The sequence below is a fragment of the Phalangium opilio genome, unplaced genomic scaffold, assembly GCF_054372755.1.
Source record: "Phalangium opilio isolate 3A_F unplaced genomic scaffold, DU_Popi_V2 ptg000073l_1, whole genome shotgun sequence".
In the NCBI taxonomy this organism is placed as follows: domain Eukaryota; kingdom Metazoa; phylum Arthropoda; class Arachnida; order Opiliones; family Phalangiidae; genus Phalangium; species Phalangium opilio.
The window spans coordinates 347,500-465,813 of record NW_028324183.1 but is presented as its reverse complement, the minus strand read 5'-3'; the positions used below and the strand labels follow the sequence as shown (position 1 = coordinate 465,813).

The window sequence follows — 118,314 nt, the reverse complement described above, 5'->3', positions numbered from 1 at the left end:
AATTAATTTCATTTCTAATTAATCTTTTAAGGGTTAATAGCTGCTTTTATTAGTCCCATTACTTTACAACGTCTGTATTAAATTATTTCCATTTTTTCCCTTGTTTAATTTTTACTCTTTTTTTCCCTTCACGTTAAGCCTATTACTTTTTATTACATTTCACTGTATGTTGTTTTTATTTAAGAGTGTATATAATTGTACTTCTTTGTGGTTCCAAAGTGTTCTTTGTGCACCGCTTTATTGGATAGCTTTGTGGTTCCAAAGCGTTTTTTGTGCAACGCTTTATTGGATAGCTTTGTGGTTCCAAAGCGTTCTTTGTGCAACGCTTTATTGGATAGCTTTGTGGTTGCAAAGCGTTCTTTGTGCAACGCTTTATTGTATTTCTTTCCGGATCAAAGGTGTTCTTTGTGCAACGCTATATTGGATTTCTTTCAAAGGTGTTCTTTGTGCAACGCTATATTGGATTTCTTTCAAAGGTGTTCTTTGTGCAAGAGCTAATTCGGGTTCTTTGCAAACACAAGTTGAAAATTGCTGCGTGGAATTAAAATCAGTTTCAAAAATACAGAACTGTGTTATATTTCTTTACGAATATTCGAAATGGTTTCTCGAGCAGAACAAAAGAAAATATATAAGCGCTTAGTAATGCGAAAAAAAAGAGCGGAAGGCAAGTTAAAATCGCAAGTTCAGAGTAAATCATTGAAACATGATAAAACTAACAAACTTAAGTGTAAACGGTACTATCTTAAAAACAAGGCGTTGTTTAAGAGAAATAGTGCAAAACACTATGTGGAGCGTAAATCTCTACTTGAGACAGGGAAAAAACCTAAGAGAACTATGCCGCCAGGTGGAGACGCTAATTTGCGCTCAAAAAATAGAAAACCAAATAAACGGGATAAATTTGTCTTTGCGAAAAGACTCCTTAATGCGGGGATTTTCGAGACGAAAAACAAGAAATTTATAGCCGAAAGTTACAAACGGTTTCTAGTCACACGTTTAACTGAAAGGCTGGCAGTATTGAAGTCTTTTGACGGTGAGACTAGTAAAAGATGCACCAAATTTGTCTCTTACAAGCTAAAATGCCAATTGTTAGCTGGTAAAATATTGCATTTGAAAAGGCAAATGTATTCGGCATACCACGCCCAACTATCAGGGATGGTTAGCGAATTTAAGGATTTTGTCAAAAAAATCAAAGAAATTGGGTCAGTCACTTGTGACAATTTGACGGAAGTTGTGGGTGGGAAAAGGCTTCACAGTAGCCTAAAAGAAGCCTATTTTCATGAAATTACCTATTATGCAATTGGGAATAATGGCAGAATACTGAAAAATGACGAAGAGTCACGCTATACCAAAATTTTTCAATTGAATTCTGATGGTAGTGTACGAAAGGTTCTGAGAGACCGTGCTTCCAATTCGACTAAAGAACTGTTTGTTGATGAAATGGGAAATTTCGTTGAAATAAGAAAACATGACAAAACTCATGTCATTGAACGAGTCTTAAAAATTAATGAGTCGGGGGTTGTTACGAATCTTTTCAACGTTGTTGAGAATGAGGAGAAGAACCCCAAAGCAAATTTAGTGATCAACGAAGATGGGTTCATTGAAACCCAACCCAAAACAGTTTATTGGGAATGCAGTCATATTTGCAAAGTTAGAAATCAAGCCATTTCAAAAGTACTAGCTTTCGTAAACACAGTTGCGACTGCCAATGAAAAATCTTTGACTAAAATTTTTGAGTCAGATTTGGACCTTTGCGAATTAAGAAAACAATTTTGCGCAAAATCAAACGTGTCTATACCACCAGATGGGGACGAAATGGTCGTGAAAATAGTTCCGTTTCTAGGACACGCTGCTTACTGCGCTGATACCGAAGAGTGCCAAAGTCATTTGCGTTCTTTCGCTGAACTCGCTCCTCATTATTCGGGAATTAGAAGTACTCTGAATAATATTTATCGCGTCAAAGCGTTGCTCAACGCTTTAACTAAAATTTCAACTGAAATTGAACATGGTGATTACGAGTCTCTGACAAAAGTCATGGCGGAATTGAGAAAAATCCTTGTCACACGTGTAAAAAATTTGAATAAGGAACAAAACGATGCTCCTACAGGAAACGTTAACGCTCCTCGGCCGAGTCTCGATGAAAGTGAAATCTTGAGTCTTTACGAGAATCAATTCGCTCGGGCAATGCTACATACCAACGAATTTCACGATACACCCTGCGACTGCTGTTTTAGATTACTGAAAAAATCTGATTTAAGAGCGGTAGAAAAACTGGTAAACAGTGCCGTTTTTGATAACGAGGCCTATTTGATTTTAAGAGCTGGTTGGATAATGAATAATTCCGACACGAGAGAAGCAGACATGCTTCTATGTCGTTACTGCGCCACGGATTTGGGAAAGGGTAAAGTTCCCATTAGATGTTTTCTGAACAACTTGGCGGTTGACAATCCTCCGCCAGATGTCACCTCTTTAAACATGTTTGAGAAAGTTTTAATTCAGCTTGTGAAGCCGTTCCACACTGTGGTGCGGTTAGGCACCAAAACCAATTCCAACATGCAGTTTGGTACGGTTAAAGCTTTAAAGGGAAGAGTAATTTATCTTCCAATACCCGTGGAGAAAATTTGAAGATGATTCCTAAGACGTTGCCCACAAATCACGAACTGCATATCTTGGTGAATGGCGTTCCCACTGCGGACTAAAAAGTTTGGCAGCAGGTTGTTTGCCTCGAAAAAGTGTTGAAAGCATTCAAAAAAAAATTAATCCTTTTTACAAAGACATTGATATTTCGGCAATGAATCTGGATTATATTTGTGGGACGCAAAATGTTGATGGCGGAGAAAATTCATTGACTCCCGATGAATTACTGAGCGTGACAGATCCACTAGCGCTGATCAACGATGGCTGTGATGCGGTGCCACGTGCTCCCCCTGCGCTTCCAATGGAAGCGGTGAATAGCGGTCACGACATGCAAGCTGGCCAAAACGCTTCAATTATGGGCGTACAGGGTGAAAATCACTTGAACCTTGCAGCAGACGACGCCTACGCAATTTTAACGCAGCCCGATGCTTTGTTGCGAAAACTTTCCGAATACGAAGCCAATGATCTGTACGATCACTACTCTATTCATCCGGTGAACGTCCAACCACCGAAGGATTTATTGGGTACTTACCAAATGAAGCGCGTCGAAGCCGAGCCGGTTAGCACTTGGGACAAAAAACTGGAATACATGAGCTTCGTTCATTTGTTCCCTCGGGGTCGCTTTGGCAAGCACGATGATAGACCATTTGGAAAAATAACGGAAACCGAGTATCGTTTATCCCGTCTTTTGAACAAAAGTCCAATTTTTAGACGAGATTACGCCTATTTGTTCCATTCTTATCAAGAATGCGAAATGAAAGCGATTTCTAGCAGTTTGAACTACGTTCTTCGTGTTAAAAAACCCATGCCAATTGGAGTTGGAACTTTGCTCAGTCGGGTTGAATCTGGCGATAAAGAACTTGAAAGTAATTTAGCTACTTTCTTGGGCCATATTCGAGGTACTAAGGACTACTGGTATAAAGTCCTTAGATCCGTTCTAGCGATGATTCGGGAATTTGGCCCTCCCACTTGGCTCTTGACTTTTAATCCGGCCGAATATGATGACGTGGAACTGCACGATCACTTGAGAAAAGTGAATTCAGACGTTCCAGGAGTAGAGTCGATGACGGTGGCTGAATTGTTGAATTTCGATCCACTTAGCGTCAATTTGCACTTTCACAACAAAGTGCGATCGCTGTTAAACAACTTTGTCTTGTGTAAGCAAAATCCAGTTCTTGGCATGATAGAACATCATTTTTGGCGGGTTGAATACCAATCTCGAGGTTTACCTCACTACAACATGCTTTTGTGGGCCAAGGACGCTCCAAAGATTGGAACTTCTTCGGCCGAGACTATTTTGGATTACGTTCAAAAACACGTCACGTGTTCGATGCCAAGCGCATCGGTGAGTCCGGAGCTGCACCGGCTGGTAAAAAAATTTCAAACTCACAAATGCACCTCCAGTTGTTATAAGAAGGTGAAAAATTCTAAAAAGTGATCAAAAGTGTGTCGTTACGGTTTCCCTCGAAACGTAACAAACGTTGCCACTATGAATTCCGTCAGATCAGTTACTCGTCATCGTAAGATGAAAAAGGTGCAGAAACGACTGTACAACTTGCCGAGAAAACAGCACGAAGAGTTAATAAATGATTATAATCCCACGCTTCTTTTGGCTTCCAAAGCCAATATGGATTTGCAATTTGTCGCTGACAAATCGGAAATTGTGGCAAACTATGTCACTGCGTACGTGACAAAGGGAGACCGAGCTGACATGGACCAAACTTTTGCCGAGTTAGGGAATGAAAGTTTGTCCAAAAAATTATTTGCCTATAGATTGAAATCTTTGACGTGCAAGCAAATAGGAATTTATGAAGCTCTTGATATGATGCTGGGCCAAGATCTTTACAACAGGTCCGACAGCACTAAATTTATAAACACTAACTTGAAAGAAAACCGATCGAGAATTTTGAAAGGTTACAAGGAACTCGCTCGTTTGAGGGAAACTGACCCCGAAAGCAAGGACACTTGCCAAAAAGGGTTCGTCGACGACAAGTATCCGAATCGTCCTGACAGCTTGGAAAATCTTAGTTTGCGGGAATTTGGTCAGTTTTACGATTACGCGAAGCACTCTGAAGGTGTCGAGAAAAATGCGAATGTAATCGAGTTGAAAAACAATCTGGGTTTCATGAGAAAGAGAATTAAGCCCTACATAGTGGAGCACTACATTCACGACCCGATAGAGGAGAAAGAAAAGTATTGTCACGCTCTACTGATCCTTTTCAAACCTTGGCGTGACGAAATTGAACTATTAGGCGAGTTTGAAACTTACGCGGATGCTTTCGAAAGCTCGCTTTCGGTGTTAAAAGATATGAGAGAATATCACGAGAAACTCTCGGTTTCCAAAGAAGTTGAAAAGAAACGCGAGGCTTCTAAAAAGGCGAAAGAGCCAGAAACCGTAATTTCGGAAGCAGAAAGTGACGACGATGAAAATGCGTTGCAAGGGAAGGAAATTGTTATTGAAGTTGAGAATGCGATGGCTGATGTAGAAGCTGCCATGGAAATGAATTTCGAAACTGATGTTGACAATGTCGCGTTACTAAACTCGGATCAAAAGAGAATTTATGATCACATCATGGATCACTTCTCCCAAGAGGGAGAAAAATCTGGAAACAAGTGCCTTTTTGTGTTGGGACCTGGTGGCACGGGCAAATCGTTTCTTATCGACACTCTCGCCAACGCCGTAAGGCGACGTTTTCAAAATCCTTCTAGCGTGGCAATTGCCGCGCCAACGGGTTTGGCAGCGTTGAATGTTAATGGCGTAACATTACACAGATTACTAATGTTGCCGGTAGATCATGGGCGTATCGCCGAATACCATTCACTGAGTTCTGACAATATGAGCATTATGAAAAAAACTTTGGGAAATTTAAAACTGTTAATTATTGATGAAATTTCCATGGTCTCGTCGGTTTTACTGACTCACGTTCACTTGAGGCTGAACGAATTTTGGGAAATGAACCAACCATTTGGTGGACTTTTTCCAATTGCCTCTGGTTCAAGGAAATCCCGCGTTTATCAAAATCACTCCCGAAGAAGCCAGACTTAGATTCAATTGCATCGGAGGAAGTGATCTTTGGAAGTTTTTTAAATATGATGAACTAACGCAAAATGTTAGACAAGCCAACGACCAAAGTTACGGCGACATTCTAAGCATAGTTAGAATTGGAAATATTTCCGAAGCTGATGTAGCAACCTTAGAAACTAGATTGGTTGAGGGAGGAAAAAACATCGAGGTGGCTATGGAGCTTTTCATTAAGCTGTCCAATGAAGGGTTTCAACCAACTTGTTTGATGCCTAAATTAGCCATGTGCGAAAATTTCAACTTTGAAATGCTGCGAAAAAGCGGCGAGAAAGTTGAAAGCATTCCTTGTCAGGATAGAATGGCAGACTGTGACAAAAAAAAATGAATAAAAACATTCTCGGGAGGCTGCAAAGGCTAGAAAACGAACCATCCAAAACGGGCGGTTTGGAGAGCAAGTTACTTCTTTGCGTTGGCTGCCGAATAATGGTCAGAAGGAATATCAGTTTTGAAAAAGGCGTTGTAAATGGTACGATGGGTTTCGTAACTGGATTCAAGAAGGACGAACAAGGAAACGTTACTGGTATTTTTCTCAGAGTAGATCGCGAACCGAATAACGACGACGATATCTCCGATTTTTTAGTGGAGAAAATTAGCGTTAAATTTTTGCTCATGGCTAAAATTTACATTAAGCGCTCCCAGTTTCCCGTCATCCTGGCGTACGCTATTACGATACACAAAATCCAAGGTATGAGTTTAAAATGCGCCGTTATGGACTTAGGTCCGAATTTATTCGGAACCGGCATGGCGTACGTTGCTTTATCAAGAGTGACGTCTTTAGCCGGACTCCATCTATTACAGTTCGATCCGACTAAAATTAAGGCGGATGGACGAGCCATTATGGAGTATAACAGGCTTCGCAAAAATATAGGCCAGATCTGCCTCTATTGAAAATAACGGAGTCAAAACAAAGCCGAGGTAGAAAAAGAAGTGCACCTACTCTATCTAAAAGCCTTTTAGAAGGCGAGGAAGAGAGATGTGACGATACGGCGCAGGAAATGCCAAAGAAGAAAAGGAAGGACCAACAGAGTTTGGATAGTTTTCCCTTGAAGGGTTTAGCTAACGATGATCAAGTAACGTGCTATTCTAATAGCGTTTTGCAACTGCTCTTATAAGTGCCGGAATTAAGAGAATTGGTTAAATCTTACAATAGATCGTTCGTTGAAAAACCAGTTTTACGTTGCCTCCATGACACGATAAACGACATCGAGAGTTCTCAAGGAACTTTCAGTCGTAAAGGGTTGGAACTGAGAATGGCTGTTGGAAATCATTTTACGCAAAACGATCAACAAGACGCCAGTGAATTTCTGATGGTGCTCTTGACGACACTAAGCCAAGAAATGGAAGCCGATTACTCTAAGGCTCTAAAAGATCTTTTTTGGTCAAAGTCGCGGAACGTTACCAAATGCCCCAAATGTCAAGTTGAACAAAATTCGGAAAATATTGTTGAAAGCAACATTTTCAATCTTCCACTAGAAAACCGAGATAAAATTGATTGGAAATCTCTAGAAAAAAGGATGAGATTAACAGATGTGCCATGCGTATTTTGTAACAACCCAAAAATACAAGAGCGTGATGTATTGATATCCTGCGGGAAGTACGTATTTTTGTGTCTTCTCCGTGGCGATTACAAAGATGGTCGTCCAGTTAAGATTTTGACCAAAATATCAAGTTTTGAAAATCAAAATGTCACTTTGAGCAAGATGCTTTTTAAAACTAAAGGGGTGGTTATTCACAAAGGTCAATCGTTGGCCAAGGGACATTATGTGAACTTTGTGAGAAAAGACAACGGCTGGTACAAGGTCAGTGATGCAATGATCAGAAAAAGGGAGAGATTCGTCAGTAACTTGACTGACGTCACTGTTCTGCTCTTGGAAAGAGTCCAAACACATTAAAGGATCTAACGTGATTGAAGAATCCATATCAAATTTACCCCGGGTAAAGCTTAAAATTTCAATATTCGTACCAGAAAGGAGCATCATATCTGTCAAAGATATACTAATAGTTTCATATTCCCTTTAAAGTAATTTATGCTTGGGTAAGATTGGTGGCCCTAGAGCATGTGTAAGGTTTACAATGGTTTGAGATTAATTTTGATGTTGCCCAGACTATAATAACCGTGAATGGGAGAGGAGGGAGGATTGTAGGGCCATGCTATTGTTACGAAAAAAGGCGATGATTCTTGAATTAATTTTTAAATTTTCTAGTGAAGGGTTTTGCCTTGCCCCAATGGTATTTTATATAAAAACAAGTTAAAAACGTAGCCCCTGTTGGTAATGCTATGTGATTAAATATAATTCTTTAATAAGCTGGTGTTACTATTGAGACAAACTCATATTATTAGTTAACATTGAACAGATTTTTGGAACTGAGATTTAGACACTCGTACACAAATTTTAAATAAATACTGATTAAAATTAATATATTCGAAGAGTTCTCTAAATATCAGTTTCGCAACTACCATTTTTCTCTTTTAAGCGCGCTATATTTTTTTACATTAAGACGCCCATAAATTTTTTGCATCAACAATTTCAAACCGTTCAAAATAATCCACGAGATTTTATAAACTAAATTTATTTAATCTAATATTATACTGTTTTAATTTAAACCCCCCTGTAGCGAAGATTTTGTGTTTAAATATTATTTATTAATATAACCTTTTCTTTGTATAACTTATCAATATTGTGTACCCGACCCAATCTAATACCACTTACAAAAATCCATTTTTAAACTATTTAATGGCCATATGAACTAATTAATTTGTCCCACTAACTAATATCCTACTATTGTTGGAGAAATTGTTTTTATAAAGTTTGAGAATTATTTCCCCAATTGCGTTTACCAATATATATATATATATATATATATATATATATATATATTACATTACCCTTGTAAATAAAATAACTAAACCATTTTTTTTACAATTAATATTCCAGGAAGTTTTGCATATTCTCTTTGTGTTTCTCACCAGCTGGAGTAGTCTGAGCGATGGGTGGCATTGAGTAAAACCAACAGGGGTAGAATTTGCAAAGCCTTCTGGAATAATTTTTTTTCTTCAAAATTTAATAACATTTTCATTGTCCCTTTGGTAACCCACGCGCAAAACAATAATTCTCATGTTCTAGCAGCACTGTTTCCAAACTTAAAGCTAAGAGTTGCCTCACAAAATTTAAAAAAATTGACCCTCAAAATCTCATATTTAAATGAACATATAATAGCCAGTAAATTGTAAAGTTTTCTTTCGCCTCCTCCCCCTCCGCCCCTTTACATAACTAATATAACGAAGAACAAAATTATTTCGACATAAATGCTACAAGCAGTGCATATTTTCAACTTTGAAACATGCAATTTAAAGACTATTTTCGTACAATTATAAGCGTATTGTATCAACACGTGCCAGCTGCTAAGCTTCGACAGAAAGATAATTCATCATAGCCTTTACCAGTATAATAAAAGGTTAAAACTACACAGCTAAAAAATATGAACATCATCATTATAAAAAACAACACCACAAGACTTCGATAGACAGATCAAGAAATATAAATATTCAACTTCTATGCCGAAATAACAGACACTTTAGACTGGCGTGTTCAAAGAATGAGAGCGACTTTGGATTAAAAACAGCAAAGATATCAAAGAAATAACCTTCGTATTGGTTGAGCGAGTGTCTATAGAACGTCAAGCCAAACAATACATGTCAATTATTTGGTTTCCCTGCATAATTATATAAAGGCTTGGCAAGCCTTGCCTTCAAGTTCATCAACACAATAGAAGTTCCTAACAGATATGAATTCGCTAAAAAAACTTTTTTGAACAAAAGTTGCTTCAACGTTATTAAAATTTAGAACAGCAATGGTTTGTTACTAAAATTATGTACTTCACTATGTTGGGAGTTTGGGCGCACTCCTGTAAGCCAAGCTTCTGGGCGACAAAGTTTTGAGGGAATAAGGGACTTGTCAGCATGCCTACCCTACAGGAACTGACTACCCCGTGTCCGCGGGTGGTGAAATACCCCAAATCCCCCCTCCTTCACTACCCGATTAAACCTCAAGTACTTCATTCGTAACTCTAAAAAACCCAACTGTGATTAACCTTGGAGTTCAATTTAAATTTCCATCGAAACGCCTTATGAACGTTATTTTACGGACGTTTGCCAAACAAAACAAGCTCGATGGAATTAGTAAAATAAAGCTGCCAATTAATGACGTTAAGCAGTAATGCTATCTGAGTTCAAACGTAATAAATATAAAAAAAAATAAAATGGACTGGAGATGTCGCTACCAAACACAAGGCACATCATTAACTCTCTGAACTAAATTGCAGATTCTACATTAACAAAACAAAATCACGCGCGATGGAGCTGGTAAAAAACCTACCGATTATTGACATTAACCACTAACGCCATCTTAGTTTAATAGTGAAACACAAGGCTTCTCATTAACTGTGAACTAAACTGCAGACTCTACATCAATAAAACAAAACCAAGCGCGATGGAACCAGTAAAAAAAGCTACCACTTAACGACATTAACCACTAACGCCATCTTAGTTCAATAGTATTAAATATAGAAAAAAAATAAATCAACTGGATTGAAGATGTCACTAACGAAATACAAGGCGCTTCATTAACTCTCTGAGCTAAACTGCAGATTCTACACCAACAAATCACTACCCTTTTTAAAAAGCATCTTTAAGTATATTAGCAGTATTTTAACAAACTCCCCCTTCCCTTTTTTATACCTAAAATAATTTAACATTAAAACCCATGCTTACTATTTTTCTGGCTATTATATATTCTCAATTTTACAGTCCTAGTTTTAAATGTGTATAAATATTTTTTCATCATTGAATTATTCACTTGAGAGATTAACAAAATGATTATTGGTGCTCTAACGTTAATGTTGAACTTTTCACACTTTTTAAGTCCAACCTTCACGTATGACTGTCTTTGAACATTTTTTTAATCCCTCTCATGTATTCATAGTGAAACTTACATTTTAGATTCAGTTAAAATTAATTATACTTATTCATAGCTTTTCCCTGTTAAGGTCTATTTTTTGCCAGCCAGGACGCAATCACTAATTATTCTCAAAAGCCTTTCTGGTGTCCAAAATAATTTTCCTTATAAAGTTATGAATGAAACCCTTTAAAAAATACGCAACTATTAGCTTTGAACGTGAAAACAAAATTTTTATTTACTGGAAAATAATTATAATGAATACCATAAATAAATAACAACCAGGGAAATTCAATTCCAAATTGCGTGCTATAAATAAACATAACAATTATCAATCCAAATGTGTTTTTAAAATAAATCTTTAGCACATTCCAATAAAATAATCATGCGTGTTTAAACCTTGACAAAAAGTTTAACCAAAATATTCTTAAAGCAATTTATTGTTTTAATGACTTTTAAGTAATTACTGAACAGCCATAACTTTAAAAAATTACAATTTATATTTTAACTATTATATAAAATAAATAATATTATTAACCCTAACTTTTGTCATCAATAAACTACTGTAACTCTCATTTGACTTTATTTATCAAAGGTAAAATAGTTACCATTAGTTTCATAAATACTAGTAAATAATTTGTTGGTCCTGGTATTTCCTATATTCAATGATAAATCTACGCACAGTTCCATTGCCAGACTCCCGTAGTACGCTGGCTAATCATTTATCATCTATCCCAATGGCTAAATCCAATTAAAATTGTACTTAAGGACAGAGCGAAAAATAAAATATGCCAAACTACCACACTATACGGAAGAGAAATTCTTTTTAAGACACGCCAAAGGAGGGGCCCTTTGCATTAAAACTGAATGGCTAAATGTATTCCTGTTATTGAATATAAAATTATTATGAAATTGCCATCTTTTCCAAAATACTACAAAATTGTGTTTCTTCTCAAACTCCCAAAACATTGCCAAATTATTGCTAGTTGTCTTATTTAATGTCATTTTTAACAAAAAAAAATACTATTTTAGTTTCTTAAATTAGGTTAAAGTTAACCACAAAAGATGGTAATCTATATGTTGAATCTCGTGTAAAGGTTAAGAGAAATATCCGTTCTGAATAAGATGTTGTTGACACAATGACATTGGAAATGGGGTTCAAAACTGGTATATTCTGGTCTGGGTTCATGAGAAATAGTCAAACTAAATCTTTGTCATGACATCACACCCTCGTATATCTTACTTCATCAGCTCAAATTAAGATTAAAAATATTGATGTGACGTCCCCTTAGCTACTAGCTCTCAGTCTATTGAATGACAAACTATTTCCTTTTCTGCAGCATGCGGGAATGAGCACTGAAATAAATTAATCACCACCGCATGTACGCAAAATTAATAAAAATTAAGACCGAAGTAACAGATATTAATCAAAACGCGTCTTGGATTTAACCAAGACTTAAAAAGTATCGATAAGAACATGGTTAATCACTTGACTGAATGAGCAGATATTGAAACGTTTTTTTAATTAAATCTTACATGCTTAAGAAAGTAATGTTCCATCACCCTATTCCATTGAATAAACTTATTTTACTGGTAGTAAATATTTTCCCTCTCAATAATTTGAAAAATTTACTTATCTCGGGTTTTCGAGCACAATTCCATTCCCCGAAAACATTTTATAACTACATTTATTATCACTTTTAAGAGTTTTCGTGTGGAAAATACCATATAACTACAACATAACAATGACAAAACGATTTAGTCGTAGTCTGCTTTAGCCTCTGCTGCGCCCGATACGAACAAGGAGGATGTATAGTTGTATACCCCCCTTGATAGAAGTACGCCTTGTGCCATTCTCATGCCTTGTCTTTCGCTGGCCTCGTTACCAAGGCAATAGCCCACTCAATTACGCGTTAAGCTGCTCGAGAATTCTGTGTGAATTACTTTTTAAGGTCAGCAAATAGTAATTGTTTTTGAGAGCATTCCTCGCCTTGAAATAGGACAACTACAAAATAATTAGACCAAATTGAAGTTTAAATATTCGAACAAATCTTATTTTATAAATATCTTTTACCATTTCAATTTCTATAAAACTGTTCTACCAAATGCATACAGAGTGCTACCAGAAGTCTCTGGGGCTACCAAGGAATACTACATTTACTATAGGAAGATTCGCAGCGACAAGTTTAAAAATCCCATATTCCTTTAAAAACCGTTTATACATTATCCTTGTTCCTGAAGATATACAGTCTAAGTAGCAGAGTCGAGCCACAGCGTCGTAGATCACGTGACTCGGTGAACGCAGGCTATTTTGCAAAATAACCAAGTCATAATTTTCAGACTACGACCACGCTTAAGTTAACAATTACAACAAAGAAAATCAAAAAATTACGAATATCATGCACGCCCCTAACGCTTGCGAACCATAGAAACGCCATGGCAGAACCGTTTGACCATTGTCTGTCGTACCGCTGCTACGTAGACCCTTTCTACGTAAAAAAAGAGATTTCAATCCTCAGTATCAGGACATACGGGGGGGGTTGACCCCTCGCCGTCTCTGCTCTATTTATGATCTTTCCATCGACTCGACCGAGATGGAAGGCAAAGTTTTACCCCCGTGTCTTTCCATGTCGAAGTGGTCTATTACATAATTCAGTTTAACTAAGAGTAAAAATCATAACGTCCCTATTAAATGTGCTGCCATTGTTGAAATTTGCACTAAAATTAACAAAAGGTTTCACAATGGAGCGTTCAGGGCATGAACGGGGATATGTTAGCAACCTATTATCGACACAATGTCATACACGTACTCTCTTAAAAGTGATAATAAATGTAGTTATAAAATGTTTTCGGGGAATGGAATTGTGCTCGAAAACCCGAGATAAGTAAATTTTTCAAATTATTGAGAGGGAAAAAATTTAGTACCAGTAAAGTAAGTTTATTCAATGGAATAGGGTGATGGAACATACTTTCTTAAGCATGTAAGTTTTAATTAAAAAAAAGTTTCAATATCTGCGCATTCAGTCAAGTGATTAACCTTGTTCTTATCGATACTTTTTAGGTCTTGGTTTAATCCAAGACGCGTTTTGATAAATAATATCTAGGGTTGCTTAAACCAGTCCGATATGGTCTAGTGGCTGAGATATCTGGCTTTCACCCAGAAGGCCCGGGTTCGATTCCCGGTATCGGAGCGAGTGCTTTTGTACCGCTTTTGAAGAATAGACTTAAGGATATAGGTTTATGAATAGAATTAAAACTTCTCTGAGCAAATACGATATGGTCTAGGGGCTAGGATACCTGACTTTCACCCAGAACGCCCGGGTTCGATTCCCGGTATCGGAGACTGTTCTTTGTACAGCTTTTAAAGAATAAATTTAAAGACACATTTATAGGAATAATATCTAGGGTTGCTCAAACCAGTCCGATATGGTCTAGTGGCTAGGATATGTGGCATTCGCCCGGTATGCCCGGGTTCGATTCCCGGTATCGGAGCGAGTGCTTTTGTACAGCTTTTGAAGAATAGACATAAGGATATAGGTTTATGAATAGAATTAAGACTTTGTTGAGCACGTCAGATATGGTCTGGTGTGTAGGATACCTGGCTTTCATCCACAAGGCCCGGGTTCGATTCCCGGTATCGGAGACTGTTCTTTGTACAGCTTTTAAAGAATAAATTTAAAGACATATTTATAGGAATAATATTTAGGGTTGTGCCAACCATTCCGATATGGTTTAGTGGGTAAGATACCTTGCTTTCACCCAGAAGGCCCGGGTTCTATTCCCGGTATCGGAGCGAGTGCTTTTGTACAGCTTTTGAAGAATAGACTTAAGGATATAGGTTTATGAATAGAATTAAGACTTGGTTGAGCAAGTCAGATATGGTCTAGTGGGTAGGATACCTGGCTTTCACCCAGAAGGCCCGGGTTCGATTCCCGGTATCGGAGTCGGTGCTTTGTACCGCTTTTTAAAAATAGACTTAAGGATATAGGTTTATGAATAGAATTAAGACTTGGTTGAACAAGTCAGATATGGTCTAGTGGGTAGGATACCTGGCTTTCACCCATAAGGCCCGGGTTCGATTCCCGGTATCGGAGCGACTGCTTATGTACCGCATTTGAAGAATAAACTTAAAGACACATTTATAGGAATAATATTTAGGGTTGTGCCAACCAGTCCGATATGGTCTAGTGGGTAGGATACCTGGCTTTCAACCAGAAGGCCCGGGTTCGATTCCCGGTATCGGAGACTGTGCTTTGTACCGCTTTTAAAGAATAAATTTAAAGACACATTTATAGGAATAATATCTAGGGTTGCTCAAACCAGTCCGATATGGTCTAGTGGCTAGGATATCTGGCTTTCACCCAGAAGGCCCGGGTTCGATTCCCGGTATCGGAGCGACTGCTTTTGTACCGCATTTGAAGAATAAACTTAAAGACATATTTATAGGAATAATATTTAGGGTTGTGCCAACCAGTCCGATATGGTCTAGTGGGTAGGATACCTGGCTTTCACCGAGAAGGCCCGGGTTCGATTCCCGGTATCGGAGACTGTGCTTTCTACCGCTTTTAAAGAATAAATTTAAAGACACATTTATAGGAACAATATCTAGGGTTGCTCAAACCAGTCCGATATGGTCTAGTGGCTAGGATATGTGGCATTCGCCCAGAAGGCCCGGGTTCGATTCCCGGTATCGAAGACTGTGCTTTGTACCGCTTTTAAAGAATAAATTTAAAGACACATTTATAGGAATAATATTTAGGGTTGCTAAAACCTTTCCGATATGGTCTAGTGGCTAGGATATCTGGCTTTCACCCAGAAGGCCCGGGTTCGATTCCCGGTATCGGAGCGACTGCTTATGTACCGCATTTGAAGAATAAACTTAAAGACACATTTATAGGAACAATATCTAGGGTTGCTCAAACCAGTCCGATATGGTCTAGTAGCTAGGATATCTGGCTTTCACCCAGAAGGTCCGGGTTCGATTCCCGGTATCGGAGCGAGTGCTTTTGTACCGCTTTTGAAGAATAAACTTAAAGACATATTTATAGGAATAATATTTAGGGTTGTGCCAACCATTCCGATATGGTCTAGTGGGTAGGATACCTGGATTTTACCAAGAAGGCCCGGGTTCGATTCCCGGTATCGGAGACTGTGCTTTGTACCGCTTTTAAAGAATAAATTTAAAGACACATTTATAGGAATAATATCTAGGGTTGCTCAAACCAGTCCGATATGGTCTAGTGGCTAGGATATCAGGCTTTCACCCAGAAGGCCCGGGTTCGATTCCCGGTATCGGAGCGACTGCTTATGTACCGCATTTGAAGAATAAACTTAAAGACACATTTATAGGAATAATATTTAGGGTTGTGCCAACCAGTCCGATATGGTCTAGTGGGTAGGATACCTGGCTTTCAACCAGAAGGCCCGGGTTCGATTCCCGGTATTGAAGACTGTGCTTTGTACCGCTTTTAAAGAATAAATTTAAAGACACATTTATAGGAATAATATCTAGGGTAGCTCAAACCAGTCCGATATGGTCTAGTGGCTAGGATATCAGGCTTTCACCCAGAAGGCCCGGGTTCGATTCCCGGTATCGGAGCGACTGCTTATGTACCGCATTTGAAGAATAAACTTAAAGACACATTTATAGGAATAATATTTAGGGTTGTGCCAACCAGTCCGATATGGTCTAGTGGGTAGGATACCTGGCTTTCAACCAGAAGGCCCGGGTTCGATTCCCGGTATTGAAGACTGTGCTTTGTACCGCTTTTAAAGAATAAATTTAAAGACACATTTATAGGAATAATATCTAGGGTTGCTCAAACCAGTCCGATATGGTCTAGTGGCTAGGATATCTGGCTTTCACCCAGAAGGCCCGGGTTCGATTCCCGGTATCCGAGCGAGTGCTTTTGTACCGCTTTTACAGAATAAACTTAAAGACATATTTATAGGAATAATATTTAGGGTTGTGCCAATCATTCCGATATGGTGTAGTTTGTAGGATACCTGGCTTTCACCCAGAAGGCCCGGGTTCGGTTCCCGGTATCGAAGACTGCTTTGTACCGCTTTTAAAGAATAAATTTAAAGACACATTTATAGGAATAATATCTGGGGTTGCTAAAACCGGTCCGATATGGTCTAGTGGCTAGGATATCTGGCTTTCACCCAGAAGGCCTGGGTTCGATTCCCGGTATCGGAGTGACTGCTTATGTACCGCATTTGAAGAATAAACTTAAAGACATATTTATAGGAATAATATTTAGGGTTGTGCCAACCATTACGATATGGTCTAGTGGGTAGGATACCTGGCTTTCACCTAGAACGCCCGGGTTCGATTCCCGGTATCGAAGACTGTGCTTTGTACCGCTTTTAAAGAATAAACTTAAAGACACATTTATAGGAATAATATCTAGGGTTGCTCAAACAAGTCCGATATGGTCTAGTGGCTAGGATATCTGGCTTTCACCCAGAAGGCCCGGGTTCGATTCCCGGTATCCGAGCGAGTGCTTTTGTACCGCTTTTGAAGAATAAACTTAAAGACATATTTATAGGAATAATATTTAGGGTTGTGCCAACCATTCCGATATGGTTTAGTGGGTAAGATACCTTGCTTTCACCCAGAAGGCCCGGGTTCGATTCCCGGTATCGGAGCGAGTGCTTTTGTACAGCTTTTGAAGAATAGACTTAAGGATATAGGTTTATGAATAGAATTAAGACGTGGTTGAGCAAGTCAGATATGGTCTAGTGGCTAGGATACCTGGCTTTCACCCAGAAGGCCCGGGTTCGATTCCCGGTATCGGAGTCGGTGCTTTGTACCGCTTTTTAAAAATAGACTTAAGGATATAGGTTTATGAATAGAATTAAGACTTGGTTGAACAAGTCAGATATGGTCTAAAGGGTAGGATACCTGGCTTTCACCCAGAAGGCCCGGGTTCGATTCCCGGTATCGGAGTCGGTGCTTTGTACCGCTTTTTAAAAATAGACTTAAGGATATAGGTTTATGAATAGAATTAAGACTTGGTTGAACAAGTCAGATATGGTCTAGTGGGTAGGATACCTGGCTTTCACCCAGAAGGCCCGGGTTCGATTCCCGGTATCGGAGCGACTGCTTATGTACCGCATTTGAAGAATAAACTTAAAGACACATTTATAGGAATAATATTTAGGGTTGTGCCAACCAGTCCGATATGGTCTAGTGGGTAGGATACCTGGCTTTCAACCAGAAGGCCCGGGTTCGATTCTCGGTATCGAAGACTGCTTTGTACCGCTTTTAAAGAATAAACTTAAAGACACATTTATAGGAATAATATCTAGGGTTGCTCAAACCAGTCCGATATGGTCTAGTGGCTAGGATATCTGGCTTTCACCCAGAAGGCCCGGGTTCGATTCCCGGTATCGGAGACTGTGCTTTGTACCGCTTTTAAAGAATAAATTTAAAGACACATTTATAGGAATAATATCTAGGGTTGCTCAAACCAGTCCGATATGGTCTAGTGGGTAGGATACCTGGCTTTCACCTAGAAGGCCCGGGTTCGATTCCCGGTATCGGAGACTGTGCTTTGTACCGCTTTTAAAGAATAAATTTAAAGACACATTTATAGGAATAATATCTAGGGTTGCTCAAGCCAGTCCGATATGGTCTAGTGGCTAGGATATGTGGCATTCGCCCAGAAGGCCCGGGTTCGATTCCCGGTATCGGAGCGACTGCTGATGTACCGCATTTGAAGAATAAACTTAAAGACACATTTATAGGAATAATATTTAGGGTTGTGCCAACCAGTCCGATATGGTCTAGTGGCTAGGATATCTGGCTTTCACCCAGAAGGCCCGGGTTCGATTCCCGGTATCGGAGCGACTGCTTATGTACCGCATTTGAAGAATAAACTTAAAGACACATTTATAGGAACAATATCTAGGGTTGCTCAAACCAGTCCGATATGGTCTAGTAGCTAGGATATCTGGCTTTCACCCAGAAGGTCCGGGTTCGATTCCCGGTATCGGAGCGAGTGCTTTTGTACCGCTTTTGAAGAATAAACTTAAAGACATATTTATAGGAATAATGTTTAGGGTTGTGCCAACCATTCCGATATGGTCTAGTGGGTAGGATACCTGGCTTTCACCGAGAAGGCCCGGGTTCGATTCCCGGTATCGAAGACTGTGCTATGTACCGCTTTTAAAGAATAAATTTAAAGACACATTTATAGGAATAATATCTAGGGTTGCTAAAACCTTTCCGATATGGTCTAGTGGGTAGGATATCTGACTTTCACCCAGAAGGCCTGGGTTCGATTCCCGGTATCGAAGACTGTGCTTTGTACCGCTTTTAAAGAATAAATTTAAAGACACATTTATAGGAATAATATTTAGGGTTGTGCCAACCAGTCCGATATGGTCTAGTGGGTAGGATACCTGGCTTTCATCCAGAAGGCCCGGGTTCGATTCCCGGTATCGAAGTCTGTGCTTTGTACCGCTTTTAAAGAATAAATTTAAAGACACATTTATAGGAATAATATCTAGGGTTGCTCGAACCAGTCCGATATGGTCTAGTGGCTAGGATATCTGGCTTTCACCCAGAAGGCCCGGGTTCGATTCCCGGTATCGGAGCGACTGCTTATGTACCGCATTTGAAGAATAAACTTAAAGACACATTTATAGGAATAATATTTAGGGTTGTGCCAACCAGTCCGATATGGTCTAGTGGGTAGGATACCTGGCTTTCATCCAGAAGGCCCGGGTTCGATTCCCGGTATCGGAGACTGTGCTTTGTACCGCTTTTAAAGAATAAATTTAAAGACACATTTATAGGAATAATATCTAGGGTTGCTCAAACCAGTCCGATATGGTCTAGTGGCTAGGATATCAGGCTTTCACCCAGAAGGCCCGGGTTCGATTCCCGGTATCGGAGCGACTGCTTATGTACCGCATTTGAAGAATAAACTTAAAGACACATTTATAGGAATAATATTTAGGGTTGTGCCAACCAGTCCGATATGGTCTAGTGGGTAGGATACCTGGCTTTCAACCAGAAGGCCCGGGTTCGATTCCCGGTATCGAAGACTGTGCTTTGTACCGCTTTTAAAGAATAAATTTAAAGACACATTTATAGGAATAATATCTAGGGTTGCTCAAACCAGTCCGATATGGTCTAGTGGCTAGGATATCTGGCTTTCACCCAGAAGGCCCGGGTTCGATTCCCGGTATCCGAGCGAGTGCTTTTGTACCGCTTTTACAGAATAAACTTAAAGACATATTTATAGGAATAATATTTAGGGTTGTGCCAACCATTACGATATGGTGTAGTGGGTAGGATACCTGGCTTTCACCCAGAAGGCCCGGGTTCGATTCCCGGTATCGAAGACTGTGCTTTGTACCGCTTTTAAAGAATAAATTTAAAGACACATTTATAGGAATAATATCTAGGGTTGCTAAAACCTGTCCGATATGGTCTAGTGGCTAGGATATCAGGCTTTCACCCAGAAGGCCCGGGTTCGATTCCCGGTATCGGAGAGACTGCTTATGTACCGCTTTTGAAGAATAAACTTAAAGACATATTTATAGGAATAATATTTAAGGTTGTGCCAAGCATTCCGATATGGTCTAGTGGGTAGGATACCTGGCTTTCACCCAGAAGGCCCGGGTTCGATTCCCGGTATCGAAGACTGTTCTTTGTACCGCTTTTAAAGAATAAATTTAAAGACACATTTATAGGAATAATATCTAGGGTTCCTAAAACCAGTCCGATATGGTCTAGTGGCTAGGATATCTGGCTTTCACCCAGAAGGCCCGGGCTCGATTCCCGGTATCGGAGAGACTGCTTATGTACCGCATCTGAAGAATAAACTTAAAGACATATTTATAGGAATAATATTTAGGGTTGTGCCAAGCATTCCGATATGGTCTAGGGGGTAGGATACCTGGCTTTCACCCAGAAAGCCCGGGTTCGATTCCCGGTATCGAAGACTGTGCTTTGTACCGCTTTTAAAGAATAAATTTAAAGACACATTTATAGGAATAATATCTAGGGTTGCTCAAACCAGTCCGATATGGTCTAGTGGCTAGGATATCTGGCTTTTACCCAGAAGGCCCGGGTTCGATTCCCGGTATCGGAGCGAGTGCTTTTGTACCGCTTTTGAGGAATAAACTTAAAGACATATTTATAGGAATAATATTTAGGGTTGTGCCAACCATTCCGATATGGTCTAGTGGGTAGGATACCTGGCTTTCACCCAGAAGGCCCGGGTTCGATTCCCGGTATCGAAGACTGTGCTTTGTACCGCTTTCAAAGAATAAATTTAAAGACACATTTATAGGAATAATATCTAGGGTTCCTAAAACCAGTCCGATATGGTCTAGTGGCTAGGATATCTGGCTTTCACCCAGAAGGCCCGGGTTCGATACCCGGTATCGGAGAGACTGCTTATGTACCGCATTTGAAGAATAAACTTAAAGACATATTTATAGGAATAATATTTAGGGTTGTGCCAACCAGTCCGATATGGTCTAGTGGGTAGGATACCTGGCTTTCAACCAGAAGGCCCGGGTTCGATTCCCGGTATCGAAGACTGCTTTGTACCGCTTTTAAAGAATAAAATTAAAGACACATTTATAGGAATAATATCTAGGGTTGCTCAAACCAGTCCGATATGGTCTAGTGGCTAGGATATCTGGCTTTCACCCAGAAGGCCCGGGTTCGATTCCCGGTATCGGAGCGAGTGCTTTTGTACCGCTTTTGAAGAATAAACTTAAAGACATATTTATAGGAATAATATTTAGGGTTGTGCCAACCATTCCGATATGGTCTAGTGGGTAGGATACCTGGCTTTCACCCAGAAGGCCCGGGTTCGATTCCCGGTATCGAAGACTGTGCTTTGTACCGCTTTCAAAGAATAAATTTAAAGACACATTTATAGGAATAATATCTAGGGTTGCTCAAACCAGTCCGATATGGTCTAGTGGCTAGGATATCTGGCTTTCACCCAGAAGGCCCGGGTTCGATTCCCGGTATCGGAGACTGTGCTTTGTACCGCTTTTAAAGAATAAATATAAAGACACATTTATAGGAATAATATCTAGGGTTGCTCAAACCAGTCCGATATGGTCTAGTAGCTAGGATATCTGGCTTTCACCCAGAAGGCCCGGGTTCGATTCCCGGTATCGGAGCGAGTGCTTTTGTACCGCTTTTGAAGAATAAACTTAAAGACATATTTATAGGAATAATGTTTAGGGTTGTGCCAACCATTCCGATATGGTCTAGTGGGTAGGATACCTGGCTTTCACCTAGAAGGCCCGGGTTCGATTCCCGGTATCGGAGACTGTGCTTTGTACCGCTTTTAAAGAATAAATTTAAAGACACATTTATAGGAATAATATCTAGGGTTGCTCAAGCCAGTCCGATGTGGTCTAGTGGGTAGGATATGTGGCATTCGCCCAGAAGGCCCGGGTTCGATTCCCGGTATCGGAGCGACTGCTGATGTACCGCATTTGAAGAATAAACTTAAAGACACATTTATAGGAATAATATTTAGGGTTGTGCCAACCAGTCCGATATGGTCTAGTGGCTAGGATATCTGGTTTTCACCCAGAAGGCCCGGGTTCGATTCCCGGTATCGGAGCGACTGCTTATGTACCGCATTTGAAGAATAAACTTAAAGACACATTTATAGGAACAATATCTAGGGTTGCTCAAACCAGTCCGATATGGTCTAGTAGCTAGGATATCTGGCTTTCACCCAGAAGGTCCGGGTTCGATTCCCGGTATCGGAGCGAGTGCTTTTGTACCGCTTTTGAAGAATAAACTTAAAGACATATTTATAGGAATAATGTTTAGGGTTGTGCCAACCATTCCGATATGGTCTAGTGGGTAGGATACCTGGCTTTCACCTAGAAGGCCCAGGTTCGATTCCCGGTATCGGAGACTGTGCTTTGTACCGCTTTTAAAGAATAAATTTAAAGACACATTTATAGGAATAATATCTAGGGTTGCTCAAGCCAGTCCGATATGGTCTAGTGGGTAGGATATCTGGCTTTCACCCAGAAGGCCCGGGTTCGATTCCCGGTATCGGAGACTGTGCTTTGTACCGCTTTTAAAGAATAAATTTAAAGACACATTTATAGGAATAATATCTAGGGTTGCTCAAACCAGTCCGATATGGTCTAGTGGCTAGGATATCTGGCTTTCACCCAGAAGGCCCGGGTTCGATTCCCGGTATCGGAGTGACTGCTTATGTACCGCATTTGAAGAATAAACTTAAAGACATATTTATAGGAATAATATTTAGGGTTGTGCCAACCAGTCCGATATGGTCTAGTGGGTTGGATACCTGGCTTTCACCGAGAAGGCCCGGGTTCGATTCCCGGTATCGAAGACTGTGCTATGTACCGCATTTAAAGAATAAATTTAAAGACACATTTATAGGAATAATATCTAGGGTTGCTAAAACCTTTCCGATATGGTCTAGTGGGTAGGATATCTGACTTTCACCCAGAAGGCCCGGGTTCGATTCCCGGTATCGAAGACTGTGCTTTGTACCGCTTTTAAAGAATAAATTTAAAGACACATTTATAGGAACAATATCTAGGGTTGCTCAAACCAGTCCGATATGGTCTAGTGGCTAGGATATCTGGCTTTCACCCAGAAGGCCCGGGTTCGATTCCCGGTATCGGAGCGAGTGCTTTTGTACCGCTTTTGAAGAATGAATTTAAAGAAAAATTTATAGGAATAATATTTGGGGTTGTTCCAACCAGTCCGATATGGTCTAGTGGCTAGGATATCTGGCTTTCACCCAGAAGGCCCGGGTTCGATTCCCGGTATCGGAGCGAGTGCTTTTGTACCGCTTTTGAAGAATAAACTTAAAGACATATTTATAGGAATAATATTTAGGGTTGTGCCAACCATTCCGATATGGTCTAGTGGGTAGGATACCTGGCTTTCACCTAGAAGGCCCGGGTTCGATTCCCGGTATCGAAGACTGTGCTATGTACCGCTTTTAAAGAATAAATTTAAAGACACATTTATAGGAATAATATCTAGGGTTGCTAAAACCTTTCCGATATGGTCTAGTGGGTAGGATATCTGACTTTCACCCAGAAGGCCCGGGTTCGATTCCTGGTATCGAAGACTGTGCTTTGTACCGCTTTTAAAGAATAAATTTAAAGACACATTTATAGGAATAATATTTAGGGTTGCTAAAACCTTTCCGATATGGTCTAGTGGCTAGGATATCTGGCTTTCACCCAGAAGGCCCGGGTTCGATTCCCGGTATCGGAGTGACTGCTTATGTACCGCATTTGAAGAATAAACTTAAAGACATATTTATAGGAATAATATTTAGGGTTGTGCCAACCAGTCCGATATGGTCTAGTGGGTTGGATACCTGGCTTTCACCGAGAAGGCCCGGGTTCGATTCCCGGTATCGAAGACTGTGCTATGTACCGCATTTAAAGAATAAATTTAAAGACACATTTATAGGAATAATATCTAGGGTTGCTAAAACCTTTCCGATATGGTCTAGTGGGTAGGATATCTGACTTTCACCCAGAAGGCCCGGGTTCGATTCCCGGTATCGAAGACTGTGCTTTGTACCGCTTTTAAAGAATAAATTTAAAGACACATTTATAGGAACAATATCTAGGGTTGCTCAAACCAGTCCGATATGGTCTAGTGGCTAGGATATCTGGCTTTCACCCAGAAGGCCCGGGTTCGATTCCCGGTATCGGAGCGAGTGCTTTTGTACCGCTTTTGAAGAATGAATTTAAAGAAAAATTTATAGGAATAATATTTGGGGTTGTTCCAACCAGTCCGATATGGTCTAGTGGCTAGGATATCTGGCTTTCACCCAGAAGGCCCGGGTTCGGTTCCCGGTATCGAAGACTGCTTTGTACCGCTTTTAAAGAATAAATTTAAAGACACATTTATAGGAATAATATCTGGGGTTGCTAAAACCGGTCCGATATGGTCTAGTGGCTAGGATATCTGGCTTTCACCCAGAAGGCCTGGGTTCGATTCCCGGTATCGGAGTGACTGCTTATGTACCGCATTTGAAGAATAAACTTAAAGACATATTTATAGGAATAATATTTAGGGTTGTGCCAACCATTACGATATGGTCTAGTGGGTAGGATACCTGGCTTTCACCTAGAACGCCCGGGTTCGATTCCCGGTATCGAAGACTGTGCTTTGTACCGCTTTTAAAGAATAAACTTAAAGACACATTTATAGGAATAATATCTAGGGTTGCTCAAACAAGTCCGATATGGTCTAGTGGCTAGGATATCTGGCTTTCACCCAGAAGGCCCGGGTTCGATTCCCGGTATCCGAGCGAGTGCTTTTGTACCGCTTTTGAAGAATAAACTTAAAGACATATTTATAGGAATAATATTTAGGGTTGTGCCAACCATTCCGATATGGTTTAGTGGGTAAGATACCTTGCTTTCACCCAGAAGGCCCGGGTTCGATTCCCGGTATCGGAGCGAGTGCTTTTGTACAGCTTTTGAAGAATAGACTTAAGGATATAGGTTTATGAATAGAATTAAGACGTGGTTGAGCAAGTCAGATATGGTCTAGTGGCTAGGATACCTGGCTTTCACCCAGAAGGCCCGGGTTCGATTCCCGGTATCGGAGTCGGTGCTTTGTACCGCTTTTTAAAAATAGACTTAAGGATATAGGTTTATGAATAGAATTAAGACTTGGTTGAACAAGTCAGATATGGTCTAAAGGGTAGGATACCTGGCTTTCACCCAGAAGGCCCGGGTTCGATTCCCGGTATCGGAGTCGGTGCTTTGTACCGCTTTTTAAAAATAGACTTAAGGATATAGGTTTATGAATAGAATTAAGACTTGGTTGAACAAGTCAGATATGGTCTAGTGGGTAGGATACCTGGCTTTCACCCAGAAGGCCCGGGTTCGATTCCCGGTATCGGAGCGACTGCTTATGTACCGCATTTGAAGAATAAACTTAAAGACACATTTATAGGAATAATATTTAGGGTTGTGCCAACCAGTCCGATATGGTCTAGTGGGTAGGATACCTGGCTTTCAACCAGAAGGCCCGGGTTCGATTCTCGGTATCGAAGACTGCTTTGTACCGCTTTTAAAGAATAAACTTAAAGACACATTTATAGGAATAATATCTAGGGTTGCTCAAACCAGTCCGATATGGTCTAGTGGCTAGGATATCTGGCTTTCACCCAGAAGGCCCGGGTTCGATTCCCGGTATCGGAGACTGTGCTTTGTACCGCTTTTAAAGAATAAATTTAAAGACACATTTATAGGAATAATATCTAGGGTTGCTCAAACCAGTCCGATATGGTCTAGTGGGTAGGATACCTGGCTTTCACCTAGAAGGCCCGGGTTCGATTCCCGGTATCGGAGACTGTGCTTTGTACCGCTTTTAAAGAATAAATTTAAAGACACATTTATAGGAATAATATCTAGGGTTGCTCAAGCCAGTCCGATATGGTCTAGTGGCTAGGATATGTGGCATTCGCCCAGAAGGCCCGGGTTCGATTCCCGGTATCGGAGCGACTGCTGATGTACCGCATTTGAAGAATAAACTTAAAGACACATTTATAGGAATAATATTTAGGGTTGTGCCAACCAGTCCGATATGGTCTAGTGGCTAGGATATCTGGCTTTCACCCAGAAGGCCCGGGTTCGATTCCCGGTATCGGAGCGACTGCTTATGTACCGCATTTGAAGAATAAACTTAAAGACACATTTATAGGAACAATATCTAGGGTTGCTCAAACCAGTCCGATATGGTCTAGTAGCTAGGATATCTGGCTTTCACCCAGAAGGTCCGGGTTCGATTCCCGGTATCGGAGCGAGTGCTTTTGTACCGCTTTTGAAGAATAAACTTAAAGACATATTTATAGGAATAATGTTTAGGGTTGTGCCAACCATTCCGATATGGTCTAGTGGGTAGGATACCTGGCTTTCACCGAGAAGGCCCGGGTTCGATTCCCGGTATCGAAGACTGTGCTATGTACCGCTTTTAAAGAATAAATTTAAAGACACATTTATAGGAATAATATCTAGGGTTGCTAAAACCTTTCCGATATGGTCTAGTGGGTAGGATATCTGACTTTCACCCAGAAGGCCCGGGTTCGATTCCCGGTATCGAAGACTGTGCTTTGTACCGCTTTTAAAGAATAAATTTAAAGACACATTTATAGGAACAATATCTAGGGTTGCTCAAACCATTCCGATATGGTCTAGTGGCTAGGATATCTGGCTTTCACCCAGAAGGCCCGGGTTCGATTCCCGGTATCGGAGCGAGTGCTTTTGTACCGCTTTTGAAGAATAAACTTAAAGACATATTTATAGGAATAATATTTAGGGTTGTGCCAACCATTCCGATATGGTCTAGTGGGTAGGATACCTGGCTTTCACCTAGAAGGCCCGGGTTCGATTCCCGGTATCGAAGACTGTGCTATGTACCGCTTTTAAAGAATAAATTTAAAGACACATTTATAGGAATAATATCTAGGGTTGCTAAAACCTTTCCGATATGGTCTAGTGGGTAGGATATCTGACTTTCACCCAGAAGGCCTGGGTTCGATTCCCGGTATCGAAGACTGTGCTTTGTACCGCTTTTAAAGAATAAATTTAAAGACACATTTATAGGAATAATATTTAGGGTTGTGCCAACCAGTCCGATATGGTCTAGTGGGTAGGATACCTGGCTTTCATCCAGAAGGCCCGGGTTCGATTCCCGGTATCGAAGTCTGTGCTTTGTACCGCTTTTAAAGAATAAATTTAAAGACACATTTATAGGAATAATATCTAGGGTTGCTCGAACCAGTCCGATATGGTCTAGTGGCTAGGATATCTGGCTTTCACCCAGAAGGCCCGGGTTCGATTCCCGGTATCGGAGCGACTGCTTATGTACCGCATTTGAAGAATAAACTTAAAGACACATTTATAGGAATAATATTTAGGGTTGTGCCAACCAGTCCGATATGGTCTAGTGGGTAGGATACCTGGCTTTCATCCAGAAGGCCCGGGTTCGATTCCCGGTATCGGAGACTGTGCTTTGTACCGCTTTTAAAGAATAAATTTAAAGACACATTTATAGGAATAATATCTAGGGTTGCTCAAACCAGTCCGATATGGTCTAGTGGCTAGGATATCAGGCTTTCACCCAGAAGGCCCGGGTTCGATTCCCGGTATCGGAGCGACTGCTTATGTACCGCATTTGAAGAATAAACTTAAAGACACATTTATAGGAATAATATTTAGGGTTGTGCCAACCAGTCCGATATGGTCTAGTGGGTAGGATACCTGGCTTTCAACCAGAAGGCCCGGGTTCGATTCCCGGTATCGAAGACTGTGCTTTGTACCGCTTTTAAAGAATAAATTTAAAGACACATTTATAGGAATAATATCTAGGGTTGCTCAAACCAGTCCGATATGGTCTAGTGGCTAGGATATCTGGCTTTCACCCAGAAGGCCCGGGTTCGATTCCCGGTATCCGAGCGAGTGCTTTTGTACCGCTTTTACAGAATAAACTTAAAGACATATTTATAGGAATAATATTTAGGGTTGTGCCAACCATTACGATATGGTGTAGTGGGTAGGATACCTGGCTTTCACCCAGAAGGCCCGGGTTCGATTCCCGGTATCGAAGACTGTGCTTTGTACCGCTTTTAAAGAATAAATTTAAAGACACATTTATAGGAATAATATCTAGGGTTGCTAAAACCTGTCCGATATGGTCTAGTGGCTAGGATATCAGGCTTTCACCCAGAAGGCCCGGGTTCGATTCCCGGTATCGGAGAGACTGCTTATGTACCGCTTTTGAAGAATAAACTTAAAGACATATTTATAGGAATAATATTTAAGGTTGTGCCAAGCATTCCGATATGGTCTAGTGGGTAGGATACCTGGCTTTCACCCAGAAGGCCCGGGTTCGATTCCCGGTATCGAAGACTGTTCTTTGTACCGCTTTTAAAGAATAAATTTAAAGACACATTTATAGGAATAATATCTAGGGTTCCTAAAACCAGTCCGATATGGTCTAGTGGCTAGGATATCTGGCTTTCACCCAGAAGGCCCGGGCTCGATTCCCGGTATCGGAGAGACTGCTTATGTACCGCATCTGAAGAATAAACTTAAAGACATATTTATAGGAATAATATTTAGGGTTGTGCCAAGCATTCCGATATGGTCTAGGGGGTAGGATACCTGGCTTTCACCCAGAAAGCCCGGGTTCGATTCCCGGTATCGAAGACTGTGCTTTGTACCGCTTTTAAAGAATAAATTTAAAGACACATTTATAGGAATAATATCTAGGGTTGCTCAAACCAGTCCGATATGGTCTAGTGGCTAGGATATCTGGCTTTTACCCAGAAGGCCCGGGTTCGATTCCCGGTATCGGAGCGAGTGCTTTTGTACCGCTTTTGAGGAATAAACTTAAAGACATATTTATAGGAATAATATTTAGGGTTGTGCCAACCATTCCGATATGGTCTAGTGGGTAGGATACCTGGCTTTCACCCAGAAGGCCCGGGTTCGATTCCCGGTATCGAAGACTGTGCTTTGTACCGCTTTCAAAGAATAAATTTAAAGACACATTTATAGGAATAATATCTAGGGTTCCTAAAACCAGTCCGATATGGTCTAGTGGCTAGGATATCTGGCTTTCACCCAGAAGGCCCGGGTTCGATACCCGGTATCGGAGAGACTGCTTATGTACCGCATTTGAAGAATAAACTTAAAGACATATTTATAGGAATAATATTTAGGGTTGTGCCAACCAGTCCGATATGGTCTAGTGGGTAGGATACCTGGCTTTCAACCAGAAGGCCCGGGTTCGATTCCCGGTATCGAAGACTGCTTTGTACCGCTTTTAAAGAATAAAATTAAAGACACATTTATAGGAATAATATCTAGGGTTGCTCAAACCAGTCCGATATGGTCTAGTGGCTAGGATATCTGGCTTTCACCCAGAAGGCCCGGGTTCGATTCCCGGTATCGGAGCGAGTGCTTTTGTACCGCTTTTGAAGAATAAACTTAAAGACATATTTATAGGAATAATATTTAGGGTTGTGCCAACCATTCCGATATGGTCTAGTGGGTAGGATACCTGGCTTTCACCCAGAAGGCCCGGGTTCGATTCCCGGTATCGAAGACTGTGCTTTGTACCGCTTTCAAAGAATAAATTTAAAGACACATTTATAGGAATAATATCTAGGGTTGCTCAAACCAGTCCGATATGGTCTAGTGGCTAGGATATCTGGCTTTCACCCAGAAGGCCCGGGTTCGATTCCCGGTATCGGAGACTGTGCTTTGTACCGCTTTTAAAGAATAAATTTAAAGACACATTTATAGGAATAATATCTAGGGTTGCTCAAACCAGTCCGATATGGTCTAGTAGCTAGGATATCTGGCTTTCACCCAGAAGGCCCGGGTTCGATTCCCGGTATCGGAGCGAGTGCTTTTGTACCGCTTTTGAAGAATAAACTTAAAGACATATTTATAGGAATAATGTTTAGGGTTGTGCCAACCATTCCGATATGGTCTAGTGGGTAGGATACCTGGCTTTCACCTAGAAGGCCCGGGTTCGATTCCCGGTATCGGAGACTGTGCTTTGTACCGCTTTTAAAGAATAAATTTAAAGACACATTTATAGGAATAATATCTAGGGTTGCTCAAGCCAGTCCGATATGGTCTAGTGGGTAGGATATGTGGCATTCGCCCAGAAGGCCCGGGTTCGATTCCCGGTATCGGAGCGACTGCTGATGTACCGCATTTGAAGAATAAACTTAAAGACACATTTATAGAAATAATATTTAGGGTTGTGCCAACCAGTCCGATATGGTCTAGTGGCTAGGATATCTGGTTTTCACCCAGAAGGCCCGGGTTCGATTCCCGGTATCGGAGCGACTGCTTATGTACCGCATTTGAAGAATAAACTTAAAGACACATTTATAGGAACAATATCTAGGGTTGCTCAAACCAGTCCGATATGGTCTAGTAGCTAGGATATCTGGCTTTCACCCAGAAGGTCCGGGTTCGATTCCCGGTATCGGAGCGAGTGCTTTTGTACCGCTTTTGAAGAATAAACTTAAAGACATATTTATAGGAATAATGTTTAGGGTTGTGCCAACCATTCCGATATGGTCTAGTGGGTAGGATACCTGGCTTTCACCTAGAAGGCCCAGGTTCGATTCCCGGTATCGGAGACTGTGCTTTGTACCGCTTTTAAAGAATAAATTTAAAGACACATTTATAGGAATAATATCTAGGGTTGCTCAAGCCAGTCCGATATGGTCTAGTGGGTAGGATATCTGGCTTTCACCCAGAAGGCCCGGGTTCGATTCCCGGTATCGGAGACTGTGCTTTGTACCGCTTTTAAAGAATAAATTTAAAGACACATTTATAGGAATAATATCTAGGGTTGCTCAAACCAGTCCGATATGGTCTAGTGGCTAGGATATCTGGCTTTCACCCAGAAGGCCCGGGTTCGATTCCCGGTATCGGAGTGACTGCTTATGTACCGCATTTGAAGAATAAACTTAAAGACATATTTATAGGAATAATATTTAGGGTTGTGCCAACCAGTCCGATATGGTCTAGTGGGTTGGATACCTGGCTTTCACCGAGAAGGCCCGGGTTCGATTCCCGGTATCGAAGACTGTGCTATGTACCGCATTTAAAGAATAAATTTAAAGACACATTTATAGGAATAATATCTAGGGTTGCTAAAACCTTTCCGATATGGTCTAGTGGGTAGGATATCTGACTTTCACCCAGAAGGCCCGGGTTCGATTCCCGGTATCGAAGACTGTGCTTTGTACCGCTTTTAAAGAATAAATTTAAAGACACATTTATAGGAACAATATCTAGGGTTGCTCAAACCAGTCCGATATGGTCTAGTGGCTAGGATATCTGGCTTTCACCCAGAAGGCCCGGGTTCGATTCCCGGTATCGGAGCGAGTGCTTTTGTACCGCTTTTGAAGAATGAATTTAAAGAAAAATTTATAGGAATAATATTTGGGGTTGTTCCAACCAGTCCGATATGGTCTAGTGGCTAGGATATCTGGCTTTCACCCAGAAGGCCCGGGTTCGATTCCCGGTATCGGAGCGAGTGCTTTTGTACCGCTTTTGAAGAATAAACTTAAAGACATATTTATAGGAATAATATTTAGGGTTGTGCCAACCATTCCGATATGGTCTAGTGGGTAGGATACCTGGCTTTCACCTAGAAGGCCCGGGTTCGATTCCCGGTATCGAAGACTGTGCTATGTACCGCTTTTAAAGAATAAATTTAAAGACACATTTATAGGAATAATATCTAGGGTTGCTAAAACCTTTCCGATATGGTCTAGTGGGTAGGATATCTGACTTTCACCCAGAAGGCCCGGGTTCGATTCCTGGTATCGAAGACTGTGCTTTGTACCGCTTTTAAAGAATAAATTTAAAGACACATTTATAGGAATAATATTTAGGGTTGCTAAAACCTTTCCGATATGGTCTAGTGGCTAGGATATCTGGCTTTCACCCAGAAGGCCCGGGTTCGATTCCCGGTATCGGAGTGACTGCTTATGTACCGCATTTGAAGAATAAACTTAAAGACATATTTATAGGAATAATATTTAGGGTTGTGCCAACCAGTCCGATATGGTCTAGTGGGTTGGATACCTGGCTTTCACCGAGAAGGCCCGGGTTCGATTCCCGGTATCGAAGACTGTGCTATGTACCGCATTTAAAGAATAAATTTAAAGACACATTTATAGGAATAATATCTAGGGTTGCTAAAACCTTTCCGATATGGTCTAGTGGGTAGGATATCTGACTTTCACCCAGAAGGCCCGGGTTCGATTCCCGGTATCGAAGACTGTGCTTTGTACCGCTTTTAAAGAATAAATTTAAAGACACATTTATAGGAACAATATCTAGGGTTGCTCAAACCAGTCCGATATGGTCTAGTGGCTAGGATATCTGGCTTTCACCCAGAAGGCCCGGGTTCGATTCCCGGTATCGGAGCGAGTGCTTTTGTACCGCTTTTGAAGAATGAATTTAAAGAAAAATTTATAGGAATAATATTTGGGGTTGTTCCAACCAGTCCGATATGGTCTAGTGGCTAGGATATCTGGCTTTCACCCAGAAGGCCCGGGTTCGATTCCCGGTATCGGAGCGAGTGCTTTTGTACCGCTTTTGAAGAATAAACTTAAAGACATATTTATAGGAATAATATTTAGGGTTGTGCCAACCATTCCGATATGGTCTAGTGGGTAGGATACCTGGCTTTCACCTAGAAGGCCCGGGTTCGATTCCCGGTATCGAAGACTGTGCTATGTACCGCTTTTAAAGAATAAATTTAAAGACACATTTATAGGAATAATATCTAGGGTTGCTAAAACCTTTCCGATATGGTCTAGTGGGTAGGATATCTGACTTTCACCCAGAAGGCCCGGGTTCGATTCCTGGTATCGAAGACTGTGCTTTGTACCGCTTTTAAAGAATAAATTTAAAGACACATTTATAGGAATAATATTTAGGGTTGCTAAAACCTTTCCGATATGGTCTAGTGGCTAGGATATCTGGCTTTCACCCAGAAGGCCCGGGTTCGATTCCCGGTATCGGAGTGACTGCTTATGTACCGCATTTGAAGAATAAACTTAAAGACATATTTATAGGAATAATATTTAGGGTTGTGCCAACCAGTCCGATATGGTCTAGTGGGTAGTATACCTGGCTTTCATCCAGAAGGCCCGGGTTCGATTCCCGGTATCGAAGACTGTGCTTTGTACCGCTTTTAAAGAATAAATTTAAAGACACATTTATAGGAATAATATCTAGGGTTGCTCGAACCAGTCCGATATGGTCTAGTGGCTAGGATATCTGGCTTTCACCCAGAAGGCCCGGGTTCGATTCCCGGTATCCGAGCGAGTGCTTTGTACCGCTTTTACAGAATAAACTTAAAGACATATTTATAGGAATAATATTTAGGGTTGTGCCAATCATTCCGATATGGTGTAGTTTGAAGGATACCTGGCTTTCACCCAGAAGGCCCGGGTTCGGTTCCCGGTATCGAAGACTGTACTTTGTACCGTTTTTAAAGAATAAATTTAAAGACACATTTATAGGAATAATTTCTGGGGTTGCTAAAACCAGTCCGATATGGTCTAGTGGCTAGGATATCTGGCTTTCACCCAGAAGGCCCGGGTTCGATTCCCGGTATCGGAGTGACTGCTTATGTACCGCATTTGAAGAATAAACTTAAAGACATATTTATAGGAATAATATTTAGGGTTGTGCCAACCATTACGATATGGTCTAGTGGGTAGGATACCTGGCTTTCACCTAGAAGGCCCGGGTTCGATTCCCGGTATCGAAGACTGTGCTTTGTACCGCTTTTAAAGAATAAACTTAAAGACACATTTATAGGAATAATATCTAGGGTTGCTCAAACAAGTCCGATATGGTCTAGTGGCTAGGATATCTGGCTTTCACCCAGAAGGCCCGGGTTCGATTCCCGGTATCGGAGCTACTGCTTTTGTACCGCTTTTCAAGAATAGACTTAAGGATATAGTTTTATGAAAAGAATTCAGACTTGGTTGAGCAAGTCCGATATGGTCTAGTGGCTAGGATTCCTGGCTTTCACACGGAAGGCCCGGGTTCGATTCCCGGTATCGGAGACTGCGCTTTGTACAGCTTTTAAAGAATAAATTTAAAGACACATTTATAGGAATAATATTTAGGGTTGTTCCAACCAGTCCGATATGGTCTAGTGGGTAGGATACCTGGCTTTTACCCAGAAGGCCCGGGTTCGATTCCCGGTACAGGAGCGAGTGCTTTTGTACCGCTTTTGAAGAATAAACTTAAAGACATATTTATAGGAATAATATTTAGGGTTGTGCCAACCATTCCGATATGGTCTAGTGGGTAGGATACCTGGCTTGCACCCAGAAGGCCCGGAATCGATTCCCGGTATCGGAGACTGTGCTTTGTACCGCTTTTAAAGAATAAATTTAAAGACACATTTATTGGAATAATATCTAGGGTTGCTCAAACCAGTCCGATATGGTCTAGTGACTAGGATATCTGGCTTTCACCCAGAAGGACCGGGTTCGATTCCCGGAATCGGAGCGAGCGCTTTTGTACCGCATTTGAAGAATAAAGTTAAAGACACATTTATAGGAATAATATTTAGGGTTGTGCCAACCAGTCCGATATGGTCTAGTGGGTAGGATACCTGGCTTTCACCCAGAAGGGCCGGGTTCGATTCCCGGTATCGGAGACTGTGCTTAGTACCGCTTTTAAAGAATAAATTTAAAGTCACATTTATAGGAATAATATCTAGGGTTGCTCAAACCAGTCCGATATGGTCTAGTGGCTTGGATACCTCGCTTTCACCCAGAAGGCCCGGGTTCGATTCCCGGTATAGGAGCGAGTGCTTTTGTACAGCTTTTGAAGAATAGACTTAAGGATATAGGTTTATGAATAGAATTCAGACTTGATTCAGCAAGTCCGATATGGTCTAGTAGCTAGGATATCTGGCTTTCACCCAGAAGGCCCGGGTTCGATACCCGGTATCGGAGTGACTGCTTATGTACCGCATTTGAAGAATAGACTTAAAGACACATTTATAGGAATAATATTTAGGGTTCTGCGAACCAGTCCGATATGGTCTAGTGAGTAGGATACCTGGCTTTCACCCAGAAGTCCCGGGTTCGATTCCCGGTATCGGAGACTGCGCTTTGTACAGCTTTTAAAGAATAAATTTAAAGACACATTTATAGGAATAATATTTAGGGTTGTTCCAACCAGTCCGATATGGTCTAGTGGCTAGGATATGTGGAATTCACCCGGAATGCCCGGGTTCGATTCCCAGTATCGGAGCGAGTGCTTTTGTACAGCTTTTGAAGAATAGACTTAAGGATATCGGTTTATGAATAGAATTAAGACTTGGTTGAGCTAGTCAGATATGGTCTAGTGGGTAGGATACCTGGCATTCATCCAGAAGGCCCGGGTTCGATTCCCGGTATCGGAGAATGTGCTTTGTACCGCATTTAAAGGAAAAATTTAAAGACACATTTATAGGAATAATATCTAGGGCTGCTCAAAGCAGTCTGATATGGTCTAGTTGCTAGGATATCTGGCTTTCACCCAGAAGGCCCGGGTTCGATTCCCGGTATCGGAGTGACTGCTTATGTACCGCATTTGAAGAATATATTTAAAGACACATTTATAGGAATAATATTTAGGGTTGCTCAAACCAGTCCGATATGGTCTAGTGGTTTGGATATCTGGCTCTCACCCAGAAGGCCCGGGTTCGATTCCCGGTATCGGAGCTAGTGCTTTTGTACCGCTTTTCAAGAATAGACTTAAGGATATAGGTTTATGAATATGATTAAGACTTGGTTGTGCGAGTCCGATATGGTCTAGAGGCTAGGATATCTGGCTTTCACCCGGAAGACCCGGGTTCGATTCCCGGTCTCGGAGCGAGCGCTTTTGTACAGCTTTTGAAGAATAGACTTAAGGATATAGGTTTATGAAAAGAATTAAGACTTGGTTGAGCAAGTCAGATATGGTCTAGTTGCTAGTATATCTGGCTCTCATCCAGAAGGCTCAAGTTCGATTTGCATTATCGGAGCGAGTGCTTTTGTACCGCTTTTCAAGAATAGACTTAAGGATATAGGTTTATGAATAGAATTAAGACTTGGTTGAGCAAGTCAGATATGGTCTAGTGGGTAGGATACCTGGCTTTCATCCAGAAGCCCCGGGTTCGATTACCGGTATCGGAGACTGTTCTTTGTACAGCTTTTAAAGAATAAATTTAAAGACACATTTATAGGAATAATATCTAGGGTTGCTCAAACCAGTCCGATATGGTCTAGTGGCTTGGATATCTGGCTCTCACCCAGAAGGCCCGGGTTCGATTCCCGGTATCGGAGTGACTGCTTATGTACCGCATTTCAAGAATAGACTTAAGGATATAGGTTTTTGAATATGATTAAGACTTGGTTGTGCGAGTCCGATATGGTCTAGAGGCTAGGATATCTGGCTTTCACCCGGAAGACCCGGGATCGATTCCCGGTCTCGGAGCGAGTGCTTTTGTACAGCTTTTAAAGAATAAATTTAATGACACATTTATAGGAATAATATCTAGGGTTGCTCAAACCTGTCCGATATGGTCTAGTGGCTTGGATATCTGGCTCTCACCCAGAAGGCTCAAGTTCGATTTTCGGTATCGGAGCGAGTGCTTTTGTACCGCTTTTCAAGAATAGACTTAAGGATATAGGTTTATGAATAGAATTAAGACTTGGTTAAGCAAGTCCGATATGGTTTAGTGGCTAGGATAACTGGCTTTCATCCAGAAGGCCCGGGTTCGATTCCCGGAATAGAAGACTGTTCTTTGTACAGCTTTTAAAGAATAAATTTAATGACACATTTATAGGAATAATATTTAGGGTTGCTCAAACCAGTCCGATATGGTCTAGTGGCTTGGATATCTGGCTCTCACCCAGAAGGCTCAAGTTCGATTTCCGGTATCGGAGCGAGTGCTTTTGTACCGCTTTTCAAGAATAGACTTAAGGATATAGGTTTATGAATAGAATTAAGACTTGGTTAAGCAAGTCCGATATGGTTTAGTGGCTAGGATACCTGGCTTTCACCCAGAAGGCCCGGGTTCGATTCCCGGTACCGGAGACTGTGCTTTGTACAGCTTTTAAAGAATAAATTTAAAGACACATTTATAGGAATAATATCTAGGGTTGCTGAAGCCAGTCCGATATGGTCTATTGGCCAGGATATCTGACTTTCACCCAGAAGGCCCGGGTTCGATTCCCGGTATCGGAGCGAGTGCTTTTGTACCGCTTTTGAAGAATGAACTTAAAGACATATTTATACGAATAATATTTAGGGTTGTGCCAACCATTCCGATATGGTCTAGTGGGTAGGATACCTGGCTTTCACCCAGAAGTCCCGGGTTCGATTCCCGGTATCGGAGACTGTGCTTTGTACCGCTTTTAAAGAATAAATTTAAAGACACATTTATAGGAATAATATCTAGGGTTGCTCAAACCAGTCCGATATGGTCTATTGGCTTGGATATCTGGTTCTCACCCAGAAGGCTCAAGTTCGATTTCCGGTATCGGAGCGAGTGCTTTTGTACCGCTTTTCAAGAATAGACTTAAGGATATAGGTTTATGAATAGAATTAAGACTTGGTTAAGCAAGTCCGATATGGTTTAGTGGCTAGGATACCTGGCTTTCACCCAGAAGGCCCGGGTTCGATTCCCGGTATAGGAGCGAGTGCTTTTGTACAGCTTTTGAAGAATAGACTTAAGGATATGGGTTTATGAATAGAATTAAGACTTGGTTGAGCAAGTCAGATATGGTCTAGTTGCTAGTATATCTGGCTCTCATTTAGAAGGCTCAAGTTCGATTTCCATTATCGGAGCGAGTGCTTTTGTACCGCTTTTCAAGAATAGACTTAAGGATATAGGTTTATGATTAGAATTAAGACTCGGTTGAGCAAGTCAGATATGGTCTAGTGGGTAGGATACCTGGCTTTCATCCAGAAGGCCCGGGTTCGATTCCCGGTATCGGAGACTGTGCTTTGTACTGCTTTTAAAGAATAAATTTAAAGACACATTTATAGGAATAATATCTAGGGTTGCTCAAACCAGTCCGATATGGTCTAGTGGTTAGGATATCTGGCTTTCACCCAGAAGGCCCGGGTTCGATTCCCGGTATCGGAGTTGGTGCTTTTGTACCGCTTTTTAAAAATAGACTTAAAGAAATAGGTTTATGAATAGAATTAAGACTTGCTTAACCAAGTCCTATATGGTTTAGTGGCTAGGATACCTGGGTTTCACCCGGAAGGCTCGGGTTCGATTCCCGGTATCGGAGCTAGTGCTTTTGTACCGCTTTTAAAGAATAAATTTAAAGACACATTTATAGGAATAATATCTAGGGTTGCTCAAACCTGTCCGATATGGTCTAGTGGCTTGGATATCTGGCTCTCACCCAGAAGGCTCAAGTTCGATTTTCGGTATCGGAGCGAGTGCTTTTGTACCGCTTTTCAAGAATAGACTTAAGGATATAGGTTTATGAATAGAATTAAGACTTGGTTAAGCAAGTCCGATATGGTTTAGTGGCTAGGATACCTGGTTTTCACCCAGAAGGCCCGGGTTCGATTCCCGGTATAGTAGCGAGTACTTTTGTACAGCTTTTGAAGAAAGACTTAAGGATATGGGTTTATGAATAGAATTAAGACTTGGTTGAGCAAGTCAGATATGGTCTAGTTGCTAGTATATCTGGCTCTCATCCAGAAGGCTCAAGTTCGATTTGCATTATCGGAGCGAGTGCTTTTGTACCGCTTTTCAAGAATAGACTTAAGGATATAGGTTTATGAATAGAATTAAGACTTGGTTGAGCAAGTCAGATATGGTCTAGTGGGTAGGATACCTGGCTTTCATCCAGAAGGCCCGGGTTCGATTCCCGGTATCGGAGACTGTTCTTTGTACAGCTTTTAAGGAATAAATTTAAAGACACATTTATAGGAATAATATCTAGGGTTGCTCAAACAAGTCCGATATGGTCTAGTGGCTAGAAGGCCCGGGTTCGATTCCCGGTATCGGAGCGACTGCTTATGTACCGCATTTGATGAATACATTTAAAGACACGTTTATAGGAATAATATCTAGGGTTGTTCAAACCAGTCCGATATGGTCTAGTGGCTAGGATATCTGGCTTTCACCCAGAAGGCCCGGGTTCGATTCCCGGTATCGGAGTGACTGCTTATGTACCGCATTTGAAGAATAAACTTAAAGACATATTTATAGGAATAATATTTAGGGTTGTGCCAACCAGTCCGATATGGTCTAGTGCCTAGGATATCTGGCTTTCACCCAGAAGGCCCGGGTTCGATTCCCGGTATCGGAGTGAGTGCTTTTGTACCGCTTTTGAAGAATAAACTTAAAGACATATTTATAGGAATAATATGTAGGGTTGTGCCAACTATTCCGATATGGTCTAGTGGGTAGGATACCTGGCTTTCACCTAGAAGGCCCGGGTTCGATTCCCGGTATCGGAGACTGTGCTTTGTACAGCTTTTAAAGAATAAATTTAAAGACACATTTATAGGAATAATATCTAGGGTTGCTCAAGCCAGTCCGATATGGTCTATTGGCTAGAATATCTGACTTTCACCCAGAAGGCCCGGGTTCGATTCCCGGTATCGGAGCGAGTGCTTTTGTACCGCTTTTGAAGAATAAACTTAAAGACATATTTATACGAATAATATTTAGGGTTGTGCCAACCATTCCGATATGGTCTAGTGGGTAGGATACCTGGCTTTCACCCAGAAGTCCCGGGTTCGATTCCCGGTATCGGAGACTGTGCTTTGTACCGCTTCTAAAGAATAAATTTAAAGACACATTTATAGGAATAATATCTAGGGTTGCTCAAACCAGTCCGATATGGTCTAGTGGCTAGGATATCTGGCTTTCACCCAGAAGGCCCGGGTTCGATTCCCGGTATCGGAGTGACTGCTTATGTACCGCATTTGAAGAATAAACTTAAAGACATATTTATAGGAATAATATTTAGGGTTGTGCCAACCAGTCCGATATGGTCTAGTGGGTAGGATACCTGGCTTTCACCGAGAAGGCCCGGGTTCGATTCTCGGTATCGGAGACTGTGCTTTGTACCGCTTTTAAAGAATGAATTTAAAGACACATTTATAGGAATAATATCTAGGGTTGTTCAAACCAGTCCGATATGGTCTAGTGGCTAGGATATCTGGCTTTCACGCAGAAGGCCCGGGTTCGATTCCCGGTATCGGAGCGACTGCTTATGTACCGCATTTGAAGAATGAACTTAAAGACACATTTATAGGAATAATATTTAGGGTTGTGCCAACCAGTCCGATATGGTCTAGTGGGTAGGATACCTGTCTTTCACCCAGAAGGCCCGGGTTCGATTCCCGGTATCGAAGACTGTGCTTTGTACCGCTTTTAAAGAATAAAATTAAAGACACATTTATAGGAATAATATCTAGGGTTGTTCAAACCAGTCCGATATGGTCTAGTGGCTAGGATATCTGGCTTTCACCCAGAAGGCCCGGGTTCGATTCCCGGTATCGGAGTGACTGCTTATGTACCGCATTTGAAGAATAAACTTAAAGACATATTTATAGGAATAATATTTAGGGTTGTGCCAACCATTCCGATATGGTCTAGTGGGTAGGATACCTGGCTTTCACCTAGAAAGCCCGGGTTCGATTCCCGGTATCGGAGACTGTGCTTTGTACCGCTTTTAAAGAATAAATTTAAAGACACATTTATAGGAATAATATCTAGGGTTGCTCAAGCCAGTCCGATATGGTCTATTGGCTAGGATATCTGACTTTCACCCAGAAGGCCCGGTTTCGATTCCCGGTATCGGAGCGAGTGCTTTTGTACCGCTTTTGAAGAATAAACTTAAAGACATATTTATAGGAATAATATTTAGGGTTGTGCCAACCAGTCCGATATGGTCTAGTGGGTAGGATACCTGGCTTTCACCGAGAAGGCCCGGGTTCGATTCCCGTTATCGGAGCGAGTGCTTTTGTACCGCTTTTGAAGAATAAACTTAAAGACATATTTATACGAAAAATATTTAGGGTTGTGCCAACCATTCCGATATGGTCTAGTGGGTAGGATACCTGGCTTTCACCCAGAAGTCCCGGGTTCGATTCCCGGTATCGGAGACTGTGCTTTGTACCGCTTTTAAAGAATAAATTTAAAGACACATTTATAGGAATAATATCTAGGGTTGCTCAAACCAGTCCGATATGGTCTAGTGGCTAGGATATCTGGCTTTCACCCAGAAGGCCCGGGTTCGATTCCCGGTATCGGAGTGACTGCTTATTTACCGCTTTTCAAGAATAGACTTAAGGATATAGGTTTATGAATAGAATGAAGACTTGGTTAAGCAAGTTCAATATGGTTTAGTGGCTAGGATACCTGGCTTTCACCCAGAAGGCCCGGGTTCGATTCCCGGTATCGGAGACTGTGCTTTGTACCGCTTTTAAAGAATAAATTTAAAGACACATTTATAGGAATAATATCTAGGGTTGCTCAAACCAGTCCGATATGGTCTAGTGGCTAGGATATCTGGCTCTCACCCAGAAGGCCCGGGTTCGATTCCCGGTATCGGAGTGACTGCTTATGTACCGCATTTTAAGAATAAACTTAAAGACATATTTATAGGAATAATATTTAGGGTTGTGCCAACCAGTCCGATATGGTCTAGTGGGTAGGATACCTGGCTTTCACCGAGAAGGCCCGGGTTCGATTCCCGTTATCGGAGCGAGTGCTTTTGTACCGCTTTTGAAGAATAAACTTAAAGACATATTTATACGAATAATATTTAGGGTTGTGCCAACCATTCCGATATGGTCTAGTGGGTAGGATACCTGGCTTTCACCCAGAAGTCCCGGGTTCGATTCCCGGTATCGGAGACTGTGCTTTGTACCGCTTTTAAAGAATAAATTTAAAGACACATTTATAGGAATAATATCTAGGTTTGCTCAAACCAGTCCGATATGGTCTAGTGGCTAGGATATCTGGCTCTCACCCAGAAGGCCCGGGTTCGATTCCCGGTATCGGAGTGACTGCTTATGTACCGCATTTTAAGAATAAACTTAAAGACATATTTATAGGAATAATATTTAGGGTTGTGCCAACCAGTCCGATATGGTCTAGTGGGTAGGATACCTGGCTTTCACCGAGAAGGCCCGGGTTCGATTCCCGTTATCGGAGCGAGTGCTTTTGTACCGCTTTTGAAGAATAAACTTAAAGACATATTTATACGAATAATATTTAGGGTTGTGCCAACCATTCCGATATGGTCTAGTGGGTAGGATACCTGGCTTTCACCCAGAAGTCCCGGGTTCGATTCCCGGTATCGGAGACTGTGCTTTGTACCGCTTTTAAAGAATAAATTTAAAGACACATTTATAGGAATAATATCTAGGTTTGCTCAAACCAGTCCGATATGGTCTAGTGGCTAGGATATCTGGCTCTCACCCAGAAGGCCCGGGTTCGATTCCCGGTATCGGAGTGACTGCTTATGTACCGCAGTTGAAGAATAAACTTAAAGACATATTTATAGGAATAATATTTAGGGTTGTGCCAACCAGTCCGATATGGTCTAGTGGGTAGGATACCTGGCTTTCACCGAGAAGGCCCGGGTTCGATTCTCGGTATCGGAGACTGTGCTTTGTACCGCTTTTAAAGAATAAATTTAAAGACACATTTATAGGAATAATATCTAGGGTTGCTCAAACCCGTCCGATATGGTCTAGTGGCTAGGATATCTGGCTTTCACCCAGAAGGCCCGGGTTCGATTCCCGTTATCGGAGCGAGTGCTTTTGTACCGCTTTTACAGAATAAACTTAAAGACATATTTATAGGAATAATATTTAGGGTTGTGCCAACCATTCCGATATGGTGTAGTTTGTAGGATACCTGGCTTTCACCCAGAAGGCCCGGGTTCGATTCCCGTTATCGGAGCGAGTGCTTTTGTACCGCTTTTACAGAATAAACTTAAAGACATATTTATAGGAATAATATTTAGGGTTGTGCCAACCGTTCCGATATGGTCTAGTGGGTAGGATACCTGGCTTTCACCTAGAAGGCGCGGGTTCGATTCCCGGTATCGGAGACTGTGCTTTGTACAGCTTTTAAAGAATAAATTTAAAGTCACATTTATAGGAATAATATCTAGGGTTGCTCAAGCCAGTCCGATATGGTCTATTGGCTAGGATATCTGACTTTCACCCAGAAGGCCCGGGTTCGATTCCCGTTATCGGAGCGAGTGCTTTTGTACCGCTTTTGAAGAATAAACTTAAAGACATATTTATAGGAATAATATTTAGGGTTGTGCCAACCATTCCGATATGGTCTAGTGGGTAGGATACCTGGCTTTCACCTAGAAGGCCCGGGTTCGATTCTCGGTGTCGGAGACTGCGCTTTGTACCGCTTTTAAAGAATAAATTTTAAGACACATTTATAGGAATAATATCTAGGGTTGCTCAAACCAGTCCGATATGGTCTAGTGGCTAGGATATCTGGCTTTCACCCAGAAGGCCCGGGTTCGATTCCCGGTATCGGAGCGAGTGCTTTTGTACCGCTTTTGAAGAATGAACTTAAAGACATATTTATACGAATAATATTTAGGGTTGTGCCAACCATTCCGATATGGTCTAGTGGGTAGGATACCTGGCTTTCACCCAGAAGTCCCGGGTTCGATTCCCGGTATCGGAGACTGTGCTTTGTACCGCTTTTAAAGAATAAATTTAAAGACACATTTATAGGAATAATATCTAGGGTTGCTCAAACCAGTCCGATATGGTCTATTGGCTTGGATATCTGGTTCTCACCCAGAAGGCTCAAGTTCGATTTCCGGTATCGGAGCGAGTGCTTTTGTACCGCTTTTCAAGAATAGACTTAAGGATATAGGTTTATGAATAGAATTAAGACTTGGTTAAGCAAGTCCGATATGGTTTAGTGGCTAGGATACCTGGCTTTCACCCAGAAGGCCCGGGTTCGATTCCCGGTATAGGAGCGAGTGCTTTTGTACAGCTTTTGAAGAATAGACTTAAGGATATGGGTTTATGAATAGAATTAAGACTTGGTTGAGCAAGTCAGATATGGTCTAGTTGCTAGTATATCTGGCTCTCATTTAGAAGGCTCAAGTTCGATTTCCATTATCGGAGCGAGTGCTTTTGTACCGCTTTTCAAGAATAGACTTAAGGATATAGGTTTATGATTAGAATTAAGACTCGGTTGAGCAAGTCAGATATGGTCTAGTGGGTAGGATACCTGGCTTTCATCCAGAAGGCCCGGGTTCGATTCCCGGTATCGGAGACTGTGCTTTGTACTGCTTTTAAAGAATAAATTTAAAGACACATTTATAGGAATAATATCTAGGGTTGCTCAAACCAGTCCGATATGGTCTAGTGGTTAGGATATCTGGGGTCCGATTCTACTACTGTCCTTATGATTTATAAGGATCAAAAATTGTCCTTAAACCTCGAAATTATCCTTACGCTCAAAAGTTCGTATTCTACTACTCTCCTTATTAAAAATTGTCCTTATTAAGGATCAAAAATAATCCTTAAGTTAAGGAGAAGAAAAAGCTGTCCTTAGAGACGTAAGGCTTGGAAACTATCCTTATTTGTTTTTCAAACTCAAATATGGCGGCATTTTTCATTGAGTTAGAAATGTTGCGTTTAGCTCATATTGAGGAAACACCAAGACAGGATTTAAGTGAAAAGGAAGCTTTTTCGCGTTTGCATGTTTGAAAATGGTTCTTCGAATTAGAGAGATTTTTTTCGTGAGGGAGTAAAGTCCCTCGCGAAGGAGATTCTTATGTTGTGAAGGTAATATGTTTTCAGTTACATTAGTGAAAATGACTTTTCATTATTAGGTTCAAAAATAAATATTTATACCTAATTAGAGATTTTTATTGACTCGCTTTGATATTCGTTATTATAAGCTTATTTGATAACTTAAATTGGTTTGAAGTTAAAACCGAAATTGTTTTAATCCAATGCGGTTCTACTGAAGGTTTATGCATTTAGGTGTAACTATGCTTATTACGCTAGCACAGTTTAAGGTATTGATATTAAACGGTCATTAGAGAGTTTAAGCATCCCCTAAACGCGTACGTGTAGCTACCTTCCACAGTGCATTAGACCAATGCATTGTCAAAGGTGGCTACACGTACGCGTATAGGGGATGCTTAAACTCTCTATTGATTTACGATGACTTTTGGTCATTGATTTACGATGACTTTTTGTCACTCATGAAGGTTTCGCATATACATTTACGAAAAGTTACGGTTCTCCATTTATGAAGACTTATTCCACAAAAGAATTACGTTGTTGTACAATAATAAAATACTTCATCACATTTATGAATATTTAATTTCTTTTCCATCAAAACACCAGTGAATGTTTAATATCATAGCAGAATCGCACTGAATTCAAACAACCACCACTGAATTAAATAATTAGAGATATATTCTTTAAAACTAATAATGAAGTGTCATTTTTCCTAGGCAGTTGCATTAGGCCTAGGAATATTTTCTTTTCCCTTACCTTTCAAACGTTAATAATTTCCTTCGCGAGTGACTTTACTCTCTCAGGAAAAAATCACTCGCTCGAATTGAGGGAGAAATTCGTAAATTCAGTCGTTCCTTCAAATTCAATGAGCACGAGGGGTTTAATTTTTTAATCTCCTTCACTCTGTATGAAGGAAAACAAATATGACGGGCATACGCTTTTTCACTCCACGAGGGAGATTTTATAACTCGCGCTTTTCCCACTCTCAGTTTTTAAAAGAGAGTGAACGAGGGCCTAAGAGGCTAAGACTTGTCTACTCAAACTACCAAAAAATCGTCTGCTGAACTGAAAGAAACGCTATTGGCTACGCTGCCGGTAAAGCGTCACGGCGTGTTTACTCTCCTTATCATTCGTAAGGATGGGATTGCTCATAAGGAGAATGGTTGTAGAATACGAATTTTGTGAAATATTTGAAAGATCCTTATCCTATCCTTAAGACCGAAATAAGGATTTGTCCTTACGAAGGGAATCCTTATAAATAAGGACAATAGTAGAATCGGACCCCTGGCTTTCACCCAGAAGGCCCGGGTTCGATTCCCGGTATCGGAGTTGGTGCTTTTGTACCGCTTTTTAAAAATAGACTTAAAGAAATAGGTTTATGAATAGAATTAAGACTTGCTTAACCAAGTCCTATATGGTTTAGTGGCTAGGATACCTGGGTTTCACCCGGAAGGCTCGGGTTCGATTCCCGGTATCGGAGCTAGTGCTTTTGTACCGCTTTTAAAGAATAAATTTAAAGACACATTTATAGGAATAATATCTAGGGTTGCTCAAACCTGTCCGATATGGTCTAGTGGCTTGGATATCTGGCTCTCACCCAGAAGGCTCAAGTTCGATTTTCGGTATCGGAGCGAGTGCTTTTGTACCGCTTTTCAAGAATAGACTTAAGGATATAGGTTTATGAATAGAATTAAGACTTGGTTAAGCAAGTCCGATATGGTTTAGTGGCTAGGATACCTGGTTTTCACCCAGAAGGCCCGGGTTCGATTCCCGGTATAGTAGCGAGTACTTTTGTACAGCTTTTGAAGAAAGACTTAAGGATATGGGTTTATGAATAGAATTAAGACTTGGTTGAGCAAGTCAGATATGGTCTAGTTGCTAGTATATCTGGCTCTCATCCAGAAGGCTCAAGTTCGATTTGCATTATCGGAGCGAGTGCTTTTGTACCGCTTTTCAAGAATAGACTTAAGGATATAGGTTTATGAATAGAATTAAGACTTGGTTGAGCAAGTCAGATATGGTCTAGTGGGTAGGATACCTGGCTTTCATCCAGAAGGCCCGGGTTCGATTCCCGGTATCGGAGACTGTTCTTTGTACAGCTTTTAAGGAATAAATTTAAAGACACATTTATAGGAATAATATCTAGGGTTGCTCAAACCTGTCCGATATGGTCTAGTGGCTTGGATATCTGGCTCTCACCCAGAAGGCTCAAGTTCGATTTTCGGTATCGGAGCGAGTGCTTTTGTACCGCTTTTCAAGAATAGACTTAAGGATATAGGTTTATGAATAGAATTAAGACTTGGTTAAGCAAGTCCGATATGGTCTAGTGGCTAGAAGGCCCGGGTTCGATTCCCGGTATCGGAGCGACTGCTTATGTACCGCATTTGATGAATACATTTAAAGACACATTTATAGGAATAATATCTAGGGTTGTTCAAACCAGTCCGATATGGTCTAGTGGCTAGGATATCTGGCTTTCACCCAGAAGGCCCGGGTTCGATTCCCGGTATCGGAGTGACTGCTTATGTACCGCATTTGAAGAATAAACTTAAAGACATATTTATAGGAATAATATTTAGGGTTGTGCCAACCAGTCCGATATGGTCTAGTGCCTAGGATATCTGGCTTTCACCCAGAAGGCCCGGGTTCGATTCCCGGTATCGGAGTGAGTGCTTTTGTACCGCTTTTGAAGAATAAACTTAAAGACATATTTATAGGAATAATATGTAGGGTTGTGCCAACTATTCCGATATGGTCTAGTGGGTAGGATACCTGGCTTTCACCTAGAAGGCCCGGGTTCGATTCCCGGTATCGGAGACTGTGCTTTGTACAGCTTTTAAAGAATAAATTTAAAGACACATTTATAGGAATAATATCTAGGGTTGCTCAAGCCAGTCCGATATGGTCTATTGGCTAGGATATCTGACTTTCACCCAGAAGGCCCGGGTTCGATTCCCGGTATCGGAGCGAGTGCTTTTGTACCGCTTTTGAAGAATAAACTTAAAGACATATTTATACGAATAATATTTAGGGTTGTGCCAACCATTCCGATATGGTCTAGTGGGTAGGATACCTGGCTTTCACCCAGAAGTCCCGGGTTCGATTCCCGGTATCGGAGACTGTGCTTTGTACCGCTTCTAAAGAATAAATTTAAAGACACATTTATAGGAATAATATCTAGGGTTGCTCAAACCAGTCCGATATGGTCTAGTGGCTAGGATATCTGGCTTTCACCCAGAAGGCCCGGGTTCGATTCCCGGTATCGGAGTGACTGCTTATGTACCGCATTTGAAGAATAAACTTAAAGACATATTTATAGGAATAATATTTAGGGTTGTGCCAACCAGTCCGATATGGTCTAGTGGGTAGGATACCTGTCTTTCACCCAGAAGGCCCGGGTTCGATTCCCGGTATCGAAGACTGTGCTTTGTACCGCTTTTAAAGAATAAAATTAAAGACACATTTATAGGAATAATATCTAGGGTTGTTCAAACCAGTCCGATATGGTCTAGTGGCTAGGATATCTGGCTTTCACCCAGAAGGCCCGGGTTCGATTCCCGGTATCGGAGTGACTGCTTATGTACCGCATTTGAAGAATAAACTTAAAGACATATTTATAGGAATAATATTTAGGGTTGTGCCAACCAGTCCGATATGGTCTAGTGGGTAGGATACCTGGCTTTCACCTAGAAAGCCCGGGTTCGATTCCCGGTATCGGAGACTGTGCTTTGTACCGCTTTTAAAGAATAAATTTAAAGACACATTTATAGGAATAATATCTAGGGTTGCTCAAGCCAGTCCGATATGGTCTATTGGCTAGGATATCTGACTTTCACCCAGAAGGCCCGGTTTCGATTCCCGGTATCGGAGCGAGTGCTTTTGTACCGCTTTTGAAGAATAAACTTAAAGACATATTTATAGGAATAATATTTAGGGTTGTGCCAACCAGTCCGATATGGTCTAGTGGGTAGGATACCTGGCTTTCACCGAGAAGGCCCGGGTTCGATTCCCGGTATCGGAGCGAGTGCTTTTGTACCGCTTTTGAAGAATGAACTTAAAGACATATTTATACGAATAATATTTAGGGTTGTGCCAACCATTCCGATATGGTCTAGTGGGTAGGATACCTGGCTTTCACCCAGAAGTCCCGGGTTCGATTCCCGGTATCGGAGACTGTGCTTTGTACCGCTTTTAAAGAATAAATTTAAAGACACATTTATAGGAATAATATCTAGGGTTGCTCAAACCAGTCCGATATGGTCTATTGGCTTGGATATCTGGTTCTCACCCAGAAGGCTCAAGTTCGATTTCCGGTATCGGAGCGAGTGCTTTTGTACCGCTTTTCAAGAATAGACTTAAGGATATAGGTTTATGAATAGAATTAAGACTTGGTTAAGCAAGTCCGATATGGTTTAGTGGCTAGGATACCTGGCTTTCACCCAGAAGGCCCGGGTTCGATTCCCGGTATAGGAGCGAGTGCTTTTGTACAGCTTTTGAAGAATAGACTTAAGGATATGGGTTTATGAATAGAATTAAGACTTGGTTGAGCAAGTCAGATATGGTCTAGTTGCTAGTATATCTGGCTCTCATTTAGAAGGCTCAAGTTCGATTTCCATTATCGGAGCGAGTGCTTTTGTACCGCTTTTCACGAATAGACTTAAGGATATAGGTTTATGATTAGAATTAAGACTCGGTTGAGCAAGTCAGATATGGTCTAGTGGGTAGGATACCTGGCTTTCATCCAGAAGGCCCGGGTTCGATTCCCGGTATCGGAGACTGTGCTTTGTACTGCTTTTAAAGAATAAATTTAAAGACACATTTATAGGAATAATATCTAGGGTTGCTCAAACCAGTCCGATATGGTCTAGTGGTTAGGATATCTGGCTTTCACCCAGAAGGCCCGGGTTCGATTCCCGGTATCGGAGTTGGTGCTTTTGTACCGCTTTTTAAAAATAGACTTAAAGAAATAGGTTTATGAATAGAATTAAGACTTGCTTAACCAAGTCCTATATGGTTTAGTGGCTAGGATACCTGGGTTTCACCCGGAAGGCTCGGGTTCGATTCCCGGTATCGGAGCTAGTGCTTTTGTACCGCTTTTAAAGAATAAATTTAAAGACACATTTATAGGAATAATATCTAGGGTTGCTCAAACCTGTCCGATATGGTCTAGTGGCTTGGATATCTGGCTCTCACCCAGAAGGCTCAAGTTCGATTTTCGGTATCGGAGCGAGTGCTTTTGTACCGCTTTTCAAGAATAGACTTAAGGATATAGGTTTATGAATAGAATTAAGACTTGGTTAAGCAAGTCCGATATGGTTTAGTGGCTAGGATACCTGGTTTTCACCCAGAAGGCCCGGGTTCGATTCCCGGTATAGTAGCGAGTACTTTTGTACAGCTTTTGAAGAAAGACTTAAGGATATGGGTTTATGAATAGAATTAAGACTTGGTTGAGCAAGTCAGATATGGTCTAGTTGCTAGTATATCTGGCTCTCATCCAGAAGGCTCAAGTTCGATTTGCATTATCGGAGCGAGTGCTTTTGTACCGCTTTTCAAGAATAGACTTAAGGATATAGGTTTATGAATAGAATTAAGACTTGGTTGAGCAAGTCAGATATGGTCTAGTGGGTAGGATACCTGGCTTTCATCCAGAAGGCCCGGGTTCGATTCCCGGTATCGGAGACTGTTCTTTGTACAGCTTTTAAGGAATAAATTTAAAGACACATTTATAGGAATAATATCTAGGGTTGCTCAAACAAGTCCGATATGGTCTAGTGGCTAGAAGGCCCGGGTTCGATTCCCGGTATCGGAGCGACTGCTTATGTACCGCATTTGATGAATACATTTAAAGACACATTTATAGGAATAATATCTAGGGTTGCTCAAACAAGTCCGATATGGTCTAGTGGCTAGAAGGCCCGGGTTCGATTCCCGGTATCGGAGTGACTGCTTATGTACCGCATTTGAAGAATAAACTTAAAGACATATTTATAGGAATAATATTTAGGGTTGTGCCAACCAGTCCGATATGGTCTAGTGCCTAGGATATCTGGCTTTCACCCAGAAGGCCCGGGTTCGATTCCCGGTATCGGAGTGAGTGCTTTTGTACCGCTTTTGAAGAATAAACTTAAAGACATATTTATAGGAATAATATGTAGGGTTGTGCCAACTATTCCGATATGGTCTAGTGGGTAGGATACCTGGCTTTCACCTAGAAGGCCCGGGTTCGATTCCCGGTATCGGAGACTGTGCTTTGTACAGCTTTTAAAGAATAAATTTAAAGACACATTTATAGGAATAATATCTAGGGTTGCTCAAGCCAGTCCGATATGGTCTATTGGCTAGGATATCTGACTTTCACCCAGAAGGCCCGGGTTCGATTCCCGGTATCGGAGCGAGTGCTTTTGTACCGCTTTTGAAGAATAAACTTAAAGACATATTTATACGAATAATATTTAGGGTTGTGCCAACCAGTCCGATATGGTCTAGTGGGTAGGATACCTGTCTTTCACCCAGAAGGCCCGGGTTCGATTCCCGGTATCGAAGACTGTGCTTTGTACCGCTTTTAAAGAATAAAATTAAAGACACATTTATAGGAATAATATCTAGGGTTGTTCAAACCAGTCCGATATGGTCTAGTGGCTAGGATATCTGGCTTTCACCCAGAAGGCCCGGGTTCGATTCCCGGTATCGGAGTGACTGCTTATGTACCGCATTTGAAGAATAAACTTAAAGACATATTTATAGGAATAATATTTAGGGTTGTGCCAACCAGTCCGATATGGTCTAGTGGGTAGGATACCTGGCTTTCACCTAGAAAGCCCGGGTTCGATTCCCGGTATCGGAGACTGTGCTTTGTACCGCTTTTAAAGAATAAATTTAAAGACACATTTATAGGAATAATATCTAGGGTTGCTCAAGCCAGTCCGATATGGTCTATTGGCTAGGATATCTGACTTTCACCCAGAAGGCCCGGTTTCGATTCCCGGTATCGGAGCGAGTGCTTTTGTACCGCTTTTGAAGAATAAACTTAAAGACATATTTATAGGAATAATATTTAGGGTTGTGCCAACCAGTCCGATATGGTCTAGTGGGTAGGATACCTGGCTTTCACCGAGAAGGCCCGGGTTCGATTCCCGTTATCGGAGCGAGTGCTTTTGTACCGCTTTTGAAGAATAAACTTAAAGACATATTTATACGAAAAATATTTAGGGTTGTGCCAACCATTCCGATATGGTCTAGTGGGTAGGATACCTGGCTTTCACCCAGAAGTCCCGGGTTCGATTCCCGGTATCGGAGACTGTGCTTTGTACCGCTTTTAAAGAATAAATTTAAAGACACATTTATAGGAATAATATCTAGGGTTGCTCAAACCAGTCCGATATGGTCTAGTGGCTAGGATATCTGGCTTTCACCCAGAAGGCCCGGGTTCGATTCCCGGTATCGGAGTGACTGCTTATTTACCGCTTTTCAAGAATAGACTTAAGGATATAGGTTTATGAATAGAATGAAGACTTGGTTAAGCAAGTTCAATATGGTTTAGTGGCTAGGATACCTGGCTTTCACCCAGAAGGCCCGGGTTCGATTCCCGGTATCGGAGACTGTGCTTTGTACAACTTTTAAAGAATAAATTTAAAGACACATTTATAGGAATAATATCTAGGGTTGCTCAAGCCAGTCCGATATGGTCTATTGGCTAGGATATCTGACTTTCACCCAGAAGGCCCGGGTTCGATTCCCGGTATCGGAGCGAGTGCTTTTGTACCGCTTTTGAAGAATAAACTTAAAGACATATTTATAGGAATAATATTTAGGGTTGTGCCAACCAGTCCGATATGGTCTAGTGGGTAGGATACCTGGCTTTCACCGAGAAGGCCCGGGTTCGATTCCCGTTATCGGAGCGAGTGCTTTTGTACCGCTTTTGAAGAATAAACTTAAAGACATATTTATACGAATAATATTTAGGGTTGTGCCAACCATTCCGATATGGTCTAGTGGGTAGGATACCTGGCTTTCACCCAGAAGTCCCGGGTTCGATTCCCGGTATCGGAGACTGTGCTTTGTACCGCTTTTAAAGAATAAATTTAAAGACACATTTATAGGAATAATATCTAGGGTTGCTCAAACCAGTCCGATATGGTCTAGTGGCTAGGATATCTGGCTCTCACCCAGAAGGCCCGGGTTCGATTCCCGGTATCGGAGTGACTGCTTATGTACCGCATTTTAAGAATAAACTTAAAGACATATTTATAGGAATAATATTTAGGGTTGTGCCAACCAGTCCGATATGGTCTAGTGGGTAGGATACCTGGCTTTCACCGAGAAGGCCCGGGTTCGATTCCCGTTATCGGAGCGAGTGCTTTTGTACCGCTTTTGAAGAATAAACTTAAAGACATATTTATACGAATAATATTTAGGGTTGTGCCAACCATTCCGATATGGTCTAGTGGGTAGGATACCTGGCTTTCACCCAGAAGTCCCGGGTTCGATTCCCGGTATCGGAGACTGTGCTTTGTACCGCTTTTAAAGAATAAATTTAAAGACACATTTATAGGAATAATATCTAGGTTTGCTCGAACCAGTCCGATATGGTCTAGTGGCTAGGATATCTGGCTCTCACCCAGAAGGCCCGGGTTCGATTCCCGGTATCGGAGTGACTGCTTATGTACCGCAGTTGAAGAATAAACTTAAAGACATATTTATAGGAATAATATTTAGGGTTGTGCCAACCAGTCCGATATGGTCTAGTGGGTAGGATACCTGGCTTTCACCGAGAAGGCCCGGGTTCGATTCTCGGTATCGGAGACTGTGCTTTGTACCGCTTTTAAAGAATAAATTTAAAGACACATTTATAGGAATAATATCTAGGGTTGCTCAAACCCGTCCGATATGGTCTAGTGGCTAGGATATCTGGCTTTCACCCAGAAGGCCCGGGTTCGATTCCCGTTATCGGAGCGAGTGCTTTTGTACCGCTTTTACAGAATAAACTTAAAGACATATTTATAGGAATAATATTTAGGGTTGTGCCAACCATTCCGATATGGTGTAGTTTGTAGGATACCTGGCTTTCACCCAGAAGGCCCGGGTTCGATTCCCGTTATCGGAGCGAGTGCTTTTGTACCGCTTTTACAGAATAAACTTAAAGACATATTTATAGGAATAATATTTAGGGTTGTGCCAACCGTTCCGATATGGTCTAGTGGGTAGGATACCTGGCTTTCACCTAGAAGGCACGGGTTCGATTCCCGGTATCGGAGACTGTGCTTTGTACAGCTTTTAAAGAATAAATTTAAAGTCACATTTATAGGAATAATATCTAGGGTTGCTCAAGCCAGTCCGATATGGTCTATTGGCTAGGATATCTGACTTTCACCCAGAAGGCCCGGGTTCGATTCCCGTTATCGGAGCGAGTGCTTTTGTACCGCTTTTGAAGAATAAACTTAAAGACATATTTATAGGAATAATATTTAGGGTTGTGCCAACCATTCCGATATGGTCTAGTGGGTAGGATACCTGGCTTTCACCTAGAAGGCCCGGGTTCGATTCCCGGTGTCGGAGACTGCGCTTTGTACCGCTTTTAAAGAATAAATTTTAAGACACATTTATAGGAATAATATCTAGGGTTGCTCAAACCAGTCCGATATGGTCTAGTGGCTAGGATATCTGGCTTTCACCCAGAAGGCCCGGGTTCGATTCCCGGTATCGGAGCGAGTGCTTTTGTACCGCTTTTGAAGAATAAACTTAAAGACAAATTTATAGGAATAATATTTAGGGTTGTGCCAACCATTCCGATATGGTCTAGTGGGTAGGATACCTGGCTTTCACCTAGAAGGCCCGGGTTCGATTCCCGGTATCGGAGTGACTGCTTATGTACCGCTTTTAAAGAATAAATTTAAAGACACATTTATAGGAATAATATCTAGGGTTGCTCAATCCAGTCCGATATGGTCTAGTGGCTAGGATATCTGGCTTTCACCCAGAAGGTCCGGGTTCGATTCCCGGTATCGGAGTGACTGCTTATGTACCGCATTTGAAGAATAAACTTAAAGACATATTTATAGGAATAATATTTAGGGTTGTGCCAACCAGTCCGATATGGTCTAGTGGGTAGGATACCTGGCTTTCACCGAGAAGGCCCGGGTTCGATTCCCGGTATCGGAGACTGTGCTTTGTACAGCTTTTAAAGAATAACTTTAAAGACACATTTATAGGAATAATATCTAGGGTTGATCATACCAGTCCGATATGGTCTAGTGGCTAGGATATCTGGCTTTCACCCAAAACGCCCGGGTTCGATTCCCGGTATCGGAGCGAGTGCTTTTGTACCGCTTTTGAAGAATAAACTTAATGACATATTTATAGGAATAATATTTAGGGTTGTGCCAACCGTTCTGATATGGTCTAGTGGGTAGGATACCTGGCTTTCACCTAGAAGGCCTGGGTTCGATTCCCGGTATCGGAGACTGTGCTTTGTACCGTTTTTAAAGAATAAATTTAAAGACACATTTATAGGAATAATATCTAGGGTTGCTCAAACCAGTCCGATATGGTCTAGTGGCTAGGATATCTGGCTTTCACCCAGAAGGCCTGGGTTCGATTCCCGGTATCGGAGACTGTGCTTTGTACCGCTTTTAAAGAATAAATTTAAAGACACATTTATAGGAATAATATCTAGGGTTGCTCAACCCAGTCCGATATGGTCTAGTGGCTTGGATATCTGGCTCTCACCCAGAAGGCTCAAGTTCGATTTCCGGTAACGGAGCCAGTGCTTTTGTACTGCTTTTCAAGAATAGACTTAAGGATATGGGTTTATGAATAGAATTAAGACTTGGTTGAGCAAGTCAGATATGGTCTAGTTGCTAGTATATCTGGCTCTCATCCAGAAGGCTCAAGTTCGATTTCCATTATCGGAGCGAGTGCTTTTGTACCGCTTTTCAAGAATAGACTTAAGGATATAGGTTTATGAATAGAATAAGGACTTGGTTGAGCAAGTCCGATATGGTCTAGTGGGTAGGATACCTGGCTTTCACCCAGAAGTCCCGGGTTCGATTCCCGGTATCGGAGACTGTGCTTTGTACCGCTTTTAAAGAATAAATTTAAAGACACATTTATAGGAATAATATCTAGGGTTGCTCAAACCAGTCCGATATGGTCTAGTAGCTTGGATATCTGGTTCTCACCCAGAAGGCTCAAGTTCGATTTCCGGTATCGGAGCGAGTGCTTTTGTACCGCTTTTCAAGAATAGACTTAAGGATATAGGTTTATGAATAGAATTAAGACTTGGTTAAGCAAGTCCGATAAGGTTTAGTGGCTAGGATACCTGGCTTTCACCCAGAAGGCCCGGGTTCGATTCCCGGTATAGGAGCGAGTGCTTTTGTACCGCTTTTCAAGAATAGACTTAAGGATATAGGTTTATGAATAGAATTAAGACTTGGTTAAGCAAGTCCGATAAGGTTTAGTGGCTAGGATACCTGGCTTTCACCCAGAAGGCCCGGGTTCGATTCCCGGTATAGGAGCGAGTGCTTTTGTACCGCTTTTCAAGAATAGACTTAAGGATATAGGTTTATGAATAGAATTCAGACTTGGTTGAGTAAGTCCGATATGGTCTAGTGGCTAGGATATCTGGCTTTCCCCCGGAAGGCTCGGGTTCGATTCCCGGTATCGGAGCTAGTGCTTTTGTACCGCTTTTCAAGAATAGACTTAAGGATATAGTTTTATGAATAGAATTAAGACTTGGTTGATCAAGTCCGATATGGTCTAGTGGCTAGGATTCCTGGCTTTCACACGGAAGGCCCGGGTTCGATTCCCGGTATAGGAGACTCCACTTTGTTCAGCTTTTAAAGAATAAATTTAAAGACCCATTTATAGGAATAATATTTAGGGTTGTTCCAACCAGTCCGATATGGTCTAGTGGGTAGGATACCTGGCTTTCACCCAGAAGGCCCGGGTTCGATTCCCGGTATAGGAGCGAGTGCTTTTGTACAGCTTTTGAAGAAAAGACTTAAGGATATGGGTTTATGAATAGAATTAAGACTTGGTTGAGCAAGTCAGATATGGTCTAGTTGCTAGTATATCTGGCTCTCATTTAGAAGGCTCAAGTTCGATTTCCATTATCGGAGCGAGTGCTTTTGTACCGCTTTTCAAGAATAGACTTAAGGATATAGGTTTATGAATAGAATTAAGACTTGGTTGAGCAAGTCAGATATGGTCTAGTGGGTAGGATACCTGGCTTTCATCCAGAAGGCCCGGGTTCGATTCCCGGTATCGGAGACTGTGCTTTGTACCGCTTTTAAAGAATAAATTTAAAGACACATTTATAGGAATAATATCTAGGGTTGCTCAAACAAGTCCGATAAGGTCTAGTGGCTAGGATATCTGGCTTTCACCCAGAAGGCCCGGGTTCGATTCCCGGTATCGGAGCGAGTGCTTTTGTACCGCTTTTGAAGAATAAACTTAAAGACATATTTATAGGAATAATATTTAGGGTTGTGCCAACCATTCCGATATGGTCTAGTGGGTAGGATACCTGGCTTTCACCTAGAAGGCCCGGGTTCGATTCCCGGTATCGGAGACTGTGCTTTGTAGCGCTTTTAAAGAATAAATTTAAAGACACATTTATAGGAATAATATCTAGGGTTGCTCAAACCAGTCCGATATGGTCTAGTGGCTAGGATATCTGGCTTTCACCCAGAAGGCCCGGGTTCGATTCCCGGTATCGGAGTGACTGCTTATGTACCGCATTTGAAGAATAAACTTAAAGACATATTTATAGGAATAATATTTAGGGTTGTGCCAACCAGTCCTTTATGGTCTAGTGGGTAGGATACTTGGCTTTCACCGAGAAGGCCCGGGTTCGATTCCCGGTATCGGAGACTGTGCTTTGTACAGCTTTTAAAGAATAAATTTAAAGACACATTTATAGGAATAATATCTAGGGTTGCTCAAGCCAGTCCGATATGGTCTATTGGCTAGGATATCTGACTTTCACCCAGAAGGCCCGGGTTCGATTCCCGGTATCGGAGACTGTGCTTTGTACCGCTTTTAAAGAATAAATTTAAAGACACATTTATAGGAATAATATCTAGGGTTGCTCAAACCAGTCCGATATGGTCTAGTGGCTAGGATATCTGGCTTTCACCCAGAAGGCCCGGGTTCGATTCCCGGTATCGGAGTGACTGCTTATGTACCGCTTTTGAAGAATAAACTTAAAGACATATTTATACGAATAATATTTAGGGTTGTGCCAAACATTCCGATATGGTCTAGTGGGTAGGATACCTGGCTTTCACCCAGAAGGCCCGGGTTCGATTCCCGGTATCGAAGACTGTGCTTTGTACCGCTTTTAAAGAATAAATTTAAAGACACATTTATAGGAATAATATCTTGGGTTGCTCAAACCAGTCCGATATGGTCTAGTGGCTAGGATACTTGGCTTTCACCGAGAAGGCCCGGGTTCGATTCCCGGTATCGGAGACTGTGCTTTGTACAGCTTTTAAAGAATAAATTTAAAGACACATTTATAGGAATAATATCTAGGGTTGCTCAAGCCAGTCCGATATGGTCTATTGGCTAGGATATCTGACTTTCACCCAGAAGGCCCGGGTTCGATTCCCGGTATCGGAGACTGTGCTTTGTACCGCTTTTAAAGAATAAATTTAAAGACACATTTATAGGAATAATATCTAGGGTTACTCAAACCAGTCCGATATGGTCTAGTGGCTTGGATATCTGGCTTTCACCCAGAAGGCCCGGGTTCGATTCCCGGTATCGGAGTGACTGCTTATGTACCGCATTTGAAGAATAAACTTAAAGACATATTTATAGGAATAATATTTAGGGTTGTGCCAACCAGTCCGATATGGTGTAGTGGGTAGGATACCTGGCTTTCACCGAGAAGGCCCGGGTTCGATTCCCGGTATGGGAGACTGTGCTTTGTACAGACTGTTAAAAAAGTCTTTGCGCGTTGCGTTTTTCGCACATATTTTACTATATTTCAAAAACTATTCAAGCTAGCGCTCTGGAATAAAGTGCGTTATAAAAGTTTTGCATTCCTCTTTCATATTTTACCCGTTCCAAAGTTGTCCTTTGCATACTTATACCGGAAACCGGAAATGTCAAAATTATCAACTTTGAAAATATTGGATTCTCGAGGATATAAATGCGATTTTCGGATTCCTTGGGGTCGATTCATATTTGAAAAGTGTTCACCAAATTCAATTCGGATGAATAGGTCACGAGTAATCAGCCTTTATTCAAAATCTGGCAACTTCGATTTAAATGGCGATAATTCATAATCGAGTATCGAATCTTTGTCGTAATAATGCTTGATAGATGTTATGACACTTTATGCATATATATATGATTGGTGTTGTGGCGCAATACTTTGAAACAAATCAGACGTTCATTAAAGGGATGGTGAAGTGGAAAATAAAGTAATTTTTTATTGATTCTTCTATAAGACCAATCTGAATCGTGAAACATCCAGGAAATAACACCGAACGATTTTTAAACGAAAATTAGTTTGATATTTCATGGATAATTTTAAATAGGGATCTCCGACCAATCGCGTAGCGCCCCGCCTTTTTATCAACAATTTTCTCTTGGCACGCTCCGTGTTGAATCAATTTATCGCGAGATTTGAAAAAATTTGCACGATGTGACAATTGTGGCGCAAGACATGGAGTGTGCCACGAGAATTTTTCTTAACGAAAAGGCACGGCGTTACGGGATTGGTCGGAGTTAATTTTTTGAAATTATTCTTAAAATCTTAACCTAATTTGAATATTAAAATCAATGGGAGGTATTTCCTGAATTTTTCATTATGCATACTGGTCTCATGATTAGTAGAAGAATCAATAAAAAAATCACTTTATTTTCCACTTCCCACTCCCTTTAAGAGAAAACTCGCGTATTTTGAAGAGGAGAAGCGGTTTGAAAATATTGTTATTTGGGCCATGAGCCCGTGATATCATAATATTTAGAACTCATATTAATTACGTCTAGGTCTTAAGCCCGATTCTTCGCAGCCTAGAGAAAATCTCATTCATGATGGCATATGCGCTTCACGAGATCCCTTCAAATTGACATATTCGACTATTCCATATAAGAAACAACTTCAGAGGAGAGGGCTTCTATGCTAGGAATGTTCGCTACGCGATTGAGCTTCGCTAAACGGAGCCTGAGGTTGACTATAGCCTCCCGCGTTTAGCGCAAATGTGAGGCCAGGGATAGATTTAATTTTAGAAGTGGGAATAGAGATTAGAGTAATCTAGGAGCGCGTCAAATTCCCTGACCCCCTTCCACGGAAAGGAGGGGAATGAAAGAAGAGGCGTGTCAAAGCGACAAAGGTAAAAAGGAATAACGTATTTTTTGCCGATCCCGTCAGTAACGTCAGCAAAACGTAGTTTAATTGAGCAATACGAAAATTTAAACTTTTCATCAAGCGTTAGAGGGAGGGCTCTATACTGGGCAATGAGTCGGACTGAATTAAACACTAACCGTTCTCGAATCCTGCTTCTAAAATTAAATCTATCTCTATTGAGGCTTAATAATAAAGCCGACCGCAACCAAAGCATGGGCAAAGGCGTATTTACAACTGACGTTCAAAGCTACCGATGAAAAAACCTAAAAATTAAATGAAAAAAAAATGAATGCCGGTAACAATGATCACAACTGAAAATAACAGCTAACAGCTAAAACGAACCCGAACGGTAAACACTTGAAGTTGGTCTCTGCGCTGCTGGTCTGCTACTCCTTTCGTTTATTTTCTATGGCAAAAATACTAACTTTGGGAGGTATTGGGATATTAGGCCATTTTGTGTTTTAAGACTTTTATTGTGTAGAAAAGATAACTAGCCTTTTAAAAGAAATTTTGGATAACTATTAATATCATTATTGATAACTAGTTAAAAGTTGAAAAATATTTAAAAAATTTGGACGAAAATTTTCAAATAACAAGACTTCCTTCGAGTTTCAAATTGAAGAATGCTCGTGTGGTTTATTGAACTATTTTATACAAACAAGACAGTCACTTTCAGCTTGAATTGTTGCTTAATATTTTATTGGACATCCCCTAGCCCTTAAAGGGAGGATGAAGAGGACAATAAAGTGATTTTTTTATCGATTCTTCTTCTAATTATAAGACCATTTTGCATAGTGAAACATCCAGGAAATACCGTCTGCGTTCTTGAACTATCTATTACAAACAAGACTGTTATTTTCAGTTTCAATTTAAGCTTAATTTTTGACTTAACCTCCCTCAGCCCTTAAACACATTTTTAATCTTTTATTAAATGACAGACATAAACGCTAAATCGGGTTCAAGTCGGGTCAATCCAAAGCGTTAATTCCTTCGTTCTCCAGAAATCTTGCAACGAGTCGGGACGTATGGGTTGGGCAATTGTCCTGTTGAGCCTGAAACCATACACTAAAACAATGTTTTAAGTTAGTCAAGAATAACTATCAGGTTATTAATATTAATACCGGTCACGACGTGGGCTGGTTACTCATACGGAGAAAAAAATACCAGCGAACAGGGCGCATCTCTATTTTTTACCTCTCCGAGTGACGATGACGTCACGGAGAGGTATTACACCGGCCGTGTCTGTCTGTCTGTCTGTCTGTCTGTCTGTCTGTGTGTCTGTCTGTCTGTCAGACCCCACGTGACCGCGTTCGCAGTTTACAAATCGGAGCAAACAAATACCCGATTTCCGGAACGCGTTCGCGGTTCACGGAAATTTGGCCATTCATCTACCAACACCAGTCTTTACTAACTGGCTTCTAAGCACCACAATCTGCTAGTCTTTGTCCATCCCCTGTACTTGCTGGCTCGGAAGCACCACCATCTTCTGTTCTTCGTCAATCCCACATTGACACCAGCCTGTACTTGCTGGCTCGTAAGCACCACCATTTTCTGTTCTTCGTCAATCCCACATTGACACCAGCTTCTATGCACCACCATCTTCAGGTCTTTGTCCATTCCGGCTTCTTCTCCATCGTTATCGTTCGGTTTTAAGATATACGCGGCGATCGGCTAGGGTTACGAGAAACGTCTAGCCTCCCAATGGTAGGGCTTCCACCAAAGGTTCACGCGAATGCGTTTTTATCTATTATTATAATGGAAACGAATTGTATATATACCCCAAAATTTGAAGAAAGCGGGCAAGAGGGGTACCCTTCACTTTAAACGTCAATATTAGCAAAGTTTCGAAAGATAATAGGAACAACTTTATTTTAAACGATTTAACTATTTTTAAAGTTATTTACTGGCGATTAAAAATAATTAATATCATTTATATTTAATTAATTATTTAAGATAAACTTATTTCTATGTAATGACACAAGTGAGAGTTTATATAGAACGAGTAATGAAAATTGCATCCGAATCGAAACACTACACGCATATCAAAGTTAATATAAAGCGAGTAGGATGATAAGATCTCTTACAAAACGATAACATTTCCTTTTTGCAGAATATTAAATGGAAATATTTTAAATATTTTTCGGCATTACTATTCTTTAAGTAGTTGTGTAGCTATAAAGCTCTGTTTCATCTTAATATTCCAATAACATCTTTTGATATTAACATTTCAAATTTGGTGTTTACTTTTTAATTCAGCTTTACTACATTTATATATAGTGTAAACGCATTTTTTATATTCATTAGATAATATGGGTGTTAATTCTTCATCTACCCACAAACGATTGGGTCTGTGAAATAAGATATTCTAGATTTAAACTAGAAATGACCTTGTTTCGCCTCCTCTTATAAGAGGTGTTAACGGTTCAGAGTGAGCCGAAAGTTAAATACACCCATCATTAGAATTATTGAGGATACAAAGGAAATTGTTAAACGCTTAAGCCTTTGCTAAAGAGCTTGGCAATATTTCGCCAATTTGAACTATGTATTTTCGGTTTTTCTCATTGGCTGGTGGACCTGTGTTTAGAAAGTAAATTCGTCTCGGCTCGGAGAGGTTCATTTTGGTTTCCCAACTTGTTAATATTACAATGCTTTACCTCCTAATTTCATTAGAGTTTATGTCTGTCTTTTAGAATACGATTAAGAATGTGTTTAATGGGATGGTGAAATTAAAAATCTAATAATTTTTTATCGATTCTTCTACTAATTATAAGACCATTCTGCATAGTGAAGCATCCAGAAAATATCTCCGAATGGTTTTGAAATTCCAATTAGGTTCAGATTTTACGGAAAATTCGAAATAATGACCTTCCGACCCATCGCGTAACGCCCTGCCTTCCTATTGACAAAATTCTCGTGGCACGCTCCATGCCGAATGAAATTTATCGCGAGATTTAATAAAAGTTGCTTGCGATGTGACTATCGTGGCGCGAGATATAGAGCGTGCAACGGAAATTTTGTTAACAGGAAGGCAGGGCGTTAAGCTATTAGTCAGTGGTGCTTATTTCAAATTATCTTTAAAATCTGAACCTAATTTGAATTTTAAAATCATTCGGAGACTGTATTTCCTGGATGTTTCACTGTGCATATAATGGTCTCATAATAAGAAAAATCGATCAAAAAATCACTTTATTTTTCCTCTTCATCCTTCCTTTAACGACTAGGGGATGTCCAATAAAAGCAACAATTAAAACTGAAAGTGACTGTCTTTTTGTAAAAAAATAGTTTAATAAAGCACACGAACATTCTTCAATTTGAAACTCAAAGGAAGTCTTGTTATTTAAAAATTTTCGTCCAAATTTTATAAATAAATTTCAACTTTTAACTAAATATTAAAATTTATCCAAAGTTTCTTTAAACAGGGTCGTTTTTCTTTCCTACACAATAAAAGTCTTAAAAAATTAAAACACAAATGGCCTAATATCCCAATACCTCCCAAAGTTAGTTGTTTAGCCATAGAAAATAAACGAAAGGAGTAACAGACCAGCAGCGCAGAGAGACCAACTTCAAGTGTTTACCGTTCGGGTTCGTTTTAGCTGTTAGCTGTTATTTTCACTAGTGATCATTGTTACCGGCATTAATTTTTTTTTTTCATTTAATTTTTAGGCTTTTCCATTTGAACGTCAGTTGTGAAATACGCCTTTGCCCATGCTTTGGTTGCGGTCGGCTTTATTATTAGGCCTCAACAGAGATAGATTTAGTTTTAGAGGTAGGAATAGAGAACGGTTAGCGTTTAATTCAGTCCGACTCATAGCCCAGTGTCCGAGACTTTGACGCGCGCCCAGATTACTCTGCTCTCTATTTCTGCTTCTAAAATAAAAAATCTTTCAATGGCCTCACATTTGCGCTAAACGCGGGAGGCTATAGTCAACCTCAGGCTCCGTTTAGCGAAGCTCAATCGCGTAGCGAACATTCCTAGCATAGAAACCCTCTCCTCTGAAGTTGTTTCATATATGGAATAGTCGAATATGTCAATTTGAAGGGATCTCGTGAAGCGCATATGCCATCATGAATGAGATTTTCACTAGGCTGCAATGAATCGGGCTGAAGACCTAGACGTAATTAATATGAGTTCTAAATATTATGATATCACGGGCTCATGGCCCAAATAACAATATTTTCAAACCGCTTCTCCTCTTCAAAAGACGCGAGTTTTCTCTTAAAGGGAGTGGGAAGTGGAAAATAAAGTGATTTTTTATCGATTCTTCTACTAATTATAAGACCAGTCTGCACAATGAAAAATTTAGGAAATACCTCCCATTGATTTTAATATTCAAATTAGGCTATGATTTTAAGAATAGTTTTAAATAAGGAACTCCGACCAATCCCGTAACGCCGTGCCTTTGTGTTAACAAAATTCTCGTGGAACACTCCATGTCTCGCGCCACAATTGTCACATCGTGCAAATTTTTTCAAATCTCACGATAAATTGATTCAACACGGAGCGTGCCAAGAGAAGATTGTTGACAAAAAGGCGGGGCGCTACACGATTGGTCGGAGATCCCTATTTAAAATTATCCATGAAATTTCAAACTAATTGTCGTTTAAAAATCGTTCGGTTTTATTTCCTGGATGTTTCACGATGCAGATTGGTCTTATAGAAGAATCAATAAAAAATTACTTTATTTTCCACTTCACCATCCCTTTAATGAACGTCTGATTTGTTTCAAAGTATTGCGCCACAACACCAATCATATATATATGCATAAAGTGTCATAACATCTAACAAGCATTATTACGACAAAGATTCGATACTCGATTATGAATTATCGCCACTCTAACCAAGTTTGCCAGATTTTGAATAAAGGCTGATTACTCGTGACCTATTCATCCGAATTGAATTTGGTGAACACTTTTCAAATATGAATCGACCCCAAGGAATCCGAAAATCGCATTTATATCCTCGAGAATCCAATATTTTCAAAGTTGATAATTTTGACATTTCCGGTTTCCGGTATAAGTATGCAAAGGACAACTTTGGAACGGGTAAAATATGAAAGAGGAATGCAAAACTTTTATAACGCACTTTATTCCAGAGCGCTAGCTTGAATAGTTTTTGAAATATAGTAAAATATGTGCGAAAAACGCAACGCGCAAAGACTTTTTTAACAGTCTGTACGTGGAACAACAAACCCAAGCTCTTGATCTCTGACCTAACCTTCCAACACTCTTTGAATAACTATCTTGTCACAATTACTTTAATAGTTAAAGAAACAAATTTGTCGAGGAATAATCATAATATTCAAAGACTTAAACTAAATGCTTGGTTTTGGTTTGTTGTTTCTAATTCAGAGAAATTTGACCCTTGAATAGTGTTGAAGGTCGAAAAAAATTTCCCTTACCCTTTTCCAAGCAGCCACATTTATAATTGGGGGCTCTTCCCTGTTAAGGTTCTCTACCAATTCTTGCCATAGGAGATCAGAGACCCTATTCTCTAAAAATGGAAAATCATTCGGATCCCTCCCAATCCTTATGATTCGGATCGGCCTCATTTGAAGACTGGAGTGGACCGAAAAATTCGTTTTCTCTAACCCCAATCCTTATCGTCATTCGAATACTTCGAAATTTCTCTCTCAATATAAATTGATGTCACTTCCTCTTAAGCCACGTGTTGTTTTTTCCATCACGTGAGATCACGTGTGGTACTTTTCCACGCCCACTTCTTCTTTATTGGTCAGTTTTATTAGGCGCGCTTTCAAATTGAAGGGATGGAAACTTTGAGGCGCGCTTTCAAATTGAAGGGATGGAAACTTTGGTTTTTCCCAAGGAGCGGTAAAATTTGGGAAACGGGTCTTTGTATTGGGAATACATTCAATACAAAGAAAATTTTCTCTCTTTCGCTTTCTTATCTTAAGATACACACACGTGCTTCTTTTTGGTTTAAAAATATTTATTTCTAAATTTCACTTTAACATTAATTCAAAATGCATGTTAAAGTACACGCAAAGCAACAATTAATTTACGTAGAATTTTTAGAAGCTCATAGAAATTTTGTAGAAATGAAATTTAGCGCTACATTTAGTAGGGCCAAGTAAGAGGCCACCTGAGAGTACTTAGCCTCCCAATTAAATAGTTGCGGAGTTGAAGCGACGAAAAATGTTGAAAAGTGGAAGAAGGTATATTAATTTAAATACATTTTAATATAAATTTTAACATAATAACTTCGTTAGTGCTTTACGGCATGGAAATCCAATGTAAAAGCCTAGAGATGTGAAATTACCGTAATTTCTAAAAACGGTAACTTACCGGGTAAATTACCGATAAATTATCGATTCAAATTTTGGGAAAACAAAAATTACCGTTCAGTCGGTAATTTTTGGTAATTTACATTTTCCTGTGCTTACAATGCATTACTTAAAACAAAGTTTAATTTTGAGCACTATCTGACTGCTTTACACGTATTTGCGGCTTTTGCTATCAAGACGGCAGCCGTGGCCTTTCTAATCTGATTTCTAATTAAAGATTTATTATAAGACTAATTTCTAGCGCAACTTTGTAAGTACTGATCAGCGAATAGCGCCTGGTGAGTCATTTTGGAAGTAAACACAGAAATGATTGATCATTTAAGGGTAAAATAAACATTTAATTCGTAAGAAAAATGTTTGGTAGTTTACCGCCGTAATTTACCGGCAAATTACCATTGTAAAATTACGGTAAGATATAAAACGGTAATTTAAGGGGTATTTGGTAAATTACCGGTAATTTACGGACGGTAAATTACCGACTCACATCTCAATAAAAGCCAAAGCCTCTAAAGCCAATATTGGCAAGACTGGTGGTGGGCCACCTCCGGAGTCCATTACGGATTTAGAAGGGAGGTTCATCCACATTTTTGGTAAGGGGTTGGTCACGGGCCTAGAGTCGGTTATTGACACTGGGTTCCCCGAAGATCCTACCCCATCAACTTCTTCCCTCCGTTCTCCTGCAGACAACGGTTCCTCGAAGGAATCCACCTCGTCATTTGTTCCCTTAGATGACCACTTCGAGGTTTATGTGGCACCGATTGTCACAATGGAGGTTGGAGAATTGACCATTAGTATTCCAACCAGCCGCGAAATTTCCGGTGGAGAATCGAGCGGAAACGAAGAAATGGGTTTTGTGCCAAACTCCGTTGCAGATTCTGCAAAAAGGATTTTTGTATTGCAAATAATTTAGGCTAATCCTGACATTTACTAACAATTATAACAAATTTATAGGATTAAATGAGGCACGAAAAAAGAGAAGGGCCGAAAGCCGCAAAACGCCCTATGAACGGGCCGCGGAGCATTTGGGGGAGACCCAAACTGCCCAAAATGAAGAGTATGGAGGAATGCGGAAGGCTCTAGAGTCGATAGCCGCGTCCCAAGCAAAAACTGGCTGTGTGGGAGATTTTTATGATTAGTTCGGTTCGCCCTACATAAGTTTATATTTTTTCGTTGATAGTTTAAATTTTTATTTGGGACTATAAAAGAACTGTCGCGAATTGAAGTTTTCAGGTTTAAGTTTTCCGTTTATATTTTCCGTGTTAAGGAGTGACAAAATCTCGTGCTACTTCTCACAATTTTATTATTCAACTGAACATCTTACAATACCTTGTTTTCTTTTATACATGTTTAACTAGAATAAACCTTGCTTTTAAGTCGCCAAAGGTGATTTCCCTTTTTTGGGTAGGTCGGAGAGTTTTTGTAGGTAAGCCCCATCCTACTGATATTTTTCTTAAGCGACTCTCGCTTTCATTTGGAGGCCTGTATTTTCATCTTGGGTGGTTTTTTACGAATAGTACCTTTCCATCCATTTTCCACACATTTTTACTTTTCCCCTACGTCATTGGTATTTTTGGAGAATGGAAAGGTACTAAAGGGGTTATTGAAGTGATCCAAATGAAAACTTTAAGCCTGGGGTTTTACATTTTTAAAAGAGAATAATTCCATCCATAACTTATTCTAGGACAGCGGTAGCTCTCTTAGATAAGACCTCTTAATACATTTTGATATTAAAATATTTAACACTCCCCCCCAAAAATGCGGAAAGTAGAACATGCAGTATTTTTTACAGATTATTATTAATACACTTTAACAATATATTTTTACCTCTCCGAGTGACGTATGTCACGGAGAGGTATTACACCGGCCGTGTCTGTGTGTCTGTCTGTCAGACCCCACGTGACCGCGTTCGCAGTTTGCGTATCGGAGCAAACGTGTTCCCAATTTCCGGACTGAAAGGTGGGTTTCCAAATTCTGCAGTGAAGTATTGAGATAGGCGTAAAAGGGGCTAAGAAGACAAATCTAATGCTAAACCCTCTCGCGAGTTGGCGCGCAAGGAATGGTTCTATGGAAATTTTACATTGCTATTGTCCAGCCACCTGGAGGGAAATTTTGGCGAACTATTTTTCTTCTTCGCACCTGCGAGTTCAGCTGCTACGTAGTGAATATGGAAACCCACCTATTGACAGTTCACGGAAATTTGGGTTTGTCTCCTCTGGCTATCCTACTTGAGATCCAACACCACCAGCTTTGGTTTTCGTCCACTCCACATGCACACTAGTCTGTACTTGCTAGCTTCCTAGCACAAACATCTTCTGATCTTCGTCAATTTCACCTTGCACCAGCTTCTATGCACCACCATCTTTTGTTCTTCGCCAATTCCACATTGACACCAGCTTCTATGCACCACCATCTTCAGGTCTTTGTCCATTCCGGCTTCTTTTCCTTCGTCACCGTTTGATTTCAAGATATACGCGGCGATCGGCTAGGTTTAGGAGAAACGTCTAGCCTCCCAATGGCAGGGCTTCCACCATCGGTTCACGCGAATGCGTTTTTATCTATTATTATAATGGAAACGAATCGTATATATACCCCAAAATTTGAAAAAAGCGGGCAAGAGGGGTACCCTTCACTTTAAACGTCAATATTAGCAATGTTTCGAAAGATAATAGTAACAACTTTATTTTAAACGATTTAACTATTTTTAAAGTTATTTAATGGCGATTAAAATAATTAAAAATAATTATATTTATTTAAATATTAAAGATAAACCCAAGTACCGAAGTCGTTAAATCATTGCCTCCTATATCTATCAAGGCCCGTGCATTGCGTTATATTTCCTACATTGTCTCTTATATCTATTTAGGCCCGTGCATTGCGTTATATTTCCCACATTGCCTCCAGTATCTATCAAGGCCCACGCATTGTGATATATTTCCTTCATTGCCTCCTATATCTATCAAGACCCGTGCATTGCGATATATTTTTGAGAACGAAACCAAAATGGGAAGCTCCTCTCAGAACCATAATAATTTGTATTATATTATCCATATTTTCAGCAATTCGATTTGAATGGCTCTTTCTGATGTATGATTCTCTCAGCACTGTTCATAATGGACAGGAACGTAGAGATTTGAGACACTAGGAATTACGATAGTGTTTCAAATCTTCTGTAATGAGGGCTTAAAGGCTTGGAGTGAGTCGAAAGATAAATACACATCCTAGTTTTTAGTTGTACCATGCGTACCACAATGTTGCCAGGCGTTTATTGAAGGATGCTTGGGTACTAGTACAGACTGTTACGTCTACCAAGTTTCCTAGCATCCATCATTAAATATGATTCATAAAAGCCAGTGTTAAGCGCATGTCATGGGTCAAGTCGTTAAATATATCGACGCAGTTAAATAGCTGATGGCATTATTTTATCCACTTTCTCATAACGTTTCGAGAGGAAGTTCAACTTTGGCGCTCTTAACCTTCTACCCCCAAAAATCGCTGTTGTCTGCTCGTTTTCCCCTTCCGCGTTTTTTCGTTATAAACTTATGATTTAACGAACTGTTAAGATAAAATTTCATATTTCCTAAGACAGATAAGCTTCTACTCCTTTCATCTTACTCCCAGTTAGATTTAACCTTGTTAAAACATAATCAGATGAATTTGAGTTACAATGTCATAAAATCCTGTGCATACTGTTACCTAGGAGTGATAGAGACATTTTTAACGATGCCTAGAGATGATAAACTTAAGCGAAATTGTTTTACGTTTGAATAAAAATACCGCTTCCAGTAGTGGGTTTATAGTACTCCTTGTTTGTGTAAGATTAGTGTAGCTGTAGAGCGTAATCATGGTAAACGCTTAAAAATATATATTTTCAATAAAAACACCGCTTCCACTAGTGGATTTATACTCCTTGTTTGTGTAATATTAGTGTAGGTGTAGAGAGTAATCATTATAAACGCTTAAAAATAAATTTTCAAAAATGAAGAATATAGAACATTTATTTTGTATCAAAAAATATTTTGGTGCTAAAATTGCTTTAGAAAAATCCAAACGGCTAGGTATTGGTAAAAAAGACATGTGTAAGCTATTTGTAGATGAGATAATGTTTTACATGTTTTAAATGAGGCTAAAACTTCCACTATTGTGTCTATAAAAGTGTTGGCAATGTATATTTTTTAAATATGACGGAATTGCGGTTGATATGATAGCGCCCTATTTGTGAAAAAAACCTTTTTTTAAACAGTTGAATCACTCTTTGATGATAGAATTTCCAAGGCAGAAGTTAAACGTTAAATTTGCTCGATTAATTTTGTTCGGAAAATAATATATTTAAGCGCTACGTATTACTGAAGGAGATTGATTTTGCCAATCTTTGTGAGTATTTAACTGTTTAATAATTATTTTGGTTAAGTGGGAGCCTAGCTTATGTGTGATTGTGTTGTGGCTTCCATGTTTTGGGGACATTTGCTTTTTTGTGTGGCGAGGTATGATTCAGCTTTGATATGGACAAATGTTACAAATCATACTGGTAGACTAAGAATACGGTTGAGGTATAGCGAGAGAGTAGAGTTTCCACAGCAATTTAGAGATATTGAAAAGGCTTGAACAATTGACTATTTTAAAATTGAATTCCTGCACTTGCAAAGAATTAAAAAAAGCGATAGATGCATATATTTAGGTTGTTTAAGGGTTAGTGATAGTCATCTCCACTCGGAGAGGTAATATTTTGGCTTTCCCAACTTGTTTTTTAACAAATTTCATCATACGATTAATCACTAATTTCTAAGGGGTACAATAATTGAATGGGCCCCCTTGTGATATTTCCGTTAGACATTCTTATTAGACAAGACCGTACCTTCCCGTCTCGACCCTTCTGACTTTCTACCACTACTCCTAATTTCCAATTTTGTCTTTGAATATTGTCCTCATGCACTAAAACTGCATCATTGCTTTTAAATGGAGTTTCTGCTTTTTTAAATTGCTATGGTGCGCAGATCGGAGATCCATAAGATACTCCGTTCTCCACCTCTTCCGAACCCGCTCCAAGAGAGCCTATCTATACTTTAGCCTTTTAGTTAGATCTTGTCTTTTGATGTCATTTGGAGTATTTTGAAACTTTTGATTTGGTAAACTGGTCAATCGCTTTCCAATAAGGAAGTGACCAGCAGTGAGGGGACTGGGTTCGCTAGCCTCGTTATATACATAACTTAGTGGTCTGGAGTTCAACATAGCTTCAGTCTCAACTAATATTTTTTAAATTTCGACATGGTGTAAAAGGGCTTTACCCAATACTCTGTTTTTAAGTTTTTCCATAATTCTTTTAAATCCTCATTTGCTTTTACAAAGGTTTTAGCGTTATCGCTACAAATAACTTTTGGAATTCCGCGTCTAGCTATCATGCGCCTCATTGCTAATAAAAAATCGTCGGTAGACATTGATTGAACTATTTCTAAATGGATAGATCGTGTTACTGAATATACGAAAAGGCAAATATAGGCTTTAATAGTATTTTGACTGTTGGGTTTTTGCCTTAGATATATAGGCCCAGCAAAGTCGAGGCCCATTTTTTCAAAGGGCTGGGTCTCCACGATTCTATTTTTAGGGAGCGGAGCTTCCGCCATTTCACCTGCTCTTTGATTTTGCCTTTTGCAAATTTGTTTGGCTAATAGCCGGCCACTAATTATCCAATACTTTTCTCTAATCTCAGTGATAGTGCTTTGAACTCCGGCATGCATGACATCGTTATGTCTTCTTTCCATAAGGAGAGCGGCTAATCTGGTATTTTTATTTCAAATTGCAGGGTGTTTTTGCCTATAACAAAATTATGCTTCTTCTATTCTACCCCCCACACACAATAAATCTTCGTCATTGATGAACGGTTTCAAAGTTGCAATTTTAGATCGTGAATCAAGGGGCTTATGGTTTTCTAGCTTCCTAATTTCGTCTGGGTAAATTTCTTTTTGGAGTGTTTAACCCACAGATTTTCTGCGTTCTTTAATTCCTCTGAATTTAATTCCCCTATTATTTTTGTTCCCTTTTTTCTCACGTGTCTCAGAAACCTAAGTACCCATGCGGTTATTCTAATAACCCTATTAATTTTGCTAAATTTGTTTAAATCAATAAGATTCTGAATCAATTGTGGTTCACTAGTTTCCACATGCAAAACTACTTTTCTCCTCTCACCCTCGACCACTTGTTTGTTGACTTCTAATGGGCTTTGTGGCCAGTTTTCAGGATCGCCTTTTAACCATCTGGGACCCTCCCACCAAACCTGCAGGCTTGTCCTCTCCAGGACAATGACTCCAGTCTTTTGGGTTGGTTAGCCTCCGTATTTCTTCCACTCTATTGGAAACGAAAGGTTTCCACGTTTTGGCTTCTTGGTTAATCCAACATAAGGCTATGGTGCTATCTGTCCACAAACGGGTACCCGTGACTTGATTTTGGTATAAATCTTTAGTATATCTAATTAATCTAGCAGGCTCTCGAAGTTGGAGACGCAAGCTGCATGGCGCGCTTAATTTCCCCCCCTTGCTTTTGCTGCCCTGCCTTTCCTTTCGCTTGCGCGACCGCCAGCTTGGGTCCTCAACAGTGCGTTGTATCACACCTCCTCGGTGGTGAGAGCTGGTCAACCACTGCGTTTTGTGGGCTGAGTTGATACGCGCCCTTCCCAAGCCAAGGTGTGCAGGTATCGTGCTGAGGGCTGTGTGGTACCGGGGAAGTTTATCTACGGTATCTCGAACGTTCCCCTCGGGGCACCAGGCGAAACCCCGTTGTAATTAGCCTTCCACCCGGGTTGAGGACTACCGGGTGGTGACCTTTTACTTGCCTCATTACTCGTGGGATCTTTATGGATTCTTTAAAAACAAAAAATAAAAACAAACCTGGGCATGGAGCCGGTTCTACCGGTACCCAGCCTTCTCTCAGGGAAGGAGGCAACTCCCAACCTGCTTCTGGGCGTGATGCTGCCTCCGGCAGCACCCACCCGCAATCGGCGGAAGGCCAAAAGTCACCTCCTGCTCCTCAATCGGGTTCCACCAGGTTGAGTGATGCTAATAGGAGGCGCAAGGCCAACCGCCGAAGAAAACAATCCCAAAAAGGTGGCCAGAACTCTGCACTGGGCGCAAGAGATACGGGCCGAGATGGGACTCCTGTACCTTCGGGTGCTGGGAGTAACGTCCCGGGTACGGACTCTACGCCTGGTGCAAGAGAAGCTACCACCCTTTCTGGAAAGAGAGCTAGGGCGGAGGACCCTGATCACTCGCCTAGCTTACAAGCTGCGGCGTCAAAGAAGACCAAGTCTTACTGCGACGTCGCCAGTATTGTCAAGATGGCCATCGTTAAAGATGGCTATCCGACTAATGCGGTCACGGAGGAGGACGTCGTTCCTATCCAGGCCGCTATACTTGACGCACTGGACGCTGAGTTTTCTTCGGGAAGCTCGCGGCCGCGTCCTCTTAATTTCCACATCATGGCTGGGGCCATGATCTATTCATGTGGGGATGTTGCGACCAGCGAATGGCTCGTGAAGGTGTTACACCATAATGAGCGTGCCATAGGGGGAACACGGCTCCCGAAGCAGTTCAAGGTGTCCTTCCGGATCAAGGACCGTCGCACCACTGATCCGGCGGCTCTTCTCCGACGATTGAAGGCCTACAACGGTAGGTTTCTGACCGACTGTTGGCGGTGCCTGAAGTCGTTCAATGAGAAGAGCACCAGACGCTGGATCTTCCTAATTGAAGGCTCCTCCATGGAGGCCATCAAGGAGGCCGGCTTCGAGGGTCTTACTGGTGTAGATGTCGGGACATTTAAAGTCCTGAATGCGCCAAAGGACCCTCTCTAGAATGCCTTTGCGGCTTCTGAAGAAGAAGGCAATACTGCAGCCAGCGTGAGTGGGGAGCTGGCAGCAAATATTGCTGACATTAATTTAGAGCCATCCTTTCCAGATAGCTCAGACATAGACCTCGGGACAGAGTCCGACTTTTTGAAGGACTCTGATACCGAGAGGACTTACGCTCCTGATACTGGGATGGAGTTGGGGGCCGAGGGTGCTGCTGGTGGAGGCGAAGGAGATACCGGTCCTGGATCGGGACTCCGCGCCACCGCCAAGCAGTAGCCGGGGTCGCCTCTCTTTCTAAGATATGAGCATCAAGGTAATCCAGATCAACCTGCATCACTGCAAAGCAGCCTCGGCAGTTCTATGCCGGAGGTTTGCCTTAGAGGGCCTGGATGTGGCCCTCATTCAGGAACCTTGGATTCATAATGGTAAAATCGTTGGTTTAAAGAATGCAGGTAATATCTCTTATGACTTTATACCTCACCCAACCCCGGGGCGTGTGTTCTGACCAGAAAGGGTCTTGACATCCTTCCGCTTCCGAACTACCTCACTAGGGATACTGCTGGGATTAAGGTAATGCCCTCCTCTTTTGGAGAGGCAACTGGCCTTATCATGGCGTCTGCTTAATTTCCCCATGATGCCACGGGTTCCCCTCCACCACAGGAGGTTGTCGTTCTTGTCGACCGCTGTGAGAGGCAGGGGGACAGGCTCATTTTGGGCTGTGATGCCAATGCCCACCATGTCACGTGGGGCAGTAGTGACTGCAACAGACGTGGTGATGAACTGCTTGAATATCTGGTCGGTACGAACCTGCATATTCTCAACAGGCACAATGAGCCAACCTTCGTTACTTCTAACAGAAAGGAGGTCATTGATGTCACTCTGGCCACAGACAATATCAGTCTGTCGGTTTCTAATTGGCATGTGTCTAATGAACTGTCTCTCTCGGACCATAGGCACATCTGCTTCTCGGTCGCGGTCAAGTCAACTTCGGTTAAGACGGAACTGCGTAACCCCCGTCGGACCGACTGGTCCGGCTACAGGGAGGAACTCTGCCTCCTACTTAGAGGTAATGCTCCAAAGCTTTCCTCGGTGCTGGAATTTGATTTGGCAGTTGATCTTATGCAACAAGCCATTATCAATTCCTACCACCACAACTGTCCGACGAAGCCTGCCAGCCGGCCGAGGCTCGTTCCTTGGTGGAATACGGAACTTGGCAAGCTTCGCAAGCTCACTCGTAAACTCTTTAATAGGGCTAAGAGGACTGGGGACTGGACTATTTTTAGACAGACCCTCAATAAGTATAATAAAGACATCCGGGAGGCCAACAGGAACTCCTGGAGGGACTTCTGCGGTAGCATCTCTGATGCCTCCGCTACTGCCAAGATCATGAAGATCCTGGCTTATGATAACACTCACCAGCTCAGCACCATCAAGGTGGCAGAAGGTGAGTTTACCAAGGCTTTTGACCTCACAGGCACTGACGCTCCCCCCGTGCACTTTCGGAGAGCACACAGGGCGGACTGGGGCATTGCCAATAAGATAGTTACATACTCTAGACTTAAGTGGGCTGTAAACTCTTTTCAGCCCTTTAAGTCCCCTGGCCCAGATGGCGTCTTTCCCGCCCTCCTCCAGGAAGGCATAGACGCCATTGGCCCTCATCTGTGCAGGATATTTAGAGCCTGCATTGTTCTGGCACATATTCCAGATGTCTGGAAGCGCTCGAAGGTTATCTTTATTCCCAAACCTGGGAAGACGAGCTATCTTGAGGCTAAGGCATTTAGACCTATCTGTCTTACGTCTTTCTTCCTAAAGACTTTAGAGAAATTGGTGGACAGGTATTTGCGGGATGGTGTTCTTTCCCACACACCCCTGTCCACTTATCAGTTTGCCTATCAGAAAAACAAATCTACAGAGACGGCGCTACATGGCATTTTGAACTGCCTTGACAGGGCCATCGAGTTCAAGCAGATGTCTTTGGCCATCTTCCTTGATATTGAGGGAGCCTTTGATAGGGTCTCTAGTGAAGTCATCCTTCGCTCTGCGGAGCGGTTTGGTATTGACGACACTTTGTGTCGTTGGATAAAATCCATGCTCACGTATCGTAGGGTGACGGCATCTCTTCTCGGGGAATCCTTGGATATCTCCACCGACCGTGGCTGTCCTTAGGGAGGGGTTCTTTCCCCTCTTCTTTGGTGCTTGTTGGTGGATGAGCTGCTGGGTCGACTCGGGGAGGGCGGGGTGTCACTGTTTTGGCAATGCGGATGACATCGCAGTGATTGTTACAGGTAGGTTCCCTGCAACTATCGCTGCACTGATGAAATCTGTCCTGCATGATGTTGAGGAATGGTGTAGGGGAGTTAACCTAACCGTCAATCCCAACAAGACTGTCCTTATACCGTTTACCCGGAAAAGGACCAATGACCTCTTCAACGATATTTCCTTCTTTGGACAGGTTTTAAAGAAGTCCTCCGAGGTCAAGTACCTTGGCGTGACTTTTGATGCCAAGCTTACTTTGAAATCACATCTTGATCTGAGCATCAAGAAGGCCAAAATTCTATTTTGGCGTTTGAGGAGTTCAGTCAGCAAGTCCTGGGGTTTAAGCCCTAGCGCTGTAAACTGGATTTATACTAGGATTATCAGGCCAGTGGTCTCCTATGGAGCTCTTGTCTGGTGGCCCAGGGTTCGCCTTAAGACAGCCCAAGATGAACTACGCAAGCTTCAAAGGCTGGCGTGCATCGGTATCACGGGGTCCATGAGGACAGCCCCCACAGCTTCTCTGGAAATCCTTCTCAATATGCTTCCCCTTCACCTCTTTATTGAGGAAGAAGCTATTATGGGAGCCTGTAGGCTCAACAACCTCGGCTGGTGGAAGCCCAAGCACTGGGACTTAAGTCACACCAAGCTTTTCAGTGAGTACAGCAGTACTGAGCCATCACTTGTGATGGTCTCAGATAAGTCTGTTATATCATACCACTTCGACAAGCCCTTCAGCGTGCACTTTCCCTGTCGCGCTGTTTGGGAGACTACCCCAGTCCTTGGAACTGGGGGGGAGTCCGTCTGGTTCACGGACGGCTCTAAGACGGACTCTGGAGTTGGTGCCGGGGTCTACTGCTTGACCAAGAAGTTTGGTTTTTACGAGAGCCTTGGCAACTTTGCCAGCGTTTTCCAAGCGGAAATCATGGCCATTTGTTTATGCGCGGATTTCTGCAACAAGAAAAACTACCGCGGACGGACGATTCAGATTTATTCGGATAGTCAGGCCGCCCTCAAGGCGCTAAATCAGTGCCTTGTCTTATTGGTGCTCAGCTGTCTGGATTTGCTGGGTTCTTTGGCTGCCAGCAACAAGGTTCAATTGCTGTGGGTACCAGGGCACTGAGGATACCTGGGCAATGAGAGGTCTGATATGTATGCCAAAAGGGGGGCTTAGGCGAAGTTCTTAGGACCTGAGCCTGCGGTTCCCCTCCCCCATGGCATCATTCGCCAAAGGATTCACTGCCGGATGTCTGCACTTCAACTGCAGCTCTGGCTTGACATGGATGAACAGAGACAAGCCAAGGAGTTTGTCCTGGGTCCTCCATTACTAGGGCAAAGGAACTGCTTGCCCTTACCAAAAGTAAAATTAGGCTGCTTACCAGTTTCCTTACTGGACACTGCCGGCTGAATAGACACCTGCACTTATTGGGCATCGTTGATGACCCACTATGCAGGTTCTGCGGGGAGGCAGAGGAAACCTCCCATATCCTCTGCAGCTGCGACTACCTCGCGGCAATGAGGTTTGAGCATTTTGACATGCATACTATTGAACCTCTCCAGTTCCCTACTGTCTCGGCCAATCGGATTCTCCGATTCATCGAGGCTATAGTTATGTCTTTTAATTGTTTTTTTTTATTAAAAACGGAGTTCGTAACAGGTTTGCGACGATATGAAGTAAGCACGTAGCTATTTTTAATCCATGATTCAAGCACCGTTCAACATAGATTAAGCAGAATAAGCTATTACTTGACTTGCTATTGCTTGAAAAGTGGAGCGAATTTGTTTGTGTGAGTTCGTGCAGAGCCGCGGATAAACACTGAAGAAACAATGCCAGGGAACACTTAACTATTCGTAACGCGGAGTTGCCTGGCTGCTATTAGGTTTCATTCGTAAGAATCTTTTGATTTCTTTCAGTGCCAGAAACATAGATGATTTTCGCTCAAATGTTCAGTGTCATCATAAGTAAATAACAAAGCTGTAAGGTAGCTTAATGAATGTCCTTTTTAAGAAGCGATGACCTGCTAGAAAATCTGTTTCACTCCATTCGCGTATTCACGAAAGACGATGCGTATTTTCCTAAGACCCTCTATTTTTCCTGCCCCCTGGGTTTTTGCGGGAACGAAATTCGTCCAAACAAACCATGCTTGAAGAAAGAAGCAAACCAAATGAAGGAAAGAAATCTGGTGTTTCGACGCTTTTTGTCTTGTATTTAGGTGTTGGGCCTTTCCCTTAGTTGGGTGTTCCCTGGAAGCACTCTAAAAACACGTACCCTATACCTTGTTAAATTTCGTCACGGTAAAATATAACTGAGGTTATGGAGTGTATGTTAGGTAGACCAAATAAAACATTCATTGATTCTGGTAAAATATATTTTTCTCGAGGGGCTAGTCATTCGCCAAAATGTTTTTACACCTGATTACTGATTTCTGAATTTTTATGTGAATTCCGTTGATTAATGAATAAATTCCTTGATTTACGTGATTAGAATTATTTTCGGTGATTTCCATAATCTTTACACTGATTTTCCGGTATTGCCGCAGATTACTTGTGATTTATGTTTGAATTTTTATGAATTCCGGTGACTTTTTGGTGAATGCCGTGATTACAACTGGATTGTTCAAAAACTGCAATGAATACAGTAAGTATTTCTATTTCAACTGATTACGATTTTTATCTTTAATTTTCGAATTCCTTGATTGATTTTGCGTGATTATTTCATGAAATGTGTCATTTCTGAGAAAATTATAAGTAAATCATGTGATTATTTTCCATTTTCTCAAGATTTCACGTGATTTCCAGTGATTATCGGAAATTTCTGATTACCGCTGATTACCCACAAAAATGATTATGATTACTGATGATTTCTAAGAATTCTAGAAATCAACTGATCGATTTTTGTGATTTTGTACACCTGATTATTAAAGTGACTAACCCATCGATTTTTCTTCACATATTTACGTCATTATAAATTCTCAGATAGTAAAGAACTGTGTCGCTAAATTAAAGTGAGGGTAATGAAGAAAAACCAGGTGGAAACTCTAATTTAAACTTTTTGTTTATTTAAATAAGGAACTTTATTAATTTAAATTTGCAAGTTACTATTATCAAGTTTTTTCACTGTAATCAAAAGTGACATTGCTTCAATTGTACATTGTTTTTATTTTCCTATTTTCTTTATTATTAAATCCTCCCCACCCGTTTATATTTATTGCCTCTTGATCTAATTTAAAATTTCCTATATCCACGTTGCCTTGCTTAAAAGAGCTATATTAATGGTTGTATATGATGGAACGTCATTGAATTGATCCCATATCAGTGAAAGGTATTTACGACTCCAGGAATAAAAAGATTTCAACTACTTGGAATCGATAACACGTCATTTTTGGGTCTATCTGCTTGAACTTAAGGGGAGGAGATGTAGAAACCGTCATCCCATACGTCACACCTAATGTATTTGAACTTATAAGCCCTGGTACATTGACGTAGCTATGGACCATTTCGATGTAACTAAGAGGGAAAAACACGGGGTAAAACTGTGCCTTCCATCTCGCTTTTGGCGCCTGCGCTGTAGTCTTTTTGTATCGGAAGAGAGTTCTGAGACGGAATTGTGTGAACCCACTTGAACGTCCCGATATTGAGAGTTGCCTATTCCTTTTTTAAGTCGATAAGGTCTATTGACCTATCCGCGCGGAACCCGAATGTAAACAAGTTATCTTGGCATTGTGTGAAAGAGTAAAAATAAGGTGACTAGCCAATGAAACACTAGTAAGGAGGATCGTTCGGGTCTTATGAAAGTTTCAAGCCCTTCCCCTTACCTTCAATCAGATATTAGTATGGGGGTGAGATTTGGGGTCATATTGGCGAAAACCACGTTGGCGAATATTTAAATTCGCCAACTTTTACATAAGAAAAATAACGAAAACCATTTTGGCGAATAACAAAATTTATTAAAAACCATTTTGGCGATGTTTTTTAAATAGTTGAAATTTATTTTCAAAATGATTTCTGATCTGGAACAATGTGCGTTAAACGAGTAATCCATTTTTTAAAACCATTGAAATTGAATTTTCTCCGGTATGCCGTACAAATGACTGTAATTTTAGCGTTCAGTCTTCGATATTGTTTTGTTGAAGTTTTGGATATCTACCTGCTTGATTTATTTTGGAAACAGAGTTTTCGGTTTTCTGTTGCTCACGCCGTACAGCCAGAAAAAACGCCATAAAGGAGGTCTGCGCATTCCCAATTGTGAGTCGAATCGGTTGTGCCACCCTTCGATGTGATTAGAGTACCGCGGAATATTGCCTTTAACACGTTCGTGTACATTCCAAAATGAAATAGGAAATAACGGCCCACGGCACCTATTTCCTACAAGAAGTTATATCTAGTATCTCAGAGAAAAGGTATAAATTCGCCAGATTTCCAGCTTTATCTCCAGTCCAAACGTAGGTCCGGAGTTAATCCCCATCTCTAAATTACAACCAGCATCTCATTGGTTCTTGAAAACTCACGTCAGCGCGACGACGCGATTGACGAAAATTACAGTCATATAACACACGTGCTCTTGTTCTTATGTGCCATCGAATATCCACGTTCTGCATTCATCAAGCTCCTGTAAAAACAAATAATGCATGATGAATATTAGCTAACTTTAATTAAATACGTTAATATTTTCATCGATAAGTAGAATGATTTTTATCTAAATTTAATTAAATACCTTAATATTTTCCTCGGTAGAAAGAATTAGCACTCTCCTGTTATCCTGTGAATCATGAGTAACGAATATATCACCTCGGTTCGTTAATTGACAGCATTCAGGTAAATGCAAGTCCACTAGTAACTTCGGATCAGGGAAATAGTAGGCAGATCTTCGAGAACGATTAATACGGCTTTCATGGCGTCATCTTGGGGTAAATGCTTTTGAACTTCCAATGACATTTCTGCAACGGCAGTCTTCATAATGGATGACACTGAGGCTACCGGATCACGAGTAGCCATTTCCCTTGCCTCAGCGACAGCGACTTCTGCCAAGTTTTTAGTTGTTTGGTTCGTGTGATGCATGTTGACCTTCAACCCAAGCGTTCCCTGGTCCATTTGACCAGATTCCTTGGCGTGAAATAATAGACGAATTGCAGATTTTGCGCATATCACAGTAGTAGTGTTCCGTATCTCCGATTGTTTTCCGTTTAGAATATGTATATCCATGATGAGCTAGTTTATACGTTCTTTTCCCTTTGGACCAACTTAAATATTTAGTGTAGTTCTGACAAATATCCATATCTAAAGTGACGGAGTAATTTTCATTGTGCCTTATATATAATCAATGTTAAAAAAATGTCTTAATAAAATTCGCCAACGTAGATTACCGTAAAAAACTAATTCGCCAATATGGATTTTTCGTTCAAAAAAATTCGCCAAAGAGGAAATAAAAAAATTCGCCAACGTGGTTTTTGCCAATATGACCGGGTACCGGGGATATGACTTCTTAAAGATTCAAGAAGAAATCTATGTATTCTTGACAAATCTTATTTAGTTACTCTCTAAAGTCCTTACACATTTTAGCTCTAACTGCGTAACACCTAGGCGTTATGAGAAGTTCTAAGACTATGAATTTAACTATAATCTGATAAATTTTCACCTTTCTTATCAGATTAAAAACGCGAAGCAATCAAAGGGTCGAGAAGGTAGGCCTACATTTTCAAAGGCTTTGATCTTAAATAGCTATTCTAAAGAACGATGATTTGAAACAAAACATCATTAGGAAATCAAAAAAGAATAACTTTAGGAGTAGCGACGTTATGCTTTAGGTAGAATCAATAAAAATTGCGCAATTTTATTAGTACCAATGAATGACCATAGGAAAACATGTTGGGAGTTACCATGCTTGTAAAAGTTTGGCTGATTATCGAGGGTTGTTCCTTAGACTAAAAAAAAATTTTCAGACGGGGGGCCACTTTCAGAGTCCGAAATCTTGGCCGCCATCTTGGAAAATGGCCGCCGGTATAATTATTGAAATATCTCAGCAACTGCTTGTTTAAATTAAACGTTCTTGGGTTCCAAATACTCAGAAATATATTGTGAATGCTAATAAAATTTCTTAACCGAACGTTTCTAAGCTGGTATAAATTTATTAGGCCTAAAACTGAAAAAGTAGGTAAAAAACCTACATTTTTCTTATTATCTTCTAAGCTTTTCAGATTTTCTGTTAGATTTTGGCTTAACTATAAGTAGACGAGCAAGAGTAAACTGTTCATTGTATTTGATGCGTAGTAAAAACTAAACTAAAACTAAAACATACACGAAAGAGAAAACCGAGGGGCAATCACTTCGTTGCAGGGTGCGTCGTTAAACAAGATTTAAGGAATCTAAACATCTAAACATGTTTAAATCAATGCACTGTGGAAGGCGGGGATAAACATTCTAATTCGATTTAATCAGGTCGGGGTGCGTTCTTTAACAAGTAAGTGAACTGCCCCTCGGAGAAAACAAAACTAAAAGTTTAGAAACATATCGTTGAACTGCGCTCTGCGTTGTATTTTGCCAATGGGAGTGAGATTAACACTATTCTTGAAAGTTAAACGTACGTACTAAAACTTTTATTCCGAGTTCTTTAGGGTATTTTACAACAACTGAGATCGTATAAATTATTAATCAAAAATGTCTTGATTAGAATCAAGACGTATAAAAGTATCGATAAGACTGAGGTTATCACTTGACTTAAGGTTCAGACATTATTTTTTCTTTTTAATTGAAACTTAAGGCACGCTTAAGAAAAAACAACGTTCCATTACCGTTTTCCGTTGAAATAAAATATTTTACAGGTAATCAATTTCAAAAATTTACTTATCTCGGGTTTTCGGGCACAATTCCATTCCCCCCAAAACATTTTATCATTACATTAATTACTTTTGAGAGAGTACGTGTATGACTTTGAGTTTTAAAAGGTTTCTCCATTTGTGCCCGGCATTCTTCGCAGTGGAACAGTTGAAAACAATGGCGGAAAATTAAGTAGGGACAGTTAGATTTTTACTCGTGGTTTTGCAAAATGATGTAATGTCTAGTGTACTTCAGTCAACAGTCATACTGCTCATTCTCATAGCTCAGGACATGATTAATGCTACTGACCTATTTCTCTCTCTAGTTTTAACAATGGTTAGAGACTATTCAGTGCCGCTGGTCGCACATGATGATATTTCAAGTACAGTTTACATCAATTCTCCGTGGTCGCACTATTAGCGGGTTAAGCACTAATTAATCTAATTTGTTCTGGACATGTCTCGAAAGGTTGCTTGCTGTAACTTTTTAAAGCAGTGTTGCCAATGTGTGGGTAATTTCCCACATCGTGGGAAATTTAGGTTTGGTTTTAGGCTCTGTGGGGAAAAGGTAATATTTTTCCGAAATCGATCAAATGTCGGTATTTTCCTGTTAAAGGGTTAAAAGTGCAGACTGTGCAGTTAAAATTAGTGTATTTTCGAAAATTTTGTCCGGTTTAATAATTTCAAGCGACATTTTGAAATAAATTCGGTGATTTTAAGTTTGGCACTGGAAAAGAAAGAAAGCATATTTTGAGAATTTTTAAGCTTTATAGCATTTTGGAGCATTTGTACATATTGTCAAAGCCATGCGGAGTGATATTCCAGATTAAGATTAGTAGGATAATATAGTCCAGATAAATATGACTGTAAAAAAGGGGGTGCGGGAAATGAGTGTTATTTTAAAATGGAAGTGGGGAAAACCCACTTTATAACATTGGCAACACTGATTTGAAAGTTTTGGTCATGGCTAAACAGACCGCTCATTCAGTTTTCTATTGTTTTAAAGCTTATTTTGACACGCTATCTCTCAAAAGTAATAAATGTAATGATAAAATGTTTTGGGGGAATGGAATTGTGCCCGAAAACCCGAGATAAAAAAATAAGTTATTTCAACGGAAAACGGTAATGGAACGTTGTTTTTTCTTAAGCATGCCTTAAGTTTCAATTAAAAAGAAAAATTAATATCTGAACCTTAAGTCAAGTGAAAACCTCAGTCGAATCGATATTTTTTAAGTCTTGATTCTAATCAAGACATTTTTGATTAATATCTGCAACTTCAGTCTTAATTGTTTATTAATTTATTTTAATGTTAAAACTGGGGTTGATTTTAGCCATTATTTCATCGCGTATTCCCTCACACCATAGAATCGGCATTATTATTTTATTTCCGATTCCCTCATACCATAGAATCGGCATTATTAATTAATTCCCGATGGGGGTTGACCGGAAATATACCAGATGTTCCCACGCAGATCATTCTTAAAGACTGTTTTAATGCCATTGTTCCAACAACATTAAAATACGGGTATTGCTCTTAACTTTAAAGTATGTCCTATTCTGGCAGTTGGTGAATAGACAAATTGCGGTAAACGTGACTATAAATAAACTAACTATTAATAATTTGGAAAAGGTAGCATTATTTTGGAGGAAAAACATCCAATTTAGTAATATCGTTCTAAATGGGGCAATTTGACAATAATTTGAAACCAATAACAGGCGCAAATTTAGTGCAACATCGCTCCTTTGGTACTGTTAGAGATTTTCCCCTCTGTGTATTTTTGAAAAAACTGGCATAAGCTACATTAAGGTCCGTGTACACTTCTAAATGGTTTTTGACTTTGGTATTGAAAAATTGTAGGGTTAGGGCAGCCAATAGAACTGTTTAGCTATAGCATTAAGCATTAGAAATAACTATTTATTTATACTTAATGAAATGAATGGTGAAGTTACGTGTTGTCAGCTATTAAGTCTTGAATACAGTAGTTTAATAACTATAAAAATTATGGTCAATAATTTTATTCAAGAAAATAGTTTTTTAATTAATAAGAAAATAGTTTTTTAATTAATAATTATAACATTATCCTGAATTTTGAAGTTAACTTTTGTTTAATAATTCCTCGTGAATCATTAAAGAATTAAATATCATTATGAATATTTAGTTTTTTGAGTATTTTAAAAGCTTTAAACAGGTATGATGATGTTCTGTTAATGCACAAAAGATTTATTTTATATACACTTTTGGTTTGGTATGGCTGCAGTTATTTACAGCATTTAATTTGGGCTTAAATTCCCATGGTTGATTGGTTATTATAAATTGTATTATTAAATTTTTTTCTAGTAATATTTTATGTTTTCCATGTTTAAGCTAATAGTTGCGTATTTTGTAAGGTTTTATTCGTAGCTTCCGAAGGAAAATTTAATTTTTGTCTCCAGAATGGTTTTTAAAATAATTAGTGATTTGTTCTCGTAAAATTTTCAATTCAGTGGTAAATGTAAGTTTCGCTATGTAATCATTGAAGAGATTAATGAAATTTTCAAAGACAATCATACGTGAAGGATGGACTTAAAAGTCCAACATTAATGTTGAATGCTTATAATAATTTTGATAATCTCTCAAGTGAAAGATTCCATTTTTAAAAAGTGTTCATAAACATTTAATCCTAGGACTTTCAAATTGGGAATTTATAATTGCCTAGTTGCCAAAAACCCAGCCGTCCGTAGTAGTAGTAGTAGTGGCCGGGGTTGTCGCTTCGTTATCGTCAGATTTTAGCTTAAAAGGAACTTTATATTGCCACAACCCACCCAGAGGGGTAACTGGGCTAGGTTAGAGATTTAATTTTATTTAAAATTTTTTCAGGTCAGACCCGGGAATCGAATCCGGGTCGCTGGCGTAGTAGACAAACATTCTACCGCTGAACTATAGAGACTTGATAGAAACCCCGAGTTTTTTATCATTTATTTTTATCTCCAAAAAGGTCGGGGTGATGTAGGGTGGGGTACCTCTTAATCTGTGGGATCGGATACTTTTGAATTTTTATCTGTGGGGTCGGATACTTATGAATTTGTATGTTTGGGGTTTTTATGATTGTCTACCATTGGGTCGAATCCCATTGGATCGAATGTCTCGTTCGACCGAATCCCATTAGACCGAATACCGCAATTTGGGCGGTTTTCCAATCATGAATTTTCCTTTCAATCCTATTTTTCTATTGATTTTCCTATTAAACTTCTTGTTATTGCAGAAAATACTAAACCAAACGTAACCTAATATAACAGTAATGTTTTGGAAAAGGCATATTTTTGGAGAAGTCAATGAAGCTAAATTTCAATATTTTGGAAAAGGCGTAACATTGTTAAATGATTTATAAATTATTACTAACCTAATTTAACCAAACCTAACCTAACATAGAAGTAATGTTTTGGAAAAGGCATATTATTTGAGAAGTCAATGAAGCTAAACATAAATATTTTGGAAAAGGCGTAACATTGTTAAATGAATTATAAAATATTACTAACCTAACCTAACCTAACCAAACCAAACCTAACCTAACATAACAGTAGTGTTTTGGAAAAGGCATATTATTTGAGAAGTCAATGAAGCTAAATTTCAATATTTTGGAAAAGGCGTAACATTGTTAAATGATTTATAAAATATTACTAACCTAACCTAACCTAACCTAACCTAACCTAACCTAACCAAACCTAACCTAACCTAACCTAACCAAACCTAACCTAACCTAACCTAACCTAACCTAACCTAACCTAACCTAACCAAACCTAACCAAACCTAACCTAACCTAACCAAACCTAACCTAACCAAACCTAACCTAACCAAACCTAACCAAACCTAACCTAACCAAACCTAACCTAACCTAACCTAACCAAACCTAACCTAACCTCAACTAACCTGACCTAACCAAACCTAACCAAACCTAACCAAACCTAACCTAACCAAACCCAACCAAACCCAACCAAACCTAACCTATACTAACCTTACCTAACCTAACCTAACCTAACCTGACCAAACCTAACCTAACCTAACCTAACCTAACCTAACCTAAAAATAAAATTGATTTTCTTATTAAACTTCTTGATACTGCAGCAAATAATATGTGTTCACCAATAACATTCTTCAATAAATTTCAGAAAATAACTTCCATTTTTGGAAATTGTCTAACCCTAACCTAACCATACCTAACGTAATCTAACCTTACCATTAAGAGATCTCCCTCCCAAGTACTGACGGCGCTCGATGCTGCTTAACTTCTTCGATCATCCAAATCACTTTATCCATTGCGCTACTGGAGCCCGGCAACTCAAGGAAAACGCTATGATTTTATATGTGTAAACCCATCCCATTCAGTCGAAAGCTCTTCCATTTAAATATTCCCATTCAGTAGAAAACCGCTCTTTGGGCTATAAATTGTTTTAAATTTGGCTATAATTTTAGAAATTTGAATTCGATCCAACGGGATTCTATCCAATAGGATATTACCGTTTTTATATTTATTTTCTTTTTATTTATGTGTTAATTAAATAGATAACGATTTTCCCCGTTTTGGCGGTTAATTCAAATGTGGGTTTAGATAGAGCTAACATAGTGTTAAATGAGCGTTATGCGTTTGATCATTTTAGCATTGCTAAAGGTAATTCGAGGGGATAATCACTAAAATGCGTAATCACTATAACTAAACTTTCTCTTTCAAAAGTTTCTGGGCATAAGTCCTTGTTAGAAATTTATAAGATGCGATAAGTGTGCATCGGCATAAGTCTATGTTGTAAACACATCGAGGGGATTATCACTAAAAACTATCTGTTCTTCGATTCGCCGGAATATTAGAATTACAGCATAAGTAAATTTATACGGTCATAATTTAATCACTGTTTAGAGTAGGGAATCGAGGGGCTATTCACTCTGATTTTATGCACGGTAAATCATTTAAGCATTGAAAAAGATAGCGCTATTCACTCATTAGGGTAAGGTATACAGGGGTTATCCACTCATTAGGGAATAGAGGGGCTATTGACTCGTACGATATGGCTACTATTACGAGCCCTTGGGCCGTCTTGTTAAAGATGCTTTTTAAAAGCGTACTGATATGTTGATGTAAAATATGAGTTGTTCAGATGCCCTTTAATTGTTAGGGATAATTATAATTCATTTCACAAACATTTTTCGTATTCATTATTATTGCATGATAGCGTTAGTGGTTAATGAGTGAGTGTCATTAATTGACATCTTTAATTACCGATTTCATCGAGCTTCTTTTGTTTGTCAAACGTTCATTGCGAGGGTAGAGAGTATAGACCACCGTATAGCGACAAGATTGTCGCTGTGAGGAGGAGGGGGGTCATTTCTTCCCCGTGTTTCTTTCTTCTCTCTAGATGGTACAGTGCCCGAGGGGAAAATATGATGGGGGGGAAATGATGACGTCACGTATCACGTGCTGGTGTTGGCGGGCATTTTGAATTTATATTTAGTGTATTGGTAGGACGTCACGGGATTTATTGGTTTTGAAGGCATTCAGTGTCCATAGTGGTATTATGTGGGTGTATCTTTAGGATATTGTGTACATTTAAGATATAATTTACGGGTAGTTCTATAGGTTCTGTAGGTCTTTTCTACACCCAACCTTCCCGTAATGATGTTCTTTGTACGATTTTAAGGTCTCTCCATGTATGCTTATATTATACCAAAGAACAAGTTTTAATTGAGATATGGTTTACATTGCAAAAGGTACAAATTAAGCTACGACGCGGTTCTAGGTGTACTCCTTTTGTGTTTTGGTTATCAAGTTACTGGGGTAGAACAATAGTACATTTTAATACCATAAACGTGGAAGTTAAAATGAAGCAGTGCTGCTAAAACATCATAAATAAAATTAGATTCACATTAGTTTTAATACGAATTTGGAGAATAAGTACAATTACTTGAGTTAAAATGCGCAATATTACTAAAAAACATCAGAAAATACGGGTTACATAGAATACATGGTAAATAGGCACAATACTAGTTATAAAATTAAAAATCCTCATATACTGAAAAATATATATTTTCCTACGCGCTAAAATATTTATATACAGTTAAAATGCGCAATCATTACTAAAGAACATCATTAGAAAATACGAATTACAATGTTTTTGATAACAAACAAATCCACTAAAAGGCAAAATTAATACTACTTCAAAAAATCGTAGTACAAGATGATTAAGCACATAAACATTTACCATCATAGAAAATAGAACTATATTACTGCATGCGAGATTATTACCATCATAGAAAATAGAACAATATTACTGCATGCGAGATTATTAAGTACATATATACCCATGTACCTTCATAGAAAATATAGCAATACTACTTTTAATAGGATTTAAAAGCTACAATGGTTATTATTAGATTTTAGTACAAATATTAGGTTAGTTATTAAACTAAAATGGTCACAGGATTGACGAAAAAATATATTTATTATGACGCACTATACACGCTAAAATACTAATATACGATTACTGATAAAAATATGGAAATATTACTAAAACATATTATCATCAAAAAATAAAAATTACACTTATACAAAACAATTCAATACTTATTGTCTAAAGTGCTAATATATACTAATTAAAAAAAGCTTACTAAATGCAAAAATATTACCAAAAAACGCTGCGCATTCGTTAAAATATTGTTACATGTTAATAGTTAAAATACGTTAATATTACTATAAATAATACTTGAGATACTAATTAAAATACTGATACGGGGTACCTAAAGTATATACAAGTAACTTCTGTGGAAATGTCAAAGATTCTAATTAATATAACCGTATGGGGTAGTTTTATAGTCAGATATTATTCAAACTTTATCCACTACGACCTGATATGTTTTGGCCTGGTTGATCGTGATCAGAGTATGATCTTGTAGACGTCTGATTTGAGGGCCAATAGGGACTTGAACCGAGTTCATTAGAGGTTCACCTTCATTGTTTACTCCCAGTAGTTTCTTCATTGTTTCGAAATTTATATAATTTTCAGTAGAGGCGTTTAATTAAAATCCTTTAACTTTGATAATGTTAGTTTTTTGGCCCGTTTTAGGGTCGAGAATATCCATAGAATAGTTCTTGAGTCCAGCACTCCCCCATTCACAAATATAAGCGTCATGCCCATAAGGTTCTAATTCATTTTTTAGTTGCCCTAAATAATCGCCAGTGGGTAGCAAATGAGCGCCGTCTGGCGAGAGGTACACTAAACTATCCGTGTCATAATAAAAACAAAGCTCTCCGACCTTTTCAAGATGTTTTAGTAAATGTAATCGGGTCATAGCTGTTGTGTAACAAGCGATAACTACGTTTGTGTGCTTGTGCACAATCTCGTTTTCCATTATATTTTCATGTTTTACGAGTACTGTGTTTTCGTTGATTGTTAGTAAACTTTTAACCTCCAAGTCGGGATTTAATATTAATCCGTACAATTTGTTGGCATCTTTGATTAATTCGGTAGAGGTGTGTCTTGTTTTTTGGCCAAATTTACCCCAAAAAGAGTTGAGCATAAGTTTTCTTAGACATCTGAGACCTTCATTTTTCTCTACTTTGGTGATATCCAGTTCCACACCCTCTTCGTCTTTGAAACTTTCGATATAGTTCTCTTTATCTTCTTGAGTCTGACAATCTGCCGGGAAGCCGCTAGCTAGGGTTTTATCCTCTAAAAAGGTATTAACGTAATCTTTAAACAGTCCTCCCTGTTTTGTTTTGGGGTCGTACTGTGTCACTTTGTATGTCCAAACCTCGTACATTCGTGTGATTGTGTAACCATTCTCTACTGCATGGCGTAACTCGTCGACTACCCATGTACCTCTCAACTCTCTTTGTTCAGGAGTATGTTCACAATCACCTAGAAACTGGGTTTTACAACATGTGTAGCATAACGGAAATGTTAATTTCCCGTTAATACGAGCAGGCAAAACGGGATGAATTAGGTTTTGGGCCGGTAAGACGTCGCATTTAAGAAGACCATCAAACGAAAATATGTCTGGAAAGTTGTCTAATATGATTTCAGGATGTCCTATAGGTATCTTGGTGGTTTTGTTAATGAAAGGGTATAAACTTGTGAAATCAACTTAATGAATGCGCTCTGATCCTGTTGTTTTATGATATAGTTTTGTTGCGCAACATCTTCCTCCGAAGAATGCATCACGGGGGTCTAATCTTTTTACTATTTTAGGCTTAATGTCATTACATTTTAAAAACTCTATTATTTCTGGTTTATTTCCTTTTTCCTTCTGCCATTCACACTCCCATTTGACATTTACTTTATAGTTGAGTGATTCTAACTTGGCTAACATGATCATGCTTCTAATATATCTAGAATTCAAAGTTTGCGCAGGGTCTCCGTGCAACGGCTTGTTTCTGTTTAAAGGAAAGTGTATTTTACACCCATGATAGAAACACCCCCAATACTCGAATATTTCCTGGTTGATTTCACAAAAACCATCTACTTTGAGTTTTTGTATTCTGGTTTCTTTACCTCTAAAGGATGATTGGATAGATATATTTCGTTTGTGTGCGGTCCACTCAAGCCATTCTATAGCACCCATTGACTGATTTTCACTAAGTATATAATAATTTGCCGGTATGATGCCTATAGTATCGGGTTTAAGATCATTTCGGCGAAACACGTGAGAGCACACGCCAGGAAGAGTAATTGCGCCGCAATTAAATGGATCAACGCCTGTTACTTTAAGCAGTAGGGTACGAAAAGTTAAACAACCTAGGAATAGTAAAACCGTGTCGTTCTCACAATAATAATTGAGTTCCTTCAAGAAGTCGAAACCTTTACCTTTACTATCTTCTGCGTTATGCCATTTTAAGAAGGCATCTAAATTCTTCCTTGTAAAATATTGACAACCATAAGCTTCGATAGGGGGCAGATTAGTCTCTATAGCATAGTTGGTTTCATTCTGTCTATTTACATCAAAATTGTGTTCTATTACATTGAATAAAAAATGTGGGAAATACCCTTTGACTGCATCAGGTATACAAAAAGTAGCGGGAAACTTTGCTAAGGCTACAGGGGATGTAATTATAAGAATCCAGAAATAGCAAGTTAAACAATTTTATTTCTAAAATTCGAGTTCCGTTAATTTTCAAAGATGGAACGAATTTTTCATCCCTATTAATGATTTCTCGAATTAGTAACTGATTATCATAATTACTGCCATAGTGAGACAGTATGATGACGTTCGTAACGGCATGCAATTGCATTAAATAATCTAAAAATAAAGCTATAGGATTTCCGCCTGAAAATTGCTGTTTACGCCTACCAAACTGACTACACATAATACAGTTAAAATTTAGGGACGTTTCATATATACAAAACTCACACACGGTTATACTGACTAACAGGATAGCCTGGTGTTCATAGGCTCCTAACTTTTCCTGACAAACCTTAGTTTGTATACATTCTATATCAAAGAAAATATACATAAGGTTGGACTGATTAGGTCTAGGTTTCTTAACGGATGGCACTTTCAGGGGTTTATCTTTGATAACCTGGATATAACATAAGTGATTGCTAGGTTGATATTTCTTACAGATCTGACAATATATATCCCCACACGTATGCATCGCAGTTCTTCGGGAAAAATCAATAATTTTTAAGCAGTCTTTACAGTGAAAAAGACGTTCACATAGCGACTTTTTATTGCTGGAAGATGCTAAGTGACTTTGATAACAATCATCGCCTAAGAATTTTCGCAAACAAAACCCACAAGCTATCTTGGGGCCTTGGCATATAGTGGGTCTCATGCAACTAAAACAAAGTCATTACATTTTTGGGACTGTATTCGCCAATAGGGTACGAGACATTTTTCGCAGAATCGGTCATGATTAAAAAGTGGTCTTAATCTTGTAATAACGTTATAATGGTTATTTTCATTCAATAAAAAGAGGCGGGGCCTAGTATCATCGGGATCGTTTTCACCTAAAATCAAAACAAGGACGCTGTTTTCGAATTTGTAGACGAAAATCGAATATTTATTTAAATTATTTTTTAAAAGATTCAGCCGTCCCACAATCACTAGCCCTTACTCCTGCCTTAAGACATAGTTCTAAAGCAGCTTCTTGCTGCATTTTGTTCTCATCTCTATATGTAGATAATGATTGGTAATGGGTCTTTATAATCTTGTCTCCGGTTGTATCATTAGCATAATTTCTATGAGATATAGCCACACAAAGAGCTCAGGCAAGACAGATGTTATCTGAATTAACTATACGTACAATACCACGTCTATCTTTGCAAAATAGATTAAAAGGTTTAATACCTCGGGGTAACGTGAGGGTCTTGCCCTCAGGTATTCGTACAATGCTAAAAATGAGTTTAATAGGACCCAGGAAAAATGATTCCATTTCGTCATCATATAACATAACACTAAGCTGGTCGAAAAGAATATTAGGGTCGACTTGATCTGCTCTTCTAAAAGATAATTCTAGTTCGGATCTGCAAATAGTTGCCGCACTCTTTAAAGTGATTTGGACGTAATCTGTAGGGCTGTACTTACTAAGGATGCATTTTGTTACGGTACATACACTAGCGACGGGATCTTCAGTAATTCTGAGAACCACCTCCCGACCATACATGTTAAAATGTTTGTAAAATTTCTCACTTTGCCCTAGTATCTCGCAAGAGGGTACGGTGTCAATAGGTATGGGCGGGTCCGTTTCTCCTCCTCCGCATTGTACATCGATTTCATCGTCAGAAAGCGCCTCTTCAGAACCGTTCTCCCTCTCTAAGGTATCGTTCAATAGTGTCTCTTGTAAGGGTGGTCTTTGATCCGTTCGGTCTAAAAACTCGGATATCTTTTTGTCATATTGTGAGCTGTTGAAGTCGGCGATTAGTGTTTCTTCTTCTTGTATAACCCGTTCAATTTCTTCTTGTCGTTTCGCCATACGATCTGAGTATTCAGTTATTAAGGGACTCGGAATTAGATTCCTTAGGCTTTCCAATTGTTCTAGATTATTACAGTCCTTGGGTGTTCGACCAACTGTTTTCATATATTCGAGTAAGTCGAGGCAAGCTTGACTAACATTTAAGTCACCTTGTACTACGAATTGTGGCAGAATCTGAGGTCCGTGCACTGGATCTATTCGCAGATAGGCGCATAGGTAGAAATAAAACTCTTATATTAAACGTAACGGCCAGGGTCTATTTATAGTCAGTTCGTTCAAAGTTGTACGGAGAGTTTCAGGATCCATGTTTATCTTTCGGTGCTTGAAGATCGACTGTGTATTTTGATCATTTCTTTAGCCCCTTTTATACTAAATTTCATAATAAAAACGCGCACATTCCTCAATCATTTAACAATAGCCCTTATTGCTTATCAGTCATCAGATGTTTTGCTCTCAAGGAATTTTCTTACAAACACCGTAAATACCTAATTTTATTGGGATAATAAATAAAAAACATGGTATGTAAAGTATTTATAGAGATTCTCAAATGAGAAAATACCCTTTGTTATCCTCACGTCTGTTAAATAATAAAGTTCCGAATTTTTCTTACAGGTCATAAAAACCATTGTAAATTTTTCAAAAAAAATGCTACCTTAAGCTAACGAAATTTCTTAATAGACACGCCCACATTATTCAATCGTTCAACAATAGCCTGATTTATTGCTTATCAGTTACCAGATGTTTTCTCACTATGTATTTTCGGACCCATGCCTGTTAATAGTTTAGATCAAAAGAACGATGGATTTGCTTTATGTCAAAAACAATGTCGCCAAAAGAGTGGCCTATAAATAGAATTTTGTTACAAACACCGTAAATACTTAATTTTATTGGGGTAATAAATAAAAAACATGGTGTGTAAAGCGTTTCTAGAGATTCTCAACTATGGTAGTATCCTTTGATATCTTCACATTGTACACTTTTCAAAAAGTTACTTTCAACTCTACCTTAAGCTAACCTATGACCCTATAGTTTCTCACGGTCCTGAATATGATTGTGTAGGCGAGAAGTCGGCCTGCTCCATGACATAAACTTGGATATAACACATTTGTGTGAGCAATAAATCACAAAATAAATTCCAATGATAACAAATGGTTCGACCAACCCCCAAAGCCATTGCATGAACGTGTTAACGGAATAGGCAATAATCAGCCCGGTAGTAACTAGGCATTTAAATATAACATATTTAATTCCTTAAGAGGCTAAATTTCTAAACTTTTGAAAAAGAGACAATGCCAATCGAAATAGTATTCGTTACATACCGACGATATAGTACAGTGTTTTGGATGCAAACTGCATTTTATTAGCCTGGAAACCCATTCCTTACGAAGATAGAAGAAATTACTATAGGTTAAATCAAATGCAATTTAAAATGAAAATTGAAAAAATGTCTTTTTTTATTAGAACTTATACTTTTAAAGAAAGTAATATTTTACTTTATATTACGGTCTCTATAAATTTTATTCCTACAAAAGCATCCTTTGTTATAATCTTACAAAACTATAAGCCTACACAATCAATCAAATATTGACAGGTAAAAAGAGGAAAGCCCGGTCCAGGCCTTAACAGTACCTGCCTTCTTGTTTTCTTGCATATTTATGGAATTACAGAAGATGTAAAATATTATTTTCGCTTTGGTCGGTGGCAAAGTAATTGATTCAAAAAAATTGTTGCTTATGGTGTACAGATGGTGTACAGAACTAGGTGTTATCTTTTATAAGTTTCCAATTGAAAAAAAGGGGAGGGGTTGCAAGAGCTGAAGAAACTTACTTTCGACCAAACATCAAAGGTAAACCGAATTGAACCATGCGTTGACAAAACATCCACCCCCAGGCCTGTTGCTTCTAGATTTGTATGGTCCTGTAGCGCGTGTAGTAAGATACAACTGATTCCGTATATATCTTACATTTTTTAAATGTTTATATAGCCTTCCCTAATGGCGTTAGCTTGTTATCGAATTTATTCTCCAACACGGTTGCATACTGCGGAAAAATAACGCCATAAAGGAAAACTTTTTAGAACTCCAAAAGAAGAATTTTATGGTATCCGCCTGTAAGGTAATCTCGGGATTGGATGCGACGATGTTTTTACATGCATTGTACTAAAAGATCCTAAAATAGAATACCAAACAGTGATTATAGCCCCCCCCCTCCCCGACTAAGCCTCTTCAAGAAAAAAATATATCACAATAGAATTTTTACTAGTTGAAAAGGGTCGTAGGACGCCATGAACGCGTTGAACTCATTCTAATTTAGGAGTGGAACCTTGCGTTGACAAAACATCCACCCCCAGGCCTGTTGCTTCGATATTTGTATGGCCCTGTAGCGTTTGTTGTAGGATACAACTGAGTCCGTATATATCTTACATTTTTTAAATTGTTTATATGGCCTTCCCTAATGGCGTTAGCTTGTTATCGAATTTATTCCCCAACACTGTTGCATACTGAGGAATAATAACACCGTAGGAACAATTTTTAGACTTCTACAATAGGAATTTTATGGTATCCGCCTGTTAGGTAAGCACGGGATCGGAAGCGAAGATGTTTTTACATGAATTGTACTAAAAGATCCTAAAATAGAATACCAAACAATGAACATAGCCCCCCCTCTCCCCGACCAAGCCCCTTCATGAAGAAATATATCACAATAGAACTAACACTAGTTAAAAAGGGCCGTAAGACCCCATGAACGCGTTGAAATCATTTTCAAAACTAAGGACATCATCCTGCCTTCCACTATAGTAACCTCTATAAGCTTTTAACGTGGATTGTTACTATTCGAGACTGTAAATACGGTTAAAGAAGCTTGTACTGTTAAACGGTATACTCCTATTGGATAGAATCCCGTTGGACCGAATTCAGATTTCTACAAATGTAGCCAAATTTAAAACCATTTATAGCCCAAGGAGCGATTTTCTGCTGAATGGGAATATTTATATGGAAGAGCTTTCGACTGAATGGGATGTGTTTACACATATAATCATAGCGTTTTCCTTGAGTTGCCAAGCTCCAGTAGCGCAATGGATTAAGTGATTTGGATGATCGAAGAAGTTAAGCAGCATCGAGTGCCGTCAGTACTTGGGAGGGAGATCTTGTTACGTTAGGTAAGGTTAGGTTAGGGTTAGACAATTTCAAAAATGAAAGTAATTTACTGAAATTTATTGAAGAATGTCATTGGTGAACATACATATTATTTGCTGCAATATAGAAGTTTAATAAGAATATCAATTTTATTGTCTGGTTAGGTTAGGTTAGGTTAGGTTAGTAATATTTTATAATTCATTTAACAATGTTACGCCTTTTCCAAAATATTGATGTTTAGTTTCATTGACTTCTCAAATAATTTGCCTTTTCCAAAACCTTACGGTTATGTAATGTTAGGTTAGGTTAGGTTATTTTAGGTGAGGTTAGGGTTACTAATATTTTATAATTCATTTAATAATGTTACGCCTTTTCCAAAATATTAATGTTTAGCTTCATTGACTTCTTAAATAATTTGCCTTTTCCGAAACATTACTGTTATGTTAGGTTTGGTTAGGTTAGGTTAGGTTAGTAATATTTTATAATTCATTTAACAATGCTACGCCTTTTCCAAAATATTGATGTTTAGTTGCATTGACTTCTCAAATCATTTGGCTTTTCCAAAACATTACTGTTATGTTATGTAATGTTAGGTTTGATTTGGTTTGGTTAGGTTAGGTTAGGTTAGTTATATTTTATAATTCATTTAATAATGTTACGCCTTTTCCAAAATATTAATGTTTAGCTTCATTGACTTCTTAAATAATTTGCCTTTTCCGAAACATTACTGTTATGTTAGGTTTGGTTTGGTTTGGTTAGGTTAGTAATATTTTATAATTCATTTAACAATGTTACGCCTTTTCCAAAATATTGATGTTTAGCTTCATTGACTTCTCAAATAATTTTCCTTTTCCAAAACATTACTGTTATGTTAGGTTAGGTTTGGTTTGGTTTGGTTAAGTTTGGTTAGGTTAGGTTAGACAATTTCCAACAATGAAAATTAATTACTAAAATTTATTGAAGAATGTTATTGGTGAACACAAATATTATTTGCTGCAATATCAAGAAGTTTAATTAAAAAATCAATTGAAAAATAGGAATGAAAGGAAAATTCATGATTGGAAAACCGCCCAAATTGCGGTATTCGGTCTAATGGGATTCGGTCGAACAAGACATTCGATCCAATGGGATTCGACCCAATGGTAGACAATCCTGTTAAACCAAAGACGGATGATCAAAGCAATGTTGAAGGGAGTTTTTCCAAATATATCCAAAAAGAAAGACACCTGAAAAATAGTCCAATAGCAAGGCTTCGGACCAATTTTCCCGCGAAAATTTTTACCCTTGTACATGCTAACCATCTTGGAGTGACGTGTTTGATCTCGAACACGCCTTGACCCTAGTAAAAAGTATAAAATGAAGAGGTCGAGCCCCCAAAGGCACCACTTTCTCTCAAGCCAAAGTCAAAAATGAACCAGCAGCAACAACCCATGGACCTTTCTTCAACAGGGTAAGAAAAAAACTTTTTTAGAAAGTTATCTTTTTAAAAGAAGACTTAGAAAATCTTTCTCTACAGCTACGTCCACGGAGTGGACACTCCGTACTCCCCCGACGAGTTTTCGGACTCGCCGGGGACATCCTGTTCGAGGTCACCCGAGGCTTACCCTCAACGCCCTCATTGCGTCGTCGGGCCTCAGCGACGACGCAACCCGTCACCGCCGCCCAGCTTGCCGCCGACCCCACCGCCCAGCCTGCCACCGACGCCACCACAGAGTCCAGAACCCCTGCCCCCATATCAACCTCTCCCGGCCATTTATTACCCATGGTTAGCCATGCCTCGGCCGGGAGAGGCTGATTTAAACGTCAATAGTGACTTGTAAGTGAACCTTTTATCTTTGGGGTAATATAACGCGAAATTATAATTTCTATTTACTCGTAGCCTCATCTATCAACTCCAATTGTATCTGGCGGTACTTGCGGAGGTCATTAGGGATAATGATTACTTAAATGACCTGTTGAATCAAGTTCGGCAGGTCATTTATAATCACGCAATTTTCATCCCCGATGAGTAAGTATTTTTAAAAAAGTTTTATTCCGTAGATATTTTGAACTAAATTTTATAATTTCTATTACAGCCTCCTGGCCTTTAACTGCCGAGGGTTCCGGTAAGCTAAATACATTTCTTACCCCTGTATACACAATATTAACAAGTAATAACTAATTTTACTCTCTCTCTTCCTCAGTGTAACCCTCGAGCTAGGGCAGTTAGTCCTGTACCGCCGGGTGCGATTTTTGGAGGTGCCGCCGCCTGCTGCACTAGTGTTCGAGAACTGGGATGAAATATTTTTCCGATGGTTCTCGGCACTAGTGCAGATCCTCACCCAACCGTGAGGAGGGGGTGGGCGGATGTAAAAAAAATGTTAAAAAAAATATTTTTGTAAATTTTTTTTAAAAAATTGTAAATTTTTTGAAAAACTAAATTCTGATTTGACCTTATATACTTTTCTTTATTTAAATTAAGCTTATATTTTTACCTTTCAAAGTTTAGTTTATTTTTCTAAACTCTAATTTCATAGGCTTAAATAGTAAAAGGGAAAAAGATAGCTTAAAAATGTATGATATGTATATAGAAAATATATAACAGTTTTTCGGTTCAATTCAATTTATTTTAAACATAAAATTAAATACAAATAAAATTAAAAATGAGTTAGTAAATGCATACGGGAATAATTTGCCACCTTTTTCAAAATATTGTCCTTCACATTTATCAAATTCAGGAAAAATTTGCCACCTTTTCTAAAATATCGTCCTTCACATTTGTCAAATTACCAAATAATTTGACAAATATGAATTTAGACGTATTCCGAAAACTAACTTCGCTATAGTTTATCCGTATGGCCGGTTTCAATTGCCTTAAAAAACCGAAAATTTTTAATGCTTTTTCTATGGGACCGCTAACCCTAAAAACTGTGAATTTTCCTTTAACCTTACGGAAGGTTTTCAAGTCATATCTACAAGGGCCTACCGGCCCTGTAGAATAAAAAAACTGATGTACCCACTACACTATGGAAAGAAAAATTTAAATAAACGTTTTTTTATTGATTGCTATATTTATTTTGATGTTTCAACAAATGATTACATAAAAACAATAGAACCAAAGCTTCATTATACATTAAATCATATGGATTACATAAATCTTGAATAATAACGTTTAGATTGTAACCGTAACAGGCATTAAATAGATAAAAAATACAATGTAAACCGCATGTTAAAGATAATGGATATTGAACAGGTACAGGGTTTATAAACCATTCTTTAGCGTAGACGTAAAGATCGTTAAGATTATAATAAGAGGGATCATTTCCATAAGAATTAAAAAAGCTTCCTACATTATTATTTACATATATAGCTAACGAATGAAGTCCTGGACTCGATGAAGGTTCCGTATTTAGACAAAAGCAATATTTATCTTGCTTTGGTGGTAATGGTTTTTGATCGAAAGCAAATACACCGAGGAAAAAAGGTCTTGTTACAGGTTCACACGTTAAAATTTCGATTATTTCCACGGTATTCATTATCCCGATGGGTTATAAATCACGGTACGATCTTTAGAAATAATAATTTCAGATTCGAACTCGGCGTACACTGTTACAGACTTTACGTTATGGAATAGCGGAGATTTGAACTTCATAGATATTCTTAGGCTTCCCTGTTTGTTTCTTGACAAATGTTCAGCGCCCGCTTGCTCTTCCGGTGTAAGATCGAACGCATACAGAGCGTTACCCTCTTTAAATTCTTCGAAGGTAATACAGTTTCCTTTATTACTTTTGAACAAATCCAAGGCCGTATAGTTTGAGAGGTACTCTCTGGAATACTCGTTAACGGCATAGTGGGGTGTAAACGGAGGATTGGGATATGTTTGATTTCCAATTGTTAGTGCCAAGTAGCTTAAATTAAAATGATTGAATTCAAAGCTATTCAATTCTAGGACTCCATTGAAGGCTGTTGTTCTAACTAAGCCGATAACTACGCGTGATGGTTGTTTTTCCATAAAGACATTTTCACGTATAATGTCAGTGGAACCGCTACTGATGGAAAAGTATTTTAACATTGTTCTGTTAATCGGATAAATTACATTGTGCTTTTCGTGTACCATCGCCAGAGCTAACATAATCTCATTATTTATTTTAATCTTTTTTATAAATAATGTAACATCGTCAAATTTTAATTTTAAATTTAGGATTAAGTGCTATTGTAGATATAATTGCAAATTCATTAACTGACTTTATGAAGCGAAACCGTACATCAATATTATTAATGAGAAATCGACTTATTCGACATACATCTAAATGTAAATCACCCAACAGATCAATGCGTTTCGATAGGGCAGCCCGATCTCTTCGTTTCAGCATTCCATTCTTGTCGTTGTTTGACGCGGGTAAAAACATTTTACTAGCGTCCACAGGGTCATCTTTGTAATAAATTTTTGAAGAAAGATAGGCCTTTTTGGCACTTGTACCATAGTTTAAATGTGTTTCAAAAAATGCCAAATATGGGTAGGCATTCGTTGGTGTATTAACTTGCGTATCTCCAAAAAATACGTCAACTTGACTAAATAAAGATGCGTGTAATAAATTTGTAGGACCAACGTCCTTGTCTTGGGTAGTTAAAGAAGATCCATCCTCCTTAACTAGTTTGACTCGAACTTGCAATAAGGTTTTAGACAAATCCATATAGACGTCATTAGATCCGGGGATAAAAAATTCAATTGGTCCATCATCAGAAAGCGAAGCCAAAGCTTTATACATAGCATAATCACTATTTTCTATGTTGTAATTTGTTGGTGGCTCCGCGAACAAATCCAGTTCAGACATCATTCCTTCAACCATTGTTATTTTTAATCGAGAAAATCGGTTTTCGTTCTTTTTCTCTTTTTTGATCGCTTTTTAGGCTTCAGCTTTCTGCGAAGTCCTTGGCCCGTTTGTTGTTGAGCCAAGTGTTGGCTAGCCTTTTGTAGTAAATTTGATCCTGCTTCGCTCAAATTTGATTTCAATGATTCTCTTAGGTTTCTTCCTGCTACGAGATCCCCTGCTATTCTCGACCCCGTTCTGAGAGCTTCCCTACCTAACACTTTACCCGCTGGTCGAAATGTCGGTGTAATATATCTGATTAAACTTTTGAAGACACTTCCAAGGCCGTTTCCTCTTTGAAATACAGGCCCCCGGAAGTGATTAAGACCACTTCCGGTTTGGCTTAAGTAGTAGTTTAGATATATGTTACCTCGTGACATGCTTGAGAATGAAATGAAGTTTTATGACGGACTTGTTTAATTTAAACATAATATTTTCTCCGAAATCTGTCCTCATATCAATTTCGATCATTTCAAATGATGGACATCTTAAAGGGTAATAATCAATGTTTTGAAACCTATGTACAGCTAAGCTAGAAGATTTATCATTTATTATTGGTATAACCCTCAGAAGAGGGGCATAAACGTCACCAACCACTTGTGGTAGAATTAAATTTGTATAAATGTACAAACTAGCCGTACCCTTGTCTATATCGGCTACGCTTTTTCCAGTTTCATCCATAAGGGGTCTATCCATTTGGTCCATATGAAACCCTAATAGTCTACCTAGACCAGACTGATTTTTGTTAAAACACAAATAATAGTTATTTTCACATTTTACGTTTACTTTTCCGTCGGGATTAAGCTTAATTACAAAATTACTACTGTGTTCTCGAGGAATTGCGTGGCGCATTGCTTCAATAACATTTTCAATATGGTTATACTGGCCGGGTTGAATTTGCAGAGTAATTTCCCTTGGATTCGTTGGGCCTTTTCTTTTTCTTATATGGAAAAAATTATTGGAACTATTTAGTTCTAAAGGATCGTCTTTCTTTCTTTTAATCAGTTCTTCGGGAAAAGTGTATCTCTCTTTGATCCAGTCCAAGAAGGGTAAGCCCAAGATTTTCCCCATTTCTTCCGGTATTTGAACTTCATATCCATTTTTAGCTCTCAGAGCGCAAAAAGCCTTCTCATTGTCATCAATGTAGGTGATAAACATAAACCGACCGTCGTATTTCGGGGGGTATGGCATTATTAATAGATTTAATGAAACTCTTATAAACATCGTAGTCGTCTCCACGCAAGTTTCCCGCGACAAGTTGTATCTTAAACTGGTCCCAACTGTTTTCAGTATAGTCATGTACTCCAGCATTGAAATATAAATAATCGCCGGATACGTTATCCCAAGCCTGGGGTAAAAATGCTTCGGCAAGCCCCACATGCCAATAACCAACTAAGTTTAAAGGAGTTGGTAACTGAACTTTAAAATGAGATTGCGTGTTATCCGGAAAGACATTCATAGAAGCCGAACTTACGAGTGTAACATAAAATGAATCGTTCGACATGGTTAACTAGCTTAAAATGAACATTTATTTATTTGCCAATAGACATATATCAGTAGATCACTTTTTGAAGTTCGCATTCGTAAAAGGCACCTCTTATTTCTTCGTCGTTGTAATCTTTAACTACGTAACAAACTGGATTTCTGTAAAGAACTTTTGATACGGTAAATATTTCCCTCGTCCAATAGCCTTTATAACCCTTTTCGAAAAGAGGTTTACTCTTTGACAGTCTGACAAAATCACCAATCTTTAACTTTGGGGATTTAGCAGGTTTTTGATTGCCATACAAACGTTGCCATACTAAATGTTCATTTTCGATATTAACATCTTTTGGAGCGAAACCAATACTTGAATGCGTACTAGAGTTATAGGCCTTCATGATTTTTGGCAAACTACCAATATAATTATATTTTTTGGTTCTTGTAAATAGTTTGAATATTTTATCCTTTAACGTTCTGTTAAATCTTTCAATAACACCGCACTTTATCCTTCCAACACTTGTATAGAGTTGAATACCTTCTTTCTTCAAATATTCTTTAAACAATTTTGATAGAAATTCACTACCTTGGTCAACATTAATACGCAAAGGCTTTCTCTCTTTGATCGCTTTCTGAAATGCGCTTAAAACTTCTCTACTAGTTTTATTCTTTAATGGAAAACTCCAGGCATATTTTGAGAATACGTCTATTATAGTCAAGATGTATTTAAACCCTTTGTTATGCTTTTTGATACGTCGTAGATCAATTAGATCGCATTGAAATACTTCATCAGCTGTTGTAGCATAAGTTTGATTTCGAGGGAAGTTTATTCTCCTTGGTTTATGAATAGTATATGTAGGTTGAGACTGAAGCGAAGTCTCAATTTTTTTCTTTGAAATACTTTTTACTCCTTGTTTCAATTTATTTATGCTTCCGTAACTAAGAGGGTTTTCAGAATCGTAATATACTCGGCTTAATTTTGATTCCATTGTTATTGCTAAGCTTAAACTTTATCACCCTATTCCTTTTATTTAGAATTGATTTCACTATAACAATACAACTGTATTCATACGCTATAAGTTATCACCATAAGTCTATAAGTATGGGTCTATAGGCTATATGCCAAAAGCATTAATCACCTACGTAAATAGTAAGAATTTAACAATAGAATTTTTCCTGGAATTGAATAGTACGAAACTAGAGCCGCGCGCGGAGTTAAAATGGGGGAAGGAACTCGCGGCGCGCGCGGGGAACCCCGCGGGGGTGAGTCTCGGGGGGGAAGGAACTCGCGCGCGGGGAACTCGCGGCGGCGGCGAACAATTCAAACCATTGAAATATGCTAATTTTAGTTCCCACGCTCCTAATTTATACCTCTACCGTGGTACGAAGTGGGGCTCTATACTACTATGGAAAAGGCACACCTCCGTCGACTCAGGATTCTTCGCCTTGGTCGTCGACGAGGTGTGCAAAATACACCGCCGAGGAGAAGAGAGGTGTGCACGGCATGGAAAAGGCACACCTCCGTCGACTCAGGATTCTTCGCCTTGGTCGTCGACGAGGTGTGCAAAATACACCGCCGAGGAGAAGAGAGGTGTGCACGGCATGGAAAGGCACACCTCCGTCGACTCAGGATTCTTCGCCTTGGTCATCGACGAGGTGTGCAAAATACACCGCCGAGGAGAAGAGAGGTGTGCACGGCTTGGAAAAGGCACACCTCCGTCGACTCAGGATTCTTCGCCTTGGTCGTCGACGAGGTGTGCAAAACACACCGCCGAGGAGAAGAGAGGTGTGCACGGCATGGAAAAGGCACACCTCCGCCGACTCAGGATTCTTCGCAGCAAAAATCTTTAATTACATTAGTTTTATGGTTTCTGCGGAATAAATAAATAAATGATTACAAGTTTCATAGATTGTTAGTACTTATAAAATTCGCATACATTTTTTTCTTTTCTTATACCTTCGAACATAACTTTAGTCATCGGACTCCTCGACGTGGTGTGTAAAATATACCGCCGATGAGAAGAGAGGTGTGCAACGGCATGGAAAAGGCACACCTCCTTAAAACTCGACGGCCCAGGATTCTTCGCCTTGGTCGTCGACGAGGTGTGCAAAATACACCGCCGAGGAGAAGAGAGGTGTGCACGGCATGGAAAAGGCATACCTCCGTCGACTCAGGATTCTTCGCCTTGGTCGTCGAAGAGGTGTGCAAAATACACCGCCGAGGAGAAGAGAGGTGTGCACGGCATGGAAAAGGCACACCTCCGTCGACTCAGGATTCTTCGCCTTGGTCGTCGACGAGGTGTGCAAAATACACCGCCGAGGAAAAGAGAGGTGTGCATGGCATGGAAAAAGCACACCTCCGTCGACTCAGGATTCTTCGCACTAAGGTTGATAGAAGTCCTCGTAGTTCGAACAGATACCAAAATTCTTTAATATTCTCTAATTATCTGAACAACGTTATTATTTCAATTGATATTAATTTAAATGCTGTATACTAAGCATTTGTGCATCGTTCTGACAGCTAGGATGAATAGTACGAGTTTGCAATGTGAAAAATGATATTCAATGTACGAATTAGCGTGTGTAAGGTGTGCCTTTTAGGGCAGTTCCGAACTGATGGAGGGAGTGTATAACGCCATCTATTCACGTACACGCGAAACAAAATGTGTTTACCGCCGTAGATGAAACCTTTGATCTGTGACGTCGAATTTCACCAATCGGCGCTACTCGATCTATAAATACTCTGGCTGGGACCAGTCCGGAGACCAGTAAATGATTTCAGACACTAGGGGGTCACTGGTCCAAAGGACTAGTTTAAAAAATATCCTTATTTCCCAGCCTGGCAGACAGACCCCAGCACGGTCCACTCGATCACGTTAGAAAATTATTTTCCGGACCGGAAATAAGCACAATACACGGGACATTGGCTACTGATCATTTGCCCTGCACCACGGCCTTGTTTCCGTCGCTGGTTATTTCCATCCCTGCATTTATGAAGTTTGAAAATTGGCCTTATTCCTGATCAGCGCCACCGAGGCGTAGCGGCGACTTTTGGAACTATAATAATACGGTAGCCAGTCAGAGGTGGCGCTAGTGTCGATGGACTCTGATGGAGATCTGTTATTTTCTCTGTTTTGATTATTACCGCTTCAACTTCAAAAAACATGTTTTAACAAATTATTATTAACCTAATAATCTCCAAATAGACCAAAATCGAATGAAAACTTACTCCGAAAGTCTTATTTCATAATATTAGACAGAATAAGAAAGGTAAAATCAACTTTTAATACTTTTGAAACCATATCACTCGTTAAGCCTTGGCTATTCACATGATTCAGAAAGATCAACAAAACATAGAAAATAACAGATCTCCATCAGAGTCCATCGACTCCAGCGCCACCTCTGATTGCCTACCGTATTGTTATAGTTCCAAAAGTCGCCGCTACGCCTCGGTGGCGCTGATCAGGAATAAGGCCAATTTGTTGACCAACAGCGAGGGAAATAAGGCGGTGGCACAGGGCAAATGACCAGTTTAAAAATTGCCTGGACCAGTTTAAAAATTAAATCGAAGGGGGGTCAGTGGTCCATAGGACCACTAAGAAAATTCAAGGGTTTCCATAGTCCAGACATTAGCTAATATATTTTAATTATCCACTTCTTCAATTTAGCAGACAACGCGCCGTGGTCAGTGGTCATGGACCAGTTTATTTATTCCAGGCCAGAGGGGTCGCTGGCCCAATGTCCAGTTTAAAAAAATCCTTATTTCCCACCCTGTTGACCAATCAGGGATAAGAGAGTTGAGATGGATTGGAAATGATGATGGGCGACGTGCGGCACCATATCTCTCCCAATGTACCTTGCGCACGCCCCTACCTTTCGGTAGGCGATTGCTAAGTGCTGCCGCGTAGCGCCGTTTTATTTGTATGAGAACTAGCTTCTATTTTTAAGATAGAGGGAGCGTCCTTTACAATTTCCTCCGGTACGACCCTACCTAACCGCTGAGGATGCTGGGAGGGCTATGGTGCCGTAGGTGGGGGTACACAGGCAACGCTATAGGTATGAGCGTTTCCACTCCATTCCTCTCTCCTTCAAGGACCAACAAGAAGATTCGCGAAAGCCACTTGCATTCGGAGGCGGTTGAATATAAAAACGCCTAACCGTTCATGATTCAGTTTAGTTAGATTTGAATTGTGGATTTTACTATAAATATATTTTTGCCGAATATTTAACTAATAAAGTTAAGTTTAATTATGGTGTCAACAGAGCGAACAATTATTTTGGGTGATCTGCATGAATTTAATAGCGAGGAGGACGGCCCCCAGACCTGTAATTGAAAGGTAAATGAGCCCGTTTTTGATATTATCAACCGAATAAAATAACCCCTTCATTAAAAATTACTAAATTTGATAGGTTTTAAACCAAAATACTGCTGCCTTTTCCAAATTATTGCTTGTTTATTGCCACCTGTTATACAATATTGCTATTTTAGTTTCTTTCTACTACTCTTGTCTTAGCCTGTAGCGAAAATTGTACTTATAAATCATATTAAACTTAACCCCTTTTACCATTATCGGATCTGCTAGGTTGGAATTTATTATAACAGCGTACCAACCTCTATAGTTTTAAGTTGTAAAGCTAGGTGTTTCTTTAATTTGGGGATGGGTTTTTGATTACTTGAATGTGCAGTGAAATCATTTCTAAGAGATTCAGCAACGTAATGCAATTAATTCTGACTGATAATACCAGAAGTAAATATTTACTTCTGATAATACTTAATAATGAACGTTTTAGTTATTGAGTTAATTATGTTTAAGACATAAAAATTGTTTAGTCTCTGACGTAGCTACAAATTATCACCCAAACGTTTCTGAAGTATCCCTTTTTCTTTTTCGAAGGTTCAATCTTGTCAAGAGGGTAACCAAAATGCTAGTTAAATCCCAGGAAACCTTGAGCGACACATGGGCCAAGATTGGCTTATCTGAAAAGGAACAATGGGATAGACTGCTAGTAGTATTCAATTGTCACAGAGAGGTGCAACATCAAATGGTAAAAGAGGAGGAAAATCTGCTTCTTCGAATGGAAAGGTTGGTTGAAGAGTTAAAAACCGAGTACATCAATCTCTGCCAACAATTAAAAGTGGACCAGGAGTACGATGTTAACAGCGTGGGAAACATGGATCTGCTACATCAGGAGTTCCATTTGAAAGGGAGAGTCGAAAGGCTTTTGAAGAGAAAGTACGAACGTTTGGAGCGACTAACCAGTTTGCTGAAGGAGGAACAAGAACTATGCCAGATTCTCAGCATGTCTTCAATTGATAATGGAACAGCCAGAACTGGAGACGAGGATGTTGATGACGCTAATGTTCCATCTGAAAAACAGTTGGATGAAATAAACCAACATATCCTGATGTTACAAGATGAAAAGGTGAAAACAGTTTTTTGAACTCGAGGTATTCGTTGACTAGTACCATACTTTCTATCATTGTATTCGTTGATTATACTCTACCAGAATATCTTCTATGATTAAATGACAAAATCCCAAAGATAATGTCGCCATCTAGTATTTAACAAATATTTATCTTTTTTCCATATATTTAATTTTATCGGGTATTTTATTGAGTTTTATAAAAACTGTGGTCATCTCGATTAGTAAATCTAGTTCAATCAATTATAATACTCGTATTGATACTCGATGCATACCCATGGTATTTAAAAAAAAAATTGTCTTAAGGTTTCAAATATCTGCCATTTGTTCTCATGCACCCAAATAAATAGTTTAAGCATGTCTAGTCTGTGGTTTTAATTCAAACAAATGCAACTAGATGGCTCCCATAGTCGAGGGGAGGAAATGACTGGTGTGCCAAGCTTAGCAGTGGCTAGTTTCAGCTCCGCCCTCGTTGACGAGTTCTGGCAGTTTTGAAGGGCTTTAGTGAAAAATAGTTCAGCGGACCATTTATCTCTTATAATGCCAGCCTTCGATATTCGTCTTGATTCCTTTCCAATGTACCGAATTCCCAATCAACCGGAACCAAAATGGGAAGATTCCATTAGATCGTACTCCCACACTTTGGACGGTTAACGAAAAGTAGTAATTAGCCTCCAGGGACTGCACTTGACGAATGTGGTTAATGTCTTTTTCGTCCTATATTAATAAACTAGCAAATAATCACATCTTCAATGTTAAGTCTTATATAAATATGAAGGAAAGGTTAAATACGCCATAATCCTTGACATTTCCTTTCATATTATTTTATAATGATGTTTGTAAGGACCAATTTATATTTAATTTTGGATAAATAAGCATTCTACAGTAAATTGTTGAGAAATTATCGGATACTATTGGATTTTCAATATGGTTTTGTTAGTAAACCTCATAACGTTTTAGGCAAACTGTCAGGATTGAACACCTTCATTGTAATCTTGGATGATTCTGTACACCTTTCGCGATTGAACGCCTAATATTTCCTAACTGTTCAAGAATGAACAATTGCTTTCAAGTTTGCATCCCCATTGAATGCTTTTTTCTTAGAGTTTATCACGATCTGTGCAATTTTATAGCAAACTTGGCAGGTCATTTTCTTCCCTGGCCAAAATTTGTCAGTAGTGTGCAAATTTGTCGTGTTAATTTATGGTTTGTGCAACTTGGGTCAAAAGCGTGTAAAATTGGTATGGCATTTTGGGATTTGTGCAACTTAGGTCGAAGACGTGCAAACTTGGTATGCCATTTTGGGACCAGTGCAAATTTGGTAAGACTCGTACAAACTTGGCAGATTATTTTGGGATCTGCCCACCTTTGGTCGAAAACGCCCAAACTTGGATTAGTTCTGGTCGGTTTTTTTCTAACAGTGTAGGACAGAAAACCTTGACGCTGTCACAAGAATCCATAGCCACAGTGTTCACCCCCATTTGAAGTGTTTCGTCTCCGCATAATTCATCCTCCTTTTTCAGTATTTTCATCACCATAGGCTGCGTGACCATCGTCATCTACTCTACAAAGAAAAGAGTTAAGCTCATCTTCAGTTAAAAAAATCAGCCTACAGGTAGAAGATGTGACTGGAGCAACTCTCTGGACTTTCGGACCTTAACACCTTATTATGTTGCGCGATTGCCGCGGCGTAATAATCAAAAACGAAATCGCAAGGTCACAAGAGGATCACTTCATATACATGCTTGTTGGTCACTTCATTTATTTTCTTATTGTTTTGGTCGACTTTTAGGTTTCTTTGGAGTGCGCGCATGAATAGCTATTCCCCAGTTCATTCTAAGCATTGCCGCCCGCCCTTGGGAAGTGGAATGTTTACAGCTCCATTGCGCCATTTCAATTCGTGTGAGCGACGCTAGGGCCCACCAAAGAAACCTCTTACGAGAAAATGAACAAAACGTGGCAAATATGGCTGGACCGATTGATCAGACCAAAAATATTCGGCAATTGCAAGTGAAAATCGCTGACCTCACAACCCAATTAGAAAATCAAAATCAAAGAGCTGTAGCGAGGACGATAATTATGCGTTTCGAAATGATGGGCCTGGCCTGCGAAATCGGGAAGGCGCTACCCTAAGCTTGGGCACCCCTTGTTTCTCTCCCTCCTTTTTTGGTAGGTACGTCGAGCGGAACGCCAAAAACTTCCTCCAAAAAGCTAGGCAAATTTTGTTATCTCGCGGAGGTCCCGACGATATTTTTCTACATCACTTAGTATCTTTGAGTGGTTTCGAGGGTTTTGAGATTACTAAATTCAATTAAAAGGTGCGGTTGGATGACATTTTCAGAAAAAATTGCAGTTAAATATCTAATTCCAACCAGAAGTTCTGCTTTTTGATTAAAATGTGTTTGAAACTGTTGTAAAATTATTAAAATGAGTTGTTTAATTAGTAAAAGCGTTGTTAAATGAGCAAAAATTACATAACTTTTGATAAATTACTATAACATATGGCCAACAGTAAATAGAAGAGAGTCTGTTATCAAAAATTAGATCTTTTCTCTCTAACGAAGATAAAAATAAATGCCTATTAATTGCAGAAAAGAGTGATCTAACTAAAAATGAGGTAATTGTTAGCTCAATATATTTGAACGAATGTAAATCACATAAATCTTTTCTTTAAAATTTAAAAATTTTAGTTGCTTTTGGAAGTGACTCGGAAGGATCGCTTCCTGGCAGAGTGTGGAATGGATCCGGTGGAAATTATTGTTAAGCAAATTGTCAAGCATCAGTATTCCATGTCTTTAAGGGTTGCGTAGCCCAAATCCAACTGCTTAATGCTGATAGTTTCCTCCAACACACAATGCAAGAAATTTCTCAACAACTTTAAGATAATAGTTTTATTTACTGCCCTGGACTTACCGAAGAATCACTTACTAGTTTAAAAGCGCTTCCATTTACCCCAGAAGGTATATCCAGAAACTATCTTACCCCATGAAACGTTATTGTTCAGTCAAATGCCTTCTTTGGTTTAAGACTCCTAAAACTGCCCCAACGGCTGATGTCGAAACTGGCAACTACCGGTGCCAAGAATGCAACTATCGTTCCCGTTACTGTAAAACGCTTCTTAAAAGAAAAAAAAAAAGATTGATATCTACTGAAAATGAGGACAGTTCTGTTGTGACTTCACCAACTTCCAAATACAAATTGAAATATTTGTCACCAAAGTCTTTGAAAATCCGTCGGAGAAAAGAGAGATGTAGAAAAGCTCGGCTATTTCTAGTCAATGTTAAACTTACAGAAAAGTGTTGAATTTATCTGGAAAAAAAGCAAGGAAATGACTGTGGTTACGCAGATTATAAATAGGGATTTCAAGGGTTAACTAGAAAAGTTAATGCCCGAGCTATTACCAAACATCGAAAATGAGGCTGAAATAAAGGATAAAATGCAAGAGGTTTGGTTGAATGAGACTAAACAGCAGGAAGAAAAAGACAGACTTGATTTTGAAAAAGACCAACAAAATTGTATTATTATTGTTAATTTTCCATTTATGGAGAGGAAAAACATTTTTCTACTTTTTAGCGTTTGGCAAGACAAGCAACCGATGGAGTGCCATCACCTACCGAGTGGCTCAAGCTTTGGCATACAGAAGCAAGGCAGCTTATTTAGCTTTGTAAAATTTCAAGATCCTTAAATTGCTTAGTTGGAGAAGTATTCAAGCTAAGATGGCTGACAATTTGGAAGAACCAGGGGTAAATTTGGATAGATTGAAACACCAAAAACTATGTTATGATGATTATGCAAAAGAGCAAGTTGCTAAAGGTTTTAAAGAGCCAAAAGGAGACGGAATTCAAACGTCGCGCCAAAACTAGCCTGGAATAGCAAAAATCATAAATTGATAGGCTTAGCCATGTCTCCTGATCAGCTAGCAACCTTAGATGGCATTTATGATCAGCTAAGCGATGAACAAACTATCCCTAAAGCTGGCTACATGCTTCAATTTTTATGGCGTGATTTAACATCTGACTACGATATAATTTGTCCATATTTTGCATCAGAGGGGTCAACCAACGCCCATTTTATTTGTGCTTACTTAATGGAGGTTCTTAGTGCTCTACACGTGGTTGGTTTTAAGGTGTCTGCCTGCCTTTGTGATGGTGCCAGTTCAAATCTGCCCCAGTAGCACATGGGCTCCGCAGTACAATCTTTTAACAGTCCGTGTGTCTGCTAGGTGTCTTAAAAACTCGGGACTGATAATATATGTAAATACAAGCCTAAAAGCAATAAAGTAAACAGTCCATTATTAATACTAATTTTATTAGTCACTTGACAGCGTCCGAATGCTCTAAATTCAGCCTGTTTTTTCTTACACTAGAATGTATTAAGTCAGTCCGCTGGCTTGACTATATTAAGTCTCGGATTTTCAGTTTTAGTCTGGTTATGAGACAGTCCACCGGCTTGACTATATTAAGTCTCGGATTTTCAGTTATAGTCTGGTTACGAGACAATCCGTCGGCTAGACTATATTAAGTCTCGCATTTTCAGTTCTAGTCTGGTTATGAGATAGTCCGCCGGCTTGACTATATTAAGTCTCGCATGCTCAGTTTTAGTCTGGTTATGAGGCAATCCCCCGGCATGACTATATTAAGTCTCGGATTTTCAGTTTTAGTCTGGTTATGAGACAGTCCGTCGGCTTGATTAAATTAAGTCTCGCATTTTCAGTTTTAGTCTGGTTATGAGACAGTCCGTCGGCTTGACTATATTAAGACTCGGATTTTCAGTTTTTTTCCGGTTATGAGACAGTCCTCCGGCTTGACTAAATTAAGTCTCGGATTTTCAGTTTTAGTCTGGTTATGAGACAGTCCGTCGGCTTGACTATATTACGTCTCGGATTTTCAGTTTTAGTCTAGTTATGAGACAGTTCACCGTCTTGACTATTAAGTCTCGGATTTTCAGTTTTAGTCTGGTTATGAGACAGTCCGTCGGCTTGATTAAATTAAGTCTCGGATTTTCAGTTTTAGTCTGGTTATGAGACAGTCCGTCGGCTTGACTATATTAAGTCTCGCATTTTCATTTTTAGTCTGGTTAAGAGGCAATCCCCCGGCTTCTCTATATTGTCTCACACGTTCAAGTTTTAGTCTCATTATGAGACAGTCCGCTGGCTTCCCTATATTAAGTATCGCATTCTCAGTTTTAGTCTGGTTATGAGGCAATCCCCCAGCTTCTCTATATTGTCTCACACGTTCAAGTTTTAGTCTCGTTATGAGACAGTCCGCTGGCTTCTCTATATTAAGTATCGCATTCTCAGTTTTAGTCTGGTTATGAGGCAATCCCCCGGCTTCTCTATATTGTCTCACACGTTCAAGTGTTAGTCTCGTTATGAGACAGTCCGCTGGCTTCTCTATATTAAGTCTCACACGTTTAAGTTTGAGTCTCGTTATGAGACAGTCCGTTGCCTTCTATATACAAAGTCTCGCACGTTCAAGTTTCAGTCTTGTTTTGAAACAGTCCGCCGGCGTCTCTGTATTAAGTGTAGCGCGTTCAAGTCATACTCTTGTTTTGCGACAGGGGGCCTGATTTTCTATATTAAGTCTCGCACGTTCAAGTTTTAGTCTCGTTATGAGATGGTCCGCTGGCTTCTCTATATTTTGTCTGGCACGGTCAAGTTTTAGTCTTGTAATGAGACATTCCCCTGGCTTTCCCATAATAAGCCTACGACTTCCTTAGTTTAGTACTCTATTCAGACAGTTCACCAGTTACGATATATTAAGTATCGCGCGTGCTAAATTTAGATTTTTAATGGGGCAATCTACCGGATGCTCTAGTTTTGATTTTCCAACGTAGTTGAGTTTGTTAAAATTGTATGTTTATCATATCAACGATTAGTAGTGATAGCTATACAAATAGCCACGGATCCAAGATGGCCGCCCTCTCCCCATCCACCAGACTCAAACCAAACTTCCAAACAAAGATTAAGCTAATCTCCTACCTGATCAACCCTACCTTCCAGCATGCTATGACTCTTTAGAGGGGTTTTGCCTATTTTTCCCCCAAAACAAGCTCGGCTTAACCTTCGGAGGGTGTAGTTCTTTTTTGCAAGATCCCCGTTTAAATTTAAGACCAAAGATTACGTTATTGTATGAGAAAATCTTACCTGACATACCCTGCCTTCCACCGTGCTATGTCGCCGTCGATGAATATTAACGGGGGGGTGTTTAACCCATTTTTCCCAAAACAAGCCCGGATTAACCCTCCAACCAAAGATTGGACCATAAAAAATCCTACCTGATTTACCCTGCCTTCCACCATGCTATTAAGGGGGTTTTACCCCTTTTAATAGCTCCAGACTACCACGAGTTCCTACCTTGTGTTATTTTCAACCTTGGCGCCATCCCCCAATCTTACCCTGCCTGCTAGGGTGCTAGTAATGGGCGGTACCCCTTTAATAAACCCAAACCAGCCCGGACTTTAAAAAAGCTTACCTCCAGTCCTACCTTCCAGCGTGTTATTAAGGGGAAATGACCTATTTAATAACCCTCCAAACAAGCTCGGACTACCAGCCCTACTGGTAAAGCTGCTTTCAACCTGGGCATCCATGACGTCATCCTTCCAACTCAAACTAATATGAAATTATTGGCGCCATATTTAAAAAACTTCTCTCCAGCCCCGCCTTCTAGCGGACTATTTTAGTAACCATTAATAGCTGTGACCCGTTCAATGGTCATGAACAAGTTCAAACCAGCCCTACTAGTAAAGGGTACCAAATTTGAAAAACTTACAACCAGCCCCTCCTTCTAGCGGATTATTTTAGTAACTAATAAGGTAATTTACCCATAGAATCAATTAAAAACAAGTCCGGACCAGCCCTAGTCGTAGAGGGGGGTTTCAACCTGGGTGACTATGACGTCATCCTCTAGACTCAGACTCAAACCAAAACTAAAATATATTAATTATATAATTATACGAGCCATGCCTTCTAGCGGGCTATTTTAGTAACTATTAAGGGTATTTACCCATTGAACAAATCAAAAACTAGCCCGGATCAGTCTAGGTTTGCCTATGTAGAGGTTGTTGCCCACGAAAAAAACCAAAACAAACAATCCCTGCCAGCTTGCTATTTTACGCCTTTGACTGTACTTTAATACGCGTCACCCATTGAAGGGTTTCCAAACAAGTCAAAACACGCCCAAACTTGTCCGGGCCAACCAAGTTTTGTCCAGACAAGTTAAAACTAGCCTAAACTAGGCTGGGCCAACCAAGTTTCGTCCAAGTATAGATTTATCCCCCGTTGATTGGACTAATAATGGGTGGATTACTAATGGTTCTGCTACCGTTTGATTACTTACCCATGTAGATGTTCCAACGATGATGTTTTTAACTAGGATGCCCCGTTGGCTTAGAGAAAATAAATGTTGTAAGAGGTTAGTTGGCAAAAAGCAAGGTTTTTTAATGCGATTAACGAAGAGGTAGCGGGTTCGAATCCCGGTGGAACAATAAATAAGCCCGGATTAACCTGAATTCGTATTCAGGGTGTTACTGTTTTATTAATTGTACTTAGATTGGATTATTTACCCTGACTACGCCATTAATACGGGTACCCAATTAACCAGTCTTAACTAACCGGGTTTACCTTGACTCGAACACGTACACAACGTCGCTGTTTAAATTTTCCCGCCATCAATTTAGTGTCTTTTATTATTCGTCGGCAAAAAACTTGATTTTGAGACAAATCAACTTTGTTTCCTTCTAAGTCAAAAGTTAATGAAAAAACAGACACACATTTTAAAAAAAACAAAAGATATTTACTCTTGCGTCTTGTACAAAAATTAAATACAAAATAAACAAATGAGTAGCCAAACAAAGGCGTGATTTGTGTTTTTAAAGTGTCCATATATCTATACAAAAAATTCATTTCTAAATACCTAGATTTTCCATTTAGCCGTTAAGAGAGAGAAATTTGGAGTGGCGCGAGTTTTATTCGCCTCAATATAGCCAGGGGCAAAAAAAGAGATTCTAAAAAAAAGAAGGTCATTCTTCGCGTCTTCAGTGAGAGATATTTCCGGAAGCGTTTTACCAATTTTAACGAGACTAGAGTTTTTAAACTAGATACAGAATAAATCTTTATACATTTTTTAGCTTTAACAACGACAAATAAGACGGGAAAACTAATATTTTCATCCTTTTGTCAGGCGAAAAAAAAACCTCAAATATTAGCCAATTAGTACGATCTTTAAGGGAAGATCCTGCTCCACATTCCGAAAACTCAAAACATTTAATCTGCATCAAGAATGCGTAAGGCAGAGCAGGATCCCCCCTTATTTTAGCATTCCTTAACTACTTTACGAGAGCCACCAAAGAACCCTCATCAGACCCCCCCCTGGATTATGAATCTCGACAAGTAAACAAGCGGGTTTTTTGTCGCATATAAAAAGATTTCCTGTAAAGCTTTTACAGAAAAACCCCATTATGTGACAAGAAACTCGCTTCCTTGCCTATTGAAACTCATTGATTAAAGGTAAATGATAACCCATTGGGGGGGCCCGCGTAATTCCCGGAGAAAAAATCCGAGCCACATCTCGACAAAATATTAAAAATCCTCAAAAAGCGGGCTGCAACAAAAAGAAGAAATTAGCTAGAGTCTGGTACGTACCAAGTGGCTGTACATACATAGTCACGCTTCGGAACTTAGCCATCAAATAATCCATGTTTTTTTTAAAACTTTTAATATAGAAAACATTTGGCTGTGAATCCATAATTTTGGAAGTGACGAGCCCCTCTTTATCGCTTTTTACGGGTTAACGATGGCATTAAAGTATCGCCAACAAGATTCGCGATACCGCCGTCGAATTCAACTTAAATATTCAAGAAAAGTTTCTCACAAATTTATATTGCTAAGCCTAAATATATTTCTTTAGTTTACGCG

General features: G+C 39.8%; 1 protein-coding gene, 1 long non-coding RNA gene and 139 other non-coding genes across 141 annotated transcripts; all 141 read left to right on the top strand.

Moving 5' to 3' along the window:
- The first annotated feature begins 13,790 nt into the window (after nt 1-13,790).
- Nucleotides 13,791-13,862, top strand: TRNAE-UUC (transfer RNA glutamic acid (anticodon UUC)). The gene has a single exon. It is a non-coding gene; the product is annotated as a tRNA-Glu (tRNA).
- Nucleotides 13,863-14,844: 982 nt separating this feature from the next.
- TRNAE-UUC (transfer RNA glutamic acid (anticodon UUC)) lies at nt 14,845-14,916 on the top strand. The gene has a single exon. It is a non-coding gene; the product is annotated as a tRNA-Glu (tRNA).
- Nucleotides 14,917-14,994: 78 nt separating this feature from the next.
- Nucleotides 14,995-15,066, top strand: TRNAE-UUC (transfer RNA glutamic acid (anticodon UUC)). The gene has a single exon. It is a non-coding gene; the product is annotated as a tRNA-Glu (tRNA).
- Nucleotides 15,067-15,445: 379 nt separating this feature from the next.
- Nucleotides 15,446-15,517, top strand: TRNAE-UUC (transfer RNA glutamic acid (anticodon UUC)). Its single transcript has one exon. It is a non-coding gene; the product is annotated as a tRNA-Glu (tRNA).
- Nucleotides 15,518-15,596: 79 nt separating this feature from the next.
- TRNAE-UUC (transfer RNA glutamic acid (anticodon UUC)) lies at nt 15,597-15,668 on the top strand. Its single transcript has one exon. It is a non-coding gene; the product is annotated as a tRNA-Glu (tRNA).
- A 229-nt stretch (nt 15,669-15,897) lies between these two features.
- TRNAE-UUC (transfer RNA glutamic acid (anticodon UUC)) lies at nt 15,898-15,969 on the top strand. The gene has a single exon. It is a non-coding gene; the product is annotated as a tRNA-Glu (tRNA).
- Nucleotides 15,970-16,048: 79 nt separating this feature from the next.
- On the top strand, nt 16,049-16,120 carry TRNAE-UUC (transfer RNA glutamic acid (anticodon UUC)). Its single transcript has one exon. It is a non-coding gene; the product is annotated as a tRNA-Glu (tRNA).
- Nucleotides 16,121-16,198: 78 nt separating this feature from the next.
- On the top strand, nt 16,199-16,270 carry TRNAE-UUC (transfer RNA glutamic acid (anticodon UUC)). The gene has a single exon. It is a non-coding gene; the product is annotated as a tRNA-Glu (tRNA).
- A 79-nt stretch (nt 16,271-16,349) lies between these two features.
- TRNAE-UUC (transfer RNA glutamic acid (anticodon UUC)) lies at nt 16,350-16,421 on the top strand. The gene has a single exon. It is a non-coding gene; the product is annotated as a tRNA-Glu (tRNA).
- A 78-nt stretch (nt 16,422-16,499) lies between these two features.
- On the top strand, nt 16,500-16,571 carry TRNAE-UUC (transfer RNA glutamic acid (anticodon UUC)). Its single transcript has one exon. It is a non-coding gene; the product is annotated as a tRNA-Glu (tRNA).
- Nucleotides 16,572-16,798: 227 nt separating this feature from the next.
- Nucleotides 16,799-16,870, top strand: TRNAE-UUC (transfer RNA glutamic acid (anticodon UUC)). Its single transcript has one exon. It is a non-coding gene; the product is annotated as a tRNA-Glu (tRNA).
- A 229-nt stretch (nt 16,871-17,099) lies between these two features.
- TRNAE-UUC (transfer RNA glutamic acid (anticodon UUC)) lies at nt 17,100-17,171 on the top strand. The gene has a single exon. It is a non-coding gene; the product is annotated as a tRNA-Glu (tRNA).
- An 829-nt stretch (nt 17,172-18,000) lies between these two features.
- On the top strand, nt 18,001-18,072 carry TRNAE-UUC (transfer RNA glutamic acid (anticodon UUC)). Its single transcript has one exon. It is a non-coding gene; the product is annotated as a tRNA-Glu (tRNA).
- A 78-nt stretch (nt 18,073-18,150) lies between these two features.
- TRNAE-UUC (transfer RNA glutamic acid (anticodon UUC)) lies at nt 18,151-18,222 on the top strand. Its single transcript has one exon. It is a non-coding gene; the product is annotated as a tRNA-Glu (tRNA).
- A 229-nt stretch (nt 18,223-18,451) lies between these two features.
- On the top strand, nt 18,452-18,523 carry TRNAE-UUC (transfer RNA glutamic acid (anticodon UUC)). The gene has a single exon. It is a non-coding gene; the product is annotated as a tRNA-Glu (tRNA).
- Nucleotides 18,524-18,602: 79 nt separating this feature from the next.
- On the top strand, nt 18,603-18,674 carry TRNAE-UUC (transfer RNA glutamic acid (anticodon UUC)). The gene has a single exon. It is a non-coding gene; the product is annotated as a tRNA-Glu (tRNA).
- Nucleotides 18,675-19,053: 379 nt separating this feature from the next.
- Nucleotides 19,054-19,125, top strand: TRNAE-UUC (transfer RNA glutamic acid (anticodon UUC)). Its single transcript has one exon. It is a non-coding gene; the product is annotated as a tRNA-Glu (tRNA).
- A 78-nt stretch (nt 19,126-19,203) lies between these two features.
- Nucleotides 19,204-19,275, top strand: TRNAE-UUC (transfer RNA glutamic acid (anticodon UUC)). Its single transcript has one exon. It is a non-coding gene; the product is annotated as a tRNA-Glu (tRNA).
- A 79-nt stretch (nt 19,276-19,354) lies between these two features.
- TRNAE-UUC (transfer RNA glutamic acid (anticodon UUC)) lies at nt 19,355-19,426 on the top strand. The gene has a single exon. It is a non-coding gene; the product is annotated as a tRNA-Glu (tRNA).
- Nucleotides 19,427-19,504: 78 nt separating this feature from the next.
- Nucleotides 19,505-19,576, top strand: TRNAE-UUC (transfer RNA glutamic acid (anticodon UUC)). Its single transcript has one exon. It is a non-coding gene; the product is annotated as a tRNA-Glu (tRNA).
- A 79-nt stretch (nt 19,577-19,655) lies between these two features.
- On the top strand, nt 19,656-19,727 carry TRNAE-UUC (transfer RNA glutamic acid (anticodon UUC)). Its single transcript has one exon. It is a non-coding gene; the product is annotated as a tRNA-Glu (tRNA).
- Nucleotides 19,728-19,805: 78 nt separating this feature from the next.
- TRNAE-UUC (transfer RNA glutamic acid (anticodon UUC)) lies at nt 19,806-19,877 on the top strand. The gene has a single exon. It is a non-coding gene; the product is annotated as a tRNA-Glu (tRNA).
- A 229-nt stretch (nt 19,878-20,106) lies between these two features.
- TRNAE-UUC (transfer RNA glutamic acid (anticodon UUC)) lies at nt 20,107-20,178 on the top strand. Its single transcript has one exon. It is a non-coding gene; the product is annotated as a tRNA-Glu (tRNA).
- A 79-nt stretch (nt 20,179-20,257) lies between these two features.
- On the top strand, nt 20,258-20,329 carry TRNAE-UUC (transfer RNA glutamic acid (anticodon UUC)). Its single transcript has one exon. It is a non-coding gene; the product is annotated as a tRNA-Glu (tRNA).
- Nucleotides 20,330-20,407: 78 nt separating this feature from the next.
- On the top strand, nt 20,408-20,479 carry TRNAE-UUC (transfer RNA glutamic acid (anticodon UUC)). Its single transcript has one exon. It is a non-coding gene; the product is annotated as a tRNA-Glu (tRNA).
- Nucleotides 20,480-20,708: 229 nt separating this feature from the next.
- On the top strand, nt 20,709-20,780 carry TRNAK-UUU (transfer RNA lysine (anticodon UUU)). Its single transcript has one exon. It is a non-coding gene; the product is annotated as a tRNA-Lys (tRNA).
- Nucleotides 20,781-20,859: 79 nt separating this feature from the next.
- Nucleotides 20,860-20,931, top strand: TRNAE-UUC (transfer RNA glutamic acid (anticodon UUC)). The gene has a single exon. It is a non-coding gene; the product is annotated as a tRNA-Glu (tRNA).
- Nucleotides 20,932-21,009: 78 nt separating this feature from the next.
- TRNAE-UUC (transfer RNA glutamic acid (anticodon UUC)) lies at nt 21,010-21,081 on the top strand. Its single transcript has one exon. It is a non-coding gene; the product is annotated as a tRNA-Glu (tRNA).
- Nucleotides 21,082-21,160: 79 nt separating this feature from the next.
- TRNAE-UUC (transfer RNA glutamic acid (anticodon UUC)) lies at nt 21,161-21,232 on the top strand. The gene has a single exon. It is a non-coding gene; the product is annotated as a tRNA-Glu (tRNA).
- Nucleotides 21,233-21,308: 76 nt separating this feature from the next.
- TRNAE-UUC (transfer RNA glutamic acid (anticodon UUC)) lies at nt 21,309-21,380 on the top strand. Its single transcript has one exon. It is a non-coding gene; the product is annotated as a tRNA-Glu (tRNA).
- A 79-nt stretch (nt 21,381-21,459) lies between these two features.
- Nucleotides 21,460-21,531, top strand: TRNAE-UUC (transfer RNA glutamic acid (anticodon UUC)). Its single transcript has one exon. It is a non-coding gene; the product is annotated as a tRNA-Glu (tRNA).
- A 78-nt stretch (nt 21,532-21,609) lies between these two features.
- Nucleotides 21,610-21,681, top strand: TRNAE-UUC (transfer RNA glutamic acid (anticodon UUC)). Its single transcript has one exon. It is a non-coding gene; the product is annotated as a tRNA-Glu (tRNA).
- Nucleotides 21,682-21,759: 78 nt separating this feature from the next.
- TRNAE-UUC (transfer RNA glutamic acid (anticodon UUC)) lies at nt 21,760-21,831 on the top strand. The gene has a single exon. It is a non-coding gene; the product is annotated as a tRNA-Glu (tRNA).
- Nucleotides 21,832-21,910: 79 nt separating this feature from the next.
- On the top strand, nt 21,911-21,982 carry TRNAE-UUC (transfer RNA glutamic acid (anticodon UUC)). Its single transcript has one exon. It is a non-coding gene; the product is annotated as a tRNA-Glu (tRNA).
- A 229-nt stretch (nt 21,983-22,211) lies between these two features.
- Nucleotides 22,212-22,283, top strand: TRNAE-UUC (transfer RNA glutamic acid (anticodon UUC)). The gene has a single exon. It is a non-coding gene; the product is annotated as a tRNA-Glu (tRNA).
- A 79-nt stretch (nt 22,284-22,362) lies between these two features.
- TRNAE-UUC (transfer RNA glutamic acid (anticodon UUC)) lies at nt 22,363-22,434 on the top strand. Its single transcript has one exon. It is a non-coding gene; the product is annotated as a tRNA-Glu (tRNA).
- A 229-nt stretch (nt 22,435-22,663) lies between these two features.
- TRNAE-UUC (transfer RNA glutamic acid (anticodon UUC)) lies at nt 22,664-22,735 on the top strand. Its single transcript has one exon. It is a non-coding gene; the product is annotated as a tRNA-Glu (tRNA).
- A 78-nt stretch (nt 22,736-22,813) lies between these two features.
- Nucleotides 22,814-22,885, top strand: TRNAE-UUC (transfer RNA glutamic acid (anticodon UUC)). Its single transcript has one exon. It is a non-coding gene; the product is annotated as a tRNA-Glu (tRNA).
- Nucleotides 22,886-23,114: 229 nt separating this feature from the next.
- On the top strand, nt 23,115-23,186 carry TRNAE-UUC (transfer RNA glutamic acid (anticodon UUC)). The gene has a single exon. It is a non-coding gene; the product is annotated as a tRNA-Glu (tRNA).
- Nucleotides 23,187-23,264: 78 nt separating this feature from the next.
- Nucleotides 23,265-23,336, top strand: TRNAE-UUC (transfer RNA glutamic acid (anticodon UUC)). The gene has a single exon. It is a non-coding gene; the product is annotated as a tRNA-Glu (tRNA).
- A 79-nt stretch (nt 23,337-23,415) lies between these two features.
- On the top strand, nt 23,416-23,487 carry TRNAE-UUC (transfer RNA glutamic acid (anticodon UUC)). Its single transcript has one exon. It is a non-coding gene; the product is annotated as a tRNA-Glu (tRNA).
- Nucleotides 23,488-23,866: 379 nt separating this feature from the next.
- TRNAE-UUC (transfer RNA glutamic acid (anticodon UUC)) lies at nt 23,867-23,938 on the top strand. Its single transcript has one exon. It is a non-coding gene; the product is annotated as a tRNA-Glu (tRNA).
- Nucleotides 23,939-24,167: 229 nt separating this feature from the next.
- TRNAE-UUC (transfer RNA glutamic acid (anticodon UUC)) lies at nt 24,168-24,239 on the top strand. The gene has a single exon. It is a non-coding gene; the product is annotated as a tRNA-Glu (tRNA).
- A 78-nt stretch (nt 24,240-24,317) lies between these two features.
- Nucleotides 24,318-24,389, top strand: TRNAE-UUC (transfer RNA glutamic acid (anticodon UUC)). Its single transcript has one exon. It is a non-coding gene; the product is annotated as a tRNA-Glu (tRNA).
- Nucleotides 24,390-24,616: 227 nt separating this feature from the next.
- On the top strand, nt 24,617-24,688 carry TRNAE-UUC (transfer RNA glutamic acid (anticodon UUC)). Its single transcript has one exon. It is a non-coding gene; the product is annotated as a tRNA-Glu (tRNA).
- A 229-nt stretch (nt 24,689-24,917) lies between these two features.
- Nucleotides 24,918-24,989, top strand: TRNAE-UUC (transfer RNA glutamic acid (anticodon UUC)). Its single transcript has one exon. It is a non-coding gene; the product is annotated as a tRNA-Glu (tRNA).
- An 829-nt stretch (nt 24,990-25,818) lies between these two features.
- TRNAE-UUC (transfer RNA glutamic acid (anticodon UUC)) lies at nt 25,819-25,890 on the top strand. The gene has a single exon. It is a non-coding gene; the product is annotated as a tRNA-Glu (tRNA).
- A 78-nt stretch (nt 25,891-25,968) lies between these two features.
- Nucleotides 25,969-26,040, top strand: TRNAE-UUC (transfer RNA glutamic acid (anticodon UUC)). The gene has a single exon. It is a non-coding gene; the product is annotated as a tRNA-Glu (tRNA).
- A 229-nt stretch (nt 26,041-26,269) lies between these two features.
- On the top strand, nt 26,270-26,341 carry TRNAE-UUC (transfer RNA glutamic acid (anticodon UUC)). The gene has a single exon. It is a non-coding gene; the product is annotated as a tRNA-Glu (tRNA).
- Nucleotides 26,342-26,420: 79 nt separating this feature from the next.
- Nucleotides 26,421-26,492, top strand: TRNAE-UUC (transfer RNA glutamic acid (anticodon UUC)). The gene has a single exon. It is a non-coding gene; the product is annotated as a tRNA-Glu (tRNA).
- Nucleotides 26,493-26,721: 229 nt separating this feature from the next.
- Nucleotides 26,722-26,793, top strand: TRNAE-UUC (transfer RNA glutamic acid (anticodon UUC)). The gene has a single exon. It is a non-coding gene; the product is annotated as a tRNA-Glu (tRNA).
- Nucleotides 26,794-26,871: 78 nt separating this feature from the next.
- TRNAE-UUC (transfer RNA glutamic acid (anticodon UUC)) lies at nt 26,872-26,943 on the top strand. The gene has a single exon. It is a non-coding gene; the product is annotated as a tRNA-Glu (tRNA).
- A 379-nt stretch (nt 26,944-27,322) lies between these two features.
- TRNAE-UUC (transfer RNA glutamic acid (anticodon UUC)) lies at nt 27,323-27,394 on the top strand. The gene has a single exon. It is a non-coding gene; the product is annotated as a tRNA-Glu (tRNA).
- A 78-nt stretch (nt 27,395-27,472) lies between these two features.
- Nucleotides 27,473-27,544, top strand: TRNAE-UUC (transfer RNA glutamic acid (anticodon UUC)). Its single transcript has one exon. It is a non-coding gene; the product is annotated as a tRNA-Glu (tRNA).
- A 79-nt stretch (nt 27,545-27,623) lies between these two features.
- On the top strand, nt 27,624-27,695 carry TRNAE-UUC (transfer RNA glutamic acid (anticodon UUC)). The gene has a single exon. It is a non-coding gene; the product is annotated as a tRNA-Glu (tRNA).
- A 78-nt stretch (nt 27,696-27,773) lies between these two features.
- Nucleotides 27,774-27,845, top strand: TRNAE-UUC (transfer RNA glutamic acid (anticodon UUC)). Its single transcript has one exon. It is a non-coding gene; the product is annotated as a tRNA-Glu (tRNA).
- Nucleotides 27,846-27,924: 79 nt separating this feature from the next.
- On the top strand, nt 27,925-27,996 carry TRNAE-UUC (transfer RNA glutamic acid (anticodon UUC)). Its single transcript has one exon. It is a non-coding gene; the product is annotated as a tRNA-Glu (tRNA).
- Nucleotides 27,997-28,074: 78 nt separating this feature from the next.
- Nucleotides 28,075-28,146, top strand: TRNAE-UUC (transfer RNA glutamic acid (anticodon UUC)). The gene has a single exon. It is a non-coding gene; the product is annotated as a tRNA-Glu (tRNA).
- Nucleotides 28,147-28,375: 229 nt separating this feature from the next.
- Nucleotides 28,376-28,447, top strand: TRNAE-UUC (transfer RNA glutamic acid (anticodon UUC)). The gene has a single exon. It is a non-coding gene; the product is annotated as a tRNA-Glu (tRNA).
- A 79-nt stretch (nt 28,448-28,526) lies between these two features.
- TRNAE-UUC (transfer RNA glutamic acid (anticodon UUC)) lies at nt 28,527-28,598 on the top strand. Its single transcript has one exon. It is a non-coding gene; the product is annotated as a tRNA-Glu (tRNA).
- Nucleotides 28,599-28,676: 78 nt separating this feature from the next.
- TRNAE-UUC (transfer RNA glutamic acid (anticodon UUC)) lies at nt 28,677-28,748 on the top strand. Its single transcript has one exon. It is a non-coding gene; the product is annotated as a tRNA-Glu (tRNA).
- A 229-nt stretch (nt 28,749-28,977) lies between these two features.
- Nucleotides 28,978-29,049, top strand: TRNAK-UUU (transfer RNA lysine (anticodon UUU)). Its single transcript has one exon. It is a non-coding gene; the product is annotated as a tRNA-Lys (tRNA).
- Nucleotides 29,050-29,128: 79 nt separating this feature from the next.
- Nucleotides 29,129-29,200, top strand: TRNAE-UUC (transfer RNA glutamic acid (anticodon UUC)). The gene has a single exon. It is a non-coding gene; the product is annotated as a tRNA-Glu (tRNA).
- Nucleotides 29,201-29,278: 78 nt separating this feature from the next.
- TRNAE-UUC (transfer RNA glutamic acid (anticodon UUC)) lies at nt 29,279-29,350 on the top strand. Its single transcript has one exon. It is a non-coding gene; the product is annotated as a tRNA-Glu (tRNA).
- Nucleotides 29,351-29,429: 79 nt separating this feature from the next.
- Nucleotides 29,430-29,501, top strand: TRNAE-UUC (transfer RNA glutamic acid (anticodon UUC)). Its single transcript has one exon. It is a non-coding gene; the product is annotated as a tRNA-Glu (tRNA).
- Nucleotides 29,502-29,577: 76 nt separating this feature from the next.
- TRNAE-UUC (transfer RNA glutamic acid (anticodon UUC)) lies at nt 29,578-29,649 on the top strand. Its single transcript has one exon. It is a non-coding gene; the product is annotated as a tRNA-Glu (tRNA).
- A 79-nt stretch (nt 29,650-29,728) lies between these two features.
- TRNAE-UUC (transfer RNA glutamic acid (anticodon UUC)) lies at nt 29,729-29,800 on the top strand. Its single transcript has one exon. It is a non-coding gene; the product is annotated as a tRNA-Glu (tRNA).
- A 78-nt stretch (nt 29,801-29,878) lies between these two features.
- On the top strand, nt 29,879-29,950 carry TRNAE-UUC (transfer RNA glutamic acid (anticodon UUC)). Its single transcript has one exon. It is a non-coding gene; the product is annotated as a tRNA-Glu (tRNA).
- A 78-nt stretch (nt 29,951-30,028) lies between these two features.
- On the top strand, nt 30,029-30,100 carry TRNAE-UUC (transfer RNA glutamic acid (anticodon UUC)). Its single transcript has one exon. It is a non-coding gene; the product is annotated as a tRNA-Glu (tRNA).
- Nucleotides 30,101-30,179: 79 nt separating this feature from the next.
- TRNAE-UUC (transfer RNA glutamic acid (anticodon UUC)) lies at nt 30,180-30,251 on the top strand. The gene has a single exon. It is a non-coding gene; the product is annotated as a tRNA-Glu (tRNA).
- A 229-nt stretch (nt 30,252-30,480) lies between these two features.
- On the top strand, nt 30,481-30,552 carry TRNAE-UUC (transfer RNA glutamic acid (anticodon UUC)). Its single transcript has one exon. It is a non-coding gene; the product is annotated as a tRNA-Glu (tRNA).
- Nucleotides 30,553-30,631: 79 nt separating this feature from the next.
- Nucleotides 30,632-30,703, top strand: TRNAE-UUC (transfer RNA glutamic acid (anticodon UUC)). Its single transcript has one exon. It is a non-coding gene; the product is annotated as a tRNA-Glu (tRNA).
- A 229-nt stretch (nt 30,704-30,932) lies between these two features.
- Nucleotides 30,933-31,004, top strand: TRNAE-UUC (transfer RNA glutamic acid (anticodon UUC)). The gene has a single exon. It is a non-coding gene; the product is annotated as a tRNA-Glu (tRNA).
- A 78-nt stretch (nt 31,005-31,082) lies between these two features.
- TRNAE-UUC (transfer RNA glutamic acid (anticodon UUC)) lies at nt 31,083-31,154 on the top strand. The gene has a single exon. It is a non-coding gene; the product is annotated as a tRNA-Glu (tRNA).
- Nucleotides 31,155-31,383: 229 nt separating this feature from the next.
- Nucleotides 31,384-31,455, top strand: TRNAE-UUC (transfer RNA glutamic acid (anticodon UUC)). Its single transcript has one exon. It is a non-coding gene; the product is annotated as a tRNA-Glu (tRNA).
- A 78-nt stretch (nt 31,456-31,533) lies between these two features.
- Nucleotides 31,534-31,605, top strand: TRNAE-UUC (transfer RNA glutamic acid (anticodon UUC)). The gene has a single exon. It is a non-coding gene; the product is annotated as a tRNA-Glu (tRNA).
- Nucleotides 31,606-31,684: 79 nt separating this feature from the next.
- Nucleotides 31,685-31,756, top strand: TRNAE-UUC (transfer RNA glutamic acid (anticodon UUC)). Its single transcript has one exon. It is a non-coding gene; the product is annotated as a tRNA-Glu (tRNA).
- A 379-nt stretch (nt 31,757-32,135) lies between these two features.
- TRNAE-UUC (transfer RNA glutamic acid (anticodon UUC)) lies at nt 32,136-32,207 on the top strand. The gene has a single exon. It is a non-coding gene; the product is annotated as a tRNA-Glu (tRNA).
- Nucleotides 32,208-32,436: 229 nt separating this feature from the next.
- TRNAE-UUC (transfer RNA glutamic acid (anticodon UUC)) lies at nt 32,437-32,508 on the top strand. The gene has a single exon. It is a non-coding gene; the product is annotated as a tRNA-Glu (tRNA).
- A 78-nt stretch (nt 32,509-32,586) lies between these two features.
- On the top strand, nt 32,587-32,658 carry TRNAE-UUC (transfer RNA glutamic acid (anticodon UUC)). Its single transcript has one exon. It is a non-coding gene; the product is annotated as a tRNA-Glu (tRNA).
- A 79-nt stretch (nt 32,659-32,737) lies between these two features.
- TRNAE-UUC (transfer RNA glutamic acid (anticodon UUC)) lies at nt 32,738-32,809 on the top strand. Its single transcript has one exon. It is a non-coding gene; the product is annotated as a tRNA-Glu (tRNA).
- Nucleotides 32,810-33,188: 379 nt separating this feature from the next.
- On the top strand, nt 33,189-33,260 carry TRNAE-UUC (transfer RNA glutamic acid (anticodon UUC)). Its single transcript has one exon. It is a non-coding gene; the product is annotated as a tRNA-Glu (tRNA).
- Nucleotides 33,261-33,489: 229 nt separating this feature from the next.
- On the top strand, nt 33,490-33,561 carry TRNAE-UUC (transfer RNA glutamic acid (anticodon UUC)). The gene has a single exon. It is a non-coding gene; the product is annotated as a tRNA-Glu (tRNA).
- Nucleotides 33,562-33,789: 228 nt separating this feature from the next.
- TRNAE-UUC (transfer RNA glutamic acid (anticodon UUC)) lies at nt 33,790-33,861 on the top strand. The gene has a single exon. It is a non-coding gene; the product is annotated as a tRNA-Glu (tRNA).
- A 229-nt stretch (nt 33,862-34,090) lies between these two features.
- On the top strand, nt 34,091-34,162 carry TRNAE-UUC (transfer RNA glutamic acid (anticodon UUC)). Its single transcript has one exon. It is a non-coding gene; the product is annotated as a tRNA-Glu (tRNA).
- A 380-nt stretch (nt 34,163-34,542) lies between these two features.
- Nucleotides 34,543-34,614, top strand: TRNAA-UGC (transfer RNA alanine (anticodon UGC)). The gene has a single exon. It is a non-coding gene; the product is annotated as a tRNA-Ala (tRNA).
- Nucleotides 34,615-34,843: 229 nt separating this feature from the next.
- Nucleotides 34,844-34,915, top strand: TRNAE-UUC (transfer RNA glutamic acid (anticodon UUC)). Its single transcript has one exon. It is a non-coding gene; the product is annotated as a tRNA-Glu (tRNA).
- Nucleotides 34,916-35,746: 831 nt separating this feature from the next.
- Nucleotides 35,747-35,818, top strand: TRNAE-UUC (transfer RNA glutamic acid (anticodon UUC)). The gene has a single exon. It is a non-coding gene; the product is annotated as a tRNA-Glu (tRNA).
- Nucleotides 35,819-35,897: 79 nt separating this feature from the next.
- Nucleotides 35,898-35,969, top strand: TRNAE-CUC (transfer RNA glutamic acid (anticodon CUC)). Its single transcript has one exon. It is a non-coding gene; the product is annotated as a tRNA-Glu (tRNA).
- Nucleotides 35,970-36,500: 531 nt separating this feature from the next.
- Nucleotides 36,501-36,572, top strand: TRNAE-CUC (transfer RNA glutamic acid (anticodon CUC)). The gene has a single exon. It is a non-coding gene; the product is annotated as a tRNA-Glu (tRNA).
- Nucleotides 36,573-37,555: 983 nt separating this feature from the next.
- TRNAE-UUC (transfer RNA glutamic acid (anticodon UUC)) lies at nt 37,556-37,627 on the top strand. Its single transcript has one exon. It is a non-coding gene; the product is annotated as a tRNA-Glu (tRNA).
- A 681-nt stretch (nt 37,628-38,308) lies between these two features.
- On the top strand, nt 38,309-38,380 carry TRNAE-UUC (transfer RNA glutamic acid (anticodon UUC)). The gene has a single exon. It is a non-coding gene; the product is annotated as a tRNA-Glu (tRNA).
- Nucleotides 38,381-39,343: 963 nt separating this feature from the next.
- TRNAE-UUC (transfer RNA glutamic acid (anticodon UUC)) lies at nt 39,344-39,415 on the top strand. The gene has a single exon. It is a non-coding gene; the product is annotated as a tRNA-Glu (tRNA).
- Nucleotides 39,416-39,494: 79 nt separating this feature from the next.
- TRNAE-UUC (transfer RNA glutamic acid (anticodon UUC)) lies at nt 39,495-39,566 on the top strand. Its single transcript has one exon. It is a non-coding gene; the product is annotated as a tRNA-Glu (tRNA).
- Nucleotides 39,567-39,645: 79 nt separating this feature from the next.
- On the top strand, nt 39,646-39,717 carry TRNAE-UUC (transfer RNA glutamic acid (anticodon UUC)). Its single transcript has one exon. It is a non-coding gene; the product is annotated as a tRNA-Glu (tRNA).
- A 229-nt stretch (nt 39,718-39,946) lies between these two features.
- On the top strand, nt 39,947-40,018 carry TRNAE-UUC (transfer RNA glutamic acid (anticodon UUC)). Its single transcript has one exon. It is a non-coding gene; the product is annotated as a tRNA-Glu (tRNA).
- A 78-nt stretch (nt 40,019-40,096) lies between these two features.
- Nucleotides 40,097-40,168, top strand: TRNAE-UUC (transfer RNA glutamic acid (anticodon UUC)). Its single transcript has one exon. It is a non-coding gene; the product is annotated as a tRNA-Glu (tRNA).
- Nucleotides 40,169-40,397: 229 nt separating this feature from the next.
- Nucleotides 40,398-40,469, top strand: TRNAE-UUC (transfer RNA glutamic acid (anticodon UUC)). Its single transcript has one exon. It is a non-coding gene; the product is annotated as a tRNA-Glu (tRNA).
- A 229-nt stretch (nt 40,470-40,698) lies between these two features.
- Nucleotides 40,699-40,770, top strand: TRNAE-UUC (transfer RNA glutamic acid (anticodon UUC)). The gene has a single exon. It is a non-coding gene; the product is annotated as a tRNA-Glu (tRNA).
- A 531-nt stretch (nt 40,771-41,301) lies between these two features.
- TRNAE-UUC (transfer RNA glutamic acid (anticodon UUC)) lies at nt 41,302-41,373 on the top strand. Its single transcript has one exon. It is a non-coding gene; the product is annotated as a tRNA-Glu (tRNA).
- Nucleotides 41,374-41,451: 78 nt separating this feature from the next.
- TRNAE-UUC (transfer RNA glutamic acid (anticodon UUC)) lies at nt 41,452-41,523 on the top strand. The gene has a single exon. It is a non-coding gene; the product is annotated as a tRNA-Glu (tRNA).
- Nucleotides 41,524-41,752: 229 nt separating this feature from the next.
- TRNAE-CUC (transfer RNA glutamic acid (anticodon CUC)) lies at nt 41,753-41,824 on the top strand. Its single transcript has one exon. It is a non-coding gene; the product is annotated as a tRNA-Glu (tRNA).
- A 230-nt stretch (nt 41,825-42,054) lies between these two features.
- Nucleotides 42,055-42,126, top strand: TRNAE-UUC (transfer RNA glutamic acid (anticodon UUC)). The gene has a single exon. It is a non-coding gene; the product is annotated as a tRNA-Glu (tRNA).
- A 78-nt stretch (nt 42,127-42,204) lies between these two features.
- TRNAE-CUC (transfer RNA glutamic acid (anticodon CUC)) lies at nt 42,205-42,276 on the top strand. The gene has a single exon. It is a non-coding gene; the product is annotated as a tRNA-Glu (tRNA).
- A 230-nt stretch (nt 42,277-42,506) lies between these two features.
- Nucleotides 42,507-42,578, top strand: TRNAE-UUC (transfer RNA glutamic acid (anticodon UUC)). Its single transcript has one exon. It is a non-coding gene; the product is annotated as a tRNA-Glu (tRNA).
- A 78-nt stretch (nt 42,579-42,656) lies between these two features.
- On the top strand, nt 42,657-42,728 carry TRNAE-CUC (transfer RNA glutamic acid (anticodon CUC)). Its single transcript has one exon. It is a non-coding gene; the product is annotated as a tRNA-Glu (tRNA).
- Nucleotides 42,729-42,957: 229 nt separating this feature from the next.
- TRNAE-UUC (transfer RNA glutamic acid (anticodon UUC)) lies at nt 42,958-43,029 on the top strand. The gene has a single exon. It is a non-coding gene; the product is annotated as a tRNA-Glu (tRNA).
- A 681-nt stretch (nt 43,030-43,710) lies between these two features.
- Nucleotides 43,711-43,782, top strand: TRNAE-UUC (transfer RNA glutamic acid (anticodon UUC)). The gene has a single exon. It is a non-coding gene; the product is annotated as a tRNA-Glu (tRNA).
- A 79-nt stretch (nt 43,783-43,861) lies between these two features.
- On the top strand, nt 43,862-43,933 carry TRNAE-UUC (transfer RNA glutamic acid (anticodon UUC)). The gene has a single exon. It is a non-coding gene; the product is annotated as a tRNA-Glu (tRNA).
- Nucleotides 43,934-47,458: 3,525 nt separating this feature from the next.
- On the top strand, nt 47,459-47,530 carry TRNAE-UUC (transfer RNA glutamic acid (anticodon UUC)). Its single transcript has one exon. It is a non-coding gene; the product is annotated as a tRNA-Glu (tRNA).
- Nucleotides 47,531-47,609: 79 nt separating this feature from the next.
- Nucleotides 47,610-47,681, top strand: TRNAE-UUC (transfer RNA glutamic acid (anticodon UUC)). The gene has a single exon. It is a non-coding gene; the product is annotated as a tRNA-Glu (tRNA).
- Nucleotides 47,682-47,760: 79 nt separating this feature from the next.
- Nucleotides 47,761-47,832, top strand: TRNAE-UUC (transfer RNA glutamic acid (anticodon UUC)). The gene has a single exon. It is a non-coding gene; the product is annotated as a tRNA-Glu (tRNA).
- Nucleotides 47,833-48,061: 229 nt separating this feature from the next.
- TRNAE-UUC (transfer RNA glutamic acid (anticodon UUC)) lies at nt 48,062-48,133 on the top strand. The gene has a single exon. It is a non-coding gene; the product is annotated as a tRNA-Glu (tRNA).
- Nucleotides 48,134-48,211: 78 nt separating this feature from the next.
- Nucleotides 48,212-48,283, top strand: TRNAE-UUC (transfer RNA glutamic acid (anticodon UUC)). The gene has a single exon. It is a non-coding gene; the product is annotated as a tRNA-Glu (tRNA).
- Nucleotides 48,284-48,512: 229 nt separating this feature from the next.
- TRNAE-UUC (transfer RNA glutamic acid (anticodon UUC)) lies at nt 48,513-48,584 on the top strand. The gene has a single exon. It is a non-coding gene; the product is annotated as a tRNA-Glu (tRNA).
- A 531-nt stretch (nt 48,585-49,115) lies between these two features.
- TRNAE-UUC (transfer RNA glutamic acid (anticodon UUC)) lies at nt 49,116-49,187 on the top strand. The gene has a single exon. It is a non-coding gene; the product is annotated as a tRNA-Glu (tRNA).
- Nucleotides 49,188-49,868: 681 nt separating this feature from the next.
- On the top strand, nt 49,869-49,940 carry TRNAE-UUC (transfer RNA glutamic acid (anticodon UUC)). Its single transcript has one exon. It is a non-coding gene; the product is annotated as a tRNA-Glu (tRNA).
- Nucleotides 49,941-51,034: 1,094 nt separating this feature from the next.
- On the top strand, nt 51,035-51,106 carry TRNAE-UUC (transfer RNA glutamic acid (anticodon UUC)). Its single transcript has one exon. It is a non-coding gene; the product is annotated as a tRNA-Glu (tRNA).
- Nucleotides 51,107-51,185: 79 nt separating this feature from the next.
- On the top strand, nt 51,186-51,257 carry TRNAE-UUC (transfer RNA glutamic acid (anticodon UUC)). Its single transcript has one exon. It is a non-coding gene; the product is annotated as a tRNA-Glu (tRNA).
- A 379-nt stretch (nt 51,258-51,636) lies between these two features.
- On the top strand, nt 51,637-51,708 carry TRNAE-UUC (transfer RNA glutamic acid (anticodon UUC)). Its single transcript has one exon. It is a non-coding gene; the product is annotated as a tRNA-Glu (tRNA).
- Nucleotides 51,709-52,239: 531 nt separating this feature from the next.
- Nucleotides 52,240-52,311, top strand: TRNAE-UUC (transfer RNA glutamic acid (anticodon UUC)). Its single transcript has one exon. It is a non-coding gene; the product is annotated as a tRNA-Glu (tRNA).
- A 78-nt stretch (nt 52,312-52,389) lies between these two features.
- Nucleotides 52,390-52,461, top strand: TRNAE-UUC (transfer RNA glutamic acid (anticodon UUC)). The gene has a single exon. It is a non-coding gene; the product is annotated as a tRNA-Glu (tRNA).
- Nucleotides 52,462-52,992: 531 nt separating this feature from the next.
- Nucleotides 52,993-53,064, top strand: TRNAE-UUC (transfer RNA glutamic acid (anticodon UUC)). The gene has a single exon. It is a non-coding gene; the product is annotated as a tRNA-Glu (tRNA).
- Nucleotides 53,065-53,142: 78 nt separating this feature from the next.
- Nucleotides 53,143-53,214, top strand: TRNAE-CUC (transfer RNA glutamic acid (anticodon CUC)). The gene has a single exon. It is a non-coding gene; the product is annotated as a tRNA-Glu (tRNA).
- Nucleotides 53,215-53,444: 230 nt separating this feature from the next.
- Nucleotides 53,445-53,516, top strand: TRNAE-UUC (transfer RNA glutamic acid (anticodon UUC)). Its single transcript has one exon. It is a non-coding gene; the product is annotated as a tRNA-Glu (tRNA).
- Nucleotides 53,517-53,594: 78 nt separating this feature from the next.
- TRNAE-CUC (transfer RNA glutamic acid (anticodon CUC)) lies at nt 53,595-53,666 on the top strand. The gene has a single exon. It is a non-coding gene; the product is annotated as a tRNA-Glu (tRNA).
- A 229-nt stretch (nt 53,667-53,895) lies between these two features.
- TRNAE-UUC (transfer RNA glutamic acid (anticodon UUC)) lies at nt 53,896-53,967 on the top strand. The gene has a single exon. It is a non-coding gene; the product is annotated as a tRNA-Glu (tRNA).
- Nucleotides 53,968-54,498: 531 nt separating this feature from the next.
- On the top strand, nt 54,499-54,570 carry TRNAE-UUC (transfer RNA glutamic acid (anticodon UUC)). The gene has a single exon. It is a non-coding gene; the product is annotated as a tRNA-Glu (tRNA).
- Nucleotides 54,571-54,648: 78 nt separating this feature from the next.
- Nucleotides 54,649-54,720, top strand: TRNAE-UUC (transfer RNA glutamic acid (anticodon UUC)). Its single transcript has one exon. It is a non-coding gene; the product is annotated as a tRNA-Glu (tRNA).
- Nucleotides 54,721-54,799: 79 nt separating this feature from the next.
- TRNAE-UUC (transfer RNA glutamic acid (anticodon UUC)) lies at nt 54,800-54,871 on the top strand. Its single transcript has one exon. It is a non-coding gene; the product is annotated as a tRNA-Glu (tRNA).
- Nucleotides 54,872-54,950: 79 nt separating this feature from the next.
- TRNAE-UUC (transfer RNA glutamic acid (anticodon UUC)) lies at nt 54,951-55,022 on the top strand. Its single transcript has one exon. It is a non-coding gene; the product is annotated as a tRNA-Glu (tRNA).
- Nucleotides 55,023-55,552: 530 nt separating this feature from the next.
- On the top strand, nt 55,553-55,624 carry TRNAE-UUC (transfer RNA glutamic acid (anticodon UUC)). The gene has a single exon. It is a non-coding gene; the product is annotated as a tRNA-Glu (tRNA).
- A 380-nt stretch (nt 55,625-56,004) lies between these two features.
- TRNAE-UUC (transfer RNA glutamic acid (anticodon UUC)) lies at nt 56,005-56,076 on the top strand. The gene has a single exon. It is a non-coding gene; the product is annotated as a tRNA-Glu (tRNA).
- A 1,284-nt stretch (nt 56,077-57,360) lies between these two features.
- Nucleotides 57,361-57,432, top strand: TRNAE-UUC (transfer RNA glutamic acid (anticodon UUC)). The gene has a single exon. It is a non-coding gene; the product is annotated as a tRNA-Glu (tRNA).
- A 79-nt stretch (nt 57,433-57,511) lies between these two features.
- On the top strand, nt 57,512-57,583 carry TRNAE-UUC (transfer RNA glutamic acid (anticodon UUC)). The gene has a single exon. It is a non-coding gene; the product is annotated as a tRNA-Glu (tRNA).
- Nucleotides 57,584-57,661: 78 nt separating this feature from the next.
- TRNAE-UUC (transfer RNA glutamic acid (anticodon UUC)) lies at nt 57,662-57,733 on the top strand. Its single transcript has one exon. It is a non-coding gene; the product is annotated as a tRNA-Glu (tRNA).
- Nucleotides 57,734-58,112: 379 nt separating this feature from the next.
- Nucleotides 58,113-58,184, top strand: TRNAE-UUC (transfer RNA glutamic acid (anticodon UUC)). Its single transcript has one exon. It is a non-coding gene; the product is annotated as a tRNA-Glu (tRNA).
- A 79-nt stretch (nt 58,185-58,263) lies between these two features.
- On the top strand, nt 58,264-58,335 carry TRNAE-UUC (transfer RNA glutamic acid (anticodon UUC)). Its single transcript has one exon. It is a non-coding gene; the product is annotated as a tRNA-Glu (tRNA).
- Nucleotides 58,336-58,713: 378 nt separating this feature from the next.
- On the top strand, nt 58,714-58,785 carry TRNAE-UUC (transfer RNA glutamic acid (anticodon UUC)). The gene has a single exon. It is a non-coding gene; the product is annotated as a tRNA-Glu (tRNA).
- A 40,778-nt stretch (nt 58,786-99,563) lies between these two features.
- Nucleotides 99,564-99,967, top strand: LOC149659082 (uncharacterized). Its single transcript, XR_016369840.1, has 3 exons — nt 99,564-99,655; nt 99,723-99,752; nt 99,831-99,967. It is a non-coding gene; the product is annotated as an uncharacterized LOC149659082 (long non-coding RNA).
- An 8,202-nt stretch (nt 99,968-108,169) lies between these two features.
- Nucleotides 108,170-109,418, top strand: LOC149659081 (protein regulator of cytokinesis 1-like). The gene is made up of 2 exons (XM_089844017.1): nt 108,170-108,313; nt 108,872-109,418. The coding sequence occupies exons 1-2, from the start codon at nt 108,267-108,269 to the stop codon at nt 109,416-109,418; spliced, it is 594 nt and encodes a 197-aa protein (XP_089700143.1). The 5' UTR covers nt 108,170-108,266.
- The last annotated feature ends 8,896 nt before the right edge of the window (nt 109,419-118,314 follow it).

Bases quoted from the DNA above. Each gene is read 5' to 3' on its own strand.
- LOC149659081 (XM_089844017.1), top strand. From the start codon at position 108,267: ATGAATTTAATAGCGAGGAGGACGGCCCCCAGACCTGTAATTGAAAG. The intron at 108,314-108,871 runs GTAAATGAGCCC...TCTTTTTCGAAG, and splicing joins CCCAGACCTGTAATTGAAAG to GTTCAATCTTGTCAAGAGGG.